General features: G+C 50.6%; 5 protein-coding genes across 5 annotated transcripts; 2 read left to right on the top strand and 3 right to left on the bottom strand.

Annotated features, from left to right (window-relative positions):
• The first annotated feature begins 37,782 nt into the window (after positions 1 to 37,782).
• Positions 37,783 to 46,934, top strand: LOC100897339 (LIM domain transcription factor LMO4). The gene is made up of 5 exons (XM_003741503.1): positions 37,783 to 37,868; positions 39,596 to 39,794; positions 41,588 to 41,725; positions 46,540 to 46,695; positions 46,799 to 46,934. Exons 2-5 carry the CDS (start codon positions 39,655 to 39,657, stop codon positions 46,932 to 46,934), a joined length of 570 nt encoding a protein of 189 aa, XP_003741551.1. The 5' UTR covers positions 37,783 to 37,868; positions 39,596 to 39,654.
• An 18,110-nt stretch (positions 46,935 to 65,044) lies between these two features.
• LOC108863990 (uncharacterized) lies at positions 65,045 to 67,200 on the bottom strand. The gene is made up of 3 exons (XM_018638805.1): positions 67,114 to 67,200; positions 66,594 to 66,931; positions 65,045 to 65,567 (listed from the first exon to the last, which is right to left on the bottom strand). The coding sequence occupies exons 1-3, from the start codon at positions 67,198 to 67,200 to the stop codon at positions 65,045 to 65,047; spliced, it is 948 nt and encodes a 315-aa protein (XP_018494321.1).
• Positions 67,201 to 104,739: 37,539 nt separating this feature from the next.
• On the bottom strand, positions 104,740 to 105,474 carry LOC100897196 (uncharacterized). Its single transcript, XM_003741502.1, has one exon. The coding sequence runs from the start codon at positions 105,472 to 105,474 to the stop codon at positions 104,740 to 104,742; it is 735 nt and encodes a 244-aa protein (XP_003741550.1).
• Positions 105,475 to 118,371: 12,897 nt separating this feature from the next.
• LOC108863989 (uncharacterized) lies at positions 118,372 to 118,982 on the bottom strand. Its single transcript, XM_018638804.1, has 2 exons — positions 118,817 to 118,982; positions 118,372 to 118,694 (listed from the first exon to the last, which is right to left on the bottom strand). Exons 1-2 carry the CDS (start codon positions 118,980 to 118,982, stop codon positions 118,372 to 118,374), a joined length of 489 nt encoding a protein of 162 aa, XP_018494320.1.
• An 8,817-nt stretch (positions 118,983 to 127,799) lies between these two features.
• LOC100909302 (replication factor A protein 1-like) lies at positions 127,800 to 128,606 on the top strand. Its single transcript, XM_003741501.1, has 2 exons — positions 127,800 to 128,042; positions 128,151 to 128,606. Exons 1-2 carry the CDS (start codon positions 127,800 to 127,802, stop codon positions 128,604 to 128,606), a joined length of 699 nt encoding a protein of 232 aa, XP_003741549.1.
• The last annotated feature ends 14,929 nt before the right edge of the window (positions 128,607 to 143,535 follow it).

Here is a 143,535-nt window from a genome sequence, read left to right as displayed (position 1 = left end):
CATAACTTCGATTCCCGTGTCTTATGAAGTCCTGTCCTTGCTTTTCCCGTTTCATCTGCTCGCCTGATATATGTATGATGATTCTCGATCGAGGCTCGATCGTCCTATTCATATAGTTATTGTGACAGCACCGATGTTTACGATTGGCGTCACTCGGTGAGACTCAAGAATGCGGGGCAGAATCCCTGAATCGGAGACTGTCCATCACGTCATTCTCCCGATGTCGTGATCACTTAATCTCTGACTTGCAATCTAAATTTGCTGCGATAATATCACGCTCAGTTAAGCGATAAGTGATAGCCCGCGGCGTGACGATGGGACAACGTTTACCCACTTTGCGGGAATATTGCCGAAGAGTGGAGCGAGGAGAAACTCCGAGGGTCGAAGGAAATGAGGAGGTAGGGAGCGGGGCCGAGCACCGGGGTCGAGGGCACAACGCGCTCGTGGCTAGGACTCGGACCTGACGAGCGGATGAGCGGAAGATTATGAAGATATAACTTTTATTGAGTTATGCACGCATCACTTGGTATCTCTGGACTACAGGCGGAATGTGCCTGCGGCCATCCGATCCACGTGAGCTCCGATTACAGATTTATTTACGCCTTAAGCATTCTCTTGCTTTCGCCCTCCGTCTCCCTCATTCTTCGTCCTACACTTCCTCCGTCCTCATCTACAACTTTCTCCTTCTCGTGGACACCTGTCTTCTTCCCGCGTCCTTATGTCGTCATTTCGTTCTTTGTCTCAACATCCTCGAAATGCAGCCTCACCGGAACTGCCCGATTCCTGACTTCTGAAAGTAGCCTATGCACCAAGGGTCCACAAATATTGCCAGCCCCTGCATCGCGCCCATGTGAGGACTCGAACAGAAACGGCGAACATCGAGCGTACGGGCGGATCAGATGGGAACCTTCAGTGCGTACGCAAAGGCGAACTTGCCTCGAGTTCAACGGATGTTCTATCGGATCAGGTGGGGTTTCATCCTCCCCACGATCTATCATTAAGACAAGTAGAGTTACATCATGGAGCACTCGCTTTTCGATGAAAGTTGAATTTCTTGGAAGACAAACCATGCGCGGATCGATGGAGGGAGCGGCATGAAGCGGAGCATAGAACCGGCATCACAGATCCAACCCGATTGATCGAGCCTCACCATTCCGTGGAACTTGGATTGAGCCCAAGAGTCTTTCCCTCGAATCAGAATGAATCGAATCATTCATCCGTCTCCTCCCGAGAGTTCGCGGGGGTCCTCCGTTCGTCTGACGATCGACTCGAAGTAGAAACGAGCACCCAATATCGTGATCCCGGCAAGAAACTCCGATGCGCTGCCGAGAAATCTCTACTACACATGGCGGCGAAGACTGACCTAAACTTTCCTCGTCGCTGTGATGACGCTCCGGTGGTCGTCTACGACCGGGAACAACTCATTAGGCTTTACAGGAACGAGAGGCAAATGCCTGAGATGGGGGCCAAGATGGGGGGGGACGGCAGCAGCCGGAAGCACACAAGGTCGCAGCAATGTGAGCGTGGGAACGGGGGCTGGAAGGGTAGGCGCGCCGACTTTCGACTGCTTCAAATTCTCTACTGCTACCTAGCCGCTAAAACTTTTCCGGTTATTATCCGCCAGCGTCGGGACCCCTCGCTTCGCTCCTCTCTCTAGCCTGCATCTCATTTCCTCGTCGAATTCCCTCAACGCGCTCCCTCTGTTCATCCTGCGATTCCTCTGCCCTCCCTTCACTTTCCATACAGACCATCAAAAGGTCCTTGTTTCCCCAGTTTCGCTCGTTACTTTTTTCTGCCCTAACGCCCTGAAAGAGTGAAAAGAGGGCCGGTAGGGGTTGGCTCTTTTGTTATTATTTTTCCCGTAGAGTGGGTTGCCAGGGGCTGGGCGACTTAGAGAAGAGTGAGGGAAAGGGCTTAATTACTTTTTCTTTGTTTTATTATTACCGTAGTTATTACCAAGGCTGGAGCCCCGCGCCCTCCCCGTCCCTGTTCTTCGTTACCCGACGGTGGGAGAACCGCTGGGCTGGCTAGAGCATCGGCGACCGGGCAGTACGACTAGTGGATGAGCGAGAGAGGGTGGATTGGACGGAGTGACTAGGGGCGAAGAGGGAAATGAGGGGAGCTTATAATGTAATTAAAGTTCGTTCCCTCTTGGCATGGCGAGGCAGCGAGTGGCGTTTCCAAGAGGCGCAGCGGGACAAACACGCGAAAGACGACGTCGGCGTCGCGGCCCCCGGTCGAAGCTGTTGTAGCCGGGTACGTCATGATGCGCTGAACAACATCAAATGACCGAGTTGACCACGCGCGGGGGAATCAGGAAAAGGAATCGGGGAGCGAAGTGGTTGACTGTTCGTCGAGCACCGAGAGGATAGTAATATCAGGAATAGAAGGGAGGAGGCTCGACAGAGCATCATGGATGATGAGTGTTCCATCTCCGGGATCTTGCTAAAATGCGATATCTTTCCATGCACACGCCTGTATGAACGGATAAGACTTCATCGGGAACCAGCCCGATTCGCATACGTTTCAGAACTTCACAGCGATAGATCCAAGGCAGTATGGTCCGAGTCTCGAGGATCGGAAGTTTTTTTTCTTCACTCTGGATGTGCGCTTCATCAGCAAGGCAAGGCAAGCAAGGCACACAATTATGAGAGGGCTCTTCCGGGGAATCGAATGACAGAGGGGCACCCTCTATCAGCTTGAAATCGAACATGTCATCAAAATTTCCTCGCGAGTAAGGGACCAGCCACAAAACCGACGATTCTTGTAGTGGAGATATTAGAACCTCCGTGTTCAATGCAGATGCATTCATACAGCACTGAGCGACAGAGTGTCGCAGAGTTCAGTCTCCTCAACCTTGACTCCCCAAGAATCGACTTCACACAAGCTCATATTGCCTCCGAGGGTCCAGAAGGTTTTGAGACAGAACTCCCATCCGGAGAGGTCTCGATCATCAGGAAGGGGGCACATACCTCCTGAATCAGACGGCTAGGCTCCACACTTTGGAGCTTCTCAAGAATACGGTGACTCGACCGTATGCCGTCGTCGCTGACCAAACGCAGAGCGCCGATCGGAAGAAACATGGATTTTTCATGAACGGGAGCTTCCCCTTGATAAACTCCGTCCCAAAGGTTTGTGGTGCCTTAGATCTGAGAAACCAACTCGTGCAGATTTCACGGAGCGTGATCATGAGCGGATCATGACAAAGGTAGCTCTACGCGTCCGACATCTTTCAAAGGGAAGGGAGGTCGTAAATCGGCACTTTCCGAGCGACAACGTGAGTCCATCTCTCGAATTTTGGATCCGAGCATTCGGCGAGTTTGAGTTTCAATTCTCATAAATTATTCAGGCGGACTGCTGCGCATTTGAGAATCTGAGTTTCGAGACTAAAAGCCTTCTATGTTGGTATGGCCATGAGGACTAGAAATCTCTCTCCTCCGTCAGACAAAGTATGTTCCTGATTTCCCTATCTCATCATAATCGGATCGCGCCGGATGAAAACTCGACCACCTACCTGGGAAACATCTGGGATCTATAAAAAGCGACACTCAATTTTCCCATGCATTGAACTCGCATACAATCTGGAAAGAACACTTCCGCGTCGCTCTCAATTCACTCCAAGAGTTCATCTGCGAGCCGAACATTCCGGAGAAATAATTTCCAGAACCATCGGGATGGAATACGCCGAGAATTCATTACAATCGCACGACGAGTGCTTGTACGAGGGCTGTCGAACTCCGCCAATCCCTCTTGTTTCATCTGCCAAAATGTCAGTATTTGGATGTGAAGCTAGGAGGGTCAGGCAAAACTTGAGCAGGAGAAGCAGACTCGCGGTCGGGTGAGGCCCATGGAACCGCATCCGCGAAGCCTTTTCTCTCGCAATGAGAACCGGCTTGCCGAAGATGTATGGTAACCTGCGTACCGACTTGGTGCGGTCTCCATTGAATGACCGAATATTTCCGTAATAGGATTGTAGTGGTTTATTCGGGTTCAGCGCATATAATTTGTGTAGACTGACAGCACCAGACTAGCCGACTCCCGGCAGACCATTCCTATACGGTAACGAACCGATGACAGCTGCGGAATCGCCTCTCTGCACTTCGATCGCCAAGCGTTGGAAGAGATATTCGGTCGCCCTAGAATCGGTTTCCTCCTTTGACCTTCGATTCGAAGAATCTTCGAGGGGGTTCACAGAGCTGCCTCGGCTGTTTGCTCTACCTGCGGGGGGGGTTCCTGAGTGAGAGAATTGCTATGCATCGGTTATCGCGACAACGACGGGGAACCTTACGGATGCTGCGAACTCAATGGACCTGGAGACTGCACACCGACTTGCATGGCAATTCGGGGAACTTCATAATGCCTGACCTTCCTCATACGATAATAGCTTCATTGCGACAGGTGACAGTATCCTGGCGGAGGGAGTCACGAATCGAGAGACTGCAAACTCGCTTCTGTGTAGAAAGTCGCAGCATAGATGGCGTGTGGAGGGAGAAAAGAGATTAGAAGACTGACGAAACTCTCATTCCTCACGCTCTCATGACTCTCTGCCACAACTCGTCCAGGCGAGCCGTGGGAGCAGGGAGAAGTATTTCGAGAATTAAACTTCTTTTCAGAACGCTCACCGCCTGCCTGCCTGCTGGCCCGCTCGCTTAATGGACGGTAAGAAAAGGAATGACCGCGGCGTGGCGGGCGCGCGTAGCAAATGAGGAATTTCGCGCGGTGTTTGCACCCTTACTTTTGAGCCTCTCAAATTACCCGCGCCAAGTGCCAGGCTGCCTTAAATCCTGGGTCGCGGCTCAGCGTCGCGGCCATCGAGCTTCTGTGGGATCTGGAATCGTTCCGCGTGCCCCCGGGTTTTCCTCGAAGATTCAGCTCGGATGTCGAGCATTCGCGAAGTACTCCGTCTAATGGGTCCCTACAAAGATCTCCTGGGTTGAAATATTACCCAAGTTCTATGGCTTTCACTAGTTTCCAGGAATATACGGCATCCGAATCATAGCTCCCCCCCCTCTCCGGAGACGGACGCATTCGGTCAGAGTCTTGGAGTCGGAGAATCGGTCAATCGACATCGATTTCGACCTTACCGTTGGGGGCGCCCGATCTCTTGTGGGCAAGCGCCTACCGCCTTTTGGAGTACGAAATGCTTCGAGACGGCGCGCCGGCGTCAGAGAGCGCCGACTCCCCTGATAGACTCGATCAGGCTTTCCATTCCTTCGATACGTGTTGTCGTCTTTCAACTCCTTCATTTACCGTTCGGAGGGTCCGAAAGCTCTGTGGAATTTAGGCGACCGAGAGAGCAAGCAGGGGAACGCGCCAGCAGAGTTTTTGATCTCACTCAGCTCAACAAAACTTCTACAAATTGGGCTGTCAGCTCACCACAAAAAGCACGAGTCATGATCCGCTTAACAAGGGCGCCTCCTGCCTACACTTCCTATTAGCACAACGTCTGAACCCTGGGGAGCCACTTACCGAACTCCAAACTTGTTTGGTTAGATGTTAGATCCTCCAATTAATTTTTTTTAGTCTCCCGACGCTCTCGCTCGCTGCCGCCGCAATAAATCTAGACGGAGGCGGCAATTGTTCCGAACACACAACTCAAAACTTCGGCTGAGAGTCCCTCTGATGCTCGGCACTACCCAATTCAGACGCGATCGGGAGGGCCAGATCGGAACGACTGCAAGCTGGGGATTTCGCGCGGCATTCAGATATCAAGGCGTGAATGTACCTATGCGGTCTCGGATCGCTCAGCAGAATTCTGTACCTCGGTGATCGCCTCTCATTGAATCGGGATGTCGAGACGATACCTGCGGTAGATCCTGGAGTGATCTATTCGAGGGTCAGTAGTCCCAGAGAACAGACTATCACGGAATTCCTTTGCTCACATCCGACGCGAGAGGAGGCACCGGTTCAGGAAGTTCGCTCGAAGTTCGCTTTGCGCATGTTTGCATGCAGGTGTAATGTTATGCCATGCCGAGGTCAGCAATGTGGCACCGGGAGACGACCGAATCCACGTTCTCGATCACGGTTCTCGATTATTATAATAAGAATATGTCATTATTCTCCCAATGATGCTTTTAGGTATCAGATCTCGAGGCTCATTCCATCGGCGAAAATCACGGAGTCCCCGTCGCGTTATCCGCTCCGACTCGGGGCCCTCAGTCGGATTCCGATACCTCCGTCGACCGAGAAGGCTCGAAGATTGTCGAATCTACTGCTTGTCCTGCAGGTAGTGCGCTCGAACAAGCGCCGGGCCTCAGTGAAACACCAGCTCGCACCGCAGTATGGGTAAGCTTCGACAAAACATAAGGTCAAAAGCTATTTTCAGACTCCGAGAAGCTCGCTCTGAAAGCCGCAAGGTGAACGACGTCTAGCCCCACGAATGGCCTCACGTCGCGGCGCACCGACCCTTCTATCCATCTCCTCAGTGCTCGATTCCGTGAGCATCAGTTCCTCGATCCGGTTCGGAGGATGGAACTCCATGTTGCCGTCGTCTATCGTGCGGACGTTGATCTCCAGGTATCGGAATCCCGTCGAGTCGGGAAGTCCTGATCAATGTGATGCTTCCGTGATGAGGTCGATAATTGTGGCGGGATGCCTTCGGACGGCGCGGCGGGAAGCCCCGCTCGGCTCCGGCCGCCCGACCGTGTGGTGCTTCATGCGTTCATTCGATGATGTCCGAGAGCTCCGCCCACTGCAACAGCGCCAGCTGGCGGCTATTGTCAAAGTGAGCGCTCGAATGCCATTACAGAACGAGCTCACTTGGTGATCCAGCTTGTGAGCGGAGGTCGACGCAAGCGTGCCGGCAACTCCAGCAACTTGCGGCCGAAACACTCGACACGAGCGGATTCTCATTCTGTGGCTCCAATCGGGGCAGCCGTCAGCGGTTAAAGAGACGTGCAACGTCGGTGTTCGAAGTGAGATTCTTCATTGCTGCCGTTATTGTCGTCGACGTCGTGGACAACTCGGAGCTCGACTGCGGCTCAAGACTCACGCGGAGTGCACGACTCGTCATACGGCTCTTTGTTTGTAAACAATCAACCCGTTGCTGCCCTCCTCTGGGGAGGCAACACCTCTTGCTCTTAGGAGCAGTGGAATCTTGAGTCGTGTGAAGGGGTAGTCAGGATTCGCTCGATTTAGCTGCCGAGTTAGATGATCAGTCGACTCTTGGAGCAATTCCATCCGCCTGTTCGCCATTCAGTTCGACGGTCATCGCGAAGTGCGCCCTCGACCTGGCCAGTGATCATCGAGCATGTGCCTAAATTGATCGTGTACTCACCGTGTGAAAAGTGATTTTGGAATATTTGTCGGGACCGCCAAGGCCCCTGGTGGGTCGGAATTCAGCAAACATAGGCCGAAAAAGAGGAACGACAACTTCTTCGAGTGAGTAGAGCACCTAGCTCGGAATGATTCTGCCGGAATCAGGAGTTTACTTATTCGTTTTCGGAAACTTTCCCGGTCCCCCTAAAGTATCCGATCGCTAATTCCGGAGCACAACCTTCTCGTTTGGGACAACCATTCGCCTTCATCTTGAGCGCAGATTACCATCTTCTGATAGATGAATATTCGAAGAGAAATGTTCAGTCAGACCCGGACTTTACCGCCCTGAGCTTTCCCTATGCCCATGCATATCACACTATTGAATCAGGCCTGCCAAGACGAGTGATTCAAAAAGCATTTAGCAGCTCGTCCTGAGGAAATTATCTGCTTGGTGAACTTCTTTGGCCATTGAATCGAAGAAGAGAATCTCCAAATGAGTCAAACTGTCGCGGTGAGCGACGTCGGTGGAGAGCCTGTCCTCAACAAGGTATGAGGAGCTCTGTCTGCTCTCTCTCGAGCCGTCGCCTCGTCACCGTCTGGAGTCTCGGAGGCTCTCAGCATAATTGTTCGACCCATCGGTACGCAATGCGCGGGGGTAGAAGCATGCTTTTCTCCCTTGTTTCGCCCCTCGCTCGGAGAAGGAGAAGCTCGAACTTAAGACGCAGTTCGACTGATTGAGGCGATAATTGATCCGAGTTTTCCCTCGATGATTACGAGGACTTGTTGTAAGAGAGGAAACTATTCGTAACATCAGGGTTCGGCGGTCCCACCTCTCTCACACAAATATCGGGCGAATGCCCCGCCGAATCACCGACTTTCGCGGAATCAGACGATCGGGTCGTCATTCCCTCTGTATGAAGTCTACGCCTTTCGATCGCGTACGAATAAGGAGTCCGGTGAAGTGATCCCAATTCTCAGGACGGTCCGCTCGGGCATCGAGAAATCTTCTCTCGCATCATTCGCTCGCGATTCAATCGTTTCCTCCATGATCGACTTGAATGTACACATATCTTACGCACTAACGAGCGGTCCATCGTTCCGTGTTCAATGAATGAATGAATGATCGATCGACCATTTAAGTGGATAACTTTCACGTGAATCGAGAACGGACTCGCTGACTTAATCATTTCCTGAGTCCCGGGATCGCGTCCGAACTTCTTCGAATTTCGTATTTGCGATTGGTATTGAAAATCACTCGCACAGCTGATGTCGAGTATTCTGTCTTCTCTACTAGGCTCGGAAGCGCAGTCCGGATATTCACTATCTCTACGGCGGCGCGATCCGAGAGAATGGTCTATCCAATCATACTGCATGTTCCCGCAAAGAGCCCCTCAACCCGAACTGGCTTTCTCGTGTACTCCTGTTGGCGCCTTCACCTTGCCGGGTCATCTTCGTGATCTCTGTGCCGCATTCGCGTGATTGCTCTTCCGCATACATATCCCGTCATTTGTCCGATGTGAATACGCAGGACATTCCTCATGGCGGAATCATCAGAAAAGTTTCATTCGGACACATGTTGCCTCGTTTTCACTGGCACCATCAGCGACAGAAGCTGACTCTACTCACTTTGAAAAATCCGGGCGGCATTAAAACTTCTCCCACAACTTCCTCTGATCACAGGAGGGGGTCTCGACTCTGACCTCTCAAGGTTTTCCCGTAGTTTTCCTTCCTCCGTGTCGAATTTCATGAACTGCAGATCAATGACCGGGCTATCGATAAATCGTTCAGAATGGATAATTTCTTCACTATCCAGTGAGATTTGTGAATCACGGAGCTCGTACTCGGATTGGAACGCCTCATCATGTTTGTTTTACTGCGGAGTTTATTGGAATTCAGCCTTTGATCCGAGCTCTGCGAACGCGAATAATCTAGAGAATAGAGCGAGTCCTCGTGACTCCTCATCCCGAACGATTCCCATCTATTCCCACTCGGTAGACACAGAGGGTCCCTCGAGGATGACCGGAGCACGCCATGCTCAACATGAGTCAAGCGGAGCAGTGCTCATCCAATTGGGGGACTGCTCAGAAATCATCAGATCCGATGCGCGGCCTGTAAGCTCGAGCGAAGGTTCAGCGCTACGCGATTGCGATAAATACTTCATCTGCGTTTAGAGATGCGCCGCAATCTGTCGGGTGAATAAAGTTCTGCTTTTATCGTCACCTACGGATGTGACAGAATCACATGAGACTCGCCATTTCCGATGTACGCTTACATTAATCAGAATCAGAAGTCTCTGGACACAAGTCCGCGGTAGAAGTATCGGTAGTGAGCGGTGGGTCATATAGTCCAGGATCATGGATCCGAGGGACTAGCAGATTCAGCTTCTCCATGATTTATGCGAAGCAATTAAGGAAGCCGAGCAAAACAGGGGAAGCATTTGTTCACCCCGTTCGGCTGCTGCGATGGTAGCATCAACAGCGGGATCCTCCCAACGTGGAGCCGGAAGAAATTATTACACAATCTTTCCATATGTTAACATCGCAGATCCGCAGTCATAGCAAGGTCGAGAAAATCTATTATTCTCAAAACGAATATCACAAAATACTCGAATATCGCGGCTCCCGCGTAACCCGACCGGATCTTCCCGCAGGACTTATTTTCTTTCCAAAACAATGGTGTCCTTCGTCACTGCCTCGCTGCTTGCGTCGAATCATTTGGGACGACTCACGGCGAACCACGTATACTTCATTCAATATTTCTGATTATCTTCCGAGTGGTCGTCTACACGTGGGGGATCCGTAACAGCCGCTATGAAAGGCTTCGTTGGAGTGTATGAGCCCCGTGCGCTTTCGGAGATAGAATAAATGATGCGAATGATTATTATCGATCCGGTGCGTATTCCAATGTGGTCGCTCGCCGAAGGATCACGAGGTCTGTATCGCTTTTCTTAGCTATCGTTCTGGACTTTTCCCCTCTCTGCTCCGTTGACCAACGAAGGAAGGTCGACAGCGACGATTTCGGGAACTGTCTGCTCCAGAGCCGTTGCGGTAGGCGTTGTCGCTGTCGTCGTCGACGTTGACGTTGTTGGAGCCTTCCGAAATGATCATTAGGGATTTTAATGGTGCTTCTGCAGCCGCTCCGCTGCTCGCTCGGTCGTTGTTGGTTCGTTTGTGGGTTGCCTGCCCGTTTACTTGTTGGGTTAGTTGCTCGCTTCGTGGCTGGGCTCCATCGCTCGCTCGCCAGCTCGCTCGTTGATTCGTTGCTCCGATGTTCGGTGCTTCAGTAGGCAAGGCAGAGCAGTCGGCATTCGACTACTACGGTCCGTCGTTAAAGCACCGGTGGACGGAGCCGACCAAGCGGCCAACCGGGCGAACACCGAGGAACCGGCACCAGAATTTGAAAATGAACTGCCTGCTGGTGGCTGCGAGGGTGGTCGGCGGACGTTTTACAAATCTTATTTCGGATTTGATTTTCCGCGCTCCTCCAACAGCTCGGTCTCGCCGCTCTTGATCAACGTCGAACTTCCCAATAAGGCTGGAAATGATTTCTGTTTTTCACTTCTGGGCTTGGCCGAGTCGAGAGCTGCTTTTCCCCTTTGAGAGATCGAGGACGAAGGAGTCTCCTTCAGCCGTGGGAGCAATGAATTACAAGGAAACTCCCGGACTTCCGGAGTTTCACGGGACGGGAAAACTCTGGTATCGTTCGCTAGAAATCCTGTTCTCGAATCCGGAGAAATTAAGCTTCCCAGAGCTCTTCGGGAGCCGATTTTCTGATCAAATCCCCTGTATCAGCATCCAACCTCGTCGCAGCTTCCAGGAGAGAATCGTTGACAACAGTCCAATATCCAGTCGCCTACCTTGTCTCCACTTCTGGGGGAGGACGAGCTCATAGTCAACAGTTAGACTGCATTTATTGCATTTGCGACTCGAAGAAAGATAGGAGCCAGTCTAGCTTTCCTCACACTGACGCCTACCGTCCGATCATTCAAGGAACGAATGATTTTCCAATGCCCTCATCACTTTCATCATTTTTGATACCTTTTGGTGCGATTTCTGCCTAGCGAAAAGTCCTCTTACCTCTTCCCCCGCTCGGAGGAAAAGCCAGCTGTGTCGACGCGCGAATCAGGCCCAGTGAAGCACGCTGGGTGTTGTAGAATTTGTGTCGTCAGAGTACGTTAACGTTGATAGGTATCATAGATACGACTCGAGCTTTCTGAAACGGATTGAGACAGGGAGATCCGTGTTTCGTGTGTGTTCCGATAATGAGTAGTCATCGATCCTTTCGCGTGCTCCCAGTTTATGCTTTCGAGCCGAGGAATTCAAATGTCGCTTTGTGAATCGGCCCGTTCCGGTATTTCGTTTTTCTGTCGAGCATACCTCAATCGAGCTCAGGAATCATATACATTCGGAGTCCAATCGAATAATCGAGGCGCATGGAAAAGTTCTCGAATCGCGAAAGAATTGTCCGACTCCTTTTCCGCGTCGTCCGGTTTTGGTCACGTTCTTTTGCATAGTACCTAGCTCAAATTTCCTCCCTCCTTCTCACCCTTGTTTTTCTCTCTCCCCCGAGCGCGTGAAGGGCTTCGTTTCGCTGCTTTCGAAGCCGGGTGCGACCTACAGCCGCGGACTAGGCTGTCCTTCGGCCTATTCATTTTGTCGCGCAAGTGTTCCGGGCGCTGTTGCCGACAACATCTCCGGCTCTTTCTAAGCTGTCCAGGTGATTATTGAGAACAATCCAGCATGAGGAGTGGAAACAAATATCTCGTAAGCGGAAGAATTTCGGATGCTCATGCTGGAAAGTAAGACCTAATGCAGCCGGATTGACGTTCGGATCTTTGGCTTGTTCCCTGAGCGGGGCTCCAGGTATTCCTGGCTACACGCCCGACGGAGCGAGCGCAGGACCAATGCGGGAATTTGAAGCTCTTGATGAACTCCGTAATTTGACGCCATTGTTCAGTAACGAAGATCGCACCGGCCTCGTAGCTCGGTGCACAACTCGCGGAAGACAAGCTGCTCGCCAGTTTGCCGGGCGGGTTGTCAGCTCTCTTGAATGTGACGGCGAACGAAGGAACCGGCAGAGTATTCGCTTTGGCGCTGACTCGCACGATGGCTCTCCAATGATCCGCGTCATTATCTTAGGATTATGCTCTGTTTCAATTAACGAACGGAAAAAAAGTCGGTATATTCATCCGTTCAGTCGGGCCCGAACCCGGTGCGCTTCGACCACCGAGATCAGGTCGAGCTCTATAAGGCGGGGGCTGCTCGCTCCCCCTGTGAGATTGAGAATATATGTATTATAACCCGGAGCAGAGGTAAATTATTGGAAGGCGACGATGACCTGAGGAGAATATACATTGAAATCGCTCATTCCCCTTCCACCGGGATTTTTCTGATCCGGGAGCTTCCGATATATTTCCCCGAGTCATAGGCTGTCTTTGTCTTCGGAAAACATTCCCGAAGACTTGGCATCCTCAGAATGATTCGTTCATCAGTTGATGATGATCGCCCAAAAAAAATGTTCCGATATCAGAATCTGAGGGATGCTCAGGCGAGGGTGATATGACCCAATCTGTCAATGATGATTGGATAAATAATTGTGGTGTTCGCTTACATGACTTGCCTTGCTTCTCTCGAAAGATAGTCTCTCAGTAATCGACGCGGCATCTCCCAGATCTATCATCGGCTTTTTCTCCTGCTGCGCGAGGCCGACTGGCCGACCAACCAGCCAGCCGACCGACCGGCTGCTCGGCTGACGGCCTGGGGCGAGCCAATCCTGTGTTATTGCCGATATTTTGCTGTGCGTTCCCTTACTCTCCTCCCCCAATCACTATCATTCCCCGGTTTCTCATCCCTCTACCGTTCTCTCTGTCGTCGTCTTGGCCGCTCTCTCCGCTGCCGCGTTTTGTCCATACCGTTCGTCCCAGACTTCGGCGATGGGGGCATTGAACAAGACGGGGGGAAGGAGTCAGAGCGAGGGGGGGGAGGGGTTTGGGGTACCTTGAAATGTGTTTTATTAAAAAGCCTACCAGACAAGGGACCGGAGGGAGAGCATTCGAAAGAGGACAGAATGCCCGTTCGGAGGAAGGAGAAAAGATACGCGGCGGAATATTCGAGCGCAGGGGAGCCGCGACGAGCTCGGGAAGAGCTGCGCGATAGGAGCACCAAGATGCTGAGAAGATCATCCTTCGATAACACCATCTTCGCCTCTCCTCGATAAGCTTGCGTCGATCTCCCACGTAAGAAAATTAACGAGGCATACCACATACATGCCCTTCTGCGAGCTTGGCCCCGGAAGAGAGTTTGATGCCTTATAATTTTTAGGTGCGATCAAGTGAAAAGAGCGTCACCGCCTCGTCGGAGAGGGGTCGGACATTTTTACTGTTTGAATATGCTCCAGGTGATATTGTGAGCAACATCGTCCCGATGCGTAGAATGGAATCTCCTATCCTCGGACTATCCGGGGCATTTCGGACCTGCCGAATGCAAGGATGCTGACGTACGATCCTGTCGCCCCACATTTTCGCCGATGTCTCGGGACTCCGCATAAAATCAGTCATCGCTCCTCGAGTGTTCGATCGTGATCCGTTATAGACCTGCATCCTCCAGACAGACTGGGGCTTTCACGAGGGAAGAACATCAAGCGTGAGCTTGACGAGACTGAAGTCTCTTAGTGAGTCGACGAGATCCCAGATGCGAGGAGCGACGACTGACGATGATCAGGGGTGGGGAGCGACAGAAGCAGGGGAGGTCGCAAAGGAAAGGAGCAAGGACCATCAATTGGCTTGCGTTTTATCAATAACTTCTCTCCCGCAGTTTCTCTGCGACTTCGACCCGTGTAGTATTTCCGCCGCAATCTCCTATACCCGCGCATAACTATCACATCTGATTGCATTTTGGCTTTTCTTCACTTTCTCCTTTCTGAACGCCAGCCTTCATACCTCGCATCCCCCTTCCCCCCGTCCGGAATACCACTCCGCCACTGAAGTGTCTCTACTTCGCTGTGCTGCGAAGCGCTCCCCCGATATATCCTTGAGGCCCATTTGTGTGATTGGTTCATTACTATAATACAACTCGGAGACCACTACTGCCGCCGCGCAGCCCCGAGTATGAGGGGTAAGGGAGGAGGGTGGGGAGATAACGTCGACGCAGCAGCAGTTGAAGCTGCCGCCGTCACCCCTTGGGAGAGGGCCTACGGTCGAGAGAGAGGAGCCATCTACGAGGCAACGGCAAGGCAAGCATGGCGCCACGGGGAGGCAGTGCGGCTTGACTATGCGACCAGCACACGCAAGCCGAAGAGGAACGTTCTCTCAGTCGCTTTGTTGGGTGCCCAGGCGCTCAGCCACGAATGTTGTAAGGGAAATTGAGGGAAACTAGTCGGGGGGGGGGGACAGGGAAGATGGGAGAAGGAAGGGCTCAGAGAACGCAGAGAGAGAGCACACGACTAACGAGGTTTATCTGCTGCCCCAGTGCTGCCTCATAATATTGAGCTGCCGCTGCTGCCGCCGCTGCGCTGCTGCCGGTATTATTCTCTTAATTAATATTTTAATTAGAGAGAACAGGACAGCTCGCTCGCCCGACCGCCTGCAAGCCTCCGTTCTCTCCCTTTCCGTTCTTTCGTTTCTCGTTGCCTTCACCTCTCTGTGCCCTCTTTTCCCTCTCTGCTCGGAATCAAGTTCCCCCGTGGAAGTCTTGAATGTTCCCCGACGGGCTCCTCAGATTATTCCCCAACAAGTTCTGAAAATGTTCCATGAGGAACCTCTCTGGAAGCCGTCTTTTTGGAGTACCAATTCTCTCCGGCTAGCCGATTTCGAGAGTTAGGTAGCTCCGAGCCCCGAAACGCCTTGTGCCTGAGTCTGGCCTACGACCATCATACGATGAATGAGTTATCCACTCCCCTGAGTGACTCTGCGCGCATCCAGTCACGAGAAGATCATTAATTCCATCCCCTTCGGACTTTTCATAACGCTTCTCAGAATGTCATTGTTCTGAGTAATTGTCTCCGATGGCCGTAGAATTACGATTTTTGCGGTTGACATCATTATCGAAGCGGAGCTCGGAGGATTGCGTTTGTTACATTTAATTGGACTGCTGACGCGGAAGCCAATTATTTGACGGAGTCATAGTCCATGCCAAGACGGGTATTCCTTTCGTCGCGGCTCAGAAGCGGCGCGGAGCGGAAGCCCTTCTTCAAAAGTTTCGCAGGAGCCAGAGACATCCAGAGTAACGTGAGATTCCTTAAGCACAATTATTCCTCTGACTCGAACGGGAAATTGCGTGCTGTCATGATGGCCGGCATGAGGTGAGCCGCGAAGCATGGTTCGTCTCGTCCAGCGTAATTTAGGAATGGATGGATGGAAGAATCAATTATTACTGACTGGGAGAACCAGAGAGCCGGAAGGATGGATGGATAGACAAATAAATAAATTGGAGAGAACCTATCAAAATACTAATTGGCAAAGGAGAAAGACCGATGACCGAAGGGCTCGCGGGCCAGTCGAGCGACCGCCTCTGAGCGACTGAACGACCGACCGGCTGCTTGATTAGCAAGCCGTTCCGATGCTGCTTTAATCACGATCTCATACGAAACGTTTAGTCGTAAATGACATCATATATTGAGACATCTTCCCTGGCTGGAAATTGATTCGGAGAAAACCTGTGAAATCCAGCAACTTCTCGACCTCGAGCCTCCGGGTTCGCTCACCGCCGAGAGCTACATCATGTCAGTCGCAAATCGCGCGGTTCTCCTCGATAACCGAGACTCTGAGCTTTCGTTGCTAAATTCATTTCGGAAGACTTCTATTCCGATTCATAAACGTATCGCGATTCGAGTTCGGTCGCGACACGTATGTCCCGAAAATTCGTCATCCTAAACGAGATTTTAGCGCCTTATTATAGGAGCCAAGGAATCCCGTACCCTTCCAAGCGAGGACACTCACTCAGTTCAATGACTGGCCCGCCGCCGGTCCACCATGCGCTTGCCTGCCTGCCTGACTGCCCGCCTGCTTGCCTGCCCCAATGACTGCTTTAGCAAGCAATGTAGAGCTGCTCTGAGGCACAGGGGCCCCTCATTAAGAGCTGCCGTGAGTACGGCCGATGAGTTGGCGGGCGATCGAGAGAGTGGGAGAAGCTAGAGATTGTTTTGAAAGAATCCGCAGCACCTATGCCCGGGATCCGTTGAAAAATGAAGAGCGGGCGATCCATGAAAGAACCGTGAATTGCTAGCCTGGGCGCCCGAAGGATCTTCCATGATTTCATTCTCCAAGGAGAGGCAGTTCTTGCCGGAAACCGCGGGAATGTCGCTTTGCTAGGAGCCGATTCCTACGATATTCTATCCCTGCTCACGGTCTATGCGGTCACGTCTCCTGATGGACAATATGTTTTCTCTATTCATTCACTGCGAAGTCGGTAAGCTTTCCAAGTAGTCTTGTCGAAACTCGCGATCCTGCGGAACAGCGAGTACGAGACGTCGGCGTCCATCTAACTCGTCGACGGCTTGCTTCGAGGCCTATGCTCATCCAGGGCTCTGTCTTTCAAGTATTTTCGACTCCGCTTATTCTATGATTGATGATAATTTTTCTTACGACCTCCGCATCCTATGACTCAGATTCCATCCCGGAAGCCTGAACCTAAATTCTCTGGGCGCGAGAGTGGCCAACCTATGCAGGTGGGTCCTTCTCTCGGGGAAATCTCGAATCTCACAACAAGGACAAACAAGATTGGAAGAGAGAGCGATCGATGCGTCGGTCATTGTCATCGACTTCTATTGCCACGAACACCCGAACCGCGTTTAACTCTCTCGTCGTCGTCATTCTCTGATGATCGCCGGTGGAGTGCCGGACACCCGGAACTCATGCTCGCATCCAAATCGTGTTCAGCGACACTGACGGAGGCGAAGACCAATCGAGTTAAGACTGGCTGCATCTTGGACCTTTGCATCATTGTAATTTCCGTTCATATCCTACCACGGTTTTAAAGACTCTGGCGTTTCGAAGATTGATCGTGGACGGGTCGATCCCTGGATCCGAATCGACTTTCCTCATAGAGATTCATCGAGGGAACCGACCGCTGAAGCGAAGTGTAGAGGAAAATCTCGATCTCGAGAGATCATCCGGTCGCTCGAATATCAATCGCACCAGGACGGAAGAGGCTGGAGAAGGCGATGGAAACCCTCTCAACTCAGCGCGAGCAGAGCTCCTCTCTTCGCCAGCAACCACTGTTGAACTCGACTCGACCGAGTTTAGCCGGTCGGACGATTCCATTGTCACTGGGCGGCTCGACCTCTCTACCTGTCGATCCAGCCGAGCCCGCCTGCCGTCCAGTTTGCTCGACTGCTTGTCTGCTGTCTCATTGTATCCGAGTGGCTGGTGGGGCTGATTCGACTCATTCTTGGGGGCATCCCTACTATGAAAATAGATAGAGAGAAAGAATTAGCGAAAAATATTTTTTCGCTGTTTCGGAGACATGTGGTGCTCGTGTGAGTCATTGAAAGTCGGCGAGCGGCAGAAGTCATTAGATTGGACATGGCAGCGGAGGGAAATCGCCGGATCGGGATAGCGCCCGCTGATATCGATTAAGAAATAGAAGTGATCGAGCAGACAAAAACAGAGAAGCCCTTTGCGACACCCACCTCTGACAACTCCTGGCACCGTGTGTTTCGCTCGCTGCCTGAGTCTGTCTAGGCCTTCGCGAGCCTGTGTCCGCCTATCTGGCTGACTGTCGGTCGGTCGTTCCCTCCGACGCCGAACGGACTCCAGCCAAAACTAATCTCCTGATGTGGCCTATCGCAACTTAATTACATGCTGACCTGCTGCTGCTGTGGGAGATGGTGGTCCGCCATTACATGATTTGAGTCGCCATCATCATCAGATATGGAAGAGAAAAGATATATGATGACTCCGAATCCCCCTTGCATTAGAAATTAAAAGCGATCTAGATTTCCGATTCGCAAGGCTGCATTTCACGAATGAATGTTCCGTGCTCTCCTGGATGAAATTACGAGAGAGACTATTCTATCCCTGGGATATTATTCTCGATTGGACTTGCCCAACCATGATTAGTTCGCCCAAACCCGACCGTTCCGCCGCTGGTCGGTGCTGCGGCTCGTCCAAATCTTGGGGAGGTCCCCCCCCCCGCGGAATTTTTTCGAACCTCTGCCCGAATGAGATCCGATATCGATACCACTTGTTCAAGGACGAGACAGCGGTGAGATATCATGAGGAGAAACATACCGCGATGGTGTCAAATTTGAGCTCTGTCATCAATGCTACAACGGCTACCGATGCTCATTATAAAGATACATCTCACTGCTGCTTGATGATCGGCGTCTTCCGCATTCGAACGCTTCACGGAACCTAGTGAGACGTGATCATACCCGGTACTATGGCTGATGTTCAGAGATCCGATGGCTGTGTATCATCTCGCAGGGGATTGCAGCTTATTGCTCTCCATGAGCCTGAGCGCTTCGCGGATCATCGGGCCGCGGTCGTCGGTTAGGGTATAAAGTTTTCCTCCCCCCTGAACTTCAAAGTCGTGTGGAATCCGCTGTACCCCCGAGCCTCGGAAACTTGTTGTGCTCATATCATGTGAGCGACGCCATTGGACTTCGGAATCGAAAACCGATTTTCCAGGAAATGACCTCGAGTCCCCGTGGATCCTCTCGTCTCTACAGTGGAGAGCTTTCCTTAATGTAATATGTGACTGATTGGCTAACTCTGAGACGTCGACTAAGCTGGAGTAATGGCAGGTTACGCAAGCTTGATGATGAGGGGATCCTCTCCCTATCGATAACTGAATCAGATGACCAATTCGAAACTGGCACCCGGAGCAACGTCAGCACCGGAATGATGAATAAGCGGCAAAATGTAACTTGAAAAGTAGAGTCTTCTTTGTGATGATTTTTTTGTATGCATACATCATGATCTCCCGAGCATAGTGAGATCCGAAAAACTCGTCTTCGCATTTGGAAACTCAAGAGTAACTCCAATAATAATTATTCATTATCATTCGACCAGACATCATCATTATTACTCATACTATGCACGCATCGAGAACCGACTCATCGCGGGACGAAGACACTCTCCCGCGGCCTAATCGGTAGTCTCATGGAGGCTTCCCGCCCATTCTTTTTGGTAAATAATACGGAAGGGGAGAAGTGTAGCAGTGAAGACGACAGCTCACCTAATCATTCGATTTCCGTACTTGTGGTGGCTCAAAACATGTGGTACATTCGCTCTGATTCCGTGGAGAAATGCGTTCTTCGAAGAATCGGATTGGGATGATGAATGTAATCGAACGCCATCCTCGATTGCATGTGTGAAGAACGGGTGACCGAGGGGAACGCTAGCAAGGATTACGGCACGTCGCTGTCGACGGAGTCGCCCGACTTTGTTTCTCTGGTTGGCTTCGTCTGGTCGCCGGTGTAGGGCCCGTGTTTGGTTTCGTTTGACCCAGAAGTGGGTCGTTAACTTGAGCAGTCGGCTGTTAGACGCTCTTTCGTTCGTCTTACGATCCGTCCGCCCGCCCCTCTCGGTACTTGGCGCTTGGGTCGTGGTGCAAGAGCAGCACGCTAATGCCGGGCGACCAGAGAAATGGAGCCACGATTTGCGCAGCTGAAGAGATACAAAGAAAACGTCACGGTTGCGGAGCGGTGCGGCGTCGACAGCGGTGCGCTCCCTCCTTCTCTTGCCGGCTTCTTTACAGTGAATTGATTCTTGAACATCTCTTCATCCCCCTGTTTTTGTTATCTGCTCCAGATATCCCACCTCGATATCGAGGACGATACTCAGGACTCTTCTTGATCTTCCGATGCATCAGAAGTTCAAAAGATAGAACAGGAATGCCGCTTAAAATCACCCAGTCGTAAACAGCGTGCAATGGCTCGCTATTCATTCATCGAATCCTTCACGATACGACTCCTGCGGGGCGGTCTCCATATCCATGTGCTTCATAGTCGCGTTCCCTCCGATCGCCGATTCATCCTGTACGATGATGCGATGGCATTTTTCGAGCCATGCCGCTTCACTTACCTTCGCTGCCCGCGCCGCCGACGAATATTGAAGTGGTGGTCGCGTTGAGAGAGGCTTTGGCTGTGGATAGACTGGTGAGGTCAGTGGAGCCGACAGTCTACTACTATACGTAGCGTCAGACAGTGTGCATCGTTGAAAAATCGACGGAAATAGATCGTGATCATCAATCGTTCATATATGAGACTAATCTGCGACAGCGCATTCCGACGAAGAGCCAAAGAATCGAAGACAGATCTTGGAATCCCAGCTGGGCATCGGACGCCACACCGTTATCTCTCTGTGAACGACAGCCCCCAATCAGATTGCACCTGGTTGTTGCTTTTCCGATCTGCGATCCGAGGTCTCGGCGGTACATAAACATGCGTCGCTCTCTCTGGAATCTGAATCGACTTCATCACTTTGTTTTCCCTCTGCCGTCCGAGAGATCTCTCGGGCCTTTAGATCTCGAGTATTTCACTCTAGCAATTTTTAAATGACGGCTGATTGTAGCAGCAAGAACTTGAAAATTGCCCACAATTTTGGAAAGATTGGATCAGCGAAGCTCCCTTGAACAGAATTGTCCAGGAAAGGACATTCGGAAAGCCTAACCTCTTTTGCGCATGATCGATCGACGCTAGACGATCTATCTTCTCCCTGTTCCTTCTCGCTTCGATAAATTAATTGCTCGAATAATTTCATTTCCGTTCATTGAAATGTATTGCAGGGAGAATCGGAATCGATCAATTTCCGAACATAAATTTACCTCATACCCTCTGGCTAGGTAATTCGGATGGTTGACGCCCCTCTCAAGGAGATTCGCGAGTATCGGCCAATCGGTAGATCGGGGATAGAAATTTGAAGAGCGAGCTCAGTGAATCGATCGTAACTCGCATCAGGTGTCTGGAGCACCACCTCATCAGTGGGCATCGTTGTCCTACCCTACCGCTGTACCGAACGAGAACAAGCAATTTCATTTATCACTCTGGCGGGAATAATGAGCGAGACGATAATCTTCTAGATCACTGCCCGCGTTGCCTTGGCTCATGCAGTTCTGTTGTTCTTGGTACCTCTCTGCAGCGCTTCCTTCCCATCAATGACAAGCTGGATTTGATCAATCAGGGGGGGGGGGGCTGGGGTGTCTCGAGGAGAACTCCGCTACCCGAGAGCCCGAAATCGAGAATCATCTTGAGGCTCGATGAGGTCTCACACAGCCTTGAGAATGACTCCAAAAAGTTACCCAAAAAGCTGCCCCCCCCCCCGGCTACCATACTCAGTGGAATCTCATTGTCTCGTTCCCCCCGTCGACTCATCTTGAAATCCTCCGGTGTAATTCCATTGCTTCAGGGGCTTCGCGGCGGCGCAATCCTCTTCCCGGCCCGTCGCAGCGACTACGTATACGAGAGACGTCGAATTCGTTCGTACGTGAAATTCGCTGTTCCATGGGATTGCCTCCCGTCAGATCGGTGCCCTCGGGGAATCATCGTTGGTTGAAGCTGTCTACGAGAATCCGAGCCTCTCAGGAATCTCGTCGACGATATTGTATCCTGCGTGGTCATTTTTCTTCGGAAAGAGATGTAGTCTGGATTCCTGCTCGAAGGTTTTCAGTGATAAGGTTTCTGAGGCGACGGAGCCTTACGAGACTGTGGAGACCCCGACTCGTGCCCGACGTGGTCTCGCCGAAGTATAAAAGCTCTGGATGGAAGCCTATCGGCAGTGGCGGGGAGTATGAGGGGACTGGTCGTCAGCATCAATTTCTCCCTGTTCAGAAACACGTGTTCAGATAACTCTATTACGATCTCGTCCGTCCCCCACTCGTCGACGCGGCACAAGTCTGACTGCGGGACAGAGGGCTCCCGGGTGTCTGGGGAGGATCGGGGCAGCGGAGAGAGGAAGCCGGGAAAAACAAGTTAGGCTGATGGGACTGGTGGATCATGATGGTAAGAGAGAGATCGTCATTGATCGACCTGGTCTCTTGCCAGAGATACATAAGCAGCAGCAGGGCTTGGGGACGCTCTACGTGCCTCAGGGGGACGCCGAAAACGGGCTTGCATCGAAGGGGAAAATCGCAAAGTGACCCGGGATGACTTTCCAACTACCCACTCTCGGAATGTTCGGACTCCAGAGGAGAGAGGAGCGGGGCTGCTCCCGCATCGGGCCCGGGGAAGGGCTCGCCCCGTTTGTGATCAAATCACGTCCCCAGTTGATGAAGCAGCGCCGCCCATTCCGACAGGCGCACGCGCCACTCACAACCTCACGCGGCTACTCATTCTATAACGCGGTCATACGCACTCAGATACATCGCAGCAGCAGAGGCAGTTATAATTATCCTGTAATTGCCGAACGAACGGTGAGCTCATCGGTCCGTAGAGCTTTATTTCGACGTTGCTACGGCTCCGTTTCCATGTCATCTCGGTCTCCCTTTCGGACCGGTGCCACATTCTGTTTCAAGAAAATCGGAAGCGGCTAACCGTGGGCCGAAATCAAGTTCGGTGCCGGGCTTTCGCCTGCATCCCTCTGCATTGATCTGGCGAGGAGTGAGATATAAGACATTCGATTGATGTCGGAGTTGATAATACCATCTGAGCGCTCAGCCCATTCCTGTCCCGCCCTCGACTCCGTCTGCCCGGTCCAACTTTCCCCCTCATCCCGACCTTGCACGTTCATGTTGGAAGCTCACCCTCGCAAGTAATCATGCGCCTCTTCCCCTCGGAAGCTCATTCTCCGTAATGAATTTCGCAAGCTCCCCATCTTGACCATGTCATATATTTCTGCTCACGGGAAACGGTGACATAAGAGAGCAGCTAGCTGTTCAATGACGGCTAGGGACGTCATTGAACAGTACTAATCCCGCTAATGGCGAGATCGTATGCCCGCGCGGCTGTCCGCCGGCCCGTCGGCTGGCGCCTCTCCTCTCCAACCCTGTTCTCCCTTTCTCCTGGCAGATCCATATCATAGCTGTCGGGAAGGGGGCGTGAGGGATCGGGGGCTCCGACTCGCCAATGGAAGACAAGGGTAGGGGCGCACGGCAGTAACCAGACTGTTGCTCTATTCGAGATTAAACAACGTTGCCTGAGTGCTCGCTGGCACCGCCGCGCCGGTTCGTTCACCGAGCGACGACGGCAGCAGTGGCAGGAGGCGAGGTAATGGCGCCGTCTAATGGGGGGAGGCCAATCAGATTCAAGTCATTACCTGATGGAGTCCTCGCTTCCTCTCCCTCAATCCTCCTATCCGCTCTCTCTCATGTCCTCTTCCCCTCGAGCTCTCGCTCTTCCTCCTTTCCCTCCGCCCCGTCTCCCATTCCCATCGCGCCTGTTCTGCCCGACCTCTCCCCGTTTTATCCCCGACTATCGCTCTCCGCTTCCTCTTCCCAGGAGGGAACACTCCTCGTGCCTCCTCCGCGCTGCTGGTTCCTATCCAGAACTCGGCCTGCAGCCTTCGGGGCTCGTTCGCCCATTCGTTCGTTCGCTCGTATGATGAGATTGCCTCCTGCCTCTCCAGAGTTTGATTAGTTAAATGTACCACCATCATAGAATGAGAACGGAATGGGAGGGGATTGTATGGGGAAGTGCCCTGCCCTGATCATTTGGCTGGTTTGGCTCCAGGGCGAAGCCGGGGAAGAGGGGGTTTGGGGTCGTAAATTCCGCAGAGTAGATGAGATTAGTTTTTGAATGAGTAGTATCTGTGCTCCCCGGCTTTTTGAATGTACGTCTTCTTCTCCTGATGTAGCTACGTCCCGAATGAATCCCTGCTTCCGAGAGCCTTCCTATCTCACGAAGGCGCGTCCTCACTCGTTGAAGTTCAATTTTCGGTATAGTACCTCTCTATCAAAGCGCGCCCGTTTGCTTATAACACAGGGAGTCGTGTAGCACATAGGTGCAGAACTTCACCGTCAAAATCGAGCTCCGAAATGGTTTGCTCCTCTCTCTTTAGTCTTCCGCATTGGCTCTCCGCGGTGTTAATCCCCTCCGTACTCTCCGAATTTCCATCCAGCATCATGGAATGTCCCTCTTACGCTCTCTCGACTCTCACCATTGCCTATGCCGTGCCCCTCCGTGGTTGTTTCTCTTTTTGAGTTGTTATCCTACTCTTTCTGTCCGCTTTCAGTTTTTCCTGCGAGGCGAGCTGCGCACCGGCTCTCCTGGCTGCTCAGCCGGCCGCCAGCGTGGTCCCCTTGCCGAACCCCGACCCGACGAACTAATTAGAAGGGAAAATAATTAAGTTTTCGCTAGAGAGAGGCTTCTCTTGTCCCCAAGTACTCAGCCGCCTCCTCCCCCTCTCTCAGTTTTGTCCTCGCCCCTCACTTCGACATTCTCCCAACAACTCCGACTCCTTCTTTTTCTCGTCCGGACGTGAAGCAACTTCTCCCCTTCCAGGGAGAGAGAGCAAGTCGGTTGACTGGTCGGGCACGAGAATTAAAAATACCGCCACTGTGCGGCATCCCCTCCTTACCCTTCCACCCCGTTTTCCCTTTTCCGCCATCCCTCTATTCGCTGGTGGTCGCTGCACCACCATCGTCTTTCTGCGCGCTCCTCCGCTCTCCGCGGACTCAACCCCACCGCTTTTGAGAGCGGAAGCCCGAAGGGCGGGGAATGTTTCTCATTCTTGCCAGATATTACTTTTAATTAAAAGTTCATTGTAAACTCCTTCTCTCGTCCCTCTCATCCTCGTTTGCTCTCTCTATCGTAGTCGGTGTGCCGCTTTGTACGTTCCCTATCAAACGAGCGAGCCTACGGATGGCCAGACGCGCGGAGTAGATGGTAGACGGAGCGATGAGCAGCGACGCTCTACTAAGACTGAGGCCCACTGTGGGAATACCTGGATGCCGGAGATTTTCGGAGACACTGCGAGAGCGATCGAGGCCTCGTTCCTATGTAGAGCTCTTCTTGAGCCACCTAGAGATCGAGCGTATCCATAGCACTACTGTCTCGTGGTCGCTTTTCCGATTCCATTCCCATGGTTTCGCTGTGGAAGCGCGGATATCATCTCATCGATCGACTCCTCGGGGATTCTGGATAAGGCCCTCTCTTTAATAAGGTCGAGACAATTTTCGGGGTGAAAACAGGGATATTGAGAACTTTCCTATCGGAGAAAACATAGATGGAAACCCTCAGACGAGCAGCATCGAAGGCGACTCTCCGTTTGTCTCTGTACCAGTCCTCAGCCGATATCAGTGTTCGGGTCGAGCGCTCCTTCAGCGGATTCTTAGCCAATCATATGTCCGTCGATCGCCTACTTGACCGGCTAGCTGTTCGGCGGAACAGTTTGCTGCTAATCCCCGATAATGTGTTTCAGTAAGTGTTCGCGTAACCCGCTCGGACGATGTGGAGAGTGGATGAATACAGTAGGCACCACACAGACTGGCCTGTCTCGTTGAAGTTGTTGGAAGCTCTGAGTCGTGCCGACTGATTACGCGAGGTCCGAATCGATCATGGAACCGTTTTCGCCGATATGTTCCAGTATCGATCCGTTCTCGTGGCGGGAGGACGGCATTCGGCGCCAATCGAGGCCGTGAGATCAGTCGCCGAGTCGAGCGATGACGAGTCCAGACGAGCGAATGATCTAGTTCTAGTGAATGCTTCCCGATTTTCCGGAATTGCGATTCGTCAAGCATCTTTACTATTTTGCATGCCCGCGAGACGCAGGATGAGCGAACGCGATGGCCGGAGCGGTGGAGGCGGCAGCAGCAGCTCCCCCTCAACTCATTGCACTAATTAGTTGTTCCTATTGATTGGATGGCCCGATTTCCTCCTCCGTTCCCTGCTTCCCCTTTCCCTCGTCGGCTCCGAACTTTCCTCCGGCCTTCTCCACCCAACGACGGGCCTCGGTCACTGCTTTACGAAATCTTGGCGCTGACGAGGGAGCGAGGTGGAACGAGGCAGCCGGGGGTGCAAAAGAGTCTCGGAAGGCAGAGCGGGAAGACAACTCGAGGGATAACTTGCTCATTTTCCAAGCGAGAGAATCAGATCAGCCCCCTTCACTGCGGGAGTCTTCCGTCACATTTCATCGATGCTGGAGCTCTAAGTCGAAAAAATTCTTCCAGCTATAGAATCCTACGGGAAGGGGTAAATGGATAGTTCTTTGAGAACCCTCTCGGCGTCTGGGTCCCCGAAAAGCCCTCATAAAGAAAACATGGTTCGAGGGAGTAAGGGGTGGACAAGCGGAGTGAGAGGGGGAGGGAAGGCCCGCCGCAGGATACAGATGGGTTGAGGGAAACGAGAGGAAGAGAACCTGGAAGGAGAAGAGATATTGGGAAGTGTCGGGGAAGGGGTAATGAGCAAGTTGAAAAGGAATTGAGAGAGGCGGGAGAATCAATCCAAACATGGTTTACTCCCCCGTACAAATCCCGAGCCAGCAAAGCTCCGCCAGAGCTCGGCTTCCATGCGACATCCGGCGTCTGGATGATCTCAGAACTAAGAGTTTTTCGCAAAATGCCGGGGAATGTCTTACTTTGCATATTATCCGCCTTTTGGCCTTCTCTCCGTCTCCGATAAGCGTCTCTCCTCCAAATCCCCCGGAACTGCTTCTTGTAGAGACCTAAGGTCCAACTCATTGTTCGGAGGAGTCTCGGAACGGATAGTATCCCGGATTCGGCCTGCCCCTTCCGCAAGCTGGTATAATTGCGATTTTGAGCTCAAATGATCCTTATGGTGCAAGAGTGAACATCGCTGGTAGCCGGGTAGCCTCGAAAGCTTTTTCTGATGAAAAGCTTGATGATCAACGGCTTACATTCTCGACGGAAATGGGAAAAGAGTCCCAGGCCCTGTATGATCGAGATCGGAGATGATGAGACGCGATCGAAAATTAGCCTCTCAAAATCCCGAGTAATCGAAGCTCTCCGCTGGAGCCCCTTAAGGATCTGATCTGTATGTGCAGGTCGCGATGCAGTGGGATCGAGCGCACCCGACTCCGAGCGAACATGAAGATTTTCCATCTACCTTGTACATGGGATGGAAAAGAATCGCAATAGTCTAGTCGTCAGCTGTATGCTTCATTGTCCTACGAATGTTTGAGAGCCGTCCGGTCGGGCCTGTTCGGGGAAATTCGGTGGGGAATGACGAGTCACTTGGACGCCAAGTGCGACCAACTCAATCTTGAATCCGTGGCAAGTTGCCTGTGACCCGACCGACCTACTGAACAAGGCGATCGAGCGACCGAGCGAGCGACGAAACGGGCGGCCACTCAAGAGCCGAGCGAGCGACGAAACGGGCGGCCACTCAAGAGACCGCAGAGCTCCCTTGGGTGTTGTAGGCGGACTGCGGGCCAGCGCAGGAGCGCAGTGGCCCTAAATTCGATGTATGGATGGCGACCTCTAATAGACCCCAAATATTTGGTGTTTTGAGAGGGAAAATGAATAAGGAGGGAGAAGGAATGGGGAGATCTAGATGAACCGATTACGAGTCGAGTACCACGGGGGCTTCGACGGAGAAATACTGTAATAGACGGCTGAGGGAAGAGGAGGGAAGGAAATATTTTCTAAGTGGAAAATGTTGGAAGAACAATGATCATTGGGACCACTGATTTGGGTCGCCCCGTCATCCGTCCTAGCTCCTCAATTATGTTCCCGATCGGCAAATATTCGCGGAATATGGAGATACGATCTATTTCCCTCGATTCCGACTCCTAGGAACGATAAGAGGACGGGCGGCACCCTTGGAAGGATGAGCTAGACCAAGGATAGGGAGCACCGAGGGGCGGCCCAACTAGGGGTCCAGAGGAAAATCGGGCTTGAAGCAGCTGACACCATCTGTCCGTTGCCCTCTTGGATTGCTCCTTGGAGACGAGAGAACGGGAGCCTAACATGAAAATTGAATTATACAAGTGTTCTCCTCCTCCATTGAGCGGAGCTTTGTCCCCCGCTCGCTTGCTCTCCTTCAGCTTACCAAACGGTCCTCCTGACCCAAAGCTTCTCTCTCGTTTTTGGGCTCATCCTCGGGCAGGCTCAATGATGTTGTTTCCCTCACTTTTCGCTTGGCCCTCTCCGAACCCGTTCGCAGAACCCCGACAAATTACCCGACCACCCTGAGCACACTCCGAGAATGGGGGCACGGTGAAAGACGGGCAGCGGTCTGGCATGCAGGGATTCCGGGATGGAGGCGGTGAATGCACGACTGAGCTCACTCCCAACCCTCCTCCACTTTTCCCTCGTTCCGACAAATTGAATTGTCCACGTTTGTATTTCACCATCCAGGGATGCCACTCTATCAAGACCGGATTTCGGTGCCACCTGCGTCCGCCAAGGCAGCGCCGCTACTTGAAGACGTAGAAAGGAAGTCGCAGTCGATGGGGCGAGGTGCTCGAATGCCGGAATCGTCGTTGAACGAGATCTCGCATCCGGTCGCAGGAGTTTCGGAAGTTGTGGAGTGAACTTATCTTTATCGAGTTCGCGATCGATTCCACAGGACTTCGAAGACTATCCGCGCCGTCGTTGATATGTCCCTAATAATTCACTTCTGACTATCAGAACGATCAGTTGATATATAAATTGTTGATTGAGCATCGATTGGTATGAAGAAGATGACAGCTGCTTGGGAATCTCCTCATAAGGATAGCTCACGCAATATCACATGGGCGAATCGCACCCGTTCGCGATGGACATGTCGCTCCTCGGTATATCGATTCTCCAAAGTGGTTTAATTTTACTTTTGTTCTAGAAATTAGTCTTATATCAGATTTTTCTTCTTTGCAGGGTGAGTCGAGTTGGGCCATTGCGAACTCGGTGTAGTGAACAGGAGTCCCGATCCGTGCATCCGTCTAGACGTGGGCTCCACAGATGGCGATCTCCTGGAGATGGAAGATGGACGGATGAGGTTAAGGCTATGCGTAATACTTCTTTTCATTGTTTATCTCTTATTTCGTGCCTCTCACTGATTCTTAGTCGTTCTTAGTCGTTGATCATAAGTGGACTCGAAGAAATTCGGAGCTATATCCGTCTGCTGAACGAGACCGCGCGGCCGAAAGAGGGAGCAATTATTTCCGGGAGAGCGTCTGTGAATCATCTAGCAGCTATTGCAGCGAGATTTTTCGACCTGTTCTCTGAAGATAGTGACGAAACGATTGGTGTTGAGCGCGATGAGGACTGCCGTCCGAACGAAAGCCGAAAAGTGCCAAGATAAGGGGAGGGAAGCAGAAAAGAGAGACGAGAGAGCCGGTCGGCCTACTCGCGAGGGAGAGTGGCATTGGGGGCATGGGGCTCTTGGGGGAGGCGGTGGAGCAGGGGGAGGAGGGCTCAGAGTAATTGCATCTGCGGCTCGGAGAAGGACCCTGACGAGCGCTGGAGCAAACATGGAAGTTCCATTAAAACGTACCCCGTATCCGAACGCATTCGAGACGAACCTCTTTATTTTTCATCTCCGTCCATATTGTATGTGCACCACATATCCTTCCATTCTCTCCTCGCTTCTCGGGTATCTGAAGAATCGGTTGTCCCGGAGTGTAGCGTCCGCAGATCCGAAATGTGATTCCGTTCGAAGAAACCTTCCAACCGTTCCGTAGATGCGCTTTCGCTCTCAGCTTATCGATGACGAGCCAAGTCCTAGACTCGAACTTCGAGGGTAGAGTCGGATCTCGGCCGCCGAAATCATTTGGCTTTTAGGGTCCAGAGCTCATGGGACGAAATGTCACTATCGGGAACAATTTTCTTCAAAGTATCTTCAAGTATTCTCAATCGCGCAAAATCTACCACAATCTGCCGTGGCTGTAAGGTAGGCTGTAATTATTCAGTATCGGGGGTGGCAATTCCTCTCTTCAGATCTGAGTTATGATCATGCAATTATATTCTTGAGTGAATCCCGGCCCAGAGCGGTCTTCTCCTGTTTTGTTGATCGCTCGAGCGACGATCGAGAGGACTCTGTGGGGCGACGACAACAAGCTCTCGTTCGGAAGTTTGACAATACACATCGCCTCCGCACGTGATGAGTGATGACCATGAGTTGAATGGAAGGATTCTTGTCCTTTTTCCGGTTAATATAAACTCCGACCGCGGGTTACTCGGTTCTCCGCTTTGTGCGTCGCGCCGTTCGCATCCAGGATGTCTCCACCGGACACGCTCATAGCGATTGATGCGCCTCATCCCTGAATCCATCGTTGTGATCGAAGGCAGAGTTTCGGTTACAAATCACCCTCTCTGAGGCGGGACTATGTATACGCGTAGTCCCGTATGCACGCACAGTACATGGCAGAATCTGCCAGCCTGACTGTTGAATCCCTCCGGCTGCTGAGGAGGATCAAGCGACCCGGGCTCTGTGGCCTGCCTGCAAAGCCATAAGAGACAGTGAAACATGATCAGAAATTTCCCGTCGAGACGTTTGGAAATTGCGGAGATGTTACTCATAGAGATCGGGAAGGAGAGAGTCAAGACTGATAGTTTTGGAGTCAAAACTCTGTAAGGTGAACTTCTTGGCCCACTACGAGAGCAGCTCGCTCATCACCATGCAATGAGATCGCTCTGAGGGAACGTAAGCTCGAAGCGAAAATCCCCGACACCATGCCAGTTCATTTGGTCATTGGTGACGCCGCGGCGCTGTTCGTCGACCGAATTCCGATTGGGCATATTCACGCTGCGAGCTTACGGGCGAGTGTTTGGATAAATCGAGAGAAACATGAGATCAAAGTCCATGCGAGTGAATTTCGTTTGTTCTCACGACGCGTCGACGTTCGGCTCGAATCATGATTCTGGTTGAACATTCGACGTCAGCTCTCAAGTATTCCCCACGGAACGATCGGAACATTTTCCCCAGCTCTTCAGGAGCCTTCCGCTCGCATTCCGAAGAGCGCTCTGGCTGTATTTCGACGAAAATTTTCGAGGGGGAATTCGAATCGTTCTATCAGATGCTCAGACCGGAACCTGCTCTCGAATGTCAGCGAATCAGTGATCGCTGAGATTTTGGCCCGACAATACAAGTCCGAGATCCCTGCATATCATGCGGAGCCTTTGAAAATTCTGACATATTTGCGCTCCCACTGTCCCGACCCCTAAGAAATGAAGGTGACCCGTAATCGCATGCAACTGGTGGGAGCGGTCGGCCAGTGGAAGAGCCGAGTGGATGTCCGAGCTGTGGGTTGAAGCGCCGGCACCGTTCGTCGGATAGCCAAGGTGCCATTTGAGATTAGGCTAAAAGCATAGGCGAGTTTGTGGCCGCCCCGCTCGGTCTTCCGTTCTACAAACATGACACTTCTGATAACGCGATAAGCTGCGCGGCCAAGCACATCATGATGCTGACTAACTGCGGCTTCTCAATTGCATCGAGTCGGTGTAAACTAAAGAACGTGAAACTCAGTCGCTTCAGCGTGATTTCCGAGCTTGAGCACCGACTCACGTCGGTCGGACCCAGTCCGACGACTCACCGATCGAGCTGGTGAATCCTCCAACGAGGGGACGAGACGGCTCCATGGTTGGTACGGCGATCATGTGGGACCACTGATTTTTTCGAATTGTTCGGGCATTCGTCTCACCCGATCCCGTCAAGAAACATTATTTTATTATAATATACATATAATAGTCTTAAAGTGATATATAATAAAATTTATGTTGATATATATCTAATATACCTCCGGCACGATGCCGGAGGTACGACGAACGCCGGTCTTGGGAGCATCGTCTCCGAGCCTTCGACAGGCTCTCACAGTTATCTTGGAGGAGATATACGATTCAGAAGAGCGAAGTGAATTCTCCCAAAATGCAGAAGCGCAAGAGCCGACGTGGCTCAGCCGCGGAGAGACAGAATCGTTCAGCGGGAATCTCGTGCGCCGGAAATGTAGCGAGTTATCGGACGCCAGGATTAGGCGTTGCACAGTCCGATCACATACAATACTCACCCGGTATTGGGTGCTCCGAGCAGAAGAGCCTGCTCTTGAAGTTGATGCCGAGGCTATGCAGAATTCATCCTGCAAGATTGTTCCGAGGGTTAAAGCAGGAATAGTTCGCTGAATCGATTCATTTCGACGTAAAACCTCATTCGAGCTATTCGAGCACACATACTGAGGGTGGGTCGACCTTTGCCTCACGGGAACGTTCCATTCTACTCGGTTCATAGCTCAGTGACCCTTGAGTGTTCACGCTAGTCCACCGAAAAGTCTAATGGAACAATCATGACGCATCGGATTATCGTGCGAGGCAGGTATTCGGATTGCGGCGCAAATACTGCCGGGGTCACTTAGAGAGCTTCGAAGGCGATGAGAATGACAATCGTTGTTTCTAGGGCATCATTGCCTGATCGGCTCGCTTCCCGGAGCTCAGAAGGATCTCGAGGATTGATATCGTCGTCATTACCCCCCCCCCCGACGAGCGGCAGGATCTGGAGGAAACGTTCCCGGGACTGTGAGGTCTTGCTCAGAGTTGGAATAATATAGCACATGGAACCGTGGGTAAGGGCTATCGCTCCCGGATCTTGAATGAGAGGAAACGTTCGATATTCTCCACATCTCACCGGTAAGGGACGGCCCTCGTCGGAACTTGTATCGGTCAAATTTTCTCACCAAAGACGTATCTCCGAGTGAGCTGTGAACCCGAATGCGATCCGATGACGCATCCAAGGATTTGTCCGTGGCGAGTGGCGAGATTCATCGGATGATGTCATGCAGCGGAGGATCTGTACTTCGATATTCGAAGAAGAGATTGTGCATCGAATGATCATTCGATGGAGAGACCGGCGTTGTACGATATCAATCTCCCGAAGATTGTCGGTGGCCGGTCCCCCTCCGCAAGGAACTCGGCATCGACGACAGCGTAACTCGCCTCGAGAATGATCGATTCCTGTTGAAATTAGCGGTCCGAAGGCTCGACAAGAGTCCTGTGGGTCTCCGATGAGCATAGTTGGTCAGTGTTCTAAGCGAGTTTGATTTGAATCGCCCTTGTGCGGCTTCATCGAGTGCGCGACCACCACTTTCCAGCTTATTCGTGCGAGCGCGCCGGTAGCACCCTCCCGTATTCCGAGGGGGCAGAATGGGCGTGAGGGAGTTCGAGGAGCGTGTGCAGATTTCAACTGTAGTCATGAGATCTTTTTCGATGGTTCATTGTCGCATTCGTTCGGTGGCGGCGATGTTTTAAGAATGCGAGCTGTCGTCTCGTTCGGCTTTTGACTTGCAAGTAGACTTTATCACAACCATCTTCCAGTCGGGATTCCACGACCTGATTTATACCTTCTTTGTGCCCTTCGAAGCTTCTTCGGAGAGGTAGGGGCGCAAAGTCGGAGTTTAAGCAGCGCTGAATTGGTGTTGCTGAACCGCAAGGGTTCCCCAGTGGCCTCAGCCTGAGCTGCTCGCGGACGGTCCTTGATTGTAGAACTTTTATCTGAAGCCACCGAGCGCGATTCTCAGTCGTCAACCTGAAGTCATCACTAGTCTAGCGGTGCTGGAATCTCTCGGGATTCTCCGACAACGCGGCGCCGCGCGCCGGTGTCCTCTCATGTCCAGAGTTCTCAACACTACGATTGAAATCGATTGAAAAAATGTATAGATAGACGAATACTCCTGCATGAAATGCATTAGAATAATCGAACTATACGTAGTAAATCTAGCGAGTCCGCAGATACGTTTTTCATTCCCCCTGAGTGGGCTCGATGTGACTTCTAATGTTCCTCTTCGGATCCGAGAGTAGATCAGCAATTGGACGACTCTGGAGCCGCTGCTGTGGGAATATCGCGACTGGATACATATTATATGGTCAGAGAACCGAATTCGCCCTCGGACTGAAGAAACGAGTAATCAACAGAGCTCAGCGAAACTAGGCGAAATAGGCGTTACAGGCAGGGGAACAAACGCATCAAAGCGTCGATCAGTCTCGTATTGTAAGAAAGTCATGTGTTAACATGGAATCCCATCGATGAGTAATTGACGCCGATCTGATACGAGCATTTCACAACGACGAAAATATTTTGCGCGTTCAGGCGGATCATCGGAACTTGTCGAAAGCAAGATGTGCTCCTGGAAACTAGGTTCGCCGACCCCATCTCATCGCCGTTCTCAATGGTGAACCCTCAGTTTCCCTCAAAATCCTCGGAATTCGGCCTATCAAAAATTCAGAAAGGCACTCTGGGCACGAAAAAAATGAAACAGGCATTTTGAATTTAAAAAAAACGAAAAATGCAGATATAAGCATTTGAGGCATAATGCCTGAACTTCCGAGCTCTAGTTCACATGGACACAGTATCCACATGGATGCAGTCCTCCCGACTCCCGAATGACGCGAAATAATCGTCGCTATCCGGTCACGGAAACGCGGGCTGGATACCCTCGAGACACGATGTATCGAAGACATATGATCGAGAGCGAGGAATGAGACTGCATGAGAATTACCGAGGCATTTTGTCTCTTCCTTGCCGAATCATTGGGATGATGAATGCCGTCTATCGCACTGGAATACTAGTAGATCGAAAATTCTCGATTTCGTCCTCGTGCGTGCTTACGTTCCATCCCCTCTTCTATGGAACTCAGAGAACATAATCAGAATTCGAATAAAAGGCTGACGATTCGAAGGCTCCTAAACGAATGGAGCCGTCCGAAAGCAAGCCGAGCATGCAGCTAGCAAGCTACTCGGCGAAACTTCGAGGGTGCCGCCCGCTCGTCCGTCCGTATGTGTGTCTGTTCATCCATCGAACAACCTAACAATGGAGCCCAAATTGGAGCCTTCAAGCATCAGGTGCCGCTCCTGTCACTCCCCTAATGAACATTTACAATAACATTCGTTAGGAACTCCCTCCCTCACCTCTCCTCCTCAGCTCTCCATCTCTCTCCCACTCTCTAGTTATTTCTCTCTCGTGCTCTCCGTCTTGTGCCCAAACCCCCTGCCGCTGCTCCCCTCGACGTCCCCCAGCTCGTCCGAATCGGTTCCGACATTGCGCTCTGAAAGGGGCACGGGTAGGGTCGGGGGTTTGGACGACCAAACGAGCCTATTGAGATGTTGCTGCTGCCACGGCAGCTGCTAACGAACGAACGAATCGGCAGGACACAACAGTTGTTACTGCTTCCAATCACGGCCTGCTTTGAGGTGTTGGATAGGGGGGAAACGCGTGAGAAATCCCCCGGTCCGTTCGACCGCAGGGAGATCTTTGAGCGATTATCATTGTTTCAAAAAAGAGAGGAGTCCGAGGGTACTCTGACGCAGGTCCGGGTGACCCCTAATTTAGCGGATCAAGCACACTTCGAAGATGTCTTCCCCGAGTGACTGGGAATGAGATCTTGTCAGTTATTCGCTGCATTGGATTGATTTCGGGATCTCTCTATTTCCTATGAAAACTCAGAATCCGGGGAAATTGGTAGGGCAGTAATCTGGAAGAGTTCGGCGGGTGCATCTGAAGGTTTGTTGTTCGGTCGGCGAACTTTTCAGCAGACGTATGAAATTAAGTAATGAGTCTACAGTTGAGCATCAGGCGAGCAACGAGCCATTCATGCAACCTGCAGTTGGTGTCCCGGCCAGGAACCCGCGTTCGGAATTGATCTTGCTTGACACGGGGAACCGACCAGGCGGAAAAATGTGTGTAGGTGAGGGACGCTGAAGGGGATTTTCAACAGCCGAATCCGGAGAGGCCGGAACACGCTCGACGGGATTAGGAGGGAAGGCACGGACATTCACATGGTACTCGAAGAATGGAACATCGCGGGTCCATGGTGCGTTCTGATTCTGGCGGCTCGCTGGGTCGGAGAACCCCGAGCATGTATACGGATCTTCTCATTCCGTCCGGAGTTTTAGCGTTTTCCGTGATCTCTAGTTTCCTAGACAAGTGATCGTTTTCTCGGAATTTTCCCACTCGGAATCCATGCTCGCAAGAAGCGAAGTCTGGTGCTTGAGGACCTTTTGCCTTTAGGCCGGGCGCTGCTCCGACATAAGAAAGTATTGGGTGCTTCGGCGAGGCACAATCCTGAGCTTCGTTCGAATCCAGGTAGATTGCTCTATACCTATGCGTATTCAGTCCGGGCTGGATATCTGATCGAACCTTGAAAATTTGTCGCAGACAAACGTGACTCTGCTAGTCGATAACTATCGGAGACGGATTCTCAAGCGCCAGGGAGGCCCTTCAAGAAATGTCGAGGGGATTGTAGATGGCCCCGAAACTTATTCGCGGGTACACCACATTCTTCCCGGAAACTCCACGAGATGATCCTCCTCAAGATTCTCCCGATGAAGAACACGGCAGCATGATCTGCGCTGGGCGACCAAGCTCGAGTATCACTTAATTGACAAACCCGGCCGCGCAGAGCCCCTCCAAGAGTTTTGTCTGGAAAGAACTTCGTGATTGTAGGAATGAACCATCGGTTAGACATCACCTAGTTAGTTCAAGGAAGAAGAGCCATTGCTACCCCGGAATAATCGTCGTTCGTTCGGCCAGCGACGCTCTGCCGCCCCTGTCCTCCTGTGAACCCCTCTTTTGAGAGGAATAGCGGCGACGACGAGGAGGGGAGTTAATTAATGAATTTAATTATTTTGAGGTTGCCCGAGGCTATTTTGGCGGGAGTGCTACGCAGCCCTCATACGATGCTCGACGACCAGACGATCGGGGCAGGGGCTCAGCGAATGAGAGAGAATAGAGAGTAGTGCGGAGGGATCGTGCTGGAGGACGAGCGCGGTCTATGGGGTATGGCTTATAATTAGGATAATTAGATAGGCTCTACGTCGGTACGCCCAAGTCCCTCCTTCCGATCTCCATGCTCTTTCTTCTCTGTGTCCCTCTCTCCAGCGCCAGTCGTTCTCCTTGCGTGTTCCACGGCATCGCGCGACACAACGGGAAGAGAATGGACTCATAACTTCGGTTGATTTATGAGGAAATCATTCTCTGTTGTATCTTCGGCTTCCCAGTTGCGATTGCGGACTTGATAGGAAAACGTCTCGCGATATTCACCATAGTACACATTCGATCGCAGACTGGCTCGGGAGCAGCTTCCCGGCGCCTGCATTCTGCGGCATAGTCCAAACTCGTCTCGAGATGCGTGTATTCTTGACAGAATCAAAGACACGGTCAGTTCTCGACGCCGTGGAGAGGGAAGGGGACCTGAGCCGATAGTTTTGCGCGACTTCCCATGCTCCGGGATCGATCAGGATCAGATAGTCTCCGGCGAGCGGCAGAAGGTCCGGACACCTTGCGGCCGAGGTCCCGTCCGGAAGAGGAAATTCGGAAAATTGCCGTATGCTGATTGTGGGGATCTATTGTCGGTATTTACCTAGACTTCTGGGTTTGCCACCGACTCCTGACCCTTCCGTTGCTTTCCCCACGCCGTCCAAGTTCGAAGTTCACGTACGATATTATTCGGGACATCGCATTTATACCTCACGGCCGCGTCCCTGCTGCGGTGAAGAGGTGTCAGGGTGTGGAATTCCCGATTACTAAGCCTGATGGCATTTAAAAACTGAGTATTTCCTTTGTTTCCAGAGGTCGACGCACTCCGGTACCATGGACCCCGCCAGTAGGTTGGAGTGACGGCGCGCTACCTTGCGGAACACCCCCCCTTAGTCATCCCTTAACCCCAAATCCTCAAAGACCTCCTAGCTGGGATCCCTTCACACCTTCGGATTCAAGATCCTCCCCTGGTTCCGATCAGCTGTCCAATATAGATCCTGCGTCGGCACCGTCGAGTCAGCAGGTCGGTGCTAACCACCATCAATTCTACAATTTCGAAGGTGAGGCTCGGCCAATTCTCGTACTGTTCTCTATAGTGGGGTTCGAAGCTGTAAATAATCTCAGAGTTTACTGGATCTGCTGCATCCTGAAACGGGACTGGAACCTCAAGCAGGATAATGAGTGACCAGCCCGTTCCCGACGATAACTTGAGCGAAGGGTGCTGGCGTATCAGGAGTAGAGATCGGGGGTCCATCTCTGCGAAAAACGGTTTATTTATGTCCACGCACCACTCTTCCGATCGCAGATACTTCTTTCGCTTGTGTTTTCTCACCCATCTCAGTCAGTCAGCCGATTTTCAGCGCTTTCGGTCCCCCAGCTGCTGTATTTCGAGAAGTGGGCAAGAAAATATTGCATTGACGGCAGCAACAGACGGAGGAGAATCGAGAGGGCACTGAACGGGAAGAAAATAGCAATACCGGCAAAGAAATGCCCATATAAGGATCTGACTGAGATGGCAGGCCACGATACTGAACAGGGGAGAGGGGAGCATGTCAATGTGTCGTGGGACAGGGAGATTCGCGATTCGAGACTCAGAGCAAGAAATGAGGCTTCGGAGGGTAGCTGGAACATGGGACCGTTGGCAAGCAGCGCGGATCGATGACCCGTCTTCGTCTCGCGAAAATACTCCGAATGTCTCCGCTAGAGCGATTTCCTCGCGATCTGGTCGATTAGGTTTCGAAAATGATAGTAGGATCCAGTCTCACTCAATGCGCTGATGGTGGATCATATCGAATACCCGAGGCTCGGAATCAATGCCGAAAACGAGGTCTACTCATTGATTCAGAATTTGTTTCATGGGGTACCGCGTCGAAATGCATGAAGACGCCAAGGAAACATGGGAATGTTTCCCGCCTGTCATACTACCAAAGAGAGAAGAAAACGGGAGAAGAGTCTCATTCGAATTTCAGAGGCCGACCATTATTCGTCCTCAGAGAAATGCACAGCATCTTCTCAGTCTCTCCCAGTGCTGACGAGCCCCTGATTTCAGCGCCTTTTCCTTTGTTCTTCGATGTTTGACTACGCTCTCTACTGTTCCGTTCTTCTTCTCTCGATTTGCTTCTGCTATCCCCGTCGCTTCGTGCGTCCGATCGTCTGTCTGGCCCGCTAGCGTGCTTTCCCTCGCTCTGGAATGTCTGATTGAACTTGACTTTTGCGTTAATTGAAAAAGTTTCTTCTGAATCCGAGCTAGATAGCATGCTCCGTGCTTTCCGTATGGCCAAGTTTTAATGCTGCTCGATCCTCTCTCTCTTTTGCTCGCTCTCTCATTCGCTTATCTGTATCGCGCCCCTGCTGTTCACCCTATCTTCCTCGCACGCGTGGGCTTCTCTCCTTCGAGCTCCCAACAGATCCATCTGTCGACCGGCTCCACCCACCAGCATACCTCTGCCAAGTCATGACAGAACTTCGGTGCCAGGAACTCGGACTCATCCCATTTTTCCCCTCATTCGAGAGACGCCCGTAGGCTCCGAGAAAGTCTCGGTAGCGGTCTTCCGCCGGCTCCCTACCGCTAGATGGAAATCCATTTTTACTCCGGCAAGGCATCCTCCAAGGCCCAGTTGGATTCGATCGAATCCTCTTTTCAGTCGCAGACGAGTCGATCCAGGTCTTCTGCGAAGTTCCTAATGAAGATGTGGCCAGTTGGGTACCGAAAGAGTTACCGAGCCAAATACGGACTTAAGGGGTCATTAGTCGCCCTTAAATTGAACATTTTTTTTACCTATTCCAGGTAGCAGTGGCCTGGGACTTTCTTCAGGAGCTGGAGTGCTTCTGTCACCGCCATCTGAGATGATCATGCCTCCCCACGCACACCCATCACCGACGGGCGCCCCTGCGGGTAGCCTAGGCCATGCCAACCACGGCGGCGTCCAACCGTCGCCTCCTGCGAACCGACCATGTGCGGCCTGCGGAGGTGCAATCCAAGACAGGTACGTTCGTACAGCTCTCCCGAAGATCTCTCGGCGGTTTCATGCCTGAAAATCTCCGATTTTGACATATTCAGTCTCATCTTTGAATTTCCGATTCTTCGAGGGATCTCCCAGTTTGACCATTATAAGTAGTAACTTCGTCAGCTGACTTCAGCTTCTTGATGCTCGACGCGTATTTCTTGAGAATCCTACGTTTGATAGGGAGTGAAAAATACTCAATCATGTTACAGCCATGTGGCTCTCTACTCATTGGCTTTCTGCGCGCTGATGGCAGCATGCTAGCTTATTCCGGCGAGATATGATACATTATTCCTGTGAGTAGTGAGAAATTTGAGGAAATGCTCTTTCCCGAACGTGCAAGTCGGCCCGAGTCGGTACCGAAAAGATCGGCGGATAAGAACTCCGCTGTCGCGATTTCTCACCCTGGATCGATTCGTCCATTCATCAGCATCGATGTTTAGGGGAGCCTTCAGTGTTCGCCGCATAACTCGAGGGCCAATTACGAGAGGTGGGGAAGTTTGCTCATCTCGAGAGTGTTCAGAATGCATGGAAACCATGCCATTCGAGCCTCACCTATGACGCTATTACATTCGTTCTAATCAGAGAACAGACTCACTCAAGTGGATAACGCAGAAAATTTCCGAACGAGGACGATCTTCCATGAACGTCAGTCTATAAACTCGAGATCCAAGATCACAAACGATTGTCTTCTCATCTCATTAACGAGGCATCGATTTCATCAGCGAAATCATTGATCCTGTTCTCAACAACGCGACGCCATCCATGAGATCGCGAAACCATGTCTCTCCTTTCATTTTTGATCGCATCAGGGAGATGATTTCGAGTCAGAGCTTTCTCTGTGTGAAGGAGCTATCCCGAATCACATCCGACATAACGGCCACAATCTTCGCGCATTCACTACCTTATTCTTAGATCGATGCCCAGTCGACTCGTTCAGAAACCATACTCTCTGTTGAACTCAGCTCGCCATCATAATCGAGATCGGCCCGGATTTATCATGGCTCGCCCATGGAGGCTCATGGCCTTACGGCTAACACATGGTAAAAGGGAGAGTTTTGCGAAGTTTTTCTTCGGACTCATCACCCGTCGCCGGCGCTCTATCTACAAGTCTCCCCTGGGGAGAGGTAACAATTAAAGTTCGCGGTTCTCGGCCCTGGATCACTCAATCCAATCTTAATCGAAAGTCTCGGAACTACAGGAGTTCCCGGTCGATGATCGGATGATCCCTCAGAAGGAACAGATGTCCCGCCAGCGGGGCTAATGACTCCGGAGATGATATCATCGGACGCTTGCCTCTGCTGTGAATCGTTCCTATCCGATTTCTTCTGCGAGTTCCCTTTTTCCCTCCCGGAGTTTTCCGAAGTCATCTGATAATCTCTCTCGCCATTGCCGCAGGAGCGGCAAGAAAGGTTATCAGGGTGGGCGCTATCGCCTCCTCGAGCAATCTCGACTTATCTTCGAATCCTGATTCATAATTGAGAACCTCAATTTCCCAACAGGGAATATCGATCGACTTCGAGAATTGTATTCGGGACCGCCGCAACGATGGTGGTCCCGCGTTCGATATGAATTCTTTTGATGAGGGCTACGTCTTCGGAAGAGCGCCCCATTCGCGCCGGTCAAATGAGATCATGTCTCCTGCTCGGAATCGTTTTTACGCCTCCGAGCCTGAGGGTTCCGTACCATCGGGGGCTCTGGAAGATGCCAAAACCTTTTTTGATATTTTGACCGTAAATTGACTTTCATACTGAATTATCTGTTTTTTCTTCCAGATATTTTCTTCATGCAATGGATAGATACTGGCATCATTCGTGTTTGAAATGCTCATTGTGCGCTACGCCTCTTGCCGACATCGGAACATCCTGCTTCTTCAAGAACGACATGATACTGTGCCGGACCGATTACGTCAGGTGAATATCAATCGATACACGGCTTGCGCAAATCATACAGTGCACTTCCCATCATCCCAAAAATTTTGTCGCGCTCACCGAGCAGATGCCTCTTGCACCCAAAACGACGCTCGGAAACTGTAGACGGAATGCCGATCGACGCTTTTCCGGGACAAGAGCGAACTTTCTGAATCCCGTCCCCTCCCGTGTTCTCGAGGCCCTCTATCCCAAGCTCGTCGTCCCTCTCGATCGTCACCGCCAGCCCGTGTAATTTCCCCGGAATACCCCCTTCCCCTCATAAGTGTTCTCTCCTCTCTAGTTTCTCTTCGCTTATCCGCATCCCTCCCTCTCGTCTTCCCTTTTCCCTCACCCTATTCGCCCTATCGTCCTAAGTGCACTTTCAAGTTGCTGCTTTTAGAACAGAAGGGCAGTGGGTGGAAAACGGGCAGGGGTTGAATAGAAGGGCGGGGTAGGAGCGGGGCGGCCGCGTTCTCCGTCGCTTACGCAATGCATCCGTGCTGCTAACGCTACACAACCTCAATACCGGTGCTCGATCCCGTCTCTGACCCTCGAAGTTTGAGGAGCTTTTGTATATTCAAACGTTCCGGGAGTCGCTCACATTCTATCTGTGCTGATAGCTCATGATTGCGGCCCAGAAGACCTCAGCTTCACAGAAAAGCCCGCGAGAGAGCCCGTCCAATTATCATATGTCACTAATCAAGCGAATGGTGCGGGGAATACCCCATGGATCACATCGCCTCTCAAGCCAGGTCTAGCTCCTTGACCCGGACCATACCGTTCAACGACGATTTCTGGTGAAGTTTTGAAAGAGTTGCTCGTCTCGTCGGCGCCCAGGCGTCCAGGGTGGGGAGGAGGACGCGAGGGCATGGGAAGGGGATGAAGAGAGCAAGGGGATGCAGGTTCCCCTCCTCTACGACACTAAAAGCATATCCAAGTCTGTGTTCCTTCTCCCATAAGTGCATTACAATCCCTCGCCAGCCCTTCTCCTCTAGGCGGACGGGCAGGCGGGCGGCAGCAGCGGTGGCGGCGGCAGCGGGCGTACACAACACTAATGTGTTCGGAGGGGAGCCTGGGGGAGCAGGGATAGCGCTCGGGCCTTTTAAGGGCTTTCAAAGGTGTTTCTAAGGTATTATGGCGATTAGCCCCCTCTCCGCCTTCAATCCCCATGTCTGTGCCCCCTTTGCTTCCCGGCCGCCACCGCTCTCCCTCACTCTTCATTCTCGACGGTAGTCCCAAGCTGAGGCTCGACCGGCGTGCGGATGGGCAGGCAAGGAAACTGGCAAGCGCGCGGGCAGGCAAGCACTTTACCCTTCCTGTCCCCTTCCCCGACTTGGAGCTTCTCGCAATTGCCAAGTTTGTCCACCATAACCTCTCTCGAGCCCTCAGTCGCCTGCCGCCTCCTCCTGGACGCTCGACGGCCCCCGGCTCTCTGAACTGTGGACTCTGAGTTGGTTTCTCGGAAGTGAAGAGGTGATGGCTGAAGCTAATCGAAAATATTGGTCGATACGTTCCGAATTGCGATCATTCGGGCTACGAGATTCGCTCCTGGTGTGAGAAGATGGGGAAGATAGACTTCCTCCTGACCTAATCGATGAAAGACAGAACCTCAAAGCAGGATGCGCCCGCGAGCTTCAGGATGAATGGACTGGAGGAGGACAAGTTTCCCAGATTCCTCCCTGTGGGACTGTCGCATCTTCAGCCGGGAGGCCCGAGCAAAACTGGGTGGGCATGACCGTCCTCCTTCACGAGATTCATCGATACGCGAAGAATTCTTTAATTCGAAGTTGGTGCCGAATGAGCGAATCGGAAATAGCGGCTCGTCGAAAAGGATCGGGAAGCTCGTGTCACGGTATGGAGGGAGCGAAGGATGAATCGGGGGAAAACACGATGTGATGAGCGAGAATCAGAGCTGAAGGGAGAAGTGGAGAGAAACAAGGGAAACAAGGATTGTCAGAAAGAACTGCTCCATTTTACTCTGGGGAAACATGATTATATCGAAGTAATGTGTGGGATACTACGAGGCCACCGAATTAGCCTGAGACGGGGAGGAAAAGTGAAAGCAACTGCGATGAGGAAGGAAAGAGCGAGGCGAACGTTTGAGTATGGATTTCTTCGCTTGTCGGCCGGAGCTATATGCTGCGGTGCCAGCAACATTCTACTGATTCTGCTCACTGGCGGAGTGTACCAACTGGCGGCGAGACAGTGGCGGGCGGCGCGACGGCGGCCAGAGGCAAGATGATCCCTTTTCTGCACGCCTCATCCCCTTCCTTCGTCCCGTACTTTGCTATTTCCCCCTTCCTGCAGCCCACTATCGGAAGAGTCCATTACGCCATTAACGTCTCCTTCGGTGTGCGGTCCTCCTTCTCTTCGTCCCCAACCACCCCGCAGCCACTCCCCGCGCCCACTCACTAATTTTTTCCTTGCCTTTGTGTCGTTCAGACACTCGTCGAGGTAACAGCTCGATGGTGACGCCTGTCGGAGGGTCCTCTGATCTCCCGCTGTGACATACCCGCTGAGTAAGGCTAGCCCTCGACGCGTCGGTCTGGATTTTCCGGATTCTGCTCGTACCTGTGAATTACGTATACTACTCAATCGACTTGAATCTTCAAGCTTACCTGACAAGAGAATCAAGTGTCAGACTCAATACGCAGTTTTGCGGGATGGAAGAGCCATGCAATTCCCCGTCGCTTTGGGAAGCCTTCCGCCAGAACGGTTAGCGGGAACCGAAGACGAACAAGAAACGTGCAAGAGCGCGAACAAAGTCACTCGAGGTGCGAAGCGGAAGCACGCGGATAGTCGACGTAGTTCTACTAGGAACGTGTCTGATATATTCTTTCTGCGTCTGGTCGCCTGTTCTCCGGATAGCTTCCCGCTCACAATGTTTATTATTGAGCTCGAAAACCCCCAGAGCCGGATGAGGTGTCCCCATCCGTATTCGAATGTCGAGAAGCGTCGTTAGCTCGGGAGAAAAAAAATCCGCTGCCTTTCTTTGGATCATCCGGCGCTCGGTCCCTCCAGTATTTTTACATAGTCGTGCAGGGTTGGCCAGAAATGTTTGGTCGCGGGCAGTGCTTCGCCACAAGAGCCGTCATCGGAACCTAGACCTTTTTGGTCATGCTTGTCACGGCAGAAGAGGCTCGACCGTACTTGACGGTCTTTTTTCGTCGAATGCGGAGTCGATGATGACGGTTAGTCTGCGCACAAAGAAAGATTAAACGTCCTTCAGGGCTCCAAATCTTCGAGAGCACTCCTACCCCTCAGATTGCGGGTTCATCGCTGCTCTCGGAGGAATAGAGCGCGGGATTATGCCCAATGAACCAGGAAGGGAATTTTCGTGTCAAGAGAAGACTCATCGTCACGGGCGAGAAGCCGAGCGAAAGGATCCGTCTCCCGGCTGCTAATAGCTGGAAAGCAACAGAGATCAAAAGTCCCTCAGGGATGTCGAGGGGCGGAGTCGGTGCGGACCAGCAGCTTGGCCTGCATAGGGTTGCGCGGCTGCAATGCCTACTGAGGAACAGCGAGATAAGCGCAGAGAAGAGGTGTCGTGGCAGCATGTTGGCGGGAGGACGGAGAGAGATTGCACAATTGAGCACACCTTAAGGCAAGATGAGGATCTCGGTTTACGATCTTCCGATCGCGGTCGAAGGGGAGGACGGCTGAGCCCAAGTTCGTGACCAGGCTTCAGGAAGCAACGGGATAAACGCATTCAATCAGAAGCCGTGAGATCATTTGTTAGCGCCGAGTCATTGCGTGACATGATGCTCATGCCGAACCGCCCTCCATTCCTTCGCTCGAGTCTCAGGTTGCTACACTCATTGTGCCATCAAATTACGCCTCTGTTTGGCGACGCACCGTGCAGTTTTCCGATCGGCGCAATCGGAAAGACCGGTGAGAATCCGAGAGAGGATACGGGCTGATTTGTGCTTGTATTCAGTGTAGGCCGGCGAGAGCTTATTTCATATTTGCTCACAGAAGAAGAGCGGCTGCTCCTTGTTCAGGGTGAGGACGGTGGAGGAATCGGTCGCTGTGATGATACGAGAGCGCAAATAAAGCTCCCTCTTTGTGCGTCCGTCCCGTCCGTCCCGTCCATCATTCCCTCGTTCCTTCCCTTGTTCCTCCCCGATACGTTCAGTTCCATCTGATCTCTGATGAAGGGTCGACAGAGACGACGGACCTGAGAGAGCTCTCGGTCGAGCGGTCGGAAGTAGCCAAGAGCCAGCTCCCGGTCATGTATTGAAGCGATGATCTTCCCGTCATGATGCGATTATTACACCGCGCGCGTAGTCTCCCCCTCCGGGATTTTTTTTTCCGTGCAACTTCCTATCGAATCACGAGCAACGTCTGCGGAGGCTTTCGTCGGCCACGTCCGTCCTGGAGCACAGCACTCAAATTGAGAGAAGTTTTTCCGCCGGAGCGCCGAGCTGCCTGGCAGTCCCTGCGGAATCGTGAAAGCAATCGGCCGAAGAGCTCTCCGAGCCTCCATTCGTCGGGGAACGAGCGCGCGGGCAGAAAACGGAGAAGATTGGAAGGGGCGAACTTCAATCATTTCTTTCAATGAATCCTCCCAGACGGCGACAATGATGACGAGGAAGACACGGAGCCTGCATTATAATTTATTCGAGTTCTCGCTGGGAGGACCTTACTCCGGCAATTCCTCGCATTTACACCTGCTGTTCAAGCGCTTCTATTCCACAAACCTATCTATGCTGACACCAGCTTTTCTCAGCACCCGGGATGTCTCATTTCATGTTCGTCAAACCCCTGGAACTTGACACCCGATGCAGAAAATTTCACGCGGAAATTCTATATTCCAGGATGTTCGGGTCGCCTGGAATGTGTGCAGCGTGTAATCAGATGATTCCTGCGAATGATTACGTCATGCGTGCCCCGTCTATGCGAGGCGGTCAAGTTTATCACCCAACGTGTTTTTCGTGCGTCAAGTGCCAGAATCAACTCAAGCCCGGCGACAGGTCAGTTGAGGATTCAATCCCTTGCTTTGCGATTTTCTTGACTTGAGCCCCCCACCCTCTCTCCCGTGTGGCTTAAGATCTAATAGCCCCTTTCTCGTTACAGGTACAACCTGGTGAACGGGTCGTTGTTCTGCGAGCAAGATTCTCTGAAGATGCTCAAGACTTCGACAGGTACCGGACGCGGCCGGGGCCGTAAAGCCCAAAACAATGTTCCTGGCGGCCAGGCCATCAAAGTGTGACGTTCCCGAGCAGGCAACGCTCTCAAGCGAGGGGCCAGCTTTGAAATGCAGCAGCAACAACAGTCGCATCATCTAACCGCAGCAGCAACGATGACTGCAAACCAACAGCAAAGCGAATCTCCTTTGCCCCCGCAACAGGCTGGATGCAGCTACCAGAGTTTGTAGAGAACGACCTTGCCTCTGATATGACTCGACGAGGCAAGATGATGATTTCCATCTCGATCACGACGCGACGTAGAAACCAACCAGCAGATTTTGTGAGGAGCTCTGAGCTTCAATCTCACTCTCTCGATTGACGCTTCGAAGAAGTTCAAAGAGAAGGATACATACCTGTATATCCGCTCTCTGTCCTCGAGTGAGTGACTTTCTCTTCTGCTCACGTGAGACACGGCACATGGTTTCTTCGTTGTGCTGGAGCAATACCTGAACTGAGAGGACAGTGGTGATTCTCCCCGGTGTGGGAAGAAATGAAGATCCCAGCTCCAAAAAGTTCGAGGACATCAACAAGAACATTGATCATAAGAACTGGTAGAACTGCGAGGCAATCATGTCGAAATAGGGCGTTGTCTGTGATAATTGATCTTTTCCCCAACATCAAATCCGTGAGTCGTGAACTTTCGGGATGTACTTGCTGATGGAGTTCTTAATTTCCCGGGAGGGGAGGGGGAATTCATTTCTCTTCCCTCTCTCGGGAACTGGGAATCTATCCACTTGGCGGAACTCCGCCTGTAAAAATTGTACATAGATGAAATTACTGCATAACAATACTTTACAAGGAGCTCGCCGCTTGACCACGTGTTGTTCGCAGCGGCTAACGCGCACGGCAAGGAAGCAGTCGAGAGGAAGGAAACGCTTTAAGGATGGACGGCAACGACGAGGACGATGGATACAATCTCCGTGTAATGAACGTCTTCCTTTCACTTTGCTCTTCGAATCTCTGCATCTCAATATCATCCTAATTGTTATCTACTAATCGAGCGAGAAGATCGTCTCGCTCCTAGAGAAGTTACCTGGCTCTGGAAACGGACCCTGATTTGTATGGCCGAGAGAATATCGAAATTCAACACTCTGGGAGCATCGAGAAATGAAGACGATCTTGTCGAAATTGTAGAAAACCCACAAAAGGCAGAAGAGAATACTGGAATGAATTTCAAATCGAACGACGAGCTCAAAAGTACGCGTGAAGGATAAGCGCTTCCCAAAGTTGGATGAAAGAGTTACAAGGAGACATCTTTTGATATTTATACTATCTTCTATTACTTTGGAAAACTGATTGTTGAGAGGCATCGCGGCCGGCGACGTCATACACTCCCGCTCTCTTTTTATGGCAAGTCCTAAAGCAATACTATCACGAAGTATGAGTTTTTGACGGGAAATAAATTTGTCAAAGACGAAAATCGTCTCCTCCTGCACGTTTGGTCGAGAGCACCATTTCATCTACGCTCCGTAACAATCCTTCGTATTCCCATCTTCGGAATCCTTTGGACATCTAGGGAGGCAGAAAGAGAACCGTGCCCCTGCTTCAGCGAACTCCGGTCTCATTCTCTTCCTCTTCATCGTCCAATTCGATTTCTTCCAAAAGGATATTGAAGGTATCTTGACCGCTCTCTTCCGAGACTCCTCGATTGCTCACTTTGATTTACGACCGTAAGCAACGCGTGCGTGTCGCGAGGCTGTCATGAGAAACAGGGTACAAGAGCGGATCTGAAAATCGAGCTAGAACAATGATCCACGCGGAATGCTGGGCTTCATTCCCGAATGAGGCACTGATTGGTACGTCATCCATGGAACACCAGGTCAAGGTGACCCACTGAGAATGAGTTGCGCAACGCCAGATCACTTTTGGAATCTGTGCTCACCTGAGATTCCCGGACTTTCCGCTGCCTTTGGGGAAACTGAAGACGTCGAGATCCAAATCCGGGCGCTGAAGTAAATTCGGGCTGAGTGATCCAGGCGGTTGGCTTTATTATAAAAAGGATGAGTCCCAGGTTATCGATGGTTGACTGGTCGATATGCTAAGTGAATGATCAACTGATGATTGTATTGAAGCAAGCGAAGCAAATGATTGCGTCATGGAATAAAGTTGAGAACATTGTAAAGATCTTCGATTAGAACTCGCGATTTTCAATCTCAGAGTTCTTTCAGCTCGGCATGCCGTCGATGCCGCGGCATGGACCAGAGGTACGGGTACCCGGAAAACCATCTCTCTCTCTGAGCCACCACAAATCACAGATTAAGATGATCCTATCTCATTTCCATCTTCGTGAGGCTTGCCTGCTCTCTACCCTCGAACCTGGACCGTCTGATTGAGGGTACTCTTCGCCCCTCTAATGCCCTTGTATTTGAGGCCACCCTTATGACACAGGAAGTATGGTGAAATATGAGGCACCGAAACGAAGACACCGGGACAAGCATCCAGTCGTGGAAGACTTGTCTCGCGATGGAATCGACCGGAGTTGATCCAGAATGTCACCCGCGATCATCCATCATCAAACACTGGTTCAGAGTCCCAAACGCCCGCTCGCTGTAACCGCCAAAATTGTGCCGAGCCGTCCTTGCTCTCCTCCTCCTAGATGTCCTAGATTTACCCGTGACCTTCGTGTATTTTCTCCGGCTTATCCCTCCGCGACACAAGGGAGCAAAGTGGAAGGATGTTGCTATGAGAAATATGACATAATGCTTCGCATCGGTTTTGTCACCAGGATTTACAGCGAGCGGTGAGGCGTGTGGGTGGCCCAGCGTTGGTCAGGCGCGTCCGGTCCGAACGCAGGCTTGCACGTCGGCTCTTTAGGAGCTCCGAGATTCTTTAGAATGTAGGCCGTCGATTCGTCGCTCATCTCCTTCGGCGTATAGTCAGAGGGAGAAGCATATACGCATCCAACTATACGATAGAATGCGCCCATGAGGTCCGCGTCACGATAAATCTGACATGCCCCTGGCTCGAGCATCGAAATGTCCGGTGTCGAGCAATCTCGACGTCCAGACGCGCGGCATCGACCCGTTCAGAGTCGGATGGTCTCGGCACCGACTCGACCTGCATCGAGCCGACTCGGCATTGACTTGGTCTACATTGAATCATTGCGGCGTCGCAAAGTCGGCCTAGAGATCGCTGGCATCAAGTCGACCACGTCCGAAGCACAGCATATGTATCCCGGAATGAACTAACATTCACATCAGGGCGCCGTCGTGATCTATTCACCCCACGACGACGGTGGGAGGAACATTTACTATACTACATGGACAAAACATCCCGGAAGCTGGAAGCTGATTATGAATCACCTTTGCTTATTGAGTCTAGGTGAGGTCTCCTATTTTAGGGATACCCTGGAGATAAAACGGGCGCTAGGGATACCAGGGAATATCGAATGAGCTCGTCGATGGCGAACTTGGCTCGTCATCGACTGATGCACAGGACCTTTGGAGGAAACTGACCGGAAGATACTCCGAGAGACAGGGATCAATGTCGACAAATATGTAGATAACCGGAAGCGATCTTAAGAATCGCGGAGCTCACTCGAAAGCAGACCTAGACGTACCGGGAAAGCGGTAGAGGACGAGAAAAGTATAAGTGTTCAGATATCGGCTTCGGCTTACAATTAAATGGAGGAGGACGCCCGCTGATGATCTTCATCGAACGAGTCAAAGAGGGGATACTAGAGAGCCAATGCAGAAATAGCATGCTTCTAGAAACGGGCCTCAGCACAAACCCGAGCAGTATCTAGCTTCACCTACGCTGATAGTACGGAGAGCCCACCTCACTTCGGTCAGGGCGAACCTCCCAGCCGCGAGGCCAACCTTCGCTTCTTTGCGAGATTATCAAGAACAACAGGGCGGAATTCTTCTTTGAGACCGACCGCGACTCAAGGCGGCAAGGAATCACTTCTCGGAGCCGTTCGCAACTTCCATAATTATAAACATTTCCATTCGGAGCTTTACCCATCACCCCATGAATTCTGAATATTCTTTGTGTGTATATACCAACCCAGTCCAACTCCGACGTGGCCGAAGAACTCGCTGCTGACTCACGAGACCCTGGGAGTTTTCTCGATGCGTTTTTGAGAGCGCGGGGACGCGTCCGCGTATATCCGAATGTGCTTCCTATCGAGATCTATTGTTGTACGGTCTTGAACCCTCCGAGACAAGGTGCGACCCATTGTCCGGATGTAATATCCGACGGAGACAATATCCATTCCGACTGAGTTTCTGCATGACGATTGAGAAATCCCAGGGTCGGTCGTTTTCGCGCGTCGGTATCGAATTGAATGAGCCTGTCTTCTCAAACGGTCATTTCTATGTAGCTTCGTCGCGGGTGCAGAGTTTCTCGGGGATTCTCATATCGTCAACGCAGAACCGGGTGAAAAGCCCAGTATACAAGGAAGACCTGCTCAATTGAAATACTCCCCGCTGACGATCCCCAAAAAACTGCATCATCAACCACATTATTCCATGTAGGAATTTTCCAAAACTATGGGTTAAGAACCTTCATCACGCCTATGCAACCCCTAATCAACGATCGGGAGATGACATATTCAAGAAAATGATTCACGTCCTCCGATTAAATGCCGTTGCATCTGCAGCAAGCCAAGTACTTCCTCGAGCCCCGACCAATCCCGTCCTGAGAAGCGCCTGTCGACGATCGGAATTGTCCGTTGGATGGAAAGAGCAAAACCTCAAGAATTGGCGCGCCTGCTCCCACGCAAGACCACACGTTTCTAAAAGCGTTCTGGAGTCAACTGAGAGTCCTTACTTTCTCCGAGCCTGTTATAATTTGAAAGGTGGTTCAAAAAATTGCTTTCTGAAGTCTCGAATTCCCCATTCACCTACTCTCTGAGGTGAATAATACCTTTCTGTTGTCTTCGACGTGTCCGTATGCCCTCTTGAAAGAAATGCTCAAACCCGAGCACATGAATTCCTTGGCCGAACTCATAAACCATGAATAAGATGCCACAAATATCTCCCGAAAATTCAAGCGCAATGGGAGTTTCACATTCATTTCTCTTTTCATCTATCCTCATGTATCCAGGCATCAAGCCATTTCCAGGAGCCCGGTAGGCGTGCATTCCCGCACTGATTTCTCGTAGTGCTCATAACTGGAGGTTGGGAAATTGGGCATCAAAATATAGGCAGCTCAGGCAGAAAAAGCGGGCGGAATAGGCATTGAAGTCTGTGGGCGACGCAGGTAACGTGAATCATCTTTGGAAATAGAACTTCCGAAGACCAACCGGCCTTTTTCATGCAGGGAGCTGCGTCGGTCACTAGGAGCAGAACGTTATCGTGCTGACCTTTGGCACCGGTCGTTACTTCGACAGACACCCAAATATGTTCGTCTCCAATACTGGATCTGATTCTCGCAATGGTGTCTCCGTATAGTCGTTTGAGATGATTCTTGCTTAGAGTCGTATGGTCCGGAAGCTTTCTCCCACAGTACTTGAGCATGAAATCTCGAAAAGACGGATGCTGAGTCTTGAAGAGCGGGACATTGGTTTCTACCATCTTCTTGCACAGATCCGCGTTGGAAGAATCTTCTCCAAGGATTACGCTCATCGACGCTTTCTTCACCATTGGAAGAAACTGACAGCTGCCATCGTCTTGTGCGTCGCACACTACTGAGGTGCTGCTGGACGTAGTATTCCTTGGAGGCAATCAACGACCTATTGCACAGCTCGCACCTCACAACATCGACGTCTGCACTGTGGTAGCCCGGTCCGAATCCGCGCGCATATTGCCGAACTCTTTCGATCGGGTCAGCAGCTCGTCGCGGCATCGTAAGATCATGTAGATTAGGATTCACTCACAAGTACTCAATCGAATCCTCTGTAGCTCGATCGGTGTTGGACTTCAAAACTCGAGCAGAATGTTACCGAGTCATATTCGTGAAACAATGTGCGGTTTCACATCTCGTCGTTGCTACCAGATGCATATGTCTCGAGCGACTCACACTCCGCCTTCGACCTCTGATCTCTAATCTTGTCTTGATTTGACAATAATGGAATAACGGGATATCTTCTCTAATCAAGCCCAAAGAAGCTGTGGCTCGACTCGGGGAATCCCCGCGGGGGAAATCGGGCGAAATCTCCCGAGAATAGCCCCGCCTAGCCGGAACGGCGTCTATCCTAGGGCGAGAAAAGCTTCCGAGACGTTGGAGTTCAAACCATAAAATTGTGGGGCGTTCTTCAGCACAAGCGATTTGAGGAACGAGAAATAATATGTGAAGCGAAATCAAGACGAGGATAGGACACTCGAGCTCATTGAAGGGTCTTTAGCCAGAAATGAGCGTTTCAGACAGAAAGAGTGCATCTGAGGCCTTTCTAGAAAAATTGGGCATTCTGCCTCAATGTCCAGCCTCAACTCATATCAAGGGAGTGCAGATCCACTCTTCAAATCATTATACGTAAAACGACTCTCGATTCTCCTCCCATACAGCGAATCTCAGTGTCGCCATCAGGCTTTTGCTCGAACAGCTACAGCTTCGGAAGCATCGGAGTCGGCTGGTCCTTATATGAGGCTGACTATCATGTTGGGCTCTACAACTCGATTTTCTTTCCAATCAGACCAGCGCGGCAGAGGGGGAAAAATATTTTGACCCTTCTATAGCGTATTTAAAGATGGTTAAGATTCCAATGGAAATCCGTTGTTGTTGTTCGGAACGGTGAACATTCTCGGAATAGAAGGCTCCGAGACGGTTTCTCCCAGAGTTCAGTGATGGATCCTCCAATCGATAATCGGATGATTAGTGAAGAGGACCTTAGTGCGGACCCAATGATCAAGATTGCGGTTGTGCGTTTCTGGCAAAAAACAGTAGAAGAATCCAAACCAATCTAATGCAACGGGTTCTGGCGATGCATCCAGGAACAAAGTTTTCCACCACCCACCCCGTTCGTGGTTCGACATCTCGTCAATCACCGATGGGGATGGTGCTGAGTGCTGAGAAAGAATCAAAACAAACTTCGAAAGCTGACTTTGGTTGGCTTCGATTTGTTCAAAATCAACGGTCAGCTCGGAGAAACCGATTTCCCTCGAGGTTTGCGGAAAAATTTCAAGTGCAAGTTGCGTTCTTTGCACCCGGATTTCTCCAATGCAACCCCCTGTGATTGGGACAGTATATCGATGATTTCGAGTCGTTCCTCCGCAACTTGGACGGATCTATTCTAAGAGACGATTAATAAATGCTCGTCTTCCGAAGCGAATATCGACGATTACGTTGTCTATGGAGGAAAATTAATTCCATTGAGATCATGACGATGTCCCATTCAGACGATAGCTAGACGAATGTGTCTTGCGAGAGGACTCTTTAGCTCTGCGTCGCCTTAGCAGCCGAAGCGGTCTGGTTCCGCCAGAGACGCGAGGTTTTCATTCTATCGGTTCCGGAAGTTGGGGCTAGACTGTATGATCTGAAGGAAACACATGGGACTGGCAATGCGCGGGCGTTCCACTGAGACGGAGATGTTGGTCTTGGTGCGCGTTTGAGGGACCTGGAACTCTCATCGTCTGACGCGGCTGCCTATAATGAGACGAAGGAAGCAGAGGTGGAAGTCGGAGTCGATGATTAGATCCTTCCAGGTCTCCGTTCGAATCATCTTTGGTGTGAAGTAATGAAAAGCGAATGTGTAATGGGACTGATAGGAAAGATGAGAGGTGAAGTGATCTTCTCGGCGGAAGAGGGATCGCAGATCGGCGTGACAATCCATATTCTCGATATTCTATCGTTTCTTTCAGCTCACCATCGAGTCCAGAGTATGAGGTACTTCGAAAGCGGTAGAAGTCTAGGTCGCTGACGTAGCGAGGAGGCTTGCGGACAGGCACGATCAGTGCAAATGCTCGTTGTAAGGCGATGAGCAAGATATCTTGGAATTTGCCGGTGCGAGGGAAGCGGATGTATCCTTCGTGCTCGAAGTTACGATGTTAATCGATTGATAAGTTGTGAAGCGAGGAGAGGTCTTTGACGGTGACGCCACGTTTGAGCGCAAGTCGATTTGCGCGCAGCTCCGATTCGAGCGCGGATCCAATTTCAGCGCGGATCCAGTTTGAGCGCAGATCCGACTTGAGCGCGGATTCATTTTGAGCGCGGATTCATTTTGAGCGCGGATTCAAATTGAGCGCGATCCGTTTGAGCGCAATCAATATGAGCGCGATCAATTTTAGCGCAAGTCCGACTTGCGCACATGGACTTTCCCTGTAAGACAGAGCGGCACGAGTTCTAGTTCATACATCGAGGAAAGAGGATTTCGGAGGACGAAACATGTTCGCTGATCAGACCGCCCGAACTCGACTCGCTGAAGATGATCGGTTCCACGGCATTTCCGCTTGACCCAAGGCTCTTTTTCTCGCAAAACTTATCCTCGCCTAATTTATTCGAAACACCTTGACAAATTCATGGAAGCTCCAGTCATTTTAAACGCTGGGAAACAATTTATGAGCCCGTTTCAGGACGAGTGCTTCGGAATATTTGATGACGTCTCTGAGTTAAATATTACGAATTCCATACGAACAATGACTATACTTCGTCAATTATCCTTCAAGGTACATATCAGCAGACCAGGGCATCAGAATCTTATATTGTGCGCTATACTCTTTAAATAGCCCAGAGGATCTCGGGGGGGTTACGATTTCACGATCTCTCTCAATCGCTTGGAGCGGTCCCGATACACTTTCTTCGCTTGCTTGGCGCGCCCATTAGCCTGGGAGTTCGCGATCGTGAACTCTGTTTTCGCTTGTTCAGCCTTCAAGTGCTTAAACAGTTCGGAAAAGTTTGGGTGCTGAGCGCCCAATCTCCTGGAGAAGGCAGAATGCCATCCTTCAACGCTATTGGTGGTGCGACTCATGGAACAAATCGTTACGGTGCACAAATTCCACCAATCGAGTTTTATTTTGGGAGGATGACGGTGCCGGCCGATCCACGTCGCCTCGAGATAGTCCAGGAACTTCGCCAAGACCTCAGCGTTTCGTTTCACGAAGTTCGATTCCAGCACAGTCTCGAATCTCTCTCGTACAGCTTCCTCTGGAACGTACGCAAGAGCCGCAAACATACGCATTTCGAGCGCGAAGTCGCCTGAGCTCATGTATTTCTCTCGTAGATCTGAATCGGCTTGGATATGCCGCCACAGGGACTGGTTGAAATGGAAGCCGCATCCGACGATGCCAGCCGACGGGAACGCCGCTTCCAATGTCTTAATCATCGCCAACTCGAAGTCGACATGGATAGCCTGAGGGTCATACCAAGGAGTCCGTTATAACATCCACGAGTCGACCATAGGTCGAAGCTTTCTTGTCGGGCAACGAAGCGTAGAGAACCGGAACTACGTTCCTTTTAATTAGCTTGACGTGAATGGAGTACAACTGTGTGAACATTAGTGGGGCAACCTTAAACGTGCCATCGACAAACTATTCAGGACACTCGCGAAGGAGCGATAAATTTCGACTGGTTGCAAAGACGATGAACCTGTCCGGATCTTCTTCTCCGGAGTCGAAGTGCAAAAACAAATCGTCCTTCAGAGTCATCTTATCAGAGTCTGATATTCTGAGGTCGGTTCGAGTCCTCCCGGGGTTTCCTAGATTCTGCTCGGTCTTCTTCCGTGCGTAGTCCACTTTTTTACGCAGCAGATTAAGGTTCGGTAGACGGCCAATGACTGCCTCTGATCTCAGCGTACCGACCAAGGCGTCGACAAGCAACGAGGTCTTGTATTCGCTGGGGGCGGCTCGGGCTGTTCGAGCTTCGAACTGCGACTTCAAACGGTGAAGTAGATCGGCGAAGCGTCCGTAGTACCTTGATCAAACCGAGAAGGGAGCGTACTTCGGATACAGTTGACGGAGTTCGTGGATTTTGAATAGCCGCAATCTTCTGAGGGTCGGCGCCGATGCCTTGGGCGTTGATGATCATTCCGAGGTAGTTCACCTCCCTTGCATTGAAAGAACATTTCGCAAGACCCAGGCGGAATCCCCATTCCTGGAGTCTACCAAGAACTCGTCCGAGACGATCATCATGCTCAAATTGGTTCGACCCCATGACGAGGATGTCGTCTAAGTAGACTTCCCAAATCTCCAGACGAGGGTACCGTCGAGCCCCGCCAATGCCTGGTCCATCGCCCGCTGGAAAATCGCGGGTGCCGTTTTCAACCCAAAACCAGACGATTGTATTGAGACAGACCGCGATGAGTAGCGACAGTCGTGCACGGTCGGCTCGATTCCCGGGGAGGCAATTGTAGATATGCGTCCGAGAGATCCAATTAGGTGAAAACCGTGTTTCCGGAGACATGAGTCATTATCATTTCCATGTTTGGGATTGGGTGCTCAACATCGAGCAGAGCTTCGTTCAGCCTTGTTGAGAAATCCGCACAAACCCTGATTTTACCGTTGGCTTTCCAAGCCTAAGCTGACGAAACAACCGGTGATATCGTCCCATTCTCCAATAACCGATCTAGTTCTTTGTCAACTGTTTCGCGGTAGGGGAGCGCTACCGGGCGAGCTCGTGAATGAGTGGGCTTACAATCGTGCTTGAGTTCCAACTTGACCTCCGAGACCTTCTTCAAAAAGGTCCGGGAAACGGAGTTTCCACGTCTCTGGTCCGTTCGGTGTTGCCGACACGGAAGCGATCTCCACTTGAGGACTCGCGGAAATAAGGCCCAGCTGGAACGCCGGCCTACACCCCAGCAGCGCGGTCTCTTGACTATCGATGACCAAGATACGGTCGCTCACCGTTGGTTTTGGCGCAGAACTGCGCCATTGCGCTCACTCTTGTAAACAAATGCAACGGAAATGACGTCAGCAAAAGAGTGACCCGCGAACATTTAAACCTTAGAATCAGAGAGCGACACCCAACGGAAACCACGGGAACTACCTTACTTAGTCAAGGAACCAGCCACCAGGAATCTGCACACGATCACGTGGCCCCCTTCGATCACAGCAACCTTCACCGACCTTCACCGAACATCTATGACCCTTATGTCTACCGATGGGATCTGGACCTTCAGTAGCTCCAGACGCCGAAATCCATCGCCCATGGTTAGATTTCGGGGAACAGAAAACGATCGGATCGGTTGCGAAATCGGGGGAGCATCGTGCGACAATATTGACGTTACGCGGTCTTCGAGAAAACTGGACACCTGTCTACAAAAGGACAGGTACCTTCCAGATACCGGCAAACAAAGCCATCAGATGCCGCCGACTCAACTTTCCCCTGACTCCCATGACTACTCACAAGGCCCAAGGGGCTACCTTTGATAGCGTGGTCTTCGAATACTCATGATCTGTCGTGCTAGCGTAAGAGCAATAAATAAACGAGATGAATCTCATTCATTATCGAGGTAAAACAAAGAAGTCTCCTAATTTGCGGTACGGTGACGGAGACAACAACTGGCGACGAGGATATCGGAAAATGGTAAAGCATGATCTCACAAGAAGCACTGAATGAAATTCTGAAAAGAATGGAGATCAAGCACCAAGGAACGACACAACTTCTCAAACTCTCGCGAAGGCTCGACTCTTCGTTGCAGCCAAGTCGAGGGACGAGGATCCGTTGACGGACAGAGAGTTGCAGTGATCTTTCGGAGTCTGATTCTGCAGCGATCGACATACTTTCTTGATGTGACCCTTGCGCCCACAGAAGTTGCAGGTTGCGCGAGAGAAACGACAGGTACGCTGGGCGTGTGCGTCTCCACAGCTGGAGCACGTATCACCCGTTTTGCGCGGGAACTCCGGTTTCTTCTGACCCTGTCCACCATTCTTTCCGTTCTTGAAATCATTCTTGTACTGAACATGATTGACGGAAGCGGAAGCATCGCTGAAGTCCGAAGTGTCGATCGCAGAGTCTCGAGCCCGAGTGACGTAGTTCACCAGAAGGCTTCGCAGACCCGAGATGGTCAATCCTGGCTCGTCATCCACAGCCTTTAGCATTATGTTGCGAAGACTCTTGGATGCTGCGCCCGATGCGTAGTTGATTGCGAGAAAGATATTGAACATCTCGGCTGTGAAGCTGCTAAAGTCGAATAGATCGCCTCCAAGATTTGCCCAGTCGACGATTTCTTCGGGATTAGTGAGAGCTGACAGCGGAGCTTGCTGTGTGAGGATTTCGTGGCGCCTGCGAAAGATCGATTAGGTTGGCCCAAAAGTCTCGATCGGTATCGTCTTGATTTCTCCGTAAGTTTTCGATTCCGGCAACTCCGGGGACATACGGCTCAGTAAGCGCGAATATTCATTCGCCCCGAGTTCTTTTAGCAGCAGCTGCACACGAAGTTCATCAACCGACGTGGACTCTTCAAGGATGGCCTGATTACGAGAAAACCAATTCTTGAACACGAGGTCCTGCTCGGGTTTGTAAACGAAAATTCCCAGGAGTGATGCTGTGCTCTGCATCGAAGACGAAACCGTTGGGACACCCTTCTCGTCTTAAGCCTTCTGATTCAAGGCCAATTGTTCAATCGCACTCGCCATTTGTCTGAGCATGTTCTCTAGATCCCCACCATCGTCGCTGTCCTTAGTCATGGCTCCCAGGCTCAATCCGACTGCGCCTACGCTGTGTTCTCACGGGGAACTGGACTCACGAGGTGTAGTGCACAAGATGGTGGAGATAGAATTGAATTTTATCAACTTCGTTATCGAGCTCTTAAAGGGACATCGTTCTGGTAGCTGTTCAAAAACGAGCGCGAGCACGACACTCTTCTCTTGAATCTTTATCCTCACGCCGTAACGTTGCCGACCTCTGCCTATTTTATCGATACTTCCATGGAGAATGCTCAGATGAAACCTCTTCCCTCGTCCCCCCTATTTTGGTCCCCGCCCGTGTAACCAGAAAGAGTACCAAGCAGCATTCCTACTCCGTCCAACTTTTCTCCAATCGTACTGCTCGATTCGCCTCCACTCTTTAACCCCGCACATCCCGTCTATGGAATGCCCTTCCCTCTCATGTCTTCCCTCCAACGTATGATCCGAAACTCTTCAAATCCAACACCATCCGCTCTCCCCCTTCAGGTAAAGAGCCTTAGGTTTTTTGGTGGGTTTTATGGACATGAGCACCAGCCTCGCGTTGAATTTTCCACTCTTCTAGGTAGCGCGTCAATGCACTTTTTCCTGAGGCTTTTTTTGCCTCTCCCTGGGGGCATCATCTGGCCCTTGTAACAGGCATGTAGACAATATAATTGCAGGAAAATGGACGGAACAACGCGGAACGTTCCGTCCATATAGATTGTCGAGGCTTCAGACAGGATCCGTATGCATTCATCCATTCCAAAGCCGAGAATCCGGTCCTCTCCTCCGTCATCTAATAGCAGGAAATTCTGCGCGGTGGAGGTTTGGGACCAGATTCCGGCGTGAGAAATCGCAGCCCGATTGGCAGGCATGAGGGGGCGCACGGTCGCTTTGTGCCGCTGGAGGGTTGTTCGGACAATGTTATAGGTTGGCATCGTTGCCGCGATCTTTCCGATATCGCGGGACCCTTGCAATATTTCAAAGTGTTCGGCCAGAACCTCCTCGTAGTCTTCATGAGTCGATTGGCTCGGCCGAGCCACGGTTTTCTCCTTCATGTCAGGAACAGCTTTTCGGCGCATCAAATCCATAGCTTCTCCCGTATGATTAGGGATCCCCTTTTCCATCGCATGTACGGGCTCTGACACCTGAAGGATGCGCATATGTAATGTGAAGAAGTCAGTCTCAAAACAGGGCACATGCAGCGAGCCCCCCTCTCATGCCCGGAACTTCCTTCGTCCACGGCATCTTCCCATGAAAAACACTGCCAAGATTCGACTTCCGATTAGGATCCATATTAGGAACTCCCGGCTGGAGCGCCTGTGACGAATGTCCAGCGCTCTAGGGATGAGAGCCTCTCATTATCACGGGAATCATAAGACAGAGAAAAATTCACCTTGTCGACGATTGCTCTCGCGCCGCACTTGTGGCTTTTGCCGCGTATGCATCGGCAGCAGAGTCACTTTGGTGTTATCGCTGCAGTACAGATAATCGCCAACGCGGAAGAGTGGGTGCCCCCACGCAGACTTCAGTTCCTCAACATCTGTACTCATGTTGATGAGATGAGAATTCAAGTGAAGGATCTTCGCTGAGGCCTCCAACTTCCTTGTCGCTCAAATTTGATCAAACGAATGCCGAATGCGCAAGCGCGGGATCCCGGCGATATATTTTTGAATTTCGAATCCGACTTTCCCTTCTTATCGGGACAAAAACAAAATGACGGGATTCCATATCCTCAATTGAGATTCAAAGTCGAATAATACGATGTACACATACCGTATTTACAGTAAAAGCTCGTTACAACGACCCCCATTACAACGAATTTCTCGGTACAACGAACAAGGAATTTCTCCTCCTTTGGCCAGCTCGCCATAGGGATAGTGCTGAGCGGCATTCGTTACAGCGAAAACTCGGTACAACGAACCAGTTTCGTCGGTCCCTTCGTGTTCGTAGTAACGAGCTTTTACTGTATTCTAATAGAATGGCATGCCGTTCTTTTTTCGATCCCCTAGTCAGTCGTCGGTCGATTAGAGCAGTGTTTCTCAACCTTTATCCCTCCGCGGAACCCCTGAGGGGTTCCCGAGGAGTCCGCGGAACCCCTGGGCATGTATGCCGCAGCATTTTGAATCGCGCTCATGCTTTCGCGCATCTGCTGACTTACATATCGTGCTGCATTGAGACGCTTTTATCGCGATGAGTAGAGACGGATATAATCGTATCATTTTCCGGATTTATTGGTCATGATCAGATTCCGTCCAGAAACGAGAGTCGAGGGAAACTCTGTCCATATCTAGGAAGCTTCCCATGAAGCTTTATTTACAGTAGAGATAGAAACGATATTATTCGAGCGAGGCTCGCGTCATATGCGCATACCTACTCTATTCGTCGAGATCGAGACTCAGTGCGATGGTTGGTATTGAATCTCTTTCGAAAGGGCTGTGAAGTCCGGGGTTCGTTGAGTCAGCTGAACTCGCATATCAGCTTCCGCGTCCAATCGGTTGCGCTGCTTGGTTTTCGTGGCGGCGTATATCGAGAACCCGGTTTCACAAAGGTAGGAGAGGCAACACAATCGGTAAAGCGATTTCCGCGAGCGAACTGAAATCTTTCGCTGCTTCAGCCCAGAACTCGCTCATCGTCCCACAAGGAAAATTTTCCTTGTAGTCCGTTCTGTGCCGCAGTTCAATTAGCTGATCTGTCATGGATGCACTCAATCCAGACGGTAACGCTCCGTGGAAAGGATTGCGGACCCAATCGAACGCGGTCAAATTCTCCATCGATTCTTTCGGAAAGTAAACTTCCATGTTCGAGCACAGGTTGATGGGATGCTCTTGGATTCTTACTCTGACCATTTCGTCGAGATCCATGCTCTCCTCGTCCAGATAGTCCTGCAGAGTGCTGAAACAATCGACGCGCTCTTAAGACATAAGACTTGCACAAATCTCCAGCTTGCTCTTCATTGCTTTGATTTTGTCAGCTGCAGAAAAAACGCTCGTCTCCGGCCCTGCAGCGACGAATTTAGCTCGTTCAATTTCTGAAAGATATCCGTCAAATACGCGAGCTGTTGCAATCATTGTTCATCTTGGAATCTCTCGATGAGGGGAAATGAGTTGTCGAGACCAAATACGACTATTTCTTTCCTCAGTTCGAACATACGAGAAAGGACGCGTCCTCGCGAAAGCCTGCGACCCTCGGTGTGTAGGAGCAACGAGGAATGTGTACTGTCCATCTCATCGCGAAGTATTCTGAATAGCCTCGATTGGAGAGGCCTCGTTTTAATATAGTTGACAACCTTCACGGTCTCTTCGAGTACAGTTCTCAAGGGCAGTGGGATTCGTTTCACTGCCAGTGCTTCGCGGTGGATAATAATTCCACTTCGTCGAGTTCCATCGTTCACTGAGGATAAATAGCGATTATGATCCGTAGGGTGACAAGGCGGTCTTTAAAGAAAACCAGTGAGAGATTGGACGTCCGATATCTAGTTGTTCCGCTCGGCGAGATAAGGTCGTGTCTCAACAACTCAACGACAACCCGAGACGAAGCTTTCGGGTTGTCGAAAAACAAAGAAACATTTTATTCAGATCTGTACCATCGAAACTGATTACGTTACTTCGGTCGAGATTTTCCGACCGTCAATCTTATCACATTTCTTAGCGCGTTTCCTCTACATGCTTCAGTAGGTCATTTTGCTCCATATATTTAATCTCCTCAACTTGTTCCACCGGAGAATCGTAGAATTCGTCGTCGAACAATAAGATGAAAAATCCGAAGCCAGGATCCTCCTTGAATTCTTCCTCAGAGACCTCATTGCACCAATCGCTAGGTCCGCCGTCTCTTTTCCCGGAACACACCGCGTCCTGAGCTTTCGTGAGGCATTCCAAACCTGAGGGTATGGCCCCTTTCGGTCCAAAACAGTGAATCCTCTGGTCTTCAGACCCATCAAGGGCAACACTTATGCCACCGTTTTTGAAGGATTTGGCGATAAGTTCTTCGGGGAGTGCATTCCATGCGTCCACTATCCATTTCAGATACACTTGCATAGGAGGGGCTGTCATGTTGCCTCTTTTCGTCAAGGGCGTCTCGCCTTGAGCCATCCAGTCTTCGTAATATTTGCGAGTTCTCGCCTTGAACGGCGCGTTCCACACAACATCCGGTGCCTGAATGAATTTCGTGCACCCACCAGGCACGATTGCCGTATCGATGCGTAGGATTTTCTTCGTTTCTGAGCTCAGGTGACATCTGAAGCTGTCCCAAACCAGGAGCCTCCTCCCGAACAGCAAAGTACCGAGAATTCTCTTCAGGTACGAGGCGGTTTCATTCATTCTTCATTCATCCAGGTCGTACCGGCCCAACGCAACTCCAAGTCATTCTTGAACTCGTCCACGATGCTCCGGTCGGGCCTTTTCCTCTTCAAGAGCACAAACGGCTTGCACTTCAGACAATCGGATCTTGCGGTCAACATCATGGTGATGCGAATCTTATCATGACCCGTTGTCAGCACAGGTACATCTTTCACGCCTTTCTGGCCACCGTCAAGGAGCCAGCGTCCCAATGCAGCACGATATGTAAGTCAGCAGATGCGCGAAAGCATGAGCGCGATTCAAAATGCTGCGGCATACATGCCCAGGGGTTCCGCGGACTCCTCGGGAAACCCTCAGGGGTTCCGCGGAGGAAGAAAGGTTGAGAAACACTGCTCTAATAGACCGACAACTGACTAGGGGATCGAAAAATAGAATGGCATGCCATTCTATCAGAATAAATACGGTATGTTTACATCGTATTATTCGACTTTGAATCTCAATTGAGGATATGGAATCCCGTCATTTTGTTTTTGTCCCGATAAGAAGGGAAAGTCGGATTCGAAATTCGAAAATATATCGCCGGGATCCCGCGCTCGCGCATTCGGCATTCGTTTGATCGAATTCGAGCGACAAGGAAGTTGGGGGCCTCAGCGAAGGGTGCCTACTGAATCGAGCGCGGCGTTGATTGGAGCGCGAGTACAACTCGAGCGCGGAAGCGGAATAGAGCGCTTCGCGATTTTGAGCGCGAGTACAACTTGAGCGTGGAGGCGGAATAGAGCGCAACGACATTGTGAGCGCACCGTCGTCTTGAGCGCGGAGGCGAGTTCGGGCGCATCGCTCGTTTGAGTGCACCGTCAACTCGAGCGCGGAGGCGAATTGGAGCGCTCCGCTATTGGAGCGCGGTGTCAATCTGTGCGCTCGGGAGAATGGGAGCGCGGTCCAAAGTGAGCGCAGCGTGCCTCAGATCGTCAGTGATATCTTAGCCTTCTTGGAACTCAGTTCCGATTCTAAACTGTACAGTATTCACCCAAATCTTGGTACACCCATCATGCCAGCGCATGTATAGAATTTGCGCGCTAAAAGCCTGCCCAGTGGCGATTCCTCTCAAAGGTCTAAGCTACCCTTCTATGTGGTGAGGGATACATCAATCAGTGCTTTCGATTGAACATCTATTTCATCGGAAGGATCAAGGATTATGAATCATGAATGATGGACAATATCGTTTTTTTCTGGAACACATCTTATCGAATGTCTGTCAACGAGTAGGCGCTTATGAGTTTCGAAATTACAGAGTTCTTAATAGACTGTGCAACATACATGAATCTTCATAGTTTCTGCGACATAGTAACAATAGATTCAAAATGAAATGTTATGCGCAATCGCTTCGAGTAAATCTAGCGTCCCCCGTTGATCATAAGATGACACCAGATTTTCAAGCCTCTTCTTTCGGTCTCGATATCGCTTTTTCGGCACGGTGTTTGATCCCTGAGCGAGGCAATTGTTAACCATGAAGTCCATTTTAGCTTGTTCAGTTATCAAAATTTCAACGAACCTGAATAAGTTCGGATTCGAAGATCCTACTCTTTCAGAGAACGCCGAGTTCCATGCTTCTACTGCGTTGTTAGTTCGCGCTATACCTTCCAGGACTGAGCTATGCACGTTCCACCACTCGTGCTTCATACGAGGTTTACTGCGCTCCCTTCCAACCCATGTGCTTTCGAAATAATTGATGAAAGGAGTCAACATGTAGTTGTTGTCTTTAACGAAGTCCGATCGCAGGAGTGAATCGTACACGGGCAGCAAGTCCCTCGTTGGGACGAAAGACAACGCCGAGAACATGCGAACTTGCAGAGCAAAGTCCGGGTCTTCTCCGTATCGTCTTCGAAGGTCAGGGTTGCTCTGAATTTTCCGCCATTGGCATTGATAAAAGTGGAAAAGGTATCCCAATAATCTTTCCTCGCGCTACAAGATGCCGACCACACCGAGCCGATGCGACACCCTCGTCCCGACTTATGAGGGTTTTAAAATGTCATTAGGAATTTCGAAAATAAGCGATATTGAGACGGCTGTAACTCCCTCAAAACGTATTCAAATGTCAAAAGCTACGTGTTCATTGGAAAGCCAATCCAATTCTCTGCAATTTCAAAATTAAACGTCCGATTCCGTAGATTTTCTGGAAAGTTACGGACCTCCGGAAAAAGAAGAAGACGTTTTTAGGTGGCTCTATTATTTTGACCGCCACTGGTGGCTAACTTTTTAGAAAGAGTAACTTGAGAGTAACTTTTTAGAAAATCAACCGAATCGGTCTTTTGTCCGAATTGAAGAGAATTGGATGGGCTTCCCAATGAACGGGTCAATTTTGACATTTGAATACGTTTTGAGGGAGTTACAGCCGTCTCAATATCGCTTATTTTCGAAATTTCTAATCTAATTTTAAAACCCTCATAAGTCGGGACGAGGGTATCGCATCGGCTCGGTGTGGTCGGCATCTCGTAGCGCGGGAAAAGAGCTGTCGATTCGTCTATTTACTTCGAAAAATCCGTTTATTTGGAGCTGAGAAAACATTCGTCTGCTCTTTGGAAGTAACGGTCAAAAAAATAGAGCCACCCTCCATAATAGAGCTGGAGGTCAGAAACTCGTCTCTCTGATTCTTGCATCGGAAAGCTCGTCTTCCGTGCAGCGGAATCGCTCTTTCATTTCCCGAAATCGGACCGGTTTTCGAGGAGTTAGGAGCTCAGAAAGACGACCTTCCGCCTCCCCTTCCAGCTCTATTAGGGGGAAGGGGGGGGGTTGGTGGCTCTATTATTTTGACCGTTACTTCAGAATAGCAGACGAGTCTTTCCCAGCTCCAGGTGAACGGATTTCCCAAAGTTGGAAAAGCTTGGTAGGGAAAGCTCTTTCTAACTCTTTTATCATGGCCACTTCGAAGTCGATATGGATCAGTCGCGGGGAGGAACCGTTCAATGCTCCGACAATGCTTTCTAGGAGTCTACGGTACGTCTCTGAAGCTTTGGAAGGTAATAGACAGAAGAGGAGCGGAACTGTCTTCCCATCGGGCAGGTTGACGTGTATAGTGTACAGCTGATGGAATATCTCAGGACAGACTTCGAATGTGCCGTCTACAAACCACTCATCATATTTCCGAAGAAGGTTCAAATTGCCGGGGGTTGCGAAGACGCGGATCCGGTCGGGATCACCCTCTCCCGAATCGTAAAACACGAAACTTTCCTCCTTGCCGGTGACCTTCCGGAAAAGAAATTGGGTTTGAGTCGCCTCAGCGCGGTCTCAATAATTACTTACTAAAGAGACAGCCTAACAGAGATGTCGGTTAAGACCTTGAGTCTCTCTGGCAGTTTGAAATCCTCTCTGCTCGTGGGAATCGTCGGCGCAGCCAGCACACCAGCGCGGGATCGGGATCGGCGTACTTGTTGTCGCAGGAGATCAGTGCATGGCATCTGACCCGCGACCGCTCTCGAATTGACGTGCTTCAAACCATTCGAGACCACAGACATTGGTGGGGCCCAAGACTCTCTCACCGCAAGTTCCTTCAGACGATTCATGTTTCGACGAACCTCGATATTTGCGGGGTCGGACCATGATTATGATCGGGAAGACTCTAAGGATTTAGATCGATAATTTTTGTCTTGAAACTAAGCAGGACGAATGCGATCCTTATGAAGACATATACACTTCGATCCCGAGAACCCACCGTGTACGAGTCATTCTCGGTGGTCAGGCGAGCTGAGCAACTCTTGCTTGTGCACCGCCAGTGGGCCTTTGTCTTAATTGTGCGATCTTTTCTATAGACAAACCCCCTTTCATGGAGGAGCGGCTTACCGAAGGTTGAGCCGACGAAATTCAGCGGCATCACTTGTGTGGACTCACAAACGGGTTCTTCCCCAACGACCACCGAAGGCGCTTCGTTGTTCACGACGAATAGAATCGCTCCCGGAATCGACAGTCAAGAGTGTATTCAATAGCTTGCCAATAGCCAATCAAAGTGTAGGCGCGAACATCCATGTGAGACGTATCTCAAACTCGGACGTTTTGGAATTAGGAGTCATGTGCAGAGAATTCATGGGTGCGGCCGCAGACTGTGCCGAAACCCCGCCCGGGGAGGATTCGCAATCTTGGGTCTTTGCTCCCGGACTTGAGAGCCCCCACGAATCTCCTCCGTGAATTCCTCCTAGTTTTACAATTAGCCCTGAAGACTTTCCTTCGCTGTCATCCGGATTCGAACCTGAGCGTCCATCAAGTCAGAAGCTAACCTATTCGGTGTCGCAAGCCTCAGGACTAGCCGTCCGGTCCACGACGCCTCACTGAATACCTCATGGGATCTCAGGAAACTTTCCTAAAGGGGCTCTCATTGAGATTTTGAATCTCATCGCTTCTTGAAGGTGTTCATTGAGCTCTTCCTTGTAGAACCGTGCCAGGGGGAAGCCGCCCGCACGGACCGCCCGCGACCCTTGCCCTAGAATCGCCGCTGATTTTGACTTGTCCGGAGCAACTGAAAATGGCAAAGAACTCCCGACATCATTCGGGATGGATGCCTTCGACATGGGGGCAGTGACAACATCCCCCCCGTGATTGGACTCAGGCCTGATTAGTCTTACGGCGCACCGTGGGCCAAATGGCCGAATTAGGTGGGAAAAATTATTTCACGCTTCGAATCCGACGCTGCTTGTCTAATTCGATGTTCCGAAGCTCGAGATACACGAATTCGAAGCTCCGCTCATCACAAACCCCGCGTATCACGGAACCGGAGCTCGTGAAACGAAATCGTGCGAATGGAATACTCCCCCTCTCCCCATTGACAAACTTCTCATATGATTTAGCTCTCGTGTTCGATGCCTTGGGTCGGAGCTCGGAATTTCGAAAAAGGGAAGCCAGGAGCTGGTCTGGCGCCTTTTCGAGAAAGAGACAACAAGACACTACCGTCTGTCTCTTTTTCTATCACAGCGATGAGATGCTTGCCCGGATTCATTGATGCTAAATTATCAACGAAACAAACAAACGGATTCATCGCGGCCTCGACGGAATTTCTCATGCTTCTTGCGAAGCTTCGAAATAATACGACTGACATCATGCCTCAAATCTCGTCGGTTGATCACATGGCACTCTTCCACGCTGTCCACGCATTGCGAAAAAGCCATCGTACAAGTGAATCTGGACCGTTTTCATCCTGACACTGACGCCAAACATCGAAAAATTGAACCCGCGGCACAGAAATCCCGATTCCTGAGAACAGCAAGTTAGTCTCGAAGGTGTTACGATCCCCCTGTTTGGAGCATTAGAACTCGAGAAGCGCTACGAAGCGCGGTCTCTCAACAACTTCTCTGGGAAGTTCAGAGCCGAAACTTCAAAAAAAAAATATTTCAGCGAGGGGACCCGGGGGGCATGTACTGTATTGAATAATCTACTTCCTCCTGATCCTATGGAAATTAGGTTTCAAAGAAACACTCTATTAAAGACCATAAAAACCGATCGTCCGCTCTCAAATCGTCCTGAATGCGGACTCAAGAAGTACTTCAACTCACGGCGTGTTCCTTTTTCCATTCCGATATCTTTGTCGATGCTGTTTCGAAGCAACAAAACACAAATGAGAAAAATCGCGGAAACAAGCTCCTCTGGAGTCATATGAATCATCGACTTCGGTTGTCTCTCCACTTCATTGTGATCAAAGTGGAGTCGGAAAAGATTGTTGCCCGCGTCTTCCCATGTTTCGACGAGATTCCGACGCTATGTGGGGTGTCGAACGAGCTCAACTTTTGTCTGCCTAATTCGGCTATTTGGCCCACTGTGCGGCGGCCGGATGTCGCAGACGCCCAACGAAACGCAACGCTTTCTTCTTGGCTGCGCTCACCTTCGCCTCCGCGCTGATTTCAGCTCCGCGTTCAAGTACATGAATCGCTGTGATTCGCCTCGGCCCTCGAAGTAACAGCGCGCTTGAGTTGGCGTAGCGCTCAGATTGACGACGCGCTCACAGTCGTCCTGACGCTCAATTCGACGGCGCGTTCAATATCGCTCCCACGCTCAAGTTGGACTCGTGCTCTTATCAAGGCTGCGCTCTATTGACTAGGAACCCAGCGAAGATCCATCGCTTGAATTCTCATCTCATCAACATGAGTACAGATGTTGAGGAACTGAAGTCTGCGTGGGGGCACCCACCCTTCCGCGTTGGCGCTTCTCTGTACTGCGTCGATAAAACCAAAGTGACTCTACTGCCGATGCATACGCGGCAAAAGCGTCAAGTGCGACGCGAGAGCAATCGTCGACATGGTGAATTTTTCTTATGGTCTTATGATCCCCGTGATTATAAGAGGCTCTCATCCCTAGAGCGCTGGACATTCGTCACAGGCGTTCCAGCCGGAAGTTCCCAGTATTGATCCTAATCGGAAGTCGAATCTTGGCAGTGTTTTTCATGGGGAGATGCCGTGGACGAAGGAAGTTCCGGACATGAGAGGGGGGCTGGCTGCATGTGCCCTGTTTTGAGACTGACTTTTTCACATTACATATGCACATCCTTCAGGTGTCGGAGCCCGTACATGCGATGGAAAGGGGATCCCTAATCATACGGGAGAAGCTATGGATTTGATGCGCCGAAAAGCTGTTCCTGACATGAAGGAGAAAACCGTAGCTCGGCCGAGTCAATCGACTCATGAAGTCTACGAGGAGGTTCTGGCCGAACACTTTGAAATATTGCAAGGGTCCCACGACATCGGAAAGATCGCGGCAACGATGCCAACCTATAACATTGTCCGAACAACCCTCCAGCGGCACAAAGCGACCGTGCGCCCCCCCATGAATCTGGTCCCTAACCTCCACCGGGCAGAATTTCCTGCTATAAGATGACGGAGGAGAGGACCGGATTCTCGGCTTTGGAAAGGATGAACGCATACGGATCCTGTCTGAGGCCTCGACAATCTATATGGACGGAACGTTCCGCACTTTTCCGTCCATTTTCCTACAATTATATTGTCTTCATGCCTGTTACAAGGGCCAGATGATGCCCCTCGCATCCTCCTGCCGGATAAGATCAAGGAGACTTACTGCCGGGCATTCAATCCCCTAAAGCGATGCGCTACCAGCGCGGGCCTCGCCTCCCAGCCTCCGAAGCTTCAGGTCGATTTTGAGATTGCGGTTCTGCGAGCAATCGAAGAAATCCTCCCGATCGCCCAAGTACGCGGCTGCAATTCCCATTTGACGCAAGCGTTATGGAGGGAAGTTCAGCATGAGGCATTGTCTGGGCTTTACGGAAGCGATCCAGGTCTCGAGAGGGCAGTTTCAACATGCTCTTCACTGATCGATCTCGTGGTCACAGTTCCTGTGCTCTGCGCAATTATAGAATGTGCGGATATTAATGAATCAAGAGTGGAACCACCAGAAACGGAGCGGATTCGATTCATTTCGAGGACTATTCACCCTCCTTTTCTGCCTGTTCTGCCTATTTTCGGAGCCTATATCGGTATTTTTCGATGCCATCCTGCCTGCATTTTTGCTCGACTTTTTAGTGCCCTAACTTCGCAGCTCTAAAATGACAGAAGCGCTTTTCTCAGGTACATCAGAGGCGTGATAGCCTTAAGCCTCGTGCCGCTGCACCGCCTCGACGACGCCTGACCCGAAGTAGGTAGGTGTAGGCTCCGTAGCCCATGAAAAACTGGTTAGTTTCAAAGAATACTTCATCAGGACCTGGCTGGAGAACGACACAATATTCCCGCGCAGCCTTTGGATTCATTACGGGAACCTTGGAGTGCGCACGACGAATCATCTCGAGGGATGGCACAGTTCCCTGAACGAAAAAATTAAGAGCGCTCACGTAAACATATATGAGCCAAACTCGCACCTCAAGAAAGAGGAGAACGACCAGCGGCTGCAGAGAGTCTTGCTGGATCCCGGAAATCTGCCGAGGCCTGCTAAGAAGAAGTACAAGATACTGAACGATCGCCTAGTGCTCCCATCGGAAACGGTTGAGGTAGAGCTGAAGGAATATCTATTCAGCGCGGCGTAAAATCTTCCAGATGTGATCACGACCTTAATTCATAACCTTGCTCAACCTGAATTGAATAAATATTCGTCGACCGAATAAGACTCCCCCTCTCGGTCGAGGACGTTTTCTCGTGCAGGGCGGGCTATCTCCCCCTGGAATATTCGTCCTGCTCAAATTATTTGAACGAATATCGGTCGACGGATGAATAATCCCGCGACGCTCCCTTGGTCGAATATTGAAGGCTTGCATTTTTAGAGGCAGTTTTTTTTTCGATGTGGCAGCTTTTTCCAGATCGAATCGCAGGTTTTCTTATAGATACGGCAGTAGTTTTATAGAACTGGCAGTTTCTGCAGCGGCAGTATCGACTTTGCGGTATTTTTCATAGATTCGGCAGTTTTCTTATGTTTAGGCAGATTTTTCTCCGATTGCGATTCCGATTGCGTGTCAGTCATTGGATTGACAGGAGAGAAACAACTCCCAATGATTAGGAACACGAGGCATTCAGAGCAATGTTGGTGATGTGAATACAGTGCAGCGACGCTCACATCGGTGCACGTTCCGAGCAGCGCCCTTGCGATTTCGAATCATCGTTTTCGAATGCGGAGACTCTTGCGATGGAGAAATTGACCATGCCTCAGACTGGTGAGTTCGAAACCAGAATCCTCTTTGTCGGACCAGAAGTGCTTTGAGACAGATCGCTGGAAGAACATTCCATTGATTTCTACTCCATTTCCTCAGATTGCGCCGACGAGACTGAGCCGGTCCTTGTTTACAAGTCCGATGAGGCGGGGAGGAACATCTCCCCGAAAATCCGTCCGTACCGAAACGACGAAAGTTGAATGCCTGGCGTTTAGCGGAATAATTCGAATAGCGCGCGGCAGCTCTGAAGCTCGTCGCGGACGAGCAACGATGGAGTGTTAATTTTCCGAACTCAACGTCGGCCGGGAACAAGGTTTTCTACTGTTGCAAGATCAAGAAAGAAGGATGCGTGCGCGGTGTGCCGGCTGTATGCAAATTACTCCTCGAAAGTGGAACTGTATCGTCCTGAGGAGGAGCACACCTGCGTGGGATCTAATCGCCGAGGCTTGAGTGAGAAAGCAAAAGTGGAGATCAGAAAATTGATTGATCTCGGCATAAAACCAAAAAAATGGTCGAGATGCTTCACGCGAGGGGTTTCGTCGGAGTTCAGCGAACTCAAGTTCACAGCTTCATTTCCAAGGCAAGGAAAGACCGTCTTGGTCCTGCAACGATAAATTTCGGCGAGTTCGTGGAGAACGACTGCACGAGCCGGAAAGCGACAAAACGGCGCGACCTAAATGGCGCGGTCAAAACGGCGCGACCAAAACGGCGCGACCAAAACGGCGCGACCAAAATGGCACAGCCCATGACGGCGCGGGATTCCGGGCACCGAGTCTATGAGGGATGGGATTTTTCTGGAAGGGGCGCGACAATAATGCGAAGCCTATCCAGGTGGGCGCCGATCGAAGCAGTATCACGATATTGAGTCGGGTTAGGTTAGTTCCCCGGGCGAGCGAAGCGAGCACATCCGGAAGCTACGATAGGCGAGCGCAAGCGAGCATATCCGAAGCAATGACTTTGAGAGGCGGCCTAAACCTTAGTTTGGGGGGTTACTAAGGTTAAGAGCCGAACCACGCCCGGAAGGCAGCGCCACGGAAACATTGAGCGCCATTATGGGCTGCGCCGTTGAGGGCCTGCTAACCCAACCGACTCGATATAGTGGAACTGCTACGAGAAGCGTCGAATTGATTGTGCAAAACACTTCGGTGTTGCCCCTTTCAGGGAAATCCTCCATAGATTCAGTGCCGAGAACTCCGCGCCGTTTTGGCCGCGCCCTTATGGGCTGCTTCGTTGTGGTCGCGCCGTTTTGGCCGTGCCGTTTTGTCGTCTACCCGATACTGAATGGGACAGTCTCAACAGTATGCTCTCGACAAGGCCATCTCGACGCGGCGAACCCTACCATCAACCTTGCCGATTGGTCAGCTGCTTACCATTGGGGTACAAGCGCGAAGGAGGTCCGGTCAAGGAGGAACGGAGACTACACAGAGTTCTCCTGCCCCGCCGGAGAAACGATTTCGCTGTGCGAGGCGGACGTGCGACGAACGAGGAATCGATCGTGGCAGACTTTCAAGGAGTTCCGGAAGAAAGCTTTCTCAGTCTGGATAGCAAGAATGCAAGAGGATGCATCCTTAGTTCCCCGCCCGAAGCCAAAGACATACCTCTTGGACAGAAACGGAAGTGGAAATGACCCGAAAAAGCTTCTCGAGCTTTAGTAGCTGACTGACTCATTTTATTTACTGTAAAAACCGTCTCTTCTGACCATCTATTCATCGGTTTCTTTGGGGGAAAAACCGTTAACTCTTTGTAAGGAATCGGCCAGTTTTTGCCAATAACCGCCGAGAACCTGTGAGAAACTGCCTAGATGGTCATCAAAAACCGCCAGTTCTCGAAGAGAAACTGCCCCATATAGAAAGTAAAACCGCCGATTTTGGAAGAAATCTTCATGGAAACTGCCTGGTGAGGAAACCGCTGGTTCTATAAATTAAATCGCCCGGAATATTACTCCCCAATATTGAATACATTACTCCCTAATCCACCTATCGAGCGAATATTCACCGGATTGCGTTTAATAATGAGCGCACAGGAGTGAATCATGCGTAGAAGGTCAGCTTACGTAGGGCAAGCTAGTCACAGAGGGTGAGGGCTTCTGGCTAAACGAGTCTCCGACCTCACAGACGTTCTGCCGTACGGGTTTTCGGCCGCATGGGTTTTCGAGCGAATGGAGCTTCGGTTTTTCGGGTAGGTACCTCTCAGCCCACTGGCCCGAAAACTCATTAGCCCGGAACCTCAATGCCACGAAAACCCAGTTCCCCGAACGGTATCTGTCTCGAAAACTTATTGGCCCGAAAAAATGAAAGCTCTGCGAAGCTTCTGTGCGGAGATGTAGCGAAAGGTCCAGCGGAGACTTCTACGCCTCTATTTTCTATGCGCGGGCTACATCAGCTGACGTGAGGGATGTTCCGCAACTCAGTGTTGCGCCATCGCGTGTCCCCGGCATTGACGGAAAAATGACCACGGAGCAGATAGAGTCTGCTTGGGCGAATACTCTCCACCGTGCCGACGATTTCGTCTTCGAAGTCGACAAACGGAAGGAAGAGAAACATTATTGTCGGTGCATACGGAAGAAGTCGGACGGTCGTCTGAACCATAGTCGTCAAGGTATAGATAGGTTTCATCCTGATATTCCGGATATACGGAATGAAAAACGCGCCTTAGTCTTCGTTTCGCAATTCCAAGGGTGCCGAAGGTGCCGAGGGTGCCGAGGCCGAAGTTATGAGATCGTCTCGGACGCATACTCACGAAGAGGAACGTCGCGATCGCATGAGACGCGCTGCAACGACAGAGATGAAACGAACGCTTCTGCTCCGACCGGACAAATCATTTAAACAAGTGTATCAGGAAGTTCTCGGTCGGAGTATTGCAAACCTTCGGCAAAATCACACCGTCGAAGAGATCGGCGCAGCTCTGCCAAATTCTGAAGAGGTACGAAGCTCCTTACATCGACAGCGAGCCAAGATTCGACCAGTGCTGCCGTCAAGTCGGTCCGATATCGCGCTTCGCGATACGTGGACAAAAACCTTGGACGGAGAGGATTTCTCAGTCTCTGACTACGGAATCACGGACCGAATTCCCGGTTTCTCGACCGGAGAAGCTATGAGGATTCTCTGTCGTGCCGGAGCGATATACATGGACGGGACCTTCGAGGTCGTGCCTCATCTGATCGCTCAGCTTTATACGCTCCACGCTCAATACCGGGGGCAAATGATGCCGCTCGTGTATCTTCGCCTTCCTGGTATGTCAACAGAAGGAAACTTACATCCGACTGTTTACGCTTCTGAAGACCTTCGCTGAGACACAGGATTTGGTTTTCCAACCTTCGAAGATGCAACTAGACTTCGAAGTTTCGACTCTCAAGGCGATCAAAGAATCGCTCCCAGGAACGGAAGTGAAGGGATGTAATTTCCATTATTCTCAAGCGATATGGAGGAAAACTCAGCCGAACCTACTACGATGACGATCCGAGTTTCAGAAGGTAGATTATCCCAGCCACAAAGAAAATCCATCCATGCATACATTTTTGAGCTCGGCAGCATTACTCAATCGACTCTGATCCGCAGTTTCGTCGTATTATGGCCTTGAGTTTATAAACCGGAGCATCTCATCGATAAATAATGCGTGGTTGGAGCTTCAGAGTGAATCTCCCAGTATTGATCACGCCGCGTATGCCAAGTTGGGCGAGCTCAAAGAGTATGTCATACACACGTGGCTGGAGAATGAGACAGTTTTCCCCCGTCGGTTGTGGAACCACTATGGATAGAACTCTCAAAGGATTCGTCGTGGTCCGGATGGTACTGTACTCTAGAGACTTCTAACCGCGCACCACCAATGATATCGAGGCGTGGCTGGTGCCTTGAATCGAATGGTCAAGGGAAGCCACGTGAACTTCTTTGTCTTGATAGGTCCTCAGGACCAGAGCGAGCAGAATTCGGACAGACTTCTGTTGGAAGTCGGTCACCCTCCGAAGCCGCTACGGAAAAAATACAGAGTCCTAAAGCAAAGACTGGAGCGCATCGTACGACAATATGAAAACCATGGAATAACTCTCATAAAATACGTTAGGCGTTGTTCGCCCACATTGTACGCTTAATTAAACTTTGTCGTATCTCGATACGAGTGACGATGGCTGTCTTGAGCCGTGGCACTTTGTGATCTCGCTGTGATTGTACATAATATAATAGCGAAAAAATTGCGCACATCTCCAAGTGCACATCTCCGCATAGAAGGTTCGCTGAGCTTTCATTTTTTCGAGCCAATGCGTTTTCGGGACAGATATCGTTCGGGAAACTGGGTTTTCGTGGCATTGAGGTTTCGGGCTCATGAGTTTTCGGGCCAAAAGGTGCACACCGCAGCGTCGATGTCGGTTACGGCTCGTGCATAGCCATAACATTCGAAATGCCCTCTAATTACCAGATAGGGCGTTCGAAAACCGATTCCGCGGGAATTGTTCGCACAGTAGCGCAGCGTACGAGATCCACAGATTAGGTCATGCTTGATGAATTCCCTCAGCACAAATACATCTGATTCAGGAAATGAATGAATATGTTCCTCCTGATCCTGTAAAGTTGTACGATTGAACTTCTTGCCTCAACTTTTTGTCAATTTCACGAACAATATTCATACGCTTATTTTTCCGCTCCAACGCTTCCGTTTGCTTCGGTAACTTTCAATGCTCTGTTTCTCGCCATCTCTGCACTCATTTCCAATGCTCTTCTTGCTGAACTCCCGTTACTCATGACTCTATCCTCTATCATCGTCTTGGAGCGGATTCGTTCGGCGTGGAACACACAAATCTCTATTTGTAACATGATTAAATTATTGCGCGAAAGAATACAATTCAATCAAGCGCCAGCCGATGAACCACATTTTTTGTCTACCCCCCGATGCTTTCACATATAAATTAGATGGTTTTCCAACTCGTGAGCAAGCCACGTATGATTGGCCGTGTGAAAGGAGCTCCTGGCAGGTAGTGTCATAGACACTACCCTCCCAAAGGATCCTTGGGTCTTGATTCGAATATCATCAGAATCATCGAGGTACACATGATTCGGTTTCGTCGGGTGTGAACTTTTCTTTAGTCAATCGGTCTTCTCCCGATTCTACATGCTCTAAGGCAACCCTGGCGGGGGTTTCATGATCGAGGGACAGTCAGTGCTCGATTGCGTAAAACACGCCTTAGTGAACTTTTTTCCTCAAATCTCTAATCAGTCATTGAGGCTCTCGATTTCCGTGCTCGAGAGCACACTTCCCGACGCCGCGGAAGCCATTTCGAATCTCGAAACAGTGCCGAAGATGGTAAAGCCGAATGGATCGAAGGGTTTGAGGCAGACGCTCCCGCGGAGCGTGGTGACCTTGCCAAGCCATTTCACTTGTGTAAGGAGTAGGTATACTAGAAGCCCATCGTTCGTTGGCGCCCTGGCGAATCGCGAAGCACGGTCGTCCGTGATCCTCCCCTTCTCGCCGGGCAACTTCTCCTCCCGGATATCTCGAGCTTTCCTTCCTTTCTGCGGATTATCTGCCTACTCGCCTTCTGCTTTGAAGCTGAGCCCGGGCGTCTCGCGATCGGTCCGTCTCCCATGTTTGAAAACAGTGTTATTATCTAGTCCTCCAGAGTCGTCAAAAGCTCTTTGCACCCAAAGTTTCATGTCTATAGCTTACTCGCTTCTGGTCGCCGCCATAAACTTCAGCGTGACGGACTCACAGAGCACGCCGTTCACAAAGGGGGAGGGGTGACTCTGACTTCCCGCTTCCCCGTCTCGTGATCGATCTCGGGAGAAATAAAATGCGCTTCTTTTCCCAAGCACCTGATATCCGATTCCCTCAAGGTACGATTCAACTATTTCAACGGCATCCCGCCGTTGCTCTGGATGAGTCTACTTCTTATCACGATTACTTTGCATAATGAGCTGATTTTTCCGGGCGTTGTCGCAGTCTCGTTCAGGTCCGGAACTCCCTGGAAACCCAATTTCAATGCCCCATTCGAAGGCGGTGTAGAAGAATTCTCATAGATCTAGATGGCTTCCGCGTCTCCCGGATTAAGTTAAATCAACGGTCACGTTGAAAGCATCGTGTGACACCGCACTTTCGTGTGGAGTATCGGCGGCCCTCCCGAGATATCTCTCCTTCGGGCCAGTCGCTGCTCTATCATTTGCAGAACCAGATCTGCGACTCGCATACTGGAAGAAGTGAGGGGAGAGCGATGGTGCATACATTAATAGGGAAGAGCGCAGCGGCGGGATTGAAGGACAGGATATGATGGTTTGAGTCTAAGTGTGACAAAACCTCGGAGGCTCTCGCCGTTCCCCAGAATGTCACTGAGCGGCTCCCGGTGGATTTCGAGGAGGCGATCCCTGATGAAATGACCGTCGAGACTACTGCATCACTTGATGACGAGATTGAGTTCATTGCGCATTCTGGGGTAGCGATCTCTGACGAGAGCATCATTGATAATCCTGAACCTTCGCATGAGAATGACCACTTCTTTCCGCATCACACGGAGACGATCCCTGACGAGGGGGCGATCGAGACTCCTGCCTCGGCTATTGGCGATCCTCCGATAGAAGTCCGTGACCACCCTGCTTAATCATTGACGGCTGACGGAGCTCCTCTCTCGAATAGTCTTAGAGATGTGGGTTTCTGGCCGATGAAATTATCTCATGAACTGCGCCTATTATTTATTGGTCGAACAGGGACCGGCTGCCGTTCAGAATCGGGACTGTGACTTCGCGAAAACCGTGCGCTCGGGATCCTCCTCGAAAGGCGTCGCAAGGATGCATAGCTCGGAATGGTTCTATCGGAAGCTGCCGAACGATGAAAAATTTCTGCGGTCATGGATGGCTTACTCGCCGTCAAAATCAGCGCTCTTCTGTTTCTGCTGCAGCTTGTTCAAGAGTCAGGATCTGTCGCTTTCCGCTTTCTCTTCTGGAACTGGTTTCGACAAATGGTGGAAACTCAATCCCAGAGTGTTCCAGCACGAATCCAGTGAACGACACAACGGGAATCTTTGGAAATGGAATACATTGGAAATTGGCAGTAAGCATTGCGCGACTATCGACCGGCTCCAACAAATCTCCGCATAGAACGAGGCAAGACGATGGAGAGAAACACTTCACCGCTTCCTCGATATCAGCAGATTCCTCTCGAAACAGAACTTAGCTCTCCGAGGTCACCGAGAGCACGCTGACTCGGTGGACTCTAATCGAGGCAACTTCTTGGAGCTGGTGCAACTGATCGCCAAGTACAATCCGGTACTCTGCAAACATCTCACGAAACTGAAGTCGGTCTCGGAGAAAAATCGATCGGCTTTGTCGTATTATGTCGCCGCATATACAGAACGATGTCATTGACATCTTGGGTTGCCGAGTGCGTCGGAAAATCTTGACAAACATCTGGGAAGCGAAGTACGTCTTCATGAATTTCGATAGCACACCAGAATTTCCCGGTTTTCTGGGAAGACTCAGGGACGCCGGCGTCCTTCAGTGGCACTCAAACGGTTCGATGTTCCCGAGTTTATTGATCACGATGAGCTCCTTGTTTAGAGGCAGCGTTTGATGCATTTCGTTTCTGCCTCGGATCAGAGAACTGTCCTGATGGAAGGTGGTCCCTTGGAATTGCTTCGGTTCATCCATCGTTCCAGTCATAGCATTTCGCTTCCCAAGGTTGACACATTGTTGCGACTTTTCTCGACTTTCGGCATAAGTGTAGCCGGGTGCGAGTGATGCTTTTCCAAATTGGAGCTGACCAAGAACCACTTGCGATCCACGATAACTCAAGACAGATTGACGAATCTAGCCATCCTTTCTATCGAACAAGCCATAGCTAGTGAGTTGGACATCGAGGAAGCCATTAATGAGTTCGCGGCTCTCAAGGCGAGGAAAATCTCGTTTTTGGTTGGTTCAGAGTCACGAGATAATAGAATTTTATCCTGCAGTCAAAAGGCAATTATACGGTAACTTGCGATCGCTGTATTCATTCCCCTGATAGATTCTAGCCACTCGTTGATCATTGAGTGGGGTGCAAGGCGCAGGGGATTGGGTACCAGGAAGGTACACTCGAGGGTGACTTCCCTATTGACCGAAAACCATTCGACCGAAGGCGATTGACCGAATCCGATTGACCGAACCCGATTGACCGAATCCGATTGGCCGAAGCCGTTTGACCGAAGCCGATTGACCGAATTCGGTAGGCTTCACCCATCGCGATGGAAGTTCGGCGCGTACGGATTCTCAAACTCATGTTGGAGCTGTCTTGACCTAGCCTCTCTTCCTGGAGACCCCGTGTCCGTCATCCAATCGGGCACTTATATTGCACGTCCCACATCTTCGTCGCTGCGGGTCACGGGCAGGCACACGCAAACAGCATCCGAAGGCACATACACACCAAAAACTACGAACTATAACATTGAGGAAGGAAAACTCTTTTTCCTGACGGCAATCGAACGCTTCCTACTCCTGAAGTTATCATTGAAGTTCAACTAGTACCGTCGTCGCGAGGGAAAAATTTGTATAGCATCAATAAGCACCTATATTCCGTCGAAAGAAAGAGCGTTGATTCCTTGTATTGTCGATGCATCCGGAAAAAGGAGCATGGTTGTTCTGGGAGGGCGATAGTATCCAAGGTAGGCAGTTCGAAGCAGTTAATTCTCTGTGCTATACCGCCGGTATCACTGGTGTTGAGTCAGTTTTTTCTATCGTTGACATTTCTGCTCACTATCTTCCGAAGGGACCCGAACCAATAGTCCAACGAACTTCCGGGTTCCATTGCCAGGAGCCGAAGACCGGTGAGATCATCAAGAAGACCGCGATCGAGGAGATGAAGCAGCGCGTGATCGTTGAAGCGCTGAAGAGCGGGAAGCAGGTATACACGGAGGTAACGACTTCTGCGGCATTTACTTTGACGGAATCCCACCCTGAAGAGGAGGTCGGTGCCTCGTTGCCTTCATTCTTGAGCGTGTCGACCACGCTTTACCGTGCACGGGCGAGCGTGCGTCCGCGGCTGCAAGCGTCTCGAGCAGAAATAACTCTAGGAGAATCGTGGACAAAAAGGGTTGACGGACAAGATTTTCCCGTCATCTATGATGGGGAGGGAAATAGAATTCTCGGCTTCAATACGGTCCAGCTCGTGATGGAGCTCTGTTCGGCGCCGACAGTTTTCATGGACGGAACTTTCCGTGTCGTTCCCAAGCTATTTCTCCAGCTCTATATGCCGCACGCGTTCTATAGGGGAGGAATGATCCCCATGGCTTATGTTCTCCTCCCGGACAAACGGCGGGGAACATATAACCGAATGTTCGCCTTGCTTGTGGGCTACGCTCAATCAATCGGCGTGACTCTCAATCCGCTACGCTTCCAACTGGACTCGTAGCGTCCATGCTGAAACCGATCGGAGAGACCTCCCCCATGGCAGAAGTTAAGGGTGCGCATTTCATTTCGCTCAATGCCTTTGGCGCAAAGTGCAAGACTTGGGAATTTGACAGTATTACGATGAACCCATTGTAAAAGAGTTCTTCATATGCCTCGGTGCCCTCGCTTGTGTTCCTCTGTCGCAGATCGACAATGAATGGATGGAAATTGAGGCAGAGTCACCCTCCACGGACCATTCGGCTCACTCGGCTCTTGAGAGGTTCGAAACGTGCTTCATTAGCACTTGGGTTGAGAGTGGAGCAGTATTCCCGCGTAGGCTGTGGAACCATCACCGCGATTTCGGAGCTCGCACGAAAAACCACCTCGAAGGGTGGCACCAAGCTCTGAATCGAGGCCTCGGTCGTTCGCACGTGAACATCTTCGAGATGATCAGTCATCTTTAGAAGCTTGAAAAAGTTTCAAGTCCCAGATTCTGCTCCTCGGAAGCCTGAGGCGACGGGAAAAAAAATACGTCAGAGTCAATCAAACACTCATGAATCTGGTAGATCAGTACGAATCGAACCAGATATCCCCCACCGAATACGTACAAAACGTTGACTTCAATCTCAAAAATTTGTATAGTTGCAGTGCGGAGATCGCAGATGATGGGTGTGAAGTCCCATACTTACATGTTCGCGTCAACTTCTCTCTATTGTAGTATAACTTAAGGAGCTCGCCTCTATCCTCGAGAAGGACTGGAACCGAGGCATAATCTCCGGGTTCTATATGAATAAACTGATCACGTGAGCGAGTCAGTTCCGCGCTCTGTTTCAGCTGTGGGAGGAGCCTGATTCGGTCAATCGGCTTCTGTCAAACGGCTTCGGTCAATCGAATTCGGTCATTCGAATTCGGTCAATCGGTTTCGGTCAAATGGTTTTCGGTGAAAAGGACGGCATTAGTGGAGCCGGTTGCATCAAACGATGGGTCCGCCCCGGGCATCAGCGGGCCTCGCTACGCCGCTGGTCGAGATGGAGAGGTCATTCCCCATCTACAAAGCTTTCTCTCGTGACAATAGGAGGATATTCCTTTTGGAGAATATGAAACTGTACATCGTCGCTCTGTGCAGCCTATGAAGTAACGCGGAGAAATTCCGCGTCCCGCTGACCGACTCTATCCTCCGACGTCGGCGAAAAACTCTTCCCCTTCCATTCCTGCTCGTATAAATTCTGGCACCGAGCCGGAATCCATCTTCTCTGGAGATGACGCTCATGTTAAGCATACTCCGTGTAAGCTGCATGTACTGCATGCTTTGTGCATATTCCGCACACATCTTGCATATTCATGATATGTTCCGCATATCCTCATATTCACCGCATAACTTGTATCTTGGATATCGTGCATATTCTCCGCATATATTCCGCATATCTGGTTCATACTTTCCGCTTATTCTCTGCAGTTTTTCTGCATATCCCTTGCGTATCCCTTTACATGAAAGTTAGGGCCCAATAACAAAATGATAGAAGGAGCACGAATGAAGTGTAGTCTCATTCGACGGCGTCGAGACCTGTGGTGTGAGGCTCATTATTCAGAGCTGCGAAAATCAGGCATTGAAAAATCCGCGAGGGGACGGGCGAAAAGGCATTCGAAACAGATGGAAAAGGCTCCGGAAATAGCTCAAAAAAGCGTTCTCGGTTTGCCGATTCTTCATTCGTCGGAGTCGCTGAACGGGTTACACAGAGCGACGACGTGAAACCTTGAGTTTACCTGAAGAAGAAGAATATCTGCGATCTGTAGGGAGTGATTTATATGAACCACGATTTATATCAACCACTAAGCTTGAATCTCGAGAAGACACGTTTGAAATCAACGCGCACGATAGGAGCATATCCGAATGAAGCTTTATCTCTCAACGTGAGGTTCGGAAACGAAGAAAGATTGCTCCCATTGGGGAGAGCTTTTTGAAAAGAAATTGTATCCTCAATTTCATTTCATTTATTTTTGGCGATCACAGGCATGTTAGGTACAGCATTGAGCGATATTTCGATTCGGTTTTATTTCGTCAAAGTATTGACAGTTTGCTATCCATACAAATCTTCATTCAGGCTGATGAGTAGAGTTCCCATTTACCCGGACATTTATCCGGGAAAAACCGGACATTTTTCGGACGGACATCGAGGCCTGAACCGGACAAAAAACCGGACGCTTGAAGTTTGATGACCAGGAGGGAATCAGGAGCGTTAGATAATGGAAGAAACCCGACTCGTCACTTTATTCATCGAAGAGGATATCGCAGTTGAATTGAATGGAAAGATGCCTTCTCAGATTTATGGGCGTTAATCTATGGCGACGATCCGAGAGAAGATTCTTGTACATGGAGAAAGATCGCTCAACATCGGCATTCGAAACAACAGCATATTTGAAAACATCTGCATCTCTTCCTGACAATCTGGATAGATACTCGAAATTCGGATCTCTTCCGAAAATTCCGTCGGATTGGTAAGCGAATTTTCTTGCCGGAATCACGGACAGCATTGAGCGCTTCGACTTCTCCGGTATTCTCGGAACCACAGCGAGGTTGAACCATTCAACCTCGTTGACGAGCTGGCGGACGACGACACCTGACACTTACAACGCGGAAGAAGATTCGTGAGTGTCGGAAGCGACACGCGTCCAGAGCTGACGTCTGTGCTTCGAGTATACGGAGTATATGGAGAAAACTCGAGAAAGAGAGTATAGAGCATAATCGATACATAGAGCCGCTTAAACGGATATCGATTGCAAGACCAGTAAACTGCCCCTAGAAGTGGGAATCGTTCCAATGGGGCCTGTGCTCGCCCCCGAGCGAATCCGCAAATCTCAGTGAGACTTCGACTCCGTGACTTCGTGAGAAGGAGCAAACGCTCAGGAAAAGCCTTGACCTAGGGGAATCAGGGAGCGTCCAGCACGGATCAATTGAGTTCAAGATTCCAAGATTAGCCCCTCCGGAATCGGCGATTACCAAAAACCGGACAAAAATGTTGAAAACCGGACAAGAAGATGGACAAGGACATGTCCGGGTAAGTGGGAACTCTACTGATGAGTGTCTCTATGACCTCTATCAGGGGAGCTTTCGGCTTAAAAGTACATATCTGTAGGTGGTATGTATCTCCCGATATCCGTTTCCCCGCGGAATTTAAAAGTGCAGTCGATTGGCTCGTGGCAGTCCGGGTTCATGCATCAGAGTTGGTGAAATCCGTGCCATGCTACTCTGCACACAAGACTTCTGCTTCTCTGGTTGCCTCTTCCATTTCGTCGTTTTGGAAGCCGGACCGCTCGAGTAGTTCTGCTGTACGAATCTCCAGTCTTTTTCTTCGCATCGTCCCATGTACTTCTTCAGCGCCTCTTCCCCGAATACCATTTTGTTCAGTACCAAGTCTTCCACAAAGCGCCGCTCGTTCGCCATGTGTAGGGCGAGTGTTGATGAGGCGTTCTTTTGCAGGCCGAGAGTGCGTTTTTCCAAGGAAGAATCAGGTCTCCGAGCAGCATATAAGATCGTATTCACTTGAATATCGAGCGGTGATAATGTCAAACTTATTTGGGAAATGCTCTGGCAGAAAGATAGGAGCGAAGCCGCCAAGTATCCACTCTCACCCTGGTGACGAAGATGAGCGACTTCCGCACGGGCTTCGACGCAGCAGAGACCAAAGAGTTTGTGGCTCCAGTTCCAAGTAGGTCACGCTCGGGTCCTGGAGCGGGGCGCGGTGGCTGAAGATCTACAGAAGTGGGGTCGACTGGTAGAGACGTGGTATGACGGGGTCCGTGGGTCGAGATGGGCTCTGTCACTGTTGGCTCGGAACGGCCAGGAACCAGTCCGAGATCGGGAGGCGCATACCGTCCAATGCGCTAGAAAAGATCAATTTCTGCACGAAGCGAAACATTCCCCATTCTCAGATCGGCAGAATCCTTGAGCGCAAGCCCGAGTCGATACAGAAGATCCTGTAGCCTGAGAGAGGACGGAGCGGGAGTCTCTCGCGGATCGAGATCGGCTCCAGAGGTCGCGTGATCGGTAGTTTCGAGGCTATTGAGACGATCTTCGAGCGAGGCGAGTCGCCGGGAACATACGTCGATGACTCTAGTAAACGAAACCATGCCGGAGTGGACATTGCCCAGAGCCAGCTGAAGATAAGAGCTTCATCTTTGGCTTGGTACATTCGCGATACTCCGTGGTGGGCGCACACGCCCGTGGTACGGATGTGCGAGGGAAGGAGTCCTCTCTCTTCGTGTGACTAGCGAGATGAGGGAAGGTGGGGGATGGACGTCGTTGCGAAAGCTCTGACGAACTTTCTGACGATTCCGTATCCAGCATCCTGCTGTGCCCAAGCGAGCCGCTTGAAAGTCTGTATACGGGATGGGGCATTCAGAAAAAAAACCGCGCAGGTAGCGTCGTCGCCACTATCGTAATATTGCGTGAAAACGTCCTCCACCCATCCAAACCTGAAATCTTACTTACTGCTTCCTATAGCTGCTGTGAAATGACACCGAGTTCATTTAGCTTCCCATCAAGTCGCGGGTACCTTAAATCTCTATTAATCATCGATGTCAATCTATTGGCGTCAATATCGGTATCGATTCCGCGTATACCTCTGGTACCATGACGAAAACCCCTGGTAGGTATTCTATTGAATTTACTGAGCCTTGTTCGATACTCCCGCTTGAGTTATAGTGAGTTCTTCCAAATCAGCCCAATCTCCTTGTTCTTGTCACCAAGCATTCAGTGATTGAGCTGCCTGATGATGGATCGGATTAATCTGCTCGACCGCGGTTCTCGCGATGTTTGATAGAACACTTTTTCCGTTGTATTCTTTCAACGCTGCATTCTGGATTTGGACGACGGCTCCTTCGAGCCCATCAAGAGCGTGGCATAGGTCGTTCCAGAGGCTAAACGTGACTACCTTCATGGAGGCGTCGACAAGTCGGACATTGCGTTTGTCTTTGACCGTGCCGTCACGGCACTTTAATGATTGGAGATTCTCCAATTCGTAAACTCTGCATAGCAAGCTCACTGGTTTCTTCATTTCCGCTTCTAATAGATCTGAGACTGAACAGGTTGTGGTTTCCAACTTCGGCAGAGTTTCTCCCGGTATGGTTTATATGCGACTAATCTGAAATTTTAGGTTGATGTAGATGATGCCGGAAAATTTTATTGGGCTATAGACGTATGTGTTCAACTAAGTCACCGTCGTCAAATGGGGCTCCAAATCGTGATCCGTTTGCTTGAAGTTTTGGTTCGCCGGTCTCAATTTGAACCCGGGTATTATAAATTCCGTCCACAGTTATCTGTTGGAATATTTCGGCGCACTTGTCTACTGTGACGACTAGTGTCATCTCAGCTGGAGCGTCGACAATGATGAAATTGAAAATCTTCCCTTCCTTCTCATTTTTTCCGCTCCCGTATTGGGGTTTTTGAGCGAAGTCTTCCATGAACGACATCTCCAACTCTGTTCAGACTGAAATCTTTCATTAGCTTCGGGATCTTCGGACATGCTTGGAGTGCTGGCTCGGAATCTAGAAACATTCTAATGGGTGTCTTGTCTCGGTCGTGATTATTTTGAGTATTCTAGACAGCTGGAGTTTAGTATCTTCGGGAAAGTGAACTCAGACTGCTTGCCTCTCTTCCTCTTCGAAGCGATGGTCTTCTTCGGGTTTGCTGGCTTCCAGTTCCAGGGGGAACTCGTCGACACTGAATGGTCAGCCATTCTTCGTTGTCGGTTCAATGCGATTCGCGAAAATTGATCGGCTTTTTGTAGTATGCATATCGGAGATCGAATTTTTCATACAAATACTGTGATATATTATTCTATCATGGACTTATAGTCGGCATTTCAATACTGCGAGTCTCATATCTCAAACCAATCAAGAATTCTCGCACCTTATCTTACTATCGGTGTCCGAAATTGTTTGTTCCCCCTCTTATGGATATCACTTTGTTGATCACGGGGCAATGATATGAGAAGTAACATATGTATGGTTCGCAAGCTACATCCATTCCTCTCGAGAATGTCAGGTCAATGCAAGTTTGGCCGAGTGTGGTTTTCTCAGAGATTCTGCTGTCGAGTCTCAACTAATATTTTGAATCCAGAAAATCCCTCAATTTCTGTCGTTCGTCGACTGTGGTATTGAAATCTCCCATCATGATCATGCGCATGGGATTCCCCACGGTAAGAAGAGGGATCTCATATTTGCGTAATTTTCGACTCAAAAAATTCATCGATGCCATCGAGCCGATTCCCTGGTGCACAGAGAGGACAATGAGGTCGAAAACTTGCCCCGTGGTGGAGCATTCTTCCGTTATTGTCATATCACCACAATGCACGGCGTCTGTGTTTCCTTGAACCTGCGTTCCAGCAAGCATGGGTGTCACTGTAATTATTGGTAATTCATTCTTTGCGTATAATGCTACTCCGCCCGTCCGTGACTCGCACGGGCATAAATCGATCATGTGGAAGCCTCTGATTGTGATTGGTTGTGTTTCGTGATTCATCCATGTCTCCGTCACCGCCAAGAGATCTGTTTGTTTCAAGAGAGAATCTGAGGAAATGTCCTTGGCGTGAGCTTTCAGGCTCCGTACATTAATGTCCACAATCAGCAGATGTCCACTGTCTTTATCGACGTTATCGATGAATTCCTTCATCTTTGATGTTATCGTAGGAAGACCATGCCTTGCTAATCGACTATACTCGTTCTGTACTTCTCGGACTGAAGTTGCGTTCGAGCCTCTGGCATGATGAAAACAGAAGTCATCAGCGACGGTTGTGAGGTAGAGACCCTCCAAGTGTGTCACTCTGCTGATAGCTACGTAAACGAGTTGCTGTTTATGATTCTTGTGGTAGTCATAAACTCATAAACAGTGCTTCCGGAAGTCCCCCTTGTGATTTGTGTATTGTCAAGGCGCAAGCCGGTAATACGGGGAATTGCAGGCCCGGCATACGAATCCATCGCTGTTGATATTTCCGTTTTCTCTGTTGTCGGAATATTTCTGGCGTTATATTTTTCGACGTTGATGGCGTTGAATAAATGCGAACTGCACATACTTATTCCATCGACTATGATACATCTCACATCTCGAAGGAGATGGCGATAGGTTTGTAGGAGATCATGAAATAGTTGATGAGTTTTTTTCGATATTGTCAAACGGAATGCAGCATGCACAGTGATTCCGTTATGCGCGACAGCTGCTTTGCCTATTGTTGCTGTAGCAATATATGCGTTATTGATAGAATTGTGCTGTTGGGAGTATGGGTTGTAGGTTTCCATCAGAGCTTTGAGCATGAGCGTGTTACCGCTTCCCGCAGGTCCGGTGTCCGGTCAGGAAAATTTGTGTGGGTTTGCGATCGGGCTCTGATAAGCGGTGTATCACTTCTAAGATTCGTTCGCGTTGTTCTGCATTCCTTTGACGCATCATGCCACAATATTCTTCCTTTCTCATCACATTGCTCCGCGGTTTGATCGCGCTCACTGCAAGATGATTGGTGAACTCCAGTATGTCATCATTATCAGGCTCGTTCATTGGATCGGGAGTCGTATTTCGTGGCTCATCAGTATCCACTTCAGGTCGTTTGTTCATCGTGCACAAAGCTTCGATTTCTCTCACAATAAGTTCTATATCGATATTGGATTCGAACTCCTTTCGTCGCTCCAGGATCTGCCGCTCTTTTTCAGTATAAGTATCGAGGCATGCGTCCCGGTCTATGATCTCTATGAGTTCATTACGGAAAGGCTCGTGGAGTGTTACCATTTCCCGCTTGTGGTCCCTCACATCTTTCTGATCGTAGTTCCGGTATCTTATCACTTAACTAATTTTGCGGCGTCTGTGGGTAGTGACGTTGTTCTCACCAACACTGTTTTCAGAATCCTTATCCATGGAATCGCTGGGGTCGTTGTCGTCGGTTTGTCTTTTCGACCCAGATTCGTACCAGGCCGAGAACTGAGCCAGAGTGATGTCTTCCATGGCAGAAGGGCGTTCTTCGTACTTCTCAATTATCGACATCACAACTTGAACGAGCCTGTGGAAACACAAGGCACATGCTACCGGGTCCCCCGCGACCAGATGAGCGCTTTTGAATCTGTCAAGTCTCTCGAAGATATTCCCTTTCCTGATATCCGTGGCATCCGATTTATATTCATCTGACAGACCGTAGAGAATTTTCAACAGATCCGGCCAGTGGCCAGTGGGTCTCATTCGCACTGACGGTCAGGAACGCTGTAGGCTTACCCAATTGCAGAATCATGGCGAATAGGTCTCTCTTCCTTGAAGCCCAATCTTGTACAGAATTCGGAATTGTTTCTAAGAAAGCTTGATCGGTATCGATCGATCTCTCTACTAAATTCCGATTCTCTATCATTGCCCGAGTTATTTTTTCTGATGATCTTAAGCTTTCTTGATCATCTCCTCCCTTGCCATCACTTCGTCCTCCTCAAAGTCTCAATGCACCGTGAAGCTCAGCCCGAGAGCGAACAACGAACAGCGATTCCTATGTTTCCTGTTTGACTTCCAACTTCCTACAGAAGTGGGGACCGCACGAGCTTGCATGTGAGTTGGATTCGGAACGTCGTTTTCTGGCTCTCGAGAGATCGCTTCCCGGCGGTAATACTGGAAACGATCTCTTTGATGTGTGGGTGAATCGCCGAGAAGACTCGGTTCGCCCCCATATCCATGCCAAAAGGGAGGATCTCTCTCTGAGCGCATATTCGGCTCGAGTTCCATTTCTTCGGAGGCCCAGATAACTCAAAATCTAGAAGTATTTTTTTTAAGCTCTTAGCGCAAAAAAGCGCGAAAACCCGAGATTCTCTCCGAGGCGCGGAACTCTGTGCGAGCTCTCAAGAAAAAAATTCGTGGGGGAAGCCCAAACGAGCAATCTAGGTTTTCGCCGATCGTCGGCCACGAATGAATTTTCCCTCGATCGTATCGATACCAATCGCAACTTCCCGGGTCGGTGCGTCCTTCTTACAGGTCGTCCAGCACTTATTTTCAAGGTTTCGAGTTATAGTTTATATAAGTATATAGTAGGTTATAGTTTTTGATTTTGAGAAATGAGGCGAAAAACGACAGAATAATTTTGTTCACCTAGAAATCGATTTTTGACCACTGTGCGTCGGTTGTTTCGTCGATTGGAATCCAGATTCCGTCTTCGCCGATCGATATCTTGGAGATCACACCATGGTAGACGTCTCTCAGATAAGTCTTCCTCAGCGTCAAACTGTTGGCTTGCTTTGTATGCTTCTCAATGAATCTTCGGAACGACGAGATGTAGACTCCATGGAGGGGTGTGTTGGTTCCCAACAGCATCACGCACAGCCCACTGTTGAACACATTCTCTCGGCTCCCGCGTTCATTTAGGAAGTTGCTCGGAAGAACCGCTTGTTCCGCTGCTGGCTCGCCCCCTTGCCATCCCGACGCCGCTCATGATGCGAGGTTTCGACATGTTTCACATAAGGAGCCTTCACACATAGAATAGATCGAGCCACGACTGTACACTCCGTTCCGCTCTCGGCATCGTCCTTGTATCCACTGAGAACCCAACGATCGGAGGACGTTGTGGAACGGCATGTCATCTGGAACACAACAAGCTTCGTCTCCGGATACGGAGGTTACACCCTCTGCTCGAGCTCAGAGTTTCAAAAATCAAGGATTCTGTGAGACCATGAGTCACGCGTGACGCCACAGGTTCTGTCTCCGGAGATGGACGCGGCGGCTTGTTTTGTGCAAGCGCTGCGTTGTCTTGCAGGTTGAATTACACAGGCCTAGCTCGACACGTCCGCGTTCTCGAATGTATCTTGCTCCGATATTTTCGGCGTTGTCAGAGCCGCTCGGTAAACGGTATGAATTCTTACCGCTCAAATTCTACCAAAATCGTAATCTCAGGCATTTTGGCAATCTAGAGCGAGTATAGGAAAAGTCGTTATGTTTCCGTTGAAAAAAGGCGAAACCTGGCATTCAAGGCATAATGCCCGAATTTCGCTGCTCTACTCATGATTTTTTGGCTCTTGATTCCGATGTAGCTGTGTGTGGATCCAGCGGCGGATCCAGGGTGGAGGGGGAGGTCCGGCGATCGCCCCCGCCTCGAGTTTTCCGTCGACCTATACTTCCCATGTTGAAGCAGGGTTCAGGTATCAATCCGCCTCCCCCTCAATGCATTGACCGCACCCCGCCCTCGAAGTATTCCCCGATCCGCCTCTGTCTGGGTCCCACTGTGGGGCCTTTTCTATCCTTCTTGAGTGAAATATCCATCATTCCAGAAGATTCTGGGTGACGACGCGCGAAATGATTCTATCGAGGAAGAATCACGACGATATCCAAGGTGTCAATCAATCTCAAGACTAGCGTGTACGATTCGGCTCCTCTTTTGACTCCGTAGCTCAGCGCCCGGATCGTATTTCGCCCGATTGGCAGTCCGCCCAAATGGTATTTCGCCCGATAAGCAGGTCGCCCGAATGGCATTCCATCCAATAGGCAGCCCGGATGGTGTTCCCCTCAACTCTCATTGCGCCCATTCGAATAGCCCACCCAAACGACCCGTACTGCACTCGAGCCACCCGAACGCCCTTTCCTGGGTGCCGGAGCATGGTAGGGCCTCTCGGCGGAGCGGGGTGGATCGGGCAATGCTTCAGACTCTCATCGCGGGCCTGCACCCTAATATTGTGGAATTTATCCCCATGCATCACTCCGTGGCTTTCTTCCTGAGTCTCGTACGAGGAACTCGGCACGGTGCCAAACTGGATACTTCCTCGCAACGATACATGGCTGCTTCGTTGCGCACTCATCCCTCTCGCCGACTTGACGACCTTATCGGCGGGATTCATCTATTTGGAAGAAAAAACTAACAGACCTCGAGCCTCGGTGTCTGCCAGGGAGAACGATTCCGTCCTTCTCTGCTCGAGAAATCATTCTTCGAGCTCCTGATTCCCTTCGCTTACCGCAACTGGCTCGAACCTGCCCGGAAAGGAGCTCTGGTAACCACAAGACAGTCGACTCCGATCTATGATATAAGAGTTCAAAACACGTGCTCTTAATTCTAGGCGCGACTGCAATGCAGTATCGGTCTACCAGCATTCGATGCCATGTTGGTACTCAGACCGCTATCCCCTTCACGGCACCGAGAATAGAGGGAATGATCGAAGTACATGTGAGGAGACGGCCGGTTGGCCAGTCGTTCGGTCGATTCATCGCGTCGCCGGGCAGCTTCGTCCTCGCTGTCATCCGGTTTGGGGCTGCCATAAGAGGAGCCGGTCAGTCTAGACGGAAGCGGGCCTCTGTTACCGTCTCGAGTGGAGGGTAGTCGAGGCCGTACCTCGAACGGAAGTAGACCCCGTCCGCGATGAGGGCTAGGAACGCCTCTTATAATGCCGCTCGATACGAAACAATATCAGAATTCAGGATTCTCTCGACTCCATTTCTATCGGCCAGGAATGAGAACAGCTCTCTGTCCGCTTATGCTTATGTGATTTTTTCTGGGCGAATATAATATGAAGGCACAGCCTCTGGGATGGCGCGTTCCTATTCCGATTGACGCGCGTATTCCGGGACGCTTTATATTGCTTCAAAGCAAGATAGGCACTTCCTCGTTTGACGCAGACTCGGTAGCTGTTATACTTACCATTAAAATAACTGGATTGTTTTGATTCATTTCTGTCTAACGACAAGGGTAGTATTTTCCACATCGGTAGGCCTACCGCGTCGAGACGTGGGCTATCAGGTCCAAGTTGGCAGTTCGATCACGTGTCACCGTCATTGAACGGTAAACGACTCGCGGCGTGGCCAAAAATCTACTCTTTCACTGGACCTAGGGGTCGGTTCTGCCTTCCGATCGACTTCCAAGGTTCGCCCCGGTGCTCTGCCCTCATCGACCGGATGCTGATATTGGGATTCGCCTTTCGTTCTAACAGAAATCAGGGACAGTGACGCCTGAGGATCCCGATCTTGAATCGGTTCTGTCAGCGCTCACTGACTGAGTCTGATCGGGGAAGCTCGCCGAGGAAAGCAGGACAGATCCTCTGATCTTAGTTCCACGGCGTGTGGCATGAATGAATCGGGATATAGTGCCGGCCCGCCGTTCAGTAGACTGGGGGATTCCTGCGTCGGACTCTTTATCAGGAAAGATTTGGAGAAGCAACGATAGTCATGCTCATCGGAGGATTCTTCGTCATCGCCGATTTCGAAAGACGGTTATGGCTCTACTACAATATCCCTATGCCGGAATAGACTGCAAACCTGGAAACATCTCCCGACAGTTCTCCCCCGTCTGGATCAGGGAGCGTGAACATTCCGGTATAGCGGCGAGCGATTCTGAGCGATCAAGGAATTTCAAACGGGGGCTCTATACGACCATCCTGCCGGACCCTGACAGAGGCGCTTAAGACCCAGAATGTGTATTGATCAGTCGATCCTACTCTAAGGGCCTCCTGACTGGATCCAGATCCAGATCGACTATCTGCTATGGATCAAGCCTCTGGCACAGTGACTCCCCGGGGTCCGCCTTCGAATTCTCCCATTCTCCATCCCTGTTTCAGCTCACAATAGTCGGTTTAGATTTTGGATTGAGCCCAGCTCCTTGGAAGATATATTAAAAGCCCACCTTGGGATAAATTCCCACCCTCCATCGTATTGGTCAGTGAAAAACCCGTCTCCGGTGCAATCGCACGACGCAGCGTAAGGTCTCGACGTATACCTATCATGAGGCATGATCTCACCCGCCGTACGATAGTGATCAATGTCACACGAATGCGAATATCTAACCTCTACCCTGCTCGAATCTTTACTCGTGGTATGATAGATGCGGTCGACGTCGATCCCTGCTCGGAATCATCGTCGACCCCTATCAGTAGTCGCATTCATCAGTCGCTGCCAAGAGGAACGCAGCCAGCCTCCAGAGGGATTCCCTCCTCCTAAGCCCTCTCCGACGTCCTGCCTGTGTGTTCGAGTTTCGTGTAGCTTTCTCAAAGGCTATACTCGGAGTGGTCGTGTCGTGCGAACAGCTAAGGTGCTTGATTCGAACCATGATTCGTGACTTACCAAATTGAAAGGCAGGCTCGGCTCGACAAAATTGAGGTAAGAGTATAAGAGATTCTTCATGATATCGGCTCTACGGCCTCGACCAGTCCTCAAGCGTTTGCTGGCTAGCTCCAGCGAAGAGCCCAGAGATGGAAGGAACGACGGAATACTGACAGATCTGAGTGAGCAAGGAATCGTCAATCGAATATATACATCGGTATATAAATAGAAGTATGCATCCCGACTCCCGACGTTGCGCGAACCGGCTTTGGGCGTCGAGAGGGGATTCGACGGAGTGGGGGAGTCGATCGGAGGTCGGAAAAAACAATTCAAGCTGATCGAAAATGGCAAGACACCCTCCGCACACGAGATCCAAGGCAACCTGACATTATTCGAAACGCTGCGGGTAGTAAAGATGACTGCTTGCGGAGCAGTAAGAAAAGACTATTATAGGATGAAGCGCCGTCGGTCGCCCCTGTTGTTAGGGATGAGTGTACCGAGGGGATCCAAACGAGCATCCATTCGGCGATTTCACTGAATCATTGGTTCAGGCGCCCAGCTTCGGCCATGCCCCTCTCTCATAAAAAAGATCCCATGATCCGCTGTGTTATGCTATCTATGGCAGATCCTCCCATCCGGAAGCCGACTGGAGGACCGAAAAGTTTCGCGCCCTCGATTGGGCGATTGGGCACCGAAGTCGGGCTCTGGAGAAATATCGCAGAAGAATATGAATCCAGTGGCTCCGAAGCGAATCGTTCCGATCATGCGTTCATCATCAGGCTCAGGAAGAGGAGTGCCGTTCCGTTGATTCGAGTGAGTGTTCGAGGGTGACCTCCAGCGTATCAGAGCCCGAACGAATGCCGGCGCGGTTGCCTCACCATGTCGATACAAACCTCCATGAGAGCTGAGCAGACAGCGGAACAATAACTCGAATTTCGAGCTATCCGCCTCATGCTCGCTTATTCTCAGACATTCCATCCAACACTAAATCGCGGTCCGATGACAATCGCGTATTATAGCGCGTATCGTATGAGCTCAGTGCGGGCGACGCATATCATCCCCAGATGGGAATGAGACGGTCAAATCGAGGCTTGAGCAAGTTATTCAGAAAATCCCTCCTCACCTCACAAGGGTATGCCTTCCGAAAATCCGCAAAATTTTAGATTCGCGGATCTCGGATTTTCCGTCAAGTGCGAAAATGCTCGGAGATATTTGAAACTGCCGAGGCGAATGATATTCCATCATGAGAGACCATGAGCGACAATCCAGGAGACGGGCATGTCCATCGAGTTTTAGAACTCCCGAAGCTTTGTCTGATGTTGCAAATTGCAATCTTCTAGAGATGTGAATTCTAGAAGAGTGAGCTCCATAGGTCTTGAAATCATGAGGGGAAGCGAAGAACTACGGACTTCGAATCGGATACACACAATTTTACTTTACGACCACGTACTTTCATCAAGTATATCACAAGGTTGAGTTACGACTATGGGAGATCGAGGAAGCGCTACCAGCCGGCTTCGAATGCCTTCTTGAGCATGAAGATATCATCTAACGTTTCGGCTTTGTGACTGACACGATTCTCGCCCGAGACATGTCGCAGTACACTGAAAACCCTTCGGCTTGTATAGATGCGGGCGGGATTGTTTTCAATATCGCGCGACAGTTTCCCAGGAGATACCCGTAGCTTCCGCAAGCTTTGAAAAAAACGAGTTCTCTGCTCAGACTATTTTCGCCAGGGCGACTCCTGCTCCCTCTGTCAGACACGATTGCCGACGAAGCCGCGAAAATCGAATCCCATGAAACCGAAGACTCTATCCCAAGTACGATCTCCGGGGAAGTTGCTGCGTCGTCATCCCCAATTTTTCTCAGGGTAAGCAGAATCAACCCATCCGAGGCAGGCCCCTGATTGATTTCGCGTTCCAGTGCGAAGTCGTACTCTGAGTTCTCAAGGATCGCGAGCACGGTGGATAATACGGTCCGACGTTTGTTCAGTTCGTGTAGGAGAGCTCTAAGCCGAGCTTCGGCTAAGATTGACTGAGATGTCGTCAGCTCTTGGATAAGAAGCGTGAATATTTTATTGGCGTGAGAGTGTTGCTTATTTAAAGGGAGACAAACCCCTAGCTATACAGTGAAAGCTCGTTATAACGACCCCCATTACAACGAACTTCTCGGTACAACGAACAAGGAATTTCTCCTGCTTCGGCCAGCTCGCCATAGGGATAGTGCTGAGCGGCATTCGTTACAGCGAAATTTCGGTACAACGAACCAGTTTCGTCGGTCCCTTCGTGTTCGTAGTAACGAGCTTCTACTGTATTCTCCAATGCGGAAGCGTTTTGAGCGCTGATTAGCGTTCCTTGTAAAGACATCACGTTGTCTAGATCAGGATGGATACGTAAGGCCCTTTCAATCATGACAACTGCCGAATACCAGCGAGTTTTGGGATCCAGAATAGGTCGTAGTTCGACTCCATAGTACCCTTCTCGCGAAGTCACCCGACGAATCTCCTCCATGAGGTTCGTCTTCTTTTTGAAGCTCCGGACGGTCTTCCGGAGACGATCTACTACATCGCTAAGGAAAGGAGTGGCCTCCTCCTCTGCATTAGTCTGAGATTCGGCTTCATTTTCGGTGTCTGAGCCCACTTCCCCTTCGGTTTGCCATCTCTCGTCATAGTCTGTCTCCCCCTTGTCTCGAGACGTCGAGAATCGCCACTTCGAAGGCCAATGCCTTCTCAACCTGAATGACTTTCCTCGCTACCAGATCGAGCCCGTGTGCGAAGCATTTCTGCGTCTGCACGCCCAGGATGTCAACCGCACGGAGCACCTTACTGGCTCCGTACGTGGCTGCCGCATGACGTTGCTCAACAGGGGACCCACATGCTGAAGTCTTTCTTCAAATAGACCGCTGAGGTACGCTCCGGTTGCTCGGCTGTTCACTCTCACGAGTCCGAGAGCGGCTATTTCGAATTTCCAATGATGGCCGTTCCATGGTGGACGTTCACGGAGAGATAGCGATCGGAGCCCACAGCGGTAGCTCCATCAAATGATATAGACACTCTGCCACCTGGGGAGCGAAATAATTCATCTCGTGGCTCAGAGAGAATGGGGCTTTTATTTATACCCGAGAATCTAAAAACATGTGATTTGTCACCGAGGAATTGTCTGGAGCGAACCTAAAGAACAAATACCCTCAAGTTTCTCATGTAGATGGTTTCGTAGTTTCTCGGCATCTTCATGATACTTTGTCAGCGTGGATCCAGATTTGGGAAGGGGGGGATCGCTTGGATACGCGCGGCTGAAGAGACGTCTGAGGACGGACGACTCGACGATTTGATTCATGCTAATATTGGACTCGCAGATTAACCTAAAAGCATCGTTTCGAACACTATGCTGACGTTCAATGGATCGGTGTAGAAGCACCTGTCTTTTCTCCTTGGTGGAGGTTCCTCGGAAGATGTAGGGGGTTGCCAATTGGGCACGATGTTCCACAAGATTCGCAGGTCGCACGCCAATTAGATGACTTAGACTTTCGACACGCAGCGGCCCACGCTCGTGAAGCGATCGCTATGAGAATAATTCTCGCGTCGCTGATTGTCTCGTCGAAGCGACGTGACACCTGCAGCGAAGAAAAAATATGTGCTCTGTACACAAACAGGCCTTCAATTCTGAACGGAGATAGCTACTGAGAGCCCGTGGAGATGATATATGAATACAGAATTGAATTCGGAATATACTACGATTCATTGATGCATTACTAGGCGGATCTTGCGGACCCCAATCCGGATAGGGCTCGCGGATCCTGGGGATCCGGATCCGCATAGATCTTGCGGATCTCCGCGGAGTCGCATTCGCGGATCCGATCCGTGGGGAGGCCTACACAGGGGCAAATGTGGAGGGAGGAGTTGGGTAGAAAAGTCCCCTCGGATACCGAGCACACGAATATGACGAGCATTCATTCGACTGGTATTTACTCTCGAATTCTCTCTAAAAATAAACGTCAGCATCATCAGGAAAGTCTCCTCAGTGAATCGAGGTCCGAGACCGTGCATCGCAGTCGAATGGTCGATAGACGAACGGTATTTTTTGGTCCGTATTCAATACACGATTGTTATTGCTGTGTCGCGGAAAAAAATCGCCGATGACACGGCAAGATGGCGGTGAAAGTGCGGAAAATCGCGGTAGGTCACAAAAGCTCGAAATCGCGGTTAAGCGCGCAACTCCCTCCAACTTCGCAGAAAGAGCGGCCCCTCAGAAGACACGTGCTTTGCAACCGTATCCCAGCTGTGTTTTCAAACTCGTGATCAAACTCAAGCCCGAGTTGGGGGCTCTCCGAGTCCCGTCGAAGGTCGGAGCTCATTCGAATGCATAGACTCAAATCTATGATCAAAATGCGTTTTCTCTGCTTCTCCGAGGCAAATTGAAAACAAGCTCTGCGAGTGATAAAAATCGCGGAAATCGCCGGAAACGGACGAAGATCGCGGTTTCCGGGATTTTTCTACAGCCCTGACGATTGCCTATGTCTCAAGCGTGACGGCCGTTATCCTTAGGTACTCGAGTGATGCCTGAGCTCCTCTGAATATTCTCGAGCTAGACTCGACGGCCGAAGTTCAGAGCCGAAGGCCTCTACAGAACTTCTCCCAGTTGAACAGAGCTCGTTCGAGTGAAAAAGACCTGGAAGTGAAATGGGAATTGCGCTCCGAGAGCTCAGCGTGCCGGACTTTCCCGTGCGATTGTGACGCGAGCCAGTGGCTCACTGCAAGCTCGCATATTGTATCCCCCTTCTAATAAACATCCGTCATGTGGTTGAAGAAAAACTACGGATCGTCCGCGGGCCCATCTTCCTGAATTTTAGGAGATGCCACGTCGCAAGGCTCCCAGACTGCAAACGTCGCGTTGACCTCTATGGAACAGGACATACTCCAGCTAGACGAGACGAGGATGAAGTTGACGAAACTCTCGAGAATGAATACGGAAGGAGGAGCGGGTGACCTCACGAGTCTGTTGAGCTATTGATAACACACACCGAATATTTTTGGATGATCTCCACTCATCGAGAAGTTCCTCTGTTCCAGGAGCGAATGCGATATTGCTCCGCAGATACAGCAAGAACCGTCTCCCGATATCCATTCCCGAACGTATTGATAGGATCTCTCTTCCGATGCTCCGGCGGAGAACCGTGCGCAGCCTCGTGATCCGGAATTCATAGCCCGACTCGATACTGCTAAACTTTCCCGAAGAATAATATGAACTGCGCAATTCACAGCGGCTTTCAGGGTGGGGCTCATGCGGGAGATCCACCTGCTACCATTCGTGTTCGCGCCAGCTACCGACAGCCGGCCGGCACGGGGGACCGGGATCGGGTCTCGCGTATGAACCTCGTGGATCCTTCAGCGCTACGTCCAGCTGTACTTTACAGTGCATTCTTCCTCCCTCGTGTCTGATTCATTATCAGGGACTGGGTGGCGGCAGACAAAACTCCGAACAGATGAGGACGATGGGGGCCCCTAATAAATACAAGCTAGAAGACTGGACCGCGAAACTCATCTACCCTGAAGATGACAGGAAGTGGTCTGTAGAGTCAGGAGGAGGGATTTTTCCATTAGGTTCTTGTTGCGCTCCCAGGACTGTCTCCAGTCATGAGAGCAATCCTCCATCTGAATTCGAGTGGAGAGGGAATCTCGCTTCCACCTGGCGCAATCGAATCCGATATTGATCGCCTCCCTGTACAGATCTGGAGTATCTGTGAGACACTTTCTGGCTTCGGTGAGCGTCAAGTCTCAGCCCAGCCGAGCCCGGCCCTCCGAGAATACAGCAAGGGAGGGAAGGTCTCCTGGGCGACATCTGAAATGAAATGAAATGATTTCCCTCCCTATCCCGAAGCCGAGGAAGTCAACGTGAGGACCGGCTGCATAGAACGGCTTGAGTACAACTACATATGTCATCTCTAAGGATCGCCTCTTCATTGGGAGGCTTGTAGGCACTTGAATAAATCATTTATGAGAGTCAAGCTTGGAGGGGGGAACCGACCTCTCCTGGCCTGGGAGCTTCTCCGAGTGCCTATCCACGCTTCCGGAAAGTCGAGGGTGTCTGAATCAATTTCGCGAATAATATATTTTTTCTTCGGTAAATATCACATGGGGACCTCTTGCAACATACCGGGAGCGTGATTTTATGACGAGACGTTCCGAGATCCCGCTTCATATGAACATCATAATCTGTTTCGGGCCCGAATTCGAGCGATCAAATGATCTGATCTCCGAGACGCAAGGTCCTATCTCCATCTGGAGATAGGATCTGGAAGAGGGGAGATGTGACCTCCCCTTGCGAGTAGGGTTCAGGATGTCCTGTACGCAGTGCCTCGTTCGTTCGAGAGACACGCGGTCTCGTGTACTATCTCGTCGCCAGAGAACGGGTTCGCGGGCAACAACGCGGAGAACAGTCTCGTGAGCGAGAAGAGACTATCGCAGATCCTTGGGCGGAGCTCCTTGGCAGTCAGGTCAGCATTTACAGATTACGGAGGAGGGTGGCGAGGGAAGAGCGGAAGGCAAACATGAAGAGAGCTAGGGCAGACTTGACGGGGAGCCGGCGGAGCTCATTCATGAAGATAGCCCGCTCGCTAGGACTAAAAGAAATTGAATCGCGCAACGGCGACTTGGCGACCTCGCCGACTGGACAGCGAGCCCGGATGGAGCCCGAGGTCAGCTTGGACGATTCGAGTCCCCCGGGCTATTCTGTTTTCCATTCGACATTTCCGAGTCATGTGGGAGCAGTTCAGGGAAAACGCTCCGTCCGCGTGGCGTAGGGCGTTCGACACGACGCTGCCAAGTCTCGTGATTTTCATGAACATACTATAGACTATCGGACAGTGTTTCCCAAGAGCGGGGAAGTGGCCCACCGGTGGGTCACGGCGATTTCCCAGTGGGTCACGGGACTTCTGTACTCTTTCGTACTATCGATTCGGGACTCATAACGAAATGCATCGGAATGTGGATTCGGGCGAGGACTCCTCCGACCGAGAATTCGTGGATAAGGAGATGCTTCTCACGCTTCTTGCTCGTCCGCACGACTTGTATAGACGTAAGTGTGAAGCGCGGACTTTCGAGATTCGACATCCGCGTTCTACTTTCGCTCAAGGTTGATGTTTCGCAGCGCGGCCTGTTCAAATTCTTCGAATGCTTTCGGAAGTCGATGCGGTGGGTGGTGACAAATGAGAGAAATCATTATAAAGGCTCTTTAGTGAATATTGCGCCGAGTTCTTCCCTTGGTTATAAGCGCGATCGGTTCTGTTTGTTATAGCCGCTATTCCAGGGAGAGTGCACTTCCTTGTAACGTCCGAACACAGACTGGATTTTTCAGTCCTATCCGCGTCGGTATTTATTGATTCTGACTGCGAACGCCATAAGTCGAGATGAGAACTGTGGTTCTCACACTGTGTGTGCTTACCCACCGTGTCTGAAATCACTCTCGTGCAGGTAATCAGGATTGCGAGCCGTCTCTCGGGCGTTCCGCAATGAGCAACCCGAGGGAAAGAAAACACGCGCCGTTATTCCGAGATGTTCCTGAAGTTCGGCTCCATTGCGGTCGAGACCAACAGAAAAGAGACAGCACCTCTCTATCTCACTTGTCTCCAGGTCTTGCCGAATGAGTCCATGAGATCCCGCCGTCTCTAATATCCCTCGAAGTCGAAGCATCCTCAGGAGGCTGCACAGTGGTTCAGAGAAGGCTTCGAGCGGAAAAAACTGAAAATTCCAAGACGACTCGACGAAATCTGCCGAAATTCGAGCGAGGAAACCCCTCAGCCTCGATCATAATACGATGGACTCGGAAACTATCGAAGAATTGTTCCCCCTCCCCCTCTTCCCGGCAGAACACAGAATCGTTCGGATTTCGTGTCGGGTCCCCAGCATTCGAAGTACCGTGAGTCCCGAACGGCAGAGTGAAATCTCTTCTTCATGCCTTCCCCTGGCTACTCCACGATCATTCGTGAAAGACTCGAGCATAGAGTCTCCAGGATCGTGAGTCTCAGGCCTCTCCTCATCAGGAGGAAGCTCCCAATTACCGAAGAACGAAAGGATTTCAGAGAAGTTACTTCTCCGATGAGGGAAAGATCAAAATTGTCTGATCTTTCGCAGAGCTCTCAGCTACGCGTCAGCGACTTATTCAAGAGGTACAATACATATGTACATACATATATGAGAGATGTTTTGCTCAACCGGCTGAGAGCTCATCAAAGAAGCAGAAACATCCTCAATCCATTGTAGTTTTCTCTTATTCCTCTTTGCGCGGATGCTGTCCATGAAGGGATCGGAGTATTCCAGCCTGATGTGGATCATGTCGATACAGTAAAAGCTCGTTATAACGACCCCCATTACAGCGAATTTCTCGGTACAACGAACAAGGAATTTCTCCTGCTTTGGCCAGCTCGCGATAGGGATAGTGTTGAGTGGCATTCGTTACAGCGAAATTTCGGTGCAACGAACCAGTTTCGTCGGTCCCTTCGTGTTCGTAGTAACGAGCTTTTACTGTACCGTCATTGGTCGATCCGAATCCAGCTTTAACGACATCCGCCCAGAAACCTACTTGATCATATATCTCTTTCTAAATCATTTTCTCACGAGCTTCGCGCAGCTCGCGCAGCTGACTTCATAGTCTCCAGGTCGACCCTCCAATGTTTGAAATCTTGGTTGTACGCGACGTGGAGGAAGCATTCCATGGTAGATAGGCATTTCGCTTTTGTGCGGCGTACGGCCGGAACGGGACGGTGCGTCTCAGACCGGCCCGTAGGGATCCAGTGCGGCTCCGCGAGGCGCCGCCGCGGCGTATCGCGGCCGTGAAAAAAGGATTTTTCCGAACATCGGACATATTCCACGAGCTCCTCCATTGGAACGAGGAAGCAGCCCTGTCTTGCTGTACCTTTCCGAGAGAGTACTCCGTACTCGTTGAGCACCCCTTTCCAGCTTTCGAATGAGCGATTCTAGCGCTTCCTGACCCAGCATGTTCTTCTCGACCATTACTTGCTAGAATCAGACATTCGCTATAAGGATGCTTCCCAGCTCGGCCCTCTCGAAAGCCCCCTCGCAGGGTACACGTTTTGAAAGAGGTAGGATATCATGAATGGTACCGGAGAATCCGCAGGGCTCGGTGGTCGACGCGAACCCTGCTGGCTGCCCACCTCTAAACCGAAGTCAACCGATGGATCCCCGTCTCGCTTTGACAAGGGGTTCAAAATTGTCTTTCGAGCGAGCAACTTCTTCGGTTTGCGCGGCAGATTATCTCTGCGAAGAGATCGTCGACGTTACTCAATGGCTCCACTGGACTCTGTCTGGGATCGGCCCGATTGATTGTACCATTGATTTTACAGTCAAGGAAAGAGAAAGTGCACTTCTCTTTCGGTCGATCTGAAGTGTGATTGACTCAATCAGGGAGCCATAGGGTTCAATGCCTCTGGCTCCAAGCGTGGGTAGATTTAAGATGAGATCTCAGATTTCCCAGCCAATCGTGCATTGAAACAAGCCTCAGACGATAGGTCTGATATAGAGTGAGATGCTTCATGCGGCATGAAGCATCTCATGAAGCATGGGTGTAAATTTTTCGCGGAAAAAAATGGCCGAAATCGCGGACGGTCGCGGCAAGAAGTTCTCAGATCACAGAGTCGGTTTCGATGCTCAGAATTGTCACGGTAGAGTGAGATTGAGACTGGTAGGCGTAGCTACAACATGTCACCAGATATTCATGCGGTCTAGTCGAGTCCGCATGTGCTGCCCGGGTTAAGATCGGGGCAAGGACCCACGCAGAGCTCACAGAACCAAGATTGAGCTGATTCTGAAGGAAAATGCGCGGGATGATTGGCGAATCGCCCGTACGTTCTCAGTCTCCTTCTCGTCAGATCTTTATTTGCTGTCCGCTCCACAATTGCCACTTTCAGCCTCCCTGACGACAACATGAACTGCAAGGTCGAATATCTTAGCTTATTTACCTAGCGCTCCACAAACACCGTTAAAACATCCACAGCACGCCCAGAAGGTTGAAGGCATGTACGAATTGTCAGCGTGCGTCCACAACTCCTAAATGTTCGAGGAGTTTTGGTAAAGCATATTATAAATAGGTAGATTTGCCTCATGGATACTGCGTCGATCGTCCCTCAGCACGGCTGAGTACAAGCTGGACGATCTCTCCGCAGCCACGCTATTGACAGGAACGCTCAAACAAGAAATTTCTATTCGGGGTAGCTTCGGGAATCGTTTCTCGGCCGCGCGCCGAAAATCTACAGGATGGCCATCGGAGCTGAGCTCGTCCGTGGATGACAAGTACAATTCAAGTTCAGCTTTTGCCAAAGTGTCGTCGTCAAACCAAGGGATGCTATCGAATACAACTTCCGGATCCACGTTTGCGATCTGAGCATAGGAAACATCGAAAATCTGGCAAGAGTTGAAGAATTTCGTCGCTGGTTGGTTGAAACGAGTTGTCGGCTGCTCCGAGATATAGGAATTCAAGTTCACCAGAGATCTCTGTAAAGCCGTTTTGCCGCTTTGGTGATCGTCTGCTGATGCCGATATTTCGAGCCATTCAGCGAGCAACTTCAGCTCTCGAATGAGAAGGTGGGCTTTGACAGAGCTGGTCTCGTACTCCCTTAAGATGCTCATGAGATGTGGCGCGTATTTCTTGAGGCTTGTGAGATCGGCTTCGATCATGCGACAGCTGCTCAAGCTGATTATATTTGAGACCGTAAGGCTGGAACTCGCCTCAGCTTCCTCCTTGAAGAAGGTAATATAATCGTCCAGATGCGACTCGTGGTACATCGTGGCTCGAAAGCAAGTGTTCCACCTGGTTGAGACGGGGACTGTAGGGAGTGCCTCTGATCTCGTACTTGTAAAGCTCCTTGAGAACAGTTCCGCTCATGGTTTTGTGGTTCGTTGACTCTAGAACCACCGAATTCAGAAGCAAGTCTCATAGCTTGTGTCCAGGCTGAGACGGTGAACTTTCCGAACAATCAACGGCGAGCAAGTTGAAGATATACCGATCTTCAGGGTCCGTACTCTCGTCGCAGACTAGAGCAATAGACGAGGCGTTTCTAAGTAAAGTTTTCAGTTCCTTCAAATGTAGTTCGAAAATTTTCGGAAGGTAGTACTGTCGCAGGTTCCTTGACGTTGGAGTCGAACCAATCCCTGATAAATTAGCCTTGAGGTAAGATTTGAGAGCAGGCCTATCGATTACGTTGAGTGGGATGTTAGCACCGCAGAACCCCTTCACAAGACTCATGAGCTCCACTCTCCGTTGCATTCTCTGGTCGGTTTGCTTCTCGAACAAGTAGGAGACAGTTTCTTGAAGTTTCCGTTTCTTGTCGTTGGAGTCAACCTTACCCTCTGCTTTTCGCGAAGGAACAGCGCTGGCCAGGTGCTTCCTGCACGAGCTCATTCGCATATAATCTACGGGAACGTTGCAGCTACTGTGGAAAAGATGGTAACCCGACACATGGAAAACTCCTGGGTCGAACTGTTTTGCTCTCTTTTGAGGAGTCATTTTCTTCGGCAACTTTTTGGACGAAAACATTCTCGGACCTGACCGAGCGCGGCACGTGTTTCACCAGGCGGAAGCATGTAGACGTTGGTGTAACACTTTACATGCATGTTGACAGTTGGTGTAACACAGGCTGACGCTTGGTGTAGGCTTCCCTCGGGAAGGGTAATCATTTACCAGCGGAGGAATTCGAATGCCGCCCATCGGAAGCGAAACGGCATGTACATCTGTGTATAGCCGGGAGACCGCACCCTGGTCGACGGAGATCACGGTTTCGAGCTGATTCTGTTCCGCCAGAGCTCCCTGATCGAGGGGGAGTTATAAGAAAGCGTTAGCGATAAGGCTGTCATCGACGAAACTCCATAAATTCACCTCTTTCCTTCGGAAAATAGAGGTCGCGGAAGTCGCGGAAAATTTCACGTTTATCGCGGAAATCAGCCGAAATCACCAGAAATCGCGGTTTCCGCGACCTCCGCGACCTCCGCGACTTTCTCACAGCCCTACTGATGCCTCACATCAGTTCCTACATCGGGAACAGGGATACACCTAGAAGGGCCGCATGGACTTACTGTGAGGCTTCTCACAGAAGAATTTTTCTTGAGTCAGGGGGGGAAGAGCCCGTCCTCGGTGGCCTTTACACCAATGCAGAGTCTTGTCTCGGGATCCCGATAGAGCAAGGGTTCCCAACCGGGGTCCCGAGATCCGTCTCAGTGGGTCCCGGAAACGTCGTATGATTATCCTATGAGGTTTTACATAGGGAAGTATTCTCGGAAGTATCCTCGGAGTTCTTGGAGAAGACCTTGCCAGTCATGCCGCGAGATTTGTTTTCTGGGTCAGTCAAGCCTCCAAAACTGAGCGATTTGAAAAGGCATATGGACCGCGCAATGAGGAATCCGCTCCTCGCCGCCGATATGGGAGCCTTAGGCGACGGAATATCGTTCCCTCATTCCGACGCTTAAAACGATGTTGACGGGAACAATGCCAGGGAGAATCCAGCTGCTTGAAGTCGAACCTCGGAATCCTTCGAGCTATTCCGTCATTCGCTTCGCATTTCGCATCCCGCGACCTTACGAGTTCACAAGTGTCTCAAACCTTCGAAGAATACCGTCACCCTCGCGAGAAGGTTCCTCAGTTCCAGGAAGCCGTTCAAATAAATTAGGAATCCTCGAGTTGGAGATCTGCTATCAGAGCTGCTTCATCCAAAGAGGGTCATCGATTCACTCTTTGTTGTTCCAAGGTCTCCGGTGTTGCTTCTTGTCCAGCTCACCGAGCAATTGGAAACTCTTTGAGTGAACTGAACACAGAAGAGACAATTTCGAAGAAGAGGAACTGGAGTGATGACTACGTACGATTTGGTTTCACTTTGGTGATGGGTAGGGCTAGGCGTTTGTGGCGGCCGCCACATCCGCCATGGAGTCCGCGATTTTCGGCCGGAATGTTCACCTTCCGCGAATTTCGGAGTCCTTTTCACGGGATAAACATGGTCAGTTTGACTCCTCCCGTGACAGACCCCGCATCCCGTTCGATAGATTCCAAGGGAACCATCGATGGCGAGATATCCTTATCCGCTGCGAACTTCTTCCGCGCCTGTCGCGTATTCGATCCCGCGAAGTTGAAAACAATCGAGATCGAAGCCGGCTACGTCATCGAAAATATACTGGGGTTCGAGGAAAACGATCCGGGGAAGGCTGAACTCCGACTATACTTGTCGGCCAAGAGAAAATTCGAGGCTTCGTCTCATCCGATACTTTTGCGGATAAATGTGACGGCTCGTTTTCCCGAATTGGCGAAGATCGCTCTGACTTGTCTGAGTGTACCCGGCAACAGTGTTTCGGCTGAGAGATCTTCCAGGAAATGCGCGACTGTTCTTCGAGATGATAGACGTAGTATAAAAAGTAAAAATCTCAGCATGTACAATATGCTCAATCATAACAGTGACGAAATGTGAGTTCTGGTCCTAGCTTCAAGCCTCCTAGGCAGCATAAGGTAATTGACGACAGCAGACAAACATGAGCTTTCGTTTTGCTTGTTCGGAGCCATGAAGCTGCCCCAGTCTTTCTCCCGAGTTAGCGCGAGTCGTCGACAAAGCATCCGCCATAAGTCCGCGATTTTTGCTGGGGAGATCCGCCACAGGTCCGCGATATTCCCGAAAAAGTCCGCCACAAACGCCTAGCCCTAGTGATGGGTAAAGACTTGTTACCGAAGGCTCAATGCGTTCTCTGCAGCACCGTTTTTGCGAACACGAGTTTGAAGCCTTCGAAGCTCGAACCCCACTTTCTCAAGCACGGAGGAGAGAAATCTGAAGGCAACGATTTGGAATCGCTGAGAATCAAGCGAGCCCGCTTTGATTCACGCGGCACACTGCCGAGCATGAAGCGTCAATCGTGCTTGGTTGAGGAACCAATTCTGACCGCTTCTTATCAAGCTGCTCGCGTGATTGCCAAGCAGAAGAAAGCGCATACCATCGGAGAAAATTGATTAAGCCACTGTTCTTGCAGATGGCGGAGACCTTGATCGGAAAAGAGATTCGTGAGAAATTAAGAGAAAGTTCCTATGTCGAACAACATAGTTCGCGAAAGGATAAATGACATGAGCGAGGATATCTTGGATCAAATTGTCACTGATCTAAAGGAAACTCCCTCGAAAATCTCCCTACAGTTGGACGAATCTACCGATGTCTCCAGTTGCAGCCAGCTACTCGTTTTCGTTAGGTATGAAAAGAATGGATCTATACGAGAAGATTTGTTGTTCTGCCGAACTCTCGATACAACGACTACCGCGAAGGATTTCAGGCGAGTCGTGAAAGAGTTCTTCGAAAGTAAGAGCCTGGATTTAGGCATCATCGGATCCATTTGTACGGACGGTGCGCCGGCGATGCTTGGCAACAGATCCGGGTTCTGTGCTTTAATGAAACAAGAAATTCCAGGCTTGCAAATCACCCATTGCTTCCTGCATCGGCGTGCTCTGGCAGCAAAAACGTTGCCGCCGGAATTGAATGAAGTCCTGAGCTTGTCTGTAAAGGTTATCAACTTCATCCGCGGTCGCGCTCTCAATCATCGTTCGTTTGGGGGTCGCGCGACAAATGAAACAATTGGTCATCGCATTCACACCACTCAAAACATCGGCAACTTGTCCGTCGCTCTAGGTGAGCATCAGGACGTGATTCACGCGGAACGAACGACCGAAAAGTTCAACTGTCGAGGGCGACAACTTCTCGATCTCACTCCTTGTCTTGCTCATTCCTTCGCGGATTAACGGCGGTGTCTCTATAGCGAAAACAAACCTTAGTGGTGTGCACAGCCTCGTTGATGACGGTTTGAGGTTCTTCCACGCAAGACCCCCGTTCCAATCCTCGAGCTCCAAGGGTGCGAGACATGTCAAGAATACGCTTGAGTCGGAGAGACCTTCCTCCGAGAAGGCTTGTTGGTACTCGCTATGGCCGGGAGAGCCATCGCAGCCCCGCTTAGACAACAGAGTCAGCTCTTCCGGGAGCTGTGAGAGCTCCTCTCGCGATTCAGCTTGCAACAAACGGAACACGGTGTGATCCAATTCCGTTCTCTTGAGAAGATGGATCCGCTGAGGGCACCAGGGGGCGACCGCAGAACTTCTGATCGAAGATGTCGTATCTGTGCTTGACGGCTCTCTGCTTGGCCTGGAATCGCGCCAGAAAGGTTTTTCGGTAGTGGAGCTTGAGTTCCTCGGGAGCAGGAATCAGATGCCTCGTTTACAATTCGTTGACGCAGGCATCCACGTTTTGCTCGCAGAGCATCACCACCTTTATCAACTCCCTATTCGTTACAAGAATTTCCACCATTGCGAGTCTTAATCTTCCTTGCTTCAGTATTAGAAACTGAAAAAAACAAACACGATTTTTTTAGAAGGGGTTGGTACTCGGGTGGTCAGATGGATCTCCGATTTCTCACGTGATAGATCATTTCAAGTCAAGGTGAATGACTGCCTATCTGATGTTGGCTCTGTAACTACTGGCTGCCCCCAAGGAACTGTACTCGGAAATCTTCTGTTTCTTTTCTTCGTGGACCAGGTCAAGTTCATCCTACGCAATGAAGTCAACTTCTGCAAATTTGCTGACGACATCAAACTAGTCCGAACCATTGATGGTTATGACGACTGTCTTGGCCTTCAGAACGTTCTGGACAACTTTCATGCCTGGTCAACGAGGATGGGTCTCCAACTATCTGTCAACAAAAGTGGCGTGATGCGGTTCGGACGCAACTACCCAAACTTCCTGTATCGAATAGGCTCTGAGGCCCTCCCTGACCTTGATTGCATAAAGAATCTCGGGGTCCTTATCTCGCCAACATTGTCCTTCGAAGAGCATGCGGCTATCACTGCCAGGAAACGCTCCTCCACATGTGCCTGGATCTTGAAAGCCTTCACGGTTTAAGACCCGACTGTGTATCTCAAATTGTATGAAAGCTACGGTATGCCCAGTTTTTCATACTGCTGTGTAATATGGAACCCTCTCTTGAAACGGGATCGCAATCTTCTCGAGAAAGTTCGGAAGAAATTTCTGCGTCAGGTTGGTTTTCGATGCAATACGTCTATGGCTGACTTCAATGTTCCCACCATCGGAGAACGAATGCTGGCTATGGCTACCTGACATACCTTCGAACGCTCACAAAAGATGATGGGGCATTCGACGAAGTATTCTGTCTCAAACACATCTGTACTCGCCGAGGCTCCGACTTCCACCCCAAGTCGATTGCAAGGTCTTCCAAAATTAGGCAATGTTATCCATGGCGGATTGCCACCGTTATGGATCCAGTAGCCCTGTGATATTGCTAACCATGCCCCCCATTGCAAATAAATGGTGTTCACAACAAACTCCCTATTCAGCACAATAAATTTAACAATTGCGAGACTCGCTTCAGTATTGGAAACTGATGAAACTAACACGAATGATGCCTCAAGATTATTATCCTCGAGCTTTCGCATGTGGTGTCACAAATGTGGTGTTCGCGCAGCAGAGGAAAAAGATGCAGAGCTAAATAGCACACACACGATGTCATCTGCAAATAGAGATCGGGGAAAGGTTCGATTTCCCATGATTCGGGAGGTACTTCACCAAGTCTATCCTCTTTTTCGCTAATCGCGAGTTTTCGGGAAGGGATATCTTGATAGCTATCTCCGAAGATATCAGACGTTCAAGCCGGAACAAGCGCTCCACGTGCGCAGAGCTGCGACGACTCTCCATAAGCGATACTCGGGAAGAACCTCTTCTTCACCATTATGGACAGAGGCTACAGGAGTAGGATCGAGAAAAAGCTCTCTCTTTGGGCTTTTTGTCTACATGTCTCATATCTGGATTTACACTCTTGACCCGCTGAATGAACAGGGCAAATCGTCATCAAATCGTAGCGTTGTGTCCGTCGTGGATCAGAGCAGGATTTCCGACCCTCAAGCAACGCGGCTTTCCGCTTCCATCGATGACGGATAGCGATTTCCCGTACCCGTCGTCACGGTCATGCGAAGTGTGCTGGATTTTCCGGAATTCATCTTCCTCGGTCCCACCGCATGCGACCGACGCCGACATGGCGACGGTCCATGGAAAGAGCGACACCTCATATTCATTTCGTCCGCTTAGATCACCATACCCGAAAACTTTTCCCCTGTCTCTCGTCAATCCGTGTCACCCGGCGTCGTGCGGGACCAGTCAGGGTACTCCGATACCAATTTCGACGATCTTCAATAATGAATTGAGTTGAACTGAATTGAATAGCTCCTTTATTGTGAAGGGGGAAAACAAAAGAAATACATCACAGTTCATTGTTTCCTGAGAGCGTGTAACAAAAGAAATCTAGGGGGGGGGCTGAGAGTGAGCGAACTTTGATATCCGCCACGCAAAGAGGCAATTGATACGTTCTGATTCGGCAACAAACTTCGGCATGACAGTGCATCTGCTCCGACGATCGTTGGCCCTGATATCGAAGAAAAAGTCTAGCAGGTCCGCCCTATAAAGCTGGCGAAGAACAATTAGATCAAACTCATCCAGCACATCCGAAACGGGAACGGGATCCCAGTCCTGATACGAACATCGCAGACGGAGCCGCTTCCGGAAATAATCCTGAACGCCGTTGATGATCTTCCGAAGATGTGCGAGGGAAGGATTCCATACCGGCGAGCAGTAAAGGAGTCGAGGCAGAATAAGCGAGTTGAAAAGTTGAATGCATAGGTCGGGCTGCTTGATGACGAGACATCGGAAGATCGAGTTTACCAGCGATTGCGATGAACGAACCAACTGACAGATATGATCATTGAAGTCGAGGTTGGGGCGAATAAGGACACCTAGATCCTTGGTGGATGTGGAGCAGGAGGGCGCAACGCCGTCCAGAGAGTATTGCCAGTCGAAACCCATCCTGAGCACCACAGTCTTCACGTGGGATAGGGACATTCGATTATCCTCGCACCATAAACTGACGCCATGTATGGCCTCCTGCAGCCGGGCGCAATCGGCAGCGGCGGTGCACACAGCAGACCATAGCTTAAGATCGTCCGCGTAGAGCAAATAATCGATATCCGGGGGAAGATAGTCGCATATATCTAGCAAGTAAATTGCGAATAACAATGGAGAGAGTGAACTACCCTGCGGAGACCCACTAGGGGCTGGGAACGGATCGCTGCGAACACCGTCAAGCGCAACACGAAAGGACCGGTCCTCGAGAAAAGCCTCGATCCACGAGACAGTGGAGGGAGGAATTCCAATATCACGCAGATTGTTCAGAAGAAGAACATGATCCATTCGAGCGCTTCTCTGGTCAAAGTATATGCAGTGAAGATTACGTCGTTGATTGATAATGGAAGCCCACTTCTGAGTCATGACGAGGAGGTGAGTGCATGTAGATCGGTTTTTCACGAATCCATATTGGCGATCATCGAGTAGGGAATTCTTGACGAGAAATGAGTACAGATGGGAAACGACGATTTTCTCAAGAATCTTACAAGGGATGGACCCCTGTGCCACCGGAAGATAATTTCCAACTAATCCCTTCTACCCTTTTTAAAGATAGGAGTGACGACGGATTTGCGAAATATATCGGGAACAACCGAATCGTTGTGCGAGCGTTCAAAAATGAGAGTGAGCGGTTCTGCCAAGAAAATGGCGAACCTTCTGAAGAAGAACGCGGGGATGCCGTCGGGCGTTGCGTTTGCCTTCGGCTTCAGAACAGAGAGAAGGGTATAAACGTGAGATTCGTCGAAGACAAGGCGAGAATCAGAGAACGAGATTCTCCGGGCCATCGGACGACGAGCAGGATAGGAGAGATTCACTTTGTTGAAAACGGACGCGAAGTGTTCCCCGAGAAGGCGTGATCTATCAGCTGGATCGGTCACGGCGACGGAAGCGGACTTGAGTGTAGGTATGTTACAGCGGGGATGAAGACGATCGTTGATATACTGATAGAAGGAACGAGCGCTTTTGAAGTCGAGTTTTGCCTCGGTGAGGATGCGGAGTCTTCTAGAGTCTAGAGGCCTTGAGAAAGCTTTTGCTGAAAGAAGCATCATGAGGCCCAAGACGAGCCAGAAGACGGGAGATGTAGGCGTGGACTGGAGCAACATTTGATGAGATTGCAGAGGGAGGAACGAATTCGGCTATTAGCGATGAGCATAGCCCGATGAATTCATCGTACATCTGACTGACGGAAGTACATTCTCCGAAGACCCTGCGCCAATCTATGACATCCTAATGCTCGGCGATCGACATCGTATCCATGCGTCGGAAATCCAGCCGCGTAGATATTGGAGGGGGAGATGGGGAAAGATCCAGGAAATCAAACTGGATGGCGAGATGGTCGGAGGGAATCGGTGGGGAGGTTAGCGAGATACCATCGATTACGTCAGGAGCAGTAGTCAGAAGCAGGTCGAGTATACCTCCATCTCTATGGGTAGGGTGTGTGATAAGCTGTTGAAGATTATTGTTGAGACAACAAGCGGAGAAGATGCTCTCGGGCGAGTCCGAAGAAATCGGAGGCAGCGCAGACCAGATGATATAGGGGAGATTGAAATCGCCCAGTATTATGACCGGAACATCGGTAGTTGATAGGAGGCTCATGGCAGAGCAAACCATGGCGACGCGCGATCTACGTAAGGTAATGTCTCCGGAGGGAGGCACGTAACAACACATGAATCTGATGAGCTCGTCAGAAAACCCGATCTCGATTGCGCAACATTCGCCACAGAAACCCAAGTCAACCGCCACGGCCGGAAAATCTCGCCTAACAAGCATACAGACTCCACCACCGTGGGGAGGGCGATCAAGCCTGAATACCTGATACATATTCGAGAAAGAGATCTCCGCCTCGACCTCAGTGCGCAGTCGGGTGTTATCCTGGACAAACATGTTTTGGAAGAAATGCCAGCTGCTTCATGACGGCAAGGTTAGAAGATTTTTCCGGCGGCTTAACGCGGCACTGAATGCATGCCAAAACACAATTTTCGACATGGGTTGGCGGAAGACAGGTCCCATCGAAGACACGGCCGCAGCCGAAAGTGCAGCAGAAGATCGGTTCAGCCGTAAAGCTATTGCACATGGAGCAAGGGTCGGCCATCCTGGAAGAGCTGATCGAGAGTGAAACCGATTGGGAAGTCAGGAGGAGCAGCCGATCCGGAGTTCCGAAGCCGCTGGAGATGAGATTAATGGGTGAGGAGTGCCGGGAAGCACCGGACAGGCACAGAGTGGTATACCGTGACTCACGACGAAACAGCAACGAACAGCGAAGGAGCCGTTGTTAGGCCTGACAGTGCTCGGAGGAAGGGTTCCGATGAACAGGGCTGTCCTCGCGGAGAGAACGACACTGGGCCAGGGAGCCGCGATCGCCGAGAGAAACCACAACACGGGATTTCCAAACGAGGGGCACGATAAACGCGGAAAATCTAGGAAAAAGACCACGGAGCGAAGACGCACGTGTTTCCCACAACAGAGAGCAGACGACTGATAATACAAATAGAAGATACGAATAATGGCATTCAGCTGTGATTATCTCTCTAATCTGTGGGAATGCACTCAAGTAAGGGGCACAAGAGCTCTCATAAGAGCCTCCGTACCCTGTATTCGTTCGTCAGGCGGAGCCCGCCCATCATAATAATCAATGTCGGGTATATCAATAATTCCATACGCGTTGTAATCCCTCAGGGTTGGCGTAATGTATTTTTCCAAGTTCTTCAGCTCTGCACCCTGATGCACATCAATCGCTATAAGGATACCCTCGGTGACTCACCGCGAATCTTGTGATGTCAGCTCTGACAGTTCTTATCCTTGTTGGAATCGTCGTACGGTGACGATCCGATTCCGGTGACGCTATCACGTCGGTGTTGGGCGCGCTAAAGATCGGGAATCCACCTTATCATCCTTCACAGATGGCTCGGTCCTGCATGGAGGGATCTTTCATAGGTACATTTTTCCGCCGGCGCCGTCGTTCTATTTCATGTCTCTGTCAGTATTATTATATCAACTCTGAGAGCATGGCTCGTGGCTCTCTGAAGCGTACTTTGTAGAATGAATAGTGATGATTCACAGCGATTGTCTGCGTTCAATCGACGAAACAAAAAACTCAAGAAAAAACGGAAAGGTAGTAGCGAGCTATTACCGCATGTTCGCCTGAAAACGTCTCTTGTGTATAGCTTGAAGCTGGCGGTAGGTGATCTAACTTTCTGTGTTCATAGATCATGAGGATGATTAGACTAATGAGCGGAAAAATTACGGATCATGCATATCGGCGGAGTATTCAATGTTTCCACACTCTGAAACAAATACCGCACAGCTTGAAAACCCGAGTATCATCGTCATCGAAATGGTCCCGCAGAAAAATCGCCATACTAGGATTCACTGTTTTAAGATCGCGGAAAAACCAGAGGCGATCACAGACGTCGCGTTTATGCCCGAACTTGTTGTCAAGGAATATATTTTTGAATCGCTGTGTCGCCCTCCTTCACTTATATCCGTGAGCCGCATCCCTCATACATTCGGTACCTCCATCGAAATCCGCAGCATTATTTCTGAGGACACTCAGCTCGTTTCAACCATCGCTGTCTTGACGCAGGAAATGTACCGGTTCTTGCCGTCTCACATTGCCATCTTCAGGGATCAAACTCAGCGCACCAAGATCTTCAGTGTTGGCCTCTGGTGACCGGGCCATTGCACGACGACGAGCATGAGGTTCTCGTGCTCTTCCCGTTGATGTTTTTGGCAGTTTCACAGCTGCTTCTGACCGCCCTTTATCTTCAGCTACCCTTGTTTTCCGCTTTCACCGCATGATGGTTCTTGTTTACGGACTCATGGCTAACACCAAGGAATTAAGTCCTCTTCGGAGCCTCAGCTGCACACTTTCTTATAGTCCATCGAATCTCGGCGAAACCTCCATTTACGATTCCGGAAGGACGAATTAGGCTCAACTCAGAACCCTATTCGGTTCAAGATCCTCCTCCGATCAGGATCCTAAGAGCAGGAAACTTATTTGATACGCGGTCTGGAAGTAGATAAAGAAAACCTGCATAGCTGCAGCGGTTTTCTCCGCCAGAGCAAGGGATGGGTACCCCTACAAACTAAATTACTCCCCGGACAAACAGTCTTGAGACACTTACAGTCCATGTACTCACCGATATGCATCAGAATCTTACATCCTTTCAATTGCTCAAGCCGACCTTTCTCCCCCTATTCTAGAAAACAATTATTCATACGGCTTAACAGAGGTTGTCGAGGGTCTTGAGAAACCGTACAATGGAACCTCCTTCTCAGTTGAGTTCCGGACGTAAATTCATCGGGACAAGGTCCCGTTTTGCAATCTTTCGACCCAATCCTCGTGATGATCCGATGCCGGAGATTCAGCTCCGCGAAAGCGGGGTAGATTTCGCCGCATGGAGGACCAAGTTTCTATGACCGGCTACTAGAGACATTTTGAAGACGTTTTCACGTCAAAGTGTTTTCTCATTTTGAGCTCACCCAGGCCTTGCTGAATACATAGTTCGATGTATTATACTTTTTCTTCCAAATCGGAATCTTCTCCGCGTTTGAAGTCGTATGGCTCGGTGACCACTGAACCTCGGAATGCCCGTTGTGCGCTGCCAGGCCGTAAAACGGCAAAGTCGCCGTGAGCATACTATACGCGGGGTGAACCGATCGTTCAATTTTACGAATGATTTCTCACATACCTTTGGATTCGGCTCAAAATCCACCTCCTCCCCCCAGACCAACCCACTTCTCATCTCCCACATGATTGCGACACACGCCACCTTGGCGTCCGGCCAATGTGTAATAATGTCGAGCCCAATTTTTGCTAAATAAAGAAGTGAAGCATTAAAAAAAAATGGGTGTAACGGATGAGAGGCTTTATTCCTGGATTGGAGGACTACCCCAAAGTCCCCCCCTAAAGCCCCGTGTATAAGCGACTTTCATTTCCGAAAATACTGCTTCTTATAGGGAGCCCCGCGTTTAAGGAAATTTTCGTATAAGGAATCTCGCCTATAAGGTACTTTCCGTATAACGAACGTTTTTTACAAGGGACTCCCCGCGTGAGGACTCCTCTCGTGGGGGACTCTCCGCGTGAGAGATAAGATACTGTCGCGAAAACTTCTCCATGAAGAAGGTTGACTGCTCACGTGAATATCGTGGAGATCCGAACATGTGACTGGGAACGAATGCGAACGTGCATTCATATGATGATAACTATACGCCCGCCCCAATCATCGAGAGAGCTCTATGGGGGTATGGATCCATCGTTCGAAGGAGTCCAGCTCTGTTCGTTTTCCGTAGAACGTGGAATCGTTTGGATCGGGAAACTGAGATGACTGAGGAGGTTAGCGACGAAATTGATTTGTTGCCTTGGAGAACTCCCCGGAAGATTACTCGAGTTGCTGGACGAGACTCGGATCGCGGAGATATGAAAAATAATTTATTCCACCATGGATTTTAGGCCTACTTATCGTACACAAACATACAAATTCGAGCTCCGGAGAATATCGCCTTGAACAATAGGGAGATACTACCCGCTTGGGCAAAATGTGAAACAGGTAAGATATGAATCGCATGATAAATGTCCGCGGAACTCCAGAAATCTGAGGTAACTGAGCTCCTTGGAATAGTTGTGGAAACGCGATCGGAGATCGATTCTCGCGATCTCTGAGCGACAGGAAGTTTATATACAGATAATAGTCGGAGGGGGCAGAACTCAGTCCTCCAAAGTATCGCTCTCATCGAAACTCTCCGCATCGATCTCATCGCCCGAATCGGAATTGAATAAGTCCACTACTTCGAGACTGAAGGCCTTGTCAAAACCGCTGACGATACTCTCGATCGAACCGGCTTCGAAAGCGTCCCTGACAAGGGTAGCGATCTCAGCATAGCTCAAGCGTTCCCGACGATCACTCTTGGTGTAGGAGGCGTTCTCCTCGTTTGACATCCAGTCCTCCCGAAGTCTCCCGAAGTTGTCTTTAAAGACTTTTTTTACGCTCAAATCGAGCGGCTGGCAATATTTCGTGGTATTATCCCGAACTTGGAATGATTCCGCAGCTCATTCTGAACTCGATCCGTAAGATGGCAGCGAGCCGAATCCATTATTAGCATCGACTTCTTCGGATCGCTCTCGTAAAAAATGTGTTCCTTTGACACCTCACTTAACCATTCAACGATGAGGGTGTCGTTCATCCACCCGTTTTCATCCACCTTCACCACGACATCGGGAGGGGAATCCTCTTTGGGCATTAGATTCTTTTTTAATATCAGCACCGGTTTGAGCTTCTCTCCTACAGCAGTGACGCAGAGCACCACCGCTCTTCTCATGACCGGTGGTGTCGATTCTTACATTTTCGCTCCCCTCCAGGCTCAATGTCCGACCGTCGGTGATGTCGAAGGGCGCTGGAACTTCGTCCATATTACCCACACTTGAGGTCGGGATTTCTGACATGGCAGGCATGACAAATTCGCGGAATGCTGCGATCTTCTGGACGGCACCATTAGGGAGTGGTTGACCCGCGCCGATTGGTCTCCGGACGCTTAAATTGTTCCTCTGCACTTTGTGGACCCGTTCGTTCGAGGCTTTGAAATTTTCTATGCCGGTGTTCTTCGCTGCCTCCAAGGCTTTTCTCTGAATATCGCGCACCTGAACCGCTCTGTTTAGTGATCTGCGCTCGAGGACCCACTATTTTATCTCAGGTTCTAGAGCCAGGAGCTCAGCTTTGTCTCTCCTGAAAGCTCTGTCTCTTCTGTCGGTCGTGGAGAGCTTCTCCTCCTCTGCCCTCCGGCGATATAGCATAGTCCTCGATATATTGAATTCAAGGAGCGTTCTGTCATTCCAAACTGTTAATCATGGCGTACGACTTCCAGTTTGCGTTCTGCTGTCTAGGAGATCCTTGTCCTCTTGGCCGTTGTCACGGATCGACCCCTCGAAACTACTCTGAATGAAGACACTGAAGTTCGGTTCACAGATGCGCTTCGGAGAGGGTGTGACACGGAGGGTTAGGATGAACAAAATCCCTTTTCGAGTTTTCCGGTCGTCGGGAACGACCGGACCGAGTTGCAACTTGCAATGTTGTTATCTTTCTTTCCTTCTCTCCTAAACTCTGTTCCGCACAACCCTCTCTGCGGTGCGAATTTATTCTCCACTAGCGTGCCCAGCCACGCTTCGCCGCGGGGAAAGTGATGATAGCATACAACACGCATAAGAAAAAACAGGCTTCTCTCTTATGTTAGAATTCAGGGATATGACATGGAATGATATTCAATTTAAATTATTTTGGTGATGACGACTCAGTAGCCAACTCTAAATGGTTGAATGTCTGTTCAGCCCTACCTATCGACCACCACTCTAGTAATTGATCCCGATACTTGTCATGTTCCTTGTCTACAGCAACCGTTGTTGTATTTGAAGTACTTGACAGTGTTCGTTTCCCTGCCCATTTGCGATCGTCATACATATTATATTTTCTATCAGAATTAACGCATCATTGTGGATTCGAGAAGTAAATTCGAGTTCACCATTCTGATTCCCGCTCTGACTTTGACGGAGAATGTCTTCGCTCATATAGTCCTTATACTTCTCCCAGAGATCGCGCGGATTAGACGGTGAGCACATCGTCAGGATCATCGCGAAGAGTGTTCGAATTTGACTTGGGTGGGCTGTACATGAAACTTCTTCCAATGTCGTTTCCCAATGGGAATCGTTCTCGATGAGATTCAATGCTTGACATGCTTCACGGAAAGTCGAGTGAACAACACCGTATACCGTTCTTAATTCCGCGAATGATCTCGGTCCGCGCACATTAATTAACAACAATCGCAAGAATAAACATTCCTGATTATTCGGGTGAATTGTGTATATTCGACCCAATGTATGAGATGAGTATAGATCCGTTTCGTTCTCGACGGGTTGGCATCTCTTCCGACGTTGAAATTTTTTCAACGACGCATTCCAGGTGTAGTATTTTGGTACTTCAGGGTACAATAAAGTTCTCGCGAACGAATCATTCACACAGAGTGAAAAGAATGCAGTCAAAGTTTGCGGCGGTGTCGATGCTTTTGAAAGCATATTCGCTGCTGTGAAATATACGCGCTGACCGTTCTCGAGATGAACTGTTAAATGAACAACTGCCGGATGGCGTTCATGGATGGGGAATGAAAGAATTCGCCAAACAGCCTCATTGCTACTAATGTACCGGCCCGATTGGTATCGCTCTATCTCATCTATCGGTTCGGAAGCATTTCGAACTCCGAAAACTGCCATATCGTTTCCCTTGGTGATGTATTTACAAATGTACTAGATTGACTTGACTGAATTGCAATATTCAACGTTGATATGGGCCTTGTAGGTCTTAGGAAGCATGGGGTAATAGGGCACAACCCGACGATTATCGACACCGACTTCAACATTTCGTACTCTCAATGAAATGCTAAGTGGGCTCATTGGAACGTTGAAACGTTGTCCGCCAGCTCCACTTCCTGAATATGTTCCTCTAGGGCTCCCGAAAGAGCGGGTTCCCGCACGTCGGCCCGAACCGTTTCGGGCTCGGCCTGCTTTCCCCCGCGCGGATGGGGTTTTGCGCGTCACGAAAGTCGTGCAGGGTCCGGCCGGAGAGGAGCGTCGCGAAAAGACTAACCCTGAGTCAGTCCGGAGTGTGGTGTCGAGTCAGCGACTGGCGAAAAGATATGTTAGGCATGCTCGTTGCCCTCGCACTCGGGATGTCTCTGAGACTTTGGTGAAAGTCACCGGGATTCGGCATGATGTTCCTGATCCCGGGGATAGCGATACTGAATTCGATATAAGGATTGGAGAGGCCTCCGGGGAAGAATCTGAATGAGGTTTTCCTCACGTGATGTCCGTCTTCCGATTGTATAATAAATAGCGCTCCCGGTCGCCGCTTCGCGGCGACTCGGTATCGCTAGACTCACTACACATGCGCTAGCTCCGAGTGCGCTGACTCCGAGTGCGCTGACTCCGAGTGCGCTGGCTCCGGGTGCGCTTGCTCTGGGTGCGCGTCCCGTTTCCCTGCTTTCCCGTTCCCCTGCTCTCCCGTTGTCCCGTTTCCCCGTTTCCCCATTTTCCCGCTTCCCCCTTTCCCCACTTTCCCGTTTCCCCACTTTCCCGTTGCCCCCTTTCCCATTTTCCCGTTTCCCCGCTTTCCCGTTTCCCCACTTTCCCGTTTCCCCACTTTCCCGTACCCCCGCTTTATTCCATATGTTCTTCGGAAAATCTATACCAGCGGTTCCCAACCTGGGAGCCGCGGCTCCTAGGGGAGCCGCGGGTCTTTTCTGGGGGAGCCGCCGAACCTGGTAGCCGCGGCTCCCCTAGGAGCCACGGGACTTTTCTGGGGGAGCCGCGGAAGAATTCCTGGTGTAGGTCAGGGCCGTCAGGGTTTGTCAATTCCAAGGGAAGGTTCCGAAACGGATCGACTTCATCTGCCACGAGGTCGGAGCCAAGTTCCTACCTACTACACGGTAGATGTAGTAGGTATGTAGGAGCCGCGGGAGCCGCGAGGGCACTGGGTATCCTGGGAGCCGCGGGGGAATTCTGGGTTCGCTGCGGAGCCGCGGAGCCAAAAAGGTTGGGAACCGCTGATCTATACCCTTCACGGCCACAGCAATTTTCAGCGAGATTCATTAGTAGAAAGACAGAGGCCAATGATGACGGCAACCCCCGATAGCCTTCTTAGGAGCTCCCGAGAATCCGCCCCCTCATAGTGCTCCAGCCGTTGAAAGTCCTGCGAATTCCCGTCTTTCTCTTTATGAAATCTTTGATTCTCGATGAGAGGACCACTCAAATAATTTTTTCATGGAGGGAAGACCCATCACATGAGAACGACGACCCTCATATGACCTTCCTGAAGCTCCCAGGAACCCATCCCTGAATTTTTGCGGCGATCGGTTCAGGCGTTCGTGAATTTTGCGAATTTCGGATTTTTCAATTTTTTTTCGAGTTTTCGAATTTTCGTGGGTGGAGCACTCAAATAATTTTTTAAAGGTAGAAGGACTCATCGCATCGGGGAACTGACCCCCCCTATAACCACCGCTAGATCCCCCAGAACACGCTCCTAAATTTTCACGACGATCGGTTCAGCCGTTTTCGAGTCTATAGGGTACCCCGGACATACAAACAGACAGACAGACATACGTTTTTATATATATAGATATCATATCTCTGTATCTTCCTCTATAATTTTCTTTTGATAATCAGTCTCCTTGACTGAGTGTTGCGCCGGTAACGGAACACGCGATCTTATGTTCGTTTCATTGTAGGGGGCCCGGCGCTTCTTGTTCCGACGGGTATAGAAGTTTCGCCGGTCTCAATCGAGTTCTCCTATTACTGAATTTTATGGTGCAGGTCCGGTTACGGCGAACTGGGAGCTCTCGTGTAGCTCTACGACGCGGACTAGCGGCCAGTGACTTCTCGGGGTATTCTCTTCTTTCTGAATGCAGATCTCTCCGAGCTGGAGTGAGCGCTGCTTGACTGGTCGCCTCGAGTGTAGTGTTCGTCGATCGAGCTTATCCGAATGAAAGTCTCGAGATGGGGAACTTGGGAGCTCGTCGGATGAATGCCACGTAAATCCGTTGATATTTCCAGACTGATTGATACTCTGACCTGACGTGACCTTCGGCCTTGCGCTTGGGGCGTGCAGGCTCGTAGAATCTTCTGACACCAAAATGTCACGGATTGACCCCTCGAAACTACTATGAATGAAGACACTGAAGTTCGGTTCACAGATGCGCTTCGGAGAAGGTGTGACACGGAGGGTTTGAATGAACAAAATCCCTTTTCGAGTTTTCCGGTCGTTCCCGACGACCGGGCCGAGTTGCGACTTGCAATGTTGTTATCTTTCTTTCCTCCTCTCCTAGACTCTGTTCCGCACAACCCTCTCTAAGGCGCGAAATTATTCTCCATAGGAATGACGCAATACTAGCAATATGTACACATTTCAATTAATTAGCTGGCTTCCCCGACTCGATCACCATACGACTCGCTCGTATGTGACAGCCGTCTGGTTTGAATCCATGGTATGCCCTGATCGCACTCGAAAGCCACGTAGGATTGCAAGCGGAACCTGTATTTCTCCAACTATTTTGGCCGCGAGAATCGATGGAGTCGGAGTCAGCTGTCGGAGGGACAGTCGGTTTGCCAGAGAAGAGAGAGCTGTGAGAGGAAAGGCCGCAACGGAGAAACAGCTGATAGAGGAGAGGCCGCAACGGAGAAACAGCTGATACAGGAGAGGCCGCAACGGAGAAACAGCTGATGGAGCAGAGGCTGACAAGCAGCTGAGTAGCCAGCATTGCGCCCATAGTGGCTATGTGCTAGGAGTTGAGGTGATATTTTGAGCAATTCAGGAAGGACACAAGGAAATATCCCTGGACCAGGAGGTCGCGTGTAGGGGAGACCGGGGCACGTCGGCCCCAGAGGTACCTCCATTTGCACTCACTTCGTCGTCACGGCAGCATTAGAGAGGAATTCAGGTACTCCGGGTCGGGAGGGTTAGAGTAATTGAGGTACGCCCAATCGGGAGGAGTCTTTATCCTGCTTATTGCCGTTGAACGACGAAGTGAGTACCGCCTCTGGGGCACACGCCTGATCGCACTCACAAAGAGCGTTTTTTATTGACGTAGAACTACGTCATCATGGACGCTGTCAAGAAAAATGTGACGGATCTTCTCACGGATGCACGAATGGTTTCGAATCGGGAGTTTCGAAATCGCGGAAGGCTTTCTAGGCGACATTTGGCAAGGGAAAACTGTCAGAGAGGCTATTGAACTTCCAACACCTGCATCCCCAACTTTGTTCCATACGAGCTCTGTGGGCTCCTGGAACCGGAGGATGAAGTCCCGAGTTTTCGGGAATCGGCGATCCTCGAGAAACCTGGCGGCACGTACGCGATGTATATTCTGGGTGCTTAGAATGCAGAAACTCGGCGCGGTTTCTTCGAGCGCTGAGGAGAATAACAAACCCTCTCAAGGAGGGGATTTTCGCCTCCATCCTCTGAGAAGATGGGGAAACAGCAAGCAGTTTTGACTTCCTTTTTCGTTGAGAAGAGACCTCCTCCACTAGCTGCTGATGAGTCTCGAGGAGTCGAATCCGGATTTGAAGAGGAAGTTCATTCGATCCCCTCGGAGACCCTGTCCACCGCCGTCAGTCCGCTACCAGTACCTAAGAGACTGAGACTTACGATACAAGCCACGGACATTGGCATTTTCTCGGGTAAGGCTCAGATTATTATCAGCGACGCGGAGAAGTATGATGCGCTCGATTTTCCCGAAAATCAAACAGAATGGACGGGCTCGCACCTTCAAACTATCCTACCTCAAGAGCTGGAATTGGCTCGCTCACAGTGAGGAAGGTGGTAGAGGCGCGTTCGACAAAGTGTGCGTCTTCGTTACTTTACCCCAGACAAAGCACAAGAAAGCGCTCGAACTTATCAAGGACCACGGTTCTGCGACTGCGGAGGCGGAATGCGAATACGGAATTCGCGGAAATCTACCAAGAGGTCTCATCAGTCTGTTCGGATCTCAGCATTGAGGCCTTTATAGCACACGGGTTAAGAACGGAAATCTCCCGAACTTGGATCCAGAGGGGTACTTCAGAGTTTCCTTGTATATCCCATACCTGGATCAACTCATCGGAGACATGGAAGTTCTCTTTGAGGACAGCACTAGTGAGGCCTGGAGAATAAGAAATCTTGTCCCCAAATTCGTCGGGAACAGCGATTCCAGTGACTTGAAGTATGCCGTTGATTTTTATCGGAGTGACCTGGAGTGCAGTTCTATTGTGATCGAAGCCGAGTTTGAACGGTGGAAATTCAAATGGCTCAGAGTACCTCTTGGAGAGAGACCACGGAATGCTATCGACGCTCTGAATGAGTGTTCCGAAGTAGACTACCCGAAAATTTCTCTATTGCTGCAAGTTTTTGCCACTCTTCCAGTGACCAAAGCGACCCCCGAGCGCACTTATAGCGACTTGAGGCTGCTCAAAACCTATCTGCGCAGCACCATGATGGGGGAGAGGCTGGATGGTCTTGCGGGTATGCGAATTCACCGATACATCTCAATCATTCCAGAGGAAGTCGTAGATATCTTCGCGGTCGATTCTCGCCGATTCAAGCTCGTACTTCTAAGCCGGAAGGGTCTTGAAATGAGTCTCAAAGCCTCGCTCGATAAACCTTAAGAAAATAAACATGTCCTATCCCAATCAGTCCAGAAACAACCTAGCTTCGATTTCTTCATTTCATATCGGAACTTGGCTCGTTCGGAGCCCGTGTCACTCGCTGGGAAGGAGCGGTTCTCTTCCATTCACTCGAACGACGAAGGATCGTGTGCCCCCCTCCCCAAAAATGATCTTGTTTCTTGTTTCATACTACCTCTGTCGCTACTACCGATTCCCGACTTTCGGGGCCGCAGTCATCGGGTGCCCCCCCCCCAAAAAAATCCTGGATACGCGCCTGCCCCCACCCGCCGCCATTGTATTATCTATCCTTCCGAGAAATTGAAATGTTCTATCATGATTTCCAGAATGTTCTAATCAGCAGAGCGTTCACTCGAAGCGCGTGCAAGAGCAACGAGCGCGGCCCAAGATATACTCTCAGCGAGAAATCCCCCCCATATGTATGATAATTAAGAAGAAGCTAATGGCCAGAGCAATCTTACCTGGGAAGGATGGAAACCATTATACAAATAACCGTCGCACTGACCTGTTGCTAGCCCATGCGCTCCCCCTCCCGAGTCAACTCCCCGACCGAATAGAACTACAGCTCCACCACCGAACGAGAGGAGCGGATCCCTTTTTTCTACATTCCTATCAATACATGCTGAAACGCATTCCGCGCATGAAGGAGTCTTCTGACGATATTTCGATATCACAAATATCATTTATAATCGATGGTGCAGTTTTATTAACTATCGAAGATTTCCGACGCTCCAATTATTTCTTCAATGTCTGTCAGAGACTGGTCCGGCAACACCCTATCAGGGAGTAAGGTCATTTGCTGACACATGGCACAGCCGTTACAGCTGCGCATAGCTCCCAGTACCGGACTTAGGGAGCGATTAAAATCGGCGTCCAGACCATCCCGAATTCGACCTATATTCACCGCGAACAAGTAAACTCAACAACAACCCGAGACGAAGCTTTCGGGTTGTCGAAAAACAGAGAAAACATTTTATTCAGATCTGTACCATCGAAACTGATTACTCGCCAGAAAACTTTCGATATCATGCAGAGCATACGTATCCTACCTCTCGTATCATCGTCCCGTATTCAATAAGATACAATATATACCACAGTGAACCGGGAGCGTGCGCTGACGATGATTGAGCGAAAAACAGATCACAATCAGAGGGACAGACACACATCGGGAATTCGGGAAGCATTCAATACATGGGACCGAAACAGAGCAAAAAATGTTATCAGAAAAGACCTATGGGAGACTAAACAGAGACCATGAGCATATATTGGCCGAATTATGATCATTACCATGGGGAAGAAATATCGAGGGCGACAGAAGGTATATAAAGGATCAAGTATCCCGGTGAAGTGTTTCTGATTTTCCAACAACGAAGAGCGGACACGAGGCGAAAATACAGTGTAGCAATTTCCGCACAGTGAACGGGAAGCGCCCCCCAATGTCGAGGCCAAGTTTGAGACATTCGGTTGCCAATTTGAGACATACGGGAAAGAGACAAGGCGAGTCCCCTTCACCCGGTTCCGAATTCCGGGGAATTCTTGAATCAACCTACATGATGATGAACACACAGGTTATTGTTTTTACCATAAAGTTATGTATTTATCGATAGCGGATCGACCAGAGGATGATCGCGCCGAACGGAGCACGTCCGAAAAACAGCAGAAATGCCGCTCCCCCCGAGAAAAAGTCAAAACTTCTCCGCGAGATCCGACTAGGTAGGGGATGCGGCCAAGTCGAAGGACGCGTCAAATCAAAAACACCAGTAAAACATTAGTCCACACTCTGTTCTCCAATGACTGAAGCTTTTGGTCTAGCTTCGCATCTAGAACTTCACTTAGTTGAGCCATCTGTTCCTTGGTGAACGTTAGAGCCATATTTTGGCCAGAGTGGCACTTTTTCGGGAAATAAACCTCCTGCCGAGCGAATTCGAACACCTTACTCCATGACGGATGAACGCATCCTTCATTGCGAGACGTTTAGAGCGGGGCTGGGTACCGTGTTCCCGAATTTCGTGTTGAGCGACACGAGCGGAGAGATAAATTTGATCGCCTCAAGGGATTCAACGGAGGAGATCTTTGGAATGATCACGGTTGGACAAGGCTACAAGATAAATGCATTCAAGGTGAAAGCCGTGAATCCCCAGTACCGAGCGACAGAACATGAATGCGAGCTCCAGCTCACGAAGGTATTCAACATATCATTGGTCGGATAAAATCATGAATGACAATCGCAGTGCAAAAATCATCATAGGCCATTAAAAGATTCGGGATTTATTCGAAATCTCTATTTGAAGCTGAGTAAACTCGTTCCGATCACGGGAAACGATCTCCCGAAGACTCAGGCGCAAACCACACTTCTGATTGAGTTGCTCTCGAAGCCCGTGAACACGACGGTCGATGTCCTCGTAGTGGTATTCGACGTGAGGCCACCCCAAACTTTCAACTGTCGAGATGGTATCAACCGCGAAAAACAAACGGTTACTGTACTCGACGACTGTATGAAAATGGTGAATCTTGGAATCTGGTCGGAGTTTGTCGGCAAATTAGATGGAAAAGAAGGTGATGCAGTCATTCTAAAGAACCTTCATGTGCGAGATTACAACGGCACAAGACAACCGTCAACAACGACAAACACAATCATCCGTGAAGCGGGAAGGGATGCCGAAGCAGAAAGGCTTCAAAAGTGGTTCAAAACCGACGGATGCTGCCTTGAATTCGAGGAACTCATCCTCCACACTGAAACTGCATAAATCACATTTGATCACTGCGAGTTTATTCCTTCATGAGCAAATCAATTCCACAGATTGCCAAGTGTTTGTTGCGTAAGCGGGATGTTTGCACGCCCCACCAACGGTAGTGCTTGAGCACTCCCTCTCCAGGACTTTTATTAAGGGAAAGGCACCCGTACTCTAGGGTGCCTTTCCCTTCCCTTCTCGCCATGGCGTCAAGCTTAAAAAGTCCCGGGGTCGACGGTATTCGACTGTTACTTTGACTTTAGTCCCACCGGATATTTCGAGATGCTTCTGCAGAACTTTTCTCAATCCTCTTTTACCCCAGAACGGCATGATGGCGTGTCAGTCTATGTACAGCACTTATGTTAGTCCTCCCTCGACACAATTCATCTGCGTCTCCATCGTGGAGCTGAATACTTTGTCGACACGGGATTCGCCAATTCACATGGCGATGATAATTCCTCGAACAATAAGGTCCCTCATTCATATGAATATATTGGAACGTGATGTAGGCCACCGAAACCACGCCGTCTGACTATTTCGCTCTGACTAATATGAATAGAATTTCACAAATTTCCGGGAATTCATATCGTGAATATGAATTTATTCATATTCATTCATGAATATGAATTTGCTCAATTCACGCTCCATACTCTTTACCATCATCTCGCTGCTCTAACAAGGACCTTAAGAGTTCTGCGGATCGCTCCACCCATCTCCTGACTCCTGATCTCACCATGGTCACGGGGGAACGGGAAAGCGGGGGAATGGGAAAGCGGGGAAACGAGAAAGCGGGAAAGCGGGAAAACGGGGAACACGGGGAAGCGGGGAAACGGGAAAACGGGAAAACGCGGGAACGGGGGAACGGGGGAACGGGAAAACGCGGGAACGGGGGAACGGGGGAACGGGGAACGGGACGATTGCGACGTCAACATGGCGTACGCCTGCATCCGTCGCGAGGCGAGGAAGTCGAGCACCTTGCGTGCTCTTACCTGTACTGGCTCTCTCAATCACCCTGTTTAGAAGAGCGCGGGTATGGGGTCCCGTCGTGATTGTCAAGACGAAATTGGCGATTGTCGAGATGGAATTTGTCGAGTGGCAGTATTCTGAAGAGAGTATGTGTGCTCCTTGGAGCGTCTGTCCCGTTTTCCAACAGATTGACCCATGGCGGTTGCGGTCTGTGAAGCTTTTCTGAGTAGGGGTTCCTGATTGGTGGGCGGCACTTAGTGGTTTCGACATCCGTCACACTACTTCCCTTGCATTTGTTTACTTCGAGCAGGGCCTCCATATCTGTGCGACCTAGGACGCAGTCCTACGTCGGAACTTTTTCGGGCTGAACCAAACAGCCAAGGTTTAACGTCCAGGGTACTGTTATTCACATTGCTTCCGAGGACGGATCTATAGAGCGAATGTGCCCGGGAGGATCAAGGCCGAGTACCTGCATATTTCTCCGGCAGCAGGGATCGAACCAACACCGCCTCCCGCGCGAGCGGCGTCGGCGTCGTTGCGGCTATGCACGTTTGCACGAGAAGTGACAAACGCGCTAACCACTCGACCACGCGTCGGTTCGGCTCTAGTCTCCGTGGAGAATTTACAGACGTACATGACTACCGATGGGGACATACAATGTTTCGCTGAGTCGGACTGTTTTGAAGATGAAATCGCGGCCGATTTGTGTAACGGTCCGGGGGGTGTCTTGGAGATACTCGGAAAGGGGAAAAGTCGTTCTGAGCTTGTCTCTAGTTTACTCACTTGGCAGCATACTGCCTGGGTCTCGGGCGATCGAGGAGCCCACCACTAGCACGACCGGCGCCTACGCCAGCCAGAACAAGACTCTGTCAATGTGCACGTTCGCTACGTGTTCCGTGCACCTTGATCTAACGTGCCTATATGATATCTCTGCTTCTGAAACTCGACCACTGCTACCAATTTGATCGCCTGATCAACCTAAACAACCTCTGGTGCCTGGGTGCCTTATTCGGTCGCCTGGGGAAGCCTGGCGGTAGCTCCACCTCCTCTTCAGTTCCGGAGATCGGGACGGAGCCCGTCGGTTCGATCACCGAGCGACATATTGGGCAGCGAATGCCCCGGGTGTTGACCACCGTCCAACGATAGAGGCACGGCCAATACATCAGATGGCCACATGTAGTGACCACTGCGTTGGTCACCCCGTCCATGCAGATCGGACACTGCCATGGCTCCGGATTCGTCAGTGGCATCCGCCTGAGGGGAGCCGGGCCTTGCGGTTCCGCCTGAACCTGCACGTTAACTAAGACGTTTACTCCAACGCCTGCCTCCTCTGCCTCCATGATTGCTCGGAGAGCAGCGACCACCTCTGCCCTTCCTGCCGGGCCTGATGACGCCTGAACACGCGGCGATTCCTCCGACGCCTGTGATGCCTCCTCAGAGCCCGGTGGGGATGGTCCCGGCCTTCTCGGCCCTTCGTACCGCACACAGCTCCTCATGTAGTGGCTCACTTGCCCTGTACAGCGTGCAAGTCACCACACGTGCCCTGCACCTCGTCGATCCCGTCGGATGACGATTATCTAGGCACTACAGGCAGCCCACAACAAGGTCACGGGCCTAAATCGGAATCCATTCCTACGACTCCTTGTCTCTGGTCCTCAGGTATCCCCCACGATGCTGAACGCACGCTCGTGAATAGAAGATGCGTTCCGCTGGAGAAAGCCACGTCTCGCTCTCCAGAGGGTCCTCATCATACTCAGACTGCGCTGCGGATCCGAGTTTTCGGGCAGACGTGTGGCACGCTTTCGAACACCGCGAAATGGAATCCGTCTTCTCCTCGAAAGCCTACAACGACCTTGACAAGCGCAACGAATCCGCAGACTACAACAACGACGGCGACGATGGCTCAAGTTATGCAATAGACGGGTCCAGCAGTGAGGTCGTCGAGAAATCGTTCTACAGCCAGGGTTGTGAGTTCGTAGGGGGTCGACGCGCCATCCTCCAGAAGTCTATGAGTATCGACTCGAAAATCACCTCACAGCGAATCACGCTCTTACCCTCTCTCCCACTCGGGAGCACGCAGAGTCCTCCGCTCACTTCTACCGACGGAAAGTATCCTCTGTCGATTCGACCGCAGAATCTCAAGACAAGATTACTCGAATGTCACATCCACCAGAGTCGGCTTGGCATCCGGACCATCATCAAGAGCGTTTCCTCTGACATGCCCGTGAGGAATATTGAGTCTCAATTGAACCGTGTCCGGAACGACGTTTCTACGTCCAACGTCGTCTTCAACGGAACCTATCCTATCGACTTGCCCTTCTCGGCGCAACAGAGAGGAAGATTCTCAGTACCTAACACTCCGCATCGGAACACGCGCCGCGATTTCGAACGGCAGCCTTGAGCCCGAGCCAAATGTGGTGACTTCAATCTACAGTTCTGGCAGCCCTGTATAGTAGAGAACGAGTGTGCCTCCTGCGCAAATAGTCTATGAAGAACAATGTCCGCCGATACCGTGGCTGGCGGAAATGTCCGATAGTTAGAGACCCACTCCTTGACTCCCGTAATGCCTTCGTTATGAAGAAGCCGATGGTGTCCTCTAATTGATCCCATCTTATGCCAAGTTATTTGGCTCCTTGCTGTCTGAATTCGTACTCACGTCTGGAAATGTCACGGTCTCTTCGAATACCTCCGCGAATGCCTCGGACTTGGTAAGCCATTCCCCGAGACGACCTTTACCCGCTTGGAATATTCCGAAGGGATCCTTCCTGCGGCGCTTCCCGGGAAACTGCCCCCCAGATTCTTGCCTAGAGGCTGATTGACCTGGAGAAATACAGAGAGGCCAGAGGAACCGCGAGAATGTTCGATGTTTTTGCTGTATTTTGAACTATAGAGATTCCTTCTCGATATCGGCTGTGACTACGTATATGGCGTCTGAGTGAGACGTAAGAGAACTTGAATTATATGTCCGGCAGCAGGTTTGGTCCGTGGTGGAGTAAGTCCTTCAAGGAGACTTTGTCCGTCGATATCGCACCAGCGTCTTCAACCATGCGAGTCTTTTCTCCAGATGAGCAGTCCGGGGACGATTAAATTTCGCGAGGGAATAGAATAAGCGGGTTCGCCGAGTCCCCTCGGCGCTGCTGATGCCACGCATACCATCTCGACATAACTTGCGATATCATCGTCGATTGTCTCCAGCGTTTCCGGATCCTTCGATAGGCTTCTGAGTAGGCGGTAGGTCTTCCCCTGGTGGGTGATTCGTTATCTTCGATCGTCTCGAGGTTGTCTTCGACGGGAAGGCTTATGGAGAGTCGCCCTTCATGAGTCTCTTGACTGAGCAACGAAAAAACTGTTCTAGTTCCGCGTCTAGCTAATTCGTTTCCTCGCCGATCGCTTATTTTGTTTTTATCTCGAGGAGTTCTGAATTCCACATGGATTCAATGTCCTCCACCGTGGACACCTTCCTGCTATTCGCCGAGTTTTCTCATTTCTCAAGTCTCCACGGCTATTGAACCATGAGCTGGACGCGCACAGTGAATGGGAAGCCGACTACCCTTCCTCGGCAGTGTCTCCATGGAAGAGCCAACCGAGTTTCATCAGCGAGGCTGACAAGAATTGGGTCAAGAAGCTGAGCAAAATGGATGGAACACAATGAAGCGGTCATTTCCCAGCGTAACCTCTGACTCGATTTCTGTCTTGCTGATACTAACAGAAAACGATCTCAAGATCTCTCCCACTGGGACCTACCAGCTCTCCCAATCCGAGTCGTATCCCGCTGAACTGCTGAACGATGACACCACCATAAAAATTGAGGTCGCACCGAGACCAAAAAAATGTCCTCAAAGTAGAGGTTCTGCCGCGACATGTGAGGGGCAACACCTACAGGTTTTACATCGATCACGAGCTCGGAACGCTCGGCGACACACAATCAAGCGACACCCTTGCCAGGGTGCCGACGGGGCTCGGACGGTGGGTTGCTGCTCACACGGCTCATGATCTCCGCCTCGAAACTCGCATCCACCTGCTCATCGCACGCGCAGGCAAAGTGGCTAACTTCGTTCTCCGGGCCTCCTCCGCCAAGCTGCCGGCGGTTTGTATGTGGGCTCGAGTTGGAATTCTGGATTCCCGCGTCGTGTTTTCCGCCAACTTGAATTGCTTTGTTCTGGGCAGCATTGACACTAATAGTAGGTGGAGTCGATGGTCAACCCTTACCGTGGTGTGGTGGACACTATGTAAGCTTTGGATGTTATAATAAAGATTACTGGGTTTGTAAACTTGCTCCTATGACTCCCCGACATCAAGTTCAAATCACGCGCGCTCGAGCGGTGACGAGACCGAAGCGACAGTAGCGACGGCGCGCGGACTACTGGTTCCAAGTAGAAGTCAGTCGACGTCGCGTGTGCGCCAAAGTCTTAGAAAATCGATTCGTCTGTCTTCAGGTATTTTCTAACCATGTGCCTGATAGCGATTAGCTATTCAACATAAGGATCAGAAGATAAATCAACGTCTCTCCGCAGCGAATCGATCGTCTTCGAAGAAATCTCTTACAGTTTTTGTTAATTTTCACTCGGAGGACAATAACGGACTGGATTGCTGGTAGCTTCTACGCAAGCGCAAGTAGGGGGAGAAAGTCTCGATGCGGTTCACTCGGGTTGCAAACAACAACTTCTTTATTCTGAAACTCTATCGTCGCGACGTCGGCGTCGGCCGTCGCGGGTGTTCGACCCCCAATGCCGCCAAGCGCCTATCGCTGATACTACTGTCGCTTTAAAAACTCGAGATTTTTAACTGGTTTAAAGGCACCCACCGTCTAGTTTATTTCGAACGCGTTATCAGCACGAGAAGCTGTGTGAGCCACCTGCTGAGAATCGCTGCTCCGAGTACCCGAGGCTCAACTCCAAGACATCCGTAAGTTGCAGGTAGTGATCGAGTAGATAAAGTAGCCCTCTAAACATTCCGACGGGGAGCGGAATGTCTCAGCGGACAGGGGCAGACGAGTCGACGGTGAAACCGACGGCGACGCCCTGTGCGGTGACGGTGGATAATCCGAATTTCAAGATGACATCGCTTTGCTTTGTCGGGATTCGGTGTAAATAACATGGCCTGGGGGCGATTGCCACCCATACCCATGTACAGCGAAACCTGTCTAATGGGACCACCCGCGGTACCAGCGGAAAGTGGTCCTATAACTCAGGTGGTCACATGAGAGAGGTTTTATGCATATTTCTCCCCGGAAAAACCGAATTGCCCTGCTCCCGTGATGTTCATCGAAAGATACGCACGCCGTGAATTCAGTTACGGAATTATTTTATTCTGCCAACAAGGAAGTCGTTTCCCCTCAAGTAAGTCCCTCTCTAGAAAAACAAGGAGTCGAGGAGGCTTTGTCGCATGCTTCTTTGCTTGCTCGATATTATCAACTCTTGAAATTGTTTCTCGCAGTCTTAGAGCGCAAGCTGTGTTCTCTCTGTCAGAGCTGTCGACGACGACGCGAATACTTTGAGAGTCTCAACGGCTGGGAGTGCCTCGTGGGGAGTAGGCGGTTCGACAGGCTCGCCAGGGACTGTTTCCTAAACATCAGCTTCCGGTGGATCTAAGGACTCGACTCCCGGGCAGGGATAATCGGTTCCAAAACACTCGATCTCTTCTACGAAAAAAGGTTCTGATAGGCCGGCTTGTTCACTCAGTTGAAGAACGTCGGCATCGTCGTCCACCGCGGCTTCTGTCATTGCGACGATCCCTCGACACGGTATACCACAGCGACTGAAACATCCGGCGATCGTCTCCTCCCGAACGTTTGACCATGCTCGGCTGACCCATCGGACGGCCCCGAGGACGTTTATTTTTTTCGGGAGCTCCGTGGCACCATCACACTCATCCATTCTGCTGACCAACCAGCCCAGCAACAATTTCCTATAATGAATCCTGGAGGATTGAATGACCCCTTGATCCAGTGGTTGAAGCTCACTTGTTACGTTCGGCGGCAGGAACAAGAGCTTCACGTTGCTCATGGAACGTTGCGCATGACAAGGCGCGTTGTCCAGAATGAGGAGAACGTTCCTGTTTTGGCGCTCAATATACGAGTTGAACTTCGATAACCACGTCTTGAATATCTTGCTGGTCATCCACGCTTCCGTGTTTGCCTCCAAAAAAATACCGCTCCGCTTTATGCCCTGTCCTTTGAAGCAACGCGGATTGAGATATTTCCATATGACCAACGGTGGAAATTTCTCTCCGGCAGGTCGACAGCAGAGGGCGATCGAGAGCCTCTCTTTGGCGACTTTGCCGCCGCGGCAGGCCCTGCCTTTTTCCACAAGTGATTTATTGGGTAAAGAGCGGGAAAACAAGCCATCCATGTTGAAAATGTCTCTCGGGCTGAAGTCTCCAATCAAGTCAGGAAGCCTCAGAATCCAGCTCTCCACAACGTTTCCGTCGATTACACAGGTGAAAAGCGGTCCCGGTTCATGGGAAAGGTGGTCCTTGGTCTCGTCACTCAGGTGGTCCCGATGCGTGTCGATTGTGCCATTGGTTCCTATGGCTCACAGAATCGGTGCCGGAGTAAAGTGGTCCGATACCTCAGGTGGTCCCATTGCACGGTGCTCCGCTTAGACAGGTTTCACTGTACCTGAAACATGACCTAGACCAGTGCTTCCCAAAGTTTTTCTTCCACGGAACCCCGGGGTTCCGTAGGGGTTCCGCAGGTAGACTTTGGGGTTCCGCGGAACCCAGTTTGGGAAACACTGACCTAGACGTCTGGAAGGTTGTCAGTGGTGAGACAAAGCCGCAAGAGATCATTCCACCTGCGACAGAACTGACTCCAAATCAGTTGATACTGCAGGGGAAGTCCGATAGCAACAGCCTCAAGGAACTTCAAATCCTTTATGCCTCTATCGATGCGAATCTCATTCTCTCTCTGTTCTGCAACGAGAAGCAAACGTTTACATCCAATGAAATCAGGACGAAGCCACAGGAACATTTCAAGAGAACTTCGGGATTGATGAAAGAAGGGTCTGTCTCTGAGCGGAACTCTGGCCTACGACCCGGAAAACGGTATGACCTTCGAGCGTTGGCGTTGGTTCAGACAAAATGAACAATATCTTGCCTCGCATTGTAACTCCGACGAGGAGCGCGCCCAGCTCGTGCTAAAGTCGCTGGGTCCGGAGGAGAACAATCAACTCCTTGGCCGGACTTCAACGAAGCAACCTGAGGAGAAGACCTACCAGGAGCTGATCACGGCCTTGAAGTCAATGATCGGCAACTCCAAGTCGCTTTTTCGACGGCGACATGATACACTGTTGAACGTCCGGCATGCTCCAGGCGAAAGAATGGAGGAAATCGTCAACGCGACCAAGCTCTGTGGAGACGATTTTGAGTTCAACAAGCTCACTCTGGACAATTTTAACATATTCATTATGCTGCTACAACTAGGTGATCCGTCGTATAAGAACCTAGGCGGCGTCATCATGCGAGCAGTGGATGAGAAGCCGGATTTGACGCTCGAAGAACTTCGTTCAAAAATCAGAGGGTTTGAGACTCGATCGGAGGACACTCTAGTAGATCAACACAGCTCAAGGGCGGCGAAGGAAGAGCCCGTAGTCTTCCATGCAAGCGCGGCGCAAAGGAAATCTCCGCCGAAATTCGTGAAACGGAAAGTTAACGCCGGCGCCGTCGGGAGACAGACGGGTGAGTCACGCTCCTATGCCGGCTGTGGTAGGAGTGATCATCCTCGCAAACAGTGTCGTTTCCGAGACGCGGTCTGTAATTCGTGCAAGCGGACCGGTCATATCGCGAAGGTTTGCAATTCAGCGCAAAAAAAAACACGCAAAAAAAGACAGATTTCAACAGCCCCCCCGTTCACGTGATCGTAGTACTGTATATAATATTCTAGCGACGTTACAGACAGAATAAACTGCTGAGAAACACGGCCAGCTGAAGCTCTCTAATCGAGTAATCTAATCTCTGGGAAATCCTACTCTAGAAGCTAAGAGACCATTTACCTATGCTACCGATGTCAGGTATCAGCCTCAGATGTCACAGGTATTTTGAGATGGTCCAATCTTCGAATGTCGTTGTCTCGTGGGAATGAGATGCATCCAACTTTTGAAGATGAAGGAATCTGAATCTCGGATCAAGATTCATATGCCAGGAAAGAGATTTTCCGTCCTACAAGTATATAAGAGGATACGTTCGGTCTCACAATTAGACAGTCATGACCTACGAGAACTACTCTCAATCCGGGATGGAGATGTCAGTTGTCGAAGAACCTGTTGAAGATGTTCACCCTGTCATCCCAAGAAGGGAAACTCAGGTTTCTCAATCACGATCGAGGTTTTGGAACCGATGGATTGTTTCCGGGTCCATCCTGGCATCAATCATCCTAGTACTCTCAATCTCCCTGATCTCTATCACAGCATCCTGGGCGACGACCATCGGTGAGCTTTCCTTGCAACCGGTGATGTTTTTCAGGTTGTAGCGCACGAGTGACGTTTTCTTTGTTTGTTGTCCGGAGAAGTCCATTATTATCACGGATCACCTCGCCAATCATTTGAACATCAGTCGAACTGTCCCGGCTCATCATCACCAGCCCCCGCTCCCGCGATTGATTGGAATCCGTGGGAGGGCTTGTACCACGAGGAAGGTTCGAGTCGAGACATCTTTCCTCTGAGACAGTTCAGATGTCTTCCAAGGATGATCTGGCTGATCTGCAGCCCCCCTCTGGATCGGAAGTGTGTTCTCCGACCGAAGAATCGAGTGGCCAGGCGGAGAAGTATCCAGTTCACATCATGGAGCCGAGAAGCGTACGAGAGCTGTACACGATCGTAGGTAACATCAGTGACTGTGATCAAAGTGAATGGTATCTGTCCATGGAATAAACAATGAAGTTTGATCCGACTAGTTTTCTCTGACGTCACTCTGTGGTTTCGCGAATAGTTTCGCGCGGAGTAGGAAGGAAACTTCTTTTTTGACGTTTTTCTGGGCTAACATAGCTTATAACTTATAACGGTGCATCATTCGATTTAACAGATTACACTTTAGAGGTTGGAACAATTTTCTCTGAGAGATTTTTGTATAAACAGGGGGGGCTATCCATTGTTTCGTTATCCAGTCTTCGATTGGATTTCGGATAGCCGATTCAATGCCAGAGAGCCGAGAATAAGAGGAGAAGCGATCGAAGACGACAGCAGAGCAGGCGCAGGCGAGCATCCCGAGTTCAATCAAGGACCAGAAGATCGACCAGGAGGTGCAGCCGCGGTCGGTCGGTCGTTCGGGACGAAAGCGTTCGGCGGGAGCAAGGATCCCGGCGCAGCATTCGTAGGCGCCGGGGGAGTCAGGTGTCCCGCAAGTCAAGGAGGGAACCCGAGCGAGAGGAGTCTCGAATGAAAGAGACTCGCGGCGACGGCGGACGGCGCCGATATGAGGGCCGTCGGAGCCGGGGGTCCGCTGAGGAGGGCGGCCGCACCGTTCTCTACGAGCGGTTCTCCACCGAGTCGCCCGCCCCCAGCAAGTATCGCCATCTCCTGGGGCGGGCGGCGAAGGTGGGGGGCCGCTCTAGCGGTCGCCCTCTTCACGGCCCTCGTGAAGCTCCAGGGCTTGATCGGTTTGTCCCTTCTGACGCCCGATTTTTTCCTGTATATATGTTCATGCTGAAATATGGAGTTCCCGAACTCTGTTCTTGTTTGTCAGAAAGCTCCGACGCATATATCTAATAAGCCAGCTGCTGAATAGACACAATCAGATACTTTTCTAGTTCAGAGACCTAGTTCTAAAACTCGGTAAATTCCGGATGTAAATCTAGGACGTTCACTCTCTCTACCTACTGGATCCTAGACACAAATATCATCCTATATATTCAACGAATAAACGAATAGAGTTACTCTCTGCTCTGTGACCACACAGAAGGCATCCTCGTCATTCTGAAGTCTGAATTCTGTCCTCCCCCTGGTATCCCGACTGATCTAGTGAAGTTTCCACTCACGGAAATTCCTATCATTATCTTTCATGGCCAGAGCGCCTCCATCTGATTCGAGTATTGGCGCGTATCTTGCGTACCATTTCTCGAACGTGTGTCCGTTTTCCGGCTTGAAGGTAAATTTAGGGATTCTACTGTTGAGATGGTCCATGATGGTGTACCCTGAGGTGCTCGCCGTTTGTTTAGGGGCCAGTACGAGGAGAGCTTCCCTTACTGCTGTGGACACGATCCGTTGCACGTCTTCCGCCGTGAAAGTCATTTTGTTTCCACGGTATTGTCCACACTCGTTGAGCTACACTAACGCTGATGGTGAATTTTTCTCACTGCTTGTTTTGGTTGAGTCCGAAAAATCTTCGTCGCCACTGTTGTAACTTGCTGGATGGTCAGGAGATGATCCGTTGGGATCGGAACGATGGATTGAGAACACGACCTTAACCGTCCGAGAGTCGGACACCGAATGTGTAAAATGTGTGTCTACCTTTTATTCTCTCTCTCTCGCGGCACGCCTGCTCTTAGCAGGCGGAAATACAATCTGGAGAAATTAAATGACACGCGCGTAATTTTGTATGGGATGGATCCCTAACACTCTCTCCCTCTAGGATTCTAGAGCCGGCTAGGCTCTAGAGCAGAGGTTCCCAAACGGGGCTCCGCGGAACCCAAGGGTTCCGCGGCGGATTGCGCGGAACCCCTGCTGAACCCCTAGGGCAGGGGTGTCAAAGTCAAATCTTCGGCGGGCCACGAAGGAGCACTGGGAGAAGCCGGTGGGCCACATTCAAAGATTTTTCCGACCTTATTCTTGATTCACGTTGTTTGAGCGGAGAGATCGGAAAGCTGGAGGCAAGCACATATTATATGCATGATGGGTCACAATTGATTCTCGATTTTTCAGAGTCGACTCGTTCTATTCGTGATTCGAAATTTACCAGGATATAATCCTATGGAATTCCTAAGGATCAGCCGCGCGCCACGAGAAAATCTTTCGCGGGCCACCTCTTTGACCCCCCTGCCCTAGGGGTTCCGTGGAAGGAAAAGTTTGGGAACCACTGCTCTAGAGGATTCTAGAGCCGGGTACAATTGAGACAGAGGAAGCCAGCGCTAAAGGTACAGGAAGGGCGAAGAAAAGCCTCAAGAGCCTCCTTGAATTACTTGCTAACATGAACAAGGCCTATATCCAAAGATTCCTGAATCTCCGAAACATCTTGAGCTTTGTGTGTTCAGAATAAACTAGACGGTGGATGCTTTTAAACCCAGTTCTCTTTATTCTAATATCCGAAGCTTATACATATAGTGTCCACCACACCGTGGTAAGGCTAAACCTTCCACCCAACACACCATGTCGACATCCACATCGCGGCCAGCGGCAGAGCATATATTTAACGAAAGACATTTTTCGACATGGTCCAAGGCGGTGAGAACGATTGCTTACGTTCTCAGATTCTCGAAGAATTGTAGGTCTAGAGACAATGTCGGACTCGGATCCGCAATAAGCGCATCAGAATACGCGGCGGCAGAGAAAACATTGATGAGAGACATACAGAAAAATTGCTTCCCCAGGGAGATCAGCTCCGGCTGTAAAAAACTATCGAGAACAAGCAGAATCTTCCTCTACGCTCCCATAGTGGACGAGGATGGAGTTATACGATGCCGATCTCGCTTAGAGAAATCGGGGGACCTTTCGTTCGGCGAGAAATTCCCGATCCTTCTGGACGGAAAAATTACTTCGTACAATTGCTGATAGCACAGATTCACGAGACCGTTTGCAAGCATGCTCAGGGCATATCTATTAATCAACACTACGTACGTTCTGAGTTTCTGATTCTGAGGGCTAGGAGCTCGGTTACCAGGGTCCTAAAAAACTGCAGGCTATGCGCGCGGTTCAGAGCAAAGGCCGGTGCGGAGGCCACACCACCGCTACCTGCTTTCCGTATCGAACAAGCGCCACCATTCAGCGTGACAGGGATCGACTTCGCGGGTCCCCTCACAGTGAGGGACAACCAGGGCAATAAGTTCAAGGGTTACATAGCATTATTTGTACCCGCTTACACGCGGTGTCCACCTAGAGGCGACCCCAGATTTATCCACATTCGAGTTGACATGCCGGTGCCGTCTAAAAGCGCTCAAAGACTGAATGTGCTCGCTTGTCTAAGCGCTTTGACTGAATGCGCTCATGACAGGATGCGCTTATGACTCGATGCGCGCGGGACTGAATGCGCTTTGACTATACGCGCTCATGACTAAATGCGCTCGGGACTGAATGCACTGAAATATTTTTTGCGCTCAAGGATGAGTTGCGCTCATGCTAAGTGCGCTCAAGGATGAGTTGCGCTCATGGAAAGTGCGCTCATGACAAATGCGCTCATGACTTGACGCGCTCCAATCGTTGTTGAGAGCAATATGGAGGAAAAACGAAACAAACGCTGAAACCAACCTCGTGCTCTTCCCCCTAGTCACCGCCCATCTCCCCCCTCGCTTCTCCCACTCTATGGAACGATACCGCGCTCGTTCCCGTGGACTCGGCCAAGTGCCTGGGTATCACACTCAGTTCTAATCTCCCCTGGAATATTCATGTTCAAAGCCTGCGTAAAAACTCAGCTCAATCACCTTCTGTATTCACCGCCTCCGACGGCTTGGTTTCGCTCGTTCCCACCTCCTCCTTGTATTCAGACTCCTGTCCTCCAGCACTCTAGCCTACGGCATATGCTCTTGGGGCTCGGCCCCTGTGAGTACTCTTTCAACACTACAATCTGCCCAGAACAATGCGCTCAGAGCCGTTCTCGGGCTCCATTCCGCGCTTCCGTTAGGCGCTGTTACAAAAAATTCGGCCTTCTTTCCCTGTCACAGCTTTTTGCCTATCGTATTTCTTGCATCGCTTTTCTCGGTATTCGCAATCGTCTCCCTAGTTTCCTCTGCCTACCTCTCAGAGTTGTAACCTCCGCTCGACGACACCACCCACTCGCTCTCGCGCTGACCGGTGCTCGAACCAGACTCACCAAGTCCTCTTCTCGCTCCCTTATCCCCGTCGTGTGGGATTCGCTACCGACCGAGACGCGTGCCGCCAGCAGCTGCCCTCGATTCAAACGCTTTCTCAAAACTCATTTGTTAAACTGCCAGGTCGCACCATCATCTAGTCTAACCTAGTCCTCATCGCTCCATTCCACCTGGTATCTCTGTGTTGCACACCAAGGGGTCATGATTGCTGTCGACATTCGCCACGACTACACCGCAATAAATCATGTTATGTTACGACGGTCCCTCACTTGTTTGTGAAATCCATGGAGCTCATATATCCTGATGGCATCCAATACAACCACGTTCTACTTTTCGCCACAGATGGCGCGCGATTCATGAAGAAAGCTGCTGGGAGTCTAAAAGTCCTCTTCCCACGCATGATCCACATAACATGCCTTGCGCATGGACTTCACCGAGTGAGCGAGCAAGTTCGCACGGAGTTTCGCAAAGTCGATAAATAGGTCGACAGTCGCCAGTACGGAGGCGATTTTTCTGAAAGCCCCGGCCCCGTCTAGAATTGCTCTCTCCAAGCAGAAACTCAGCCTGCTTTCCCCCCTCCCCCGCAAACCCATAGTAACCAGGTGGGGATCATGAATCTTAGTAATGCAATACTATGCGGCTAACTTCCACGGTCTTAAGAACTTCGTGTGTTCTGAATTAAGCGAAGGTGACGCAGCAGCCATCAACGTCGCTCAGCGGCTCTTCGAAGACCCCACGGTGGAGGCGGGAGTCATCGCAATTGCATCCAACTTCTCGGACCTACCGAGAACGATCACCGCACTTGGAGAACCCGGACTATCGTTGGAGGAGTCTACACAGAAAGTTGAGAACCTACGCGGGGATCAGGCACCTGCCCATGAACCTGAAGGAGATCTACGATAAATTCGAGCAGGTGATCGATGGAAACGTGCGGTATGTCGAGCTTTGCCGAATCCGGGATGTACTCCGCGGAATCAGCCCCCGCCCTGCAGTCGCACAGTGGGGCCAAATCACATTTTAGGTGGA

This window comes from Galendromus occidentalis, unplaced genomic scaffold (assembly GCF_000255335.2).
Source record: "Galendromus occidentalis unplaced genomic scaffold, Mocc_1.1 scf7180000077183, whole genome shotgun sequence".
In the NCBI taxonomy this organism is placed as follows: Eukaryota; Metazoa; Arthropoda; class Arachnida; order Mesostigmata; family Phytoseiidae; genus Galendromus; species Galendromus occidentalis.
The sequence above is the reverse complement of the archived record's forward strand: the minus strand, read 5'-3'. Positions and strand labels throughout refer to the sequence as shown.

What these genes read in the sequence shown, in the direction of transcription:
- LOC100909302 (XM_003741501.1), top strand. Translation starts at nt 127,800, where the DNA reads ATGACGGATGAACGCATCCTTCATTGCGAGACGTTTAGAGCGGGGCTG. An exon ending in GCGAGCTCCAGCTCACGAAG is followed by an intron (nt 128,043 to 128,150) that starts GTATTCAACATA and finishes CTCTATTTGAAG; the next exon opens with CTGAGTAAACTCGTTCCGAT.
- LOC108863989 (XM_018638804.1), bottom strand. Translation starts at nt 118,982, where the DNA reads ATGAGAAGAGCGGTGGTGCTCTGCGTCACTGCTGTAGGAGAGAAGCTC. An exon ending in CCTCATCGTTGAATGGTTAA is followed by an intron (nt 118,695 to 118,816) that starts GTGAGGTGTCAA and finishes AATCATTCCAAG; the next exon opens with TTCGGGATAATACCACGAAA.
- LOC108863990 (XM_018638805.1), bottom strand. Translation starts at nt 67,200, where the DNA reads ATGTCTGTGGTCTCGAATGGTTTGAAGCACGTCAATTCGAGAGCGGTC. An exon ending in CTGATCTCCTGCGACAACAA is followed by an intron (nt 66,932 to 67,113) that starts GTACGCCGATCC and finishes CTTTTCCGGAAG; the next exon opens with GTCACCGGCAAGGAGGAAAG. An exon ending in GAAGTGGCCATGATAAAAGA is followed by an intron (nt 65,568 to 66,593) that starts GTTAGAAAGAGC and finishes TGACCTTCGAAG; the next exon opens with ACGATACGGAGAAGACCCGG.
- LOC100897339 (XM_003741503.1), top strand. Translation starts at nt 39,655, where the DNA reads ATGATCATGCCTCCCCACGCACACCCATCACCGACGGGCGCCCCTGCG. An exon ending in GGAGGTGCAATCCAAGACAG is followed by an intron (nt 39,795 to 41,587) that starts GTACGTTCGTAC and finishes TTTTTCTTCCAG; the next exon opens with ATATTTTCTTCATGCAATGG. An exon ending in CAACTCAAGCCCGGCGACAG is followed by an intron (nt 46,696 to 46,798) that starts GTCAGTTGAGGA and finishes TTCTCGTTACAG; the next exon opens with GTACAACCTGGTGAACGGGT.
- LOC100897196 (XM_003741502.1), bottom strand. Translation starts at nt 105,474, where the DNA reads ATGTACCACGAGTCGCATCTGGACGATTATATTACCTTCTTCAAGGAG.